This window comes from Seriola aureovittata, chromosome 5, assembly GCF_021018895.1.
Source record: "Seriola aureovittata isolate HTS-2021-v1 ecotype China chromosome 5, ASM2101889v1, whole genome shotgun sequence".
Classification (NCBI taxonomy): domain Eukaryota; kingdom Metazoa; phylum Chordata; class Actinopteri; order Carangiformes; family Carangidae; genus Seriola; species Seriola aureovittata.
Genome location: NC_079368.1, coordinates 24540693 through 24684871, shown reverse-complemented (window position 1 = coordinate 24684871; position 144179 = coordinate 24540693). Strand labels below are relative to the sequence as shown.

General features: G+C 38.6%; 2 protein-coding genes and 1 long non-coding RNA gene across 3 annotated transcripts; 2 read left to right on the top strand and 1 right to left on the bottom strand.

The window, feature by feature from the left end:
* The first annotated feature begins 2965 nt into the window (after nt 1–2965).
* tmem8b (transmembrane protein 8B) lies at nt 2966–44327 on the top strand. The gene is made up of 13 exons (XM_056377183.1): nt 2966–4078; nt 8933–9122; nt 9695–9902; nt 13156–13289; nt 14616–14884; nt 17559–17941; nt 24844–24940; nt 25452–25575; nt 30445–30587; nt 31938–32116; nt 33389–33535; nt 38931–39047; nt 43201–44327. The coding sequence occupies exons 1-13, from the start codon at nt 3994–3996 to the stop codon at nt 43534–43536; spliced, it is 2412 nt and encodes an 803-aa protein (XP_056233158.1). The 5' UTR covers nt 2966–3993; the 3' UTR covers nt 43537–44327.
* Nucleotides 44328–84343: 40016 nt separating this feature from the next.
* Nucleotides 84344–100844, top strand: tars1 (threonyl-tRNA synthetase 1). Its single transcript, XM_056377065.1, has 19 exons — nt 84344–84509; nt 85413–85490; nt 86238–86428; nt 87564–87687; nt 88800–88924; nt 89685–89802; nt 89900–89964; nt 90492–90570; nt 91086–91232; nt 92089–92187; nt 93439–93605; nt 94400–94562; nt 95956–96093; nt 97761–97838; nt 97923–98023; nt 98315–98419; nt 98994–99066; nt 100044–100158; nt 100281–100844. Exons 1-19 carry the CDS (start codon nt 84450–84452, stop codon nt 100427–100429), a joined length of 2175 nt encoding a protein of 724 aa, XP_056233040.1. The 5' UTR covers nt 84344–84449; the 3' UTR covers nt 100430–100844.
* A 69-nt stretch (nt 100845–100913) lies between these two features.
* Nucleotides 100914–126663, bottom strand: LOC130169992 (uncharacterized). The gene is made up of 3 exons (XR_008827929.1): nt 126511–126663; nt 126308–126432; nt 100914–100995 (listed from the first exon to the last, which is right to left on the bottom strand). It is a non-coding gene; the product is annotated as an uncharacterized LOC130169992 (long non-coding RNA).
* Between the last annotated feature and the right edge of the window lie 17516 nt (nt 126664–144179).

Sequence of the window (144179 nt, the reverse complement as noted above, 5' to 3'; positions counted from 1 at the left end):
GAGCTACAGAGGGAGAGTGCTTAACTTTTAATAGCTGGCCACCCTTTGTGTCCCCCCACCCTCGTTTCTCTTTTGTCACTTTATCTTGTCAACTGAACATGTTGCACACAGCTGGTATGCTCACATGTTGGTATAGGACATCTGAGTTCACTCTGGCAACAAGTTACATTTTTGTCCTCCACTTTTCTGAGGCCAAGCGTTCGGTGCAGCGGTGGATTTGAATGTTTGAATGTCTTTCCTGTGAAGCCAGCTGGTTAAAATGCTTAACTGGAAGCCCTACATGCTTCTCTGTGTATGACTGTGTGGTTGGTACACTGAGGCTGTGGAGAGCTTCACCTTAGGGAGAGCAGAAATAACTCGGGCCATGGTGTGTGTGTGTGTGTGTGTGTGTGTGTGTGTGTGTGTGTGTGTGTGTGTGTGTGTGTGTGTGTGTGTGTGTGAGAGAGAGAGAGAGAGAGTGCCACCCACACACACTTACACACACACACCCTCCACCACCTCCTACCACCAATTTTTTTTTTAAACTGGTTTGCTAGTTATGCCTTCATCTTCTTCCACCAAATCTCACTGTGGGAGACATTACCAAACAGCATGAACCAGTTTTAAAAGTTTTGAGTTAATTGAAATAAGCAAAACTTGCCAGTGACACTTAGACCTAATGATTCATAAAAGTCTTTTAAGTTTTCAAGGTGTATAAAGAAAAGAAACAGACCAAGGAAAGGTAGTGTGTTGATCAGTCGGGGAGGGGGGGTGGACTACTAAAGATGATTTATGATCATACTCTCTTTCTGCTGTCAAAATTGATCTAACTTTTCTCGCTGACCACGTCTGCTCTTAATTACAGTCATAATGACTCACTGGGTGGCTTCCAGGTCTGCTTTTACACAGGGGTGAGGTTGTCTTTTTGTCTGAACAGAATATCTGGCAAGCTTTCCATCTCCTTTTGACTATTTTGGCTTTGGGTTTGTCGAACACTTCACAGCCTTGAGGATGTATGCATTAAAAGGCTGTCAGGACAATGTGCCAGACACACACACAGGTACATTAACAGCTATGTCGAGGCAGTGCGTCCAAACTTGTAGAGGCTCATTAGACTCTTTCCTGTTAGAAATGCATTCAGGGCTGGGCATCTTTCAAGTATCTCTGCATTATGGGGGTAAACATGTCTACAGCAGGATACTACAGCCAGTTTCAGTCAGTCACAGTGAAACTGCACTCTAGCTGAGCTGAGTATTGCAGTCTTCAACAGCGAGTCCAGCCAGACGCGATGGGTTGCTATGCGTGGGTCTTTGTATCCAGGGGATTGAGCTTTACAACTTTGAAGAAGACTGGAGAGTAAACTTTGACTGCTGTCAACAGAATGCATGTTATCACTGTGTTGCATAAAATATAGAAGCATTTTCTCACTGCATTGTCTCATGTCCTCTTCCGAGTGACAGGAACGTTGTACTCCGCACGTCTTACTCAGGTTCTTGTCTCACGATCCATCTGCTTTTTACTTTACTGTTGAGTTTTAGAAAGACTCCTCCTCTGCGCTCCTCCAGTTAAGGCACCCAGCAAAGTAAAAACTCTTGGTGTTGAATAGGATTCTTTAGTTTTGTAGTTGATAGTCACCCTGTGCTCTTTATCTGACTCTGAGCGGTAGAGGAGGGTAAATGCTATGCAAAGAAGAACTCAGTTATGTGACTTTTGTGAGGCTCATTGTGACTGTTTACTGCGTTTAAATTCATTGAAATACAGAGATTAGGGTAAGGATTAGGCAACTCAATTGTGAATTAATTTACCTGAAAAATAAATGTGTTGTGTGCTGGGTTTATTGAAGGTCAGCAACAAATTATCAGGATATGAAATTCAGCATCATTTTAACCTCCTGGTTAGTCTATTTGTTATTAATTCAGTGCCAACAGTTCAGTTTAATGATTCATTTCTGTCAGATAAATTATACCTTACCTGATCCAAGAGCTCATTCCCTCTCTGACAGATCTGCTTGGACAGTTGTGACTCATGTTGGAGTCACCCCACAGCCTAAAAATAATCATGACTAACAATTTGAGTCAGTCTTAATGTCCAGTTCCTGGAGGGAAATGGATTATTGTCTGAGGCAGACATTGGTGAAAAATTCAATTTTTCCCCCCCAGTAAGTCTGTCGTCCCCTGCTGTACATGAGAGAGATGCTTCACATTTCAAAGTCCGCTGGACTGTTTATGTATCGGTGATGGCAATGATCAGGGCCGGAGGCATTATGTTTTTGGGTTGTCCGTCCGTACCTACATCCCATTCTCATGAATGCGATATCTCAGGAACACCTTGAGAGAATTTCTTCAAATTTGGTGCAAACGTTCATGTTCAAGGATGAACTGATTAGAATTTATGTGGTCAAAGGTCAAGGTCGCTGTGACCTCCTATCTCTCCCATTCACGTCAATGTGATATATCAGGAACACCTTGAGGGAATGTCTTCAAATTCAGCACAAATGTCCACTTGGACTCCAGGATGAACTGATTAGAATTTGGTGGCCAAAGGTCAAAGGTCACTGTGACCTCACAAAACACATTTTTGGCCATAACTCAAGAATTCATTCGCTAATTATGACACAATTTAACATATATATCTAATGGATTGAAATGATTAAGTAGTGAAATTTTATATCCAAAAGGTCAAAGGTCAACTTCACTGTGACATCATAATGTCCTGCAAAAACACTTCTGGCCATTATTCAACGCTGTAACTGAGATTGTGACCTTATTTCCTGCAACTTGACTGGTTGGTGGAGGCATAGCCTACAACCACAAAGCCATAATTCTAGTTGTGCATTAATGTAGGAGGGAAAGATTTAGATTTAGTGTAATTTAGATCCCCATTTGCCACTGTCTTGTAGTTGGCTGCTTGTCCTAGAGTCCTTGTATGCCTTGTTTTTCAGTTTTAATAAAATTGAAGAACAAAAATGCAACAATTTTGACACCCTTTTATGTTTATTTCAGTGCAGTCCTTATTGTTTTCGTCTGACCTCAGTGAAACCTAATCCAATCCATCTCTTTGACTCAAACTGGACTTGAACATTTGAGGAAATGACCAGAAAGCAAATGAGGAAATGTATCATCTTCTATGTCTTACATGGGCTATTCATGTAAATATATGAATATATATTCCTCTTGTTTTGCCAAAACGTCACAAACATAGAAATGTACAGTATGTTATCCTACAATACCTAGAGTAACTTTACTGTTTGGGATCAGTTATGCCTCCAATTGTTGTGGAACAAAGATAAAAACCAAATTACATCTATAGTTTGTGATTCTTGAAGATCATTGACATCAGTTCAAAAATAATTTTAAAAATCAATACAATTAAAGTAAGGTTTTGGGCTGTTAAAAGAGGATCCATGGTCATGGTTAACATAATGAAAAAACAAAGAAAAATCTTAATAATTTCCAACTTATTAATAGACAGAAATGTTTTGTCCGTTTTGTTGCAACTGAAATACACTGCAGTGCAGAAGAAGTTGCATATTCAACATGATCAACGCTCGCGCTGTTTCTCAGGAAATAGATGTAGCCTATCTGAGTGCACAGAATCAGATCAGGTCAGATGTTCTGTTTCCCCTCAACTTTCTGTCCCGGGTCCTAAGGGAGACGAGGCTGCATCCTCCGGGGGCAGCAGCAGCAGCAGCAGCCTCTGTGCTCCTCGCTTGGCCCCTGTGTATGTGTGTGTGTGTGGTGTGTGGTGGTCCGGACGCCGAAGTGACGAGCTTTGTGGTGCATTCGACGTCTGCACCGTCTCCGGACTGACAGGGCCGAAGGTCCAATGAAATAACTCGACATATTGAGGTTGTCAAATCAAAGCCAAAGAGGAGGCGCTGTCCCGTCGTCGTCTGCATTACGTCATGCACAAACAGCTGGTCGTTGGCAAAAATCTGAAAAAATGTAGACCAGCACAGCGACTGAGAACTGCACCCGGGCTGTAGCCCCTCCACTAAATATTTTGCTTTTAACGATGTGGCAACTGGAGCGCCTGGGCTCAGGATGTAGCCCTCCGAGGCTCCTCTTGCTTGTTTACACCTATCTCTGCGCTCTTGGAGGTGAGTGGTTTCCGTTCAGTGTGTGTTGCTTTGATTCACGGGGAGCTGTTCCTTTTGTCGGGGGTGCTGAAATCTCTCAGAAACCACCAGCAGCAGCAGCAGCAGCAGCAACAGAGGCAGCGGCAGCAGCGGCGATCGCATCCCGCTTCTGGTTTGAATTTAGTCCCATCCTAAACTAAACCTCCACAGCTGCTGCTTTTAGTCTCGGCCACCGACAAAACCGTTTTCTTGAGCAAAGACTGTCTTCAGTTACGTGACGCATGGGCAAGGTTGCTGCTAATTATGGCACGCAACACACTGACTTGACAGATGCTTCTATAGGTTGTAGGCTGCGATCCTGAGGGCTGAATATATGGCCACAAGAAAACACACCGGGGCTGGACGCTTTCATTGTTGTTGCCTTTGGTTGCTTCTATGTTTGTTTGTCGTTGTTTTGCTTTGTTAAAGAAGGCAAAGACAAGTTAAGACACGTTGGCATAGTGCAGAAATATGTCCAGATTCATCGCACAATGAGGCGATTTTTAAGTCAAACCATGTTACTTCCTGTTTTTTTTTTTTTAATGTAGAAATTGAAAACTGAATTCAAAACGAGCTGATTTAAATGGATAATTTGTATTTAAACCTCAAAAATCCCTTAAATTCTGTCTCCTTTTATCATAAAATGTGAGCAAAAAGTACAACAGTCTACTATCCTGTCTGTATATTTATTTTCTTTAAAAAAAAAAACATCCTATGTAGACTGACATGCAGAGTGTTTTCCCCCTGTTTTTCACCAAGACATCTTTGCTGCTTCAAGACAAAGCCGTGAAGCAAAAAAATCCTCAGTGCTCAACTGTCTGACAGCGATGAATCCATACCTACAGCACACACTGTACTGACTGTGGTCACAGAAGATCTTAAAGGTCTGTCTGAGGATGTTGCAGTCCCCTGACAGACTTGTTGCTGTTTTGCTCCATCAGTTTTTTGGTAAATCTTTGGACTTGGTTTGAAGATGAAAGCTCAGTTCATCACTTTACCCTGCTTTCTTGGGACATATATATTATGAGGAGGATATATTATAGTTGGGTTTATTCATGAGAAAATTTTGAGCTGGATGATTTTTTTTCTCATGAAATAATAGATGTTTATTTGACTGGTCATTGCCATGATGTTCAGCAGGAACAGTCAGTTTATCAACTCTTGACTGAATGTTGAATTGTGAATGTTTTATGTGTGACAGCTCTGGTGTCGACATCTGTGAGGTTGGTGGAAGGCTGTGTTTGATTTTTGAGGCGTTTGTTCTTGTTGGTGGGTGTGAGCAGGCTGAAGCAGAGGACAGAGTGTGTTGGACCAGGAATGGGAATTGATTGCTAATGGTAAAATTCTGTTGTTACAAATGGCTCCTCTTTTACAACAATTTTTTTTTTTTTTTCTCTCTCAAGATTTTAAAATCCTACAAGATGATGAGTAATTTCAAAGGAGGCTTTACCTTTGCTGTTCCAAAAAATAAAGTTTAAAGATGATCCAGCTCAGCGTTCAAGGATAAATCTGTAGTTGAGATGACAAAAAGCAGGATTATGTCTATATTAAGCCTCTAACAGAGTAAAACAGTGGTTGGGAGGCGCTCATTGAAGAGATTACGGAATTCTGAACCGTGCTGTAAGAAATCCTATAAGCACTCCGCTGCCTTTATCTCCAAATGAAATGTCTTTATTTAGCTGGCAAACGAACAAGCATATTAAGATATTTTTGCATGTTTACACCTTCACATTATGTGCAGTTATGAGTGGGGTTGCTGGACTTGTGCTGTTTTTTGGATACACATTACATTTGCAAAATCGTATTTTCACATAGAGGGGATTTTCAAATAATGTCCTGGTATGTGGATGTCAGTCATGAGTTTAATTTGTCTCAACAACCTCAGGTGCTGAGATGTTTAAAATAAAGCCTGTCTTTTCAATTGAGTCTAACTGTATCCACCTATATGCATCTTATACATTACATTAAGTGAAATCTGGCAACATAAGGTTGTGACAGTTACCAGTGTAATGTACCCAATTTCAGAATAGTGACCACTTGACATTAATAGCAGTTAAAAGTATTTTTTGCACACCTGTATACAGACAGGAGACTGATGACAAAAAATAACAAAATGAATGCACTACACACTGTCAAATTTATTAACTTGCTACATTTTGCTACGTGATCTCTGTCATTTCGACATACCAACTGTAGCTGCTTAGTCCATTGGTCCCAAACTTTTTCTGTTTGTGACCTCTTACAAAACAACATCCTCATGCAAATCCTACATGGTGCAGGTCTTTGAGTTGTGAGCAGATGAATAATTTGAATACTATTTGAATTATTTTTGTATGCTAAAGAGGCAAAACTACAAAAAGTGCAAATATTTTAGAAAAGTCTGACAAATAAACATAATTTTATGTAGCAGGAATTTGATTTTCTCCGTTTTTCTACGTCTAGTAATTATCTCATAACCATCCTGACCCCCGGCTAGTTAACAGTGACTTTCTTGAACAATTTAAAGACTTGTTGAATAATGTAATCACCATTCATATCCAGTGTTAACTCCAGATGTGCAAAATCAGCTTCTGACTTTTCTTTTCAAACATCTGTCTGACCAAGAGGTAACTATTTTTTTTACAGTGAGTCATTAACTTTTAGTGGTCCCAGCCATAGCTAGTTTCATAGTAATCATAAAAGCAGTACATTTGGTGAGCTTACTGCAGGCCAGCAAGTTTATAGCACCTCAATCTGTGACAAATGACCAGTGACATATGACGAGTTCTCCAGCCTCACTCACAGGTATCCATGTGATGAAAGGGCAAAGGAGAACTTTAAAGTAAAGAAGGCTCACTTAAAATGCAGATAGCAGGCCAGAAGAAGGCTGGGAGCTTTGTATGGGTTTAGGCTTTAGCTCTTGACAGTAAGACTGCTTCATTCTTCTGAGTTTCTGCCTCCTTATTCTGCGCTTTTAGTATTCAAGATTGCCTCCATAGGTGAGAGCCAGCGTGAGCTTTGAGGACGGGTAATAGAGTGGGGGAGAGGAGCCGAGTGGAGCCATTTTTCTCTTTTTACTAACACACATTAGAACACACTGCACATTCAAGAAAACCTTTTCCTTCACGCATCCACGCCTCTGCGCCTTGTCACTGTAGAGGGTCACTTGGTTTTCTTCACTCCCTATCATCATCAAGGCGAAAAGCAGAAGCACTAGAAAAACATGCAGCTGCAAATGACAGCATTAGTACAGTGAGCTTGCTTAGTGTCTCTCGCTACAACTTTTAAATGAATTGGGCTCGTGCTGTTGTAGAGGCGCAGGCTTTTCATTGAATACTCAAAACAGTATTGTGAAATTTTGTACTACTTTTGCACAAATTGCAGGGGAGATAAATTATACCCTGAAAGAAAGAAAACAGGGAAAGACATCACCATAGGTATTCCAAGTACAGATGGAAGAAATGGTTACCATGCACAAACACAAAGGGAGTGTGCTACAAATGGAAAACATTCTCCTCCAGTGAACTATAAAGGTGCCTGCACATGCATTCCCATGTAAAACAGCTGCATTCTTTGTATCTATGATAACACTTATTGAAGAGATGCAATTTGTTCTGTCAATGAACTGACTCGCACACACTTTCCCCCAGATTTTGCCCACCTGCTGGGTGTGCTCATTCGCCCAGCCCAGCTCATGTAGGTAATATGGCAGATTACACCTGTCACTTGTTCTGCAGCTTTTATATGCAGAGCCTCAGGTGGATGTAATCCAAGGATTTGACATTATGCAAGGCGTGAGTGAGTCTGCATACATGCATCTGCCTCAGCTGCTTTAAAAGGAGTTAAAGTCTAAGATTACATATTTAGATGATGTAGCTCTCTACAAGCAGTTTTCTGGGTTCGAGGAGAAGCTTGTCATTATGGACTTAAGACAGAGTGACTGCTTATGCCTCGGTTCCATTTACAAGAATCATAGTGCTGCCAACGAACTATTTCTACTTGGGATTCTGTCTATAGAAGCAAAAGTCTTCATCATAACTCACGTTAGTCACGCTAGCGGCATGGCTCTGGATGACAATGTGTCTACCGGTCGATCGGTCCAGCACTTTCAGACACTTTTGGTTCAGCGTGTTCAGACTGAAATCTTTTGACATGTATTGGGTGTTTTGCCATGAAATTTCATACAGATACCATGATCCCCAGAGGATGATTTCTTAAGACTTTATAGCTCACATGACTTTTTATCTAGCGCCACCAGTAGGTCAAATTTTTCACTTACCTTGTGAAATATCTCAACATCTACTAGATGGATTGGCACAAAATCTGGTACTTGCAATCATGGTCCCCAGACGATGAACGCTAATTACTTGATGATCCCCTCACTTTTCACTCATTGCCGTCTTCAGGGCAAAATTTCAATTTATCCATTACTTTGGTTTATGACTAAATATCCTCATCCTCACACCTTAGCAAATGTTAGCATACTAACACACTAAGCAAAGATGATAATCAAGGTAAACATTAAACCAGCTAATAGATTGCATGTTAGCATTGCCATTGTGAATATTTCAGCATGCTAACATGCTAAACCAAGATGGTAAACATGGTTAACATTATACCATTAACATCAGCATATCGCTGTGAGCATTTCAGCATGTTGACGTTAGCATATTTAGCTGGAAGCAAAAATGTTGTTCCAAGATGCTTCCTCACAGCTGCTAGCATGGGTTTCTTTTTTGTTTTCCTGATCAAATGTAGGTTACCCTGTAACTTTCTAAATGAGGATATCTCATGTGTTTCTCATGTTCATCCTCACAAATGTTCAGGGACACTGTCCTCTGGTTCTGCTCCCTACAGATTGCCTTTTTGTGACTGAATACTTCACCCGCACGCCTCGTAAACTGAATGCTTTCAACTCCTTCGCCAGTGTGGAACTGTTCCACTTCAATGTGCCTGATGACACCATGATGGCCGTATGGAACCTCATCACATTCAAGGAGCAAGGGGGCACATTTGGAGACAGCTGCCCAAACCGCAATGTGACTGTGTAAGACGATGAGTTTGTCACAACAACTTTCTCTTTTTCTGAAGTTTCTTGGGTTTAGCTTAAAGTGTCTCTTTTGGTTTTCTTTTGCTCAAGCTACAGTGCTCCTTCAGTGGGGTAAGAATAGACAATAATATGCATCTTATATTCCTTACCTTTGGGAAAAAAGGTTATAGCAGCTGGTTAACCCTGAGCAGTGTCAGCTATTACTGGCAGCTTCAAAATATGAAGGGACTACTGTAAAAGTAGTTAGATGCATTTAGATTTTAATTTTTTGTCTGACTGTTTCTATCAGATTTGTGATCAGTGTTTGTCATGAAACCTGTTGTCTCAGGTGACTGTTCTGTGTTCCTGTGATGTTGTGAATGATGTGGTTATCACATTCAAATGTGTAGGACTGGATATGATTATTAATGTTGTGGATTTGGATCCTTCAAATTTTAAATAGAAGATGCCATCTGTGCTCATGTTGTCAGCTGTTCCTATGGATGAATTTCATACTTGACAGATGCATCTGTTGTTTATGAAAATATTAGGCCATAACAGGGATTGGATTTTGGCTTTGTGATTAATAGGTACTTCAGGTCTGGGGCTCCACCAGTAATCAACCCCCTGTACACCCGCTTCCCTCGGGACACAGTTGTCCCAGGGTCCTTTGCTGTGACCCTGACCTGGACTCTTCCAAACCGTACAACAGGAGCATTCAATGTGACCAGCCCACTCCCTGGAGACTGGTTCCTAGCAGCACATTTACCCAAGGATGAAGGCAAGATCTCAGTCAAGGTGAGTGTGGCCGTTTAGCACAAATGGACATTGTGGTTTCATATTAAGAATTGGATTGGTGGGTTGTTTTGGCGATGTAGTTGGTGCTAACATGGGGCACTGTGTTGTTTTGACACTGCACTAGACAGCAGACATTTTGACCTGTCATAGCAGGAAAAGCACAGGTGAAACAAATTTTAATAGGGTGTCCCAGTGATCCAGCAGGTACAACACCAGGACAAAGGAACACCTCATCTAAATGGAATGTGGTCATTTTGAATTTTGAATTGGCACTAAATGAAAAGTTATTTACATAAATGTCTAATCCAAATTTCATGGCAATCAATTTTCTTCTAGCATTTAGCTCTATATACATTATTATCTGTTGCACTACTTATCTGTATGTTACAGTGTTGTATGGTCCCTCAGATAAATAGATAGATAAAATCCAGTAGTTGTCACTCAAAACCACACGTCAATCAACCTCACAGTGGCACTAGTGTAAAAGTCGGTGGATCACATCGTTGGGTTTCATCCCCCTGAGGATCATGGATGTATGTGCAAAATGTTTTGACAGTCTATCCAATAGTTGTTGAGATATTTTGGTCAGGACCAAAGTGGTGGACATCTCTCATGAATGGAGACTGGTAAAAGAGAAGCTTATTTATGCTAATGCGTTATGTAATGCAAATTCAGTGAGATCTGCATCTAAAATAGTCTCCTCATGGTTACTTAACTTCCCATCATGATAAAAAAAAAATGATGTAAGAATTCGCTGGGATTAATATTCCAGTTTGTGCGGCAGAGTTTAAAGAAGCAGAACAGCGTCAGAGAGTTTTTCTTCATCTCATCATGTTCTCCTATTTGGCTGCATAAACACCTGCTGATTTCCATTTCAGGCAATTTATTTGTCGCTGGCATGGTGTTCAGTTGTGCTTCCTTTGTGGTTTCCACTGGCTGGCAAAAGTGCACCTGGAATACACAACAATCAGAAATATCATCAAAAGTTGCTATCAACATTGCATGTACAAAAGAATTGGTTTGCTCTGGGGGCACTGGGAATAGAGGCTGCTGTGGCTAAAATGTGATCTGCTTCCAATGACACTGTATAGATGGAAATAACATACTTTTTCCAAATTCTGCTTTCTGAAGCAATTTTCTAGCATCCAAGATGTTTTCTGTTCAGAAAGGAAACATGGAAAGAAGCGTTGCAAGCTGAAGGGAGCAACGCACACTGCATTTATAACAATCCCAGTTGAATTTAGAACACAGTATGTGACGATTTAGTGACAAAAAACAAAGAAGCAGTGATAAACTGTGTTATCTGTCAAACCCATAATCTCCTCATGTACACTGACTTGCTGAAATTGCAATAAGGGTACGCCATGTTTTGTCCTTCCACAACAAAGAGTCTCTGTTCTCTGTATATAAGCACATGTATTTCAGGGTTATAATATATAATATATTAACTTCCTTGGAATTATTTGACCTTTATATCTCTATAAATGACCTTATTGTGTCTAAAAAGCAATATGCATACTGTCATACAAAGCTCAGTGTAAATGAGGAAACTGAAGGGAAATTATAGGAGTATAAGATATTAAATGTTGACCTGTTCATCCAACCATTTTACAGCGTTTGTTGGTACGACTTCATCAAAGTGTATGGCAACCAATTTATCTTGTATCTAAGTAACAGTGATGCTCGTTAGTTTTAGGCTGTAATGACATGGTAATAAAAGTAAGGATTGTGGGGATTCACAGAAAAAAACTGAATCTTAATATACTCGGTCACAATTCTGGAAGAGTGACTAATTTAATTAACAGCTTTCATTTCATTTACAATGGAAGAAATGTTCTTCATTCACTTTTATCTCACTTATCCATTATTTAAAAAGATGTTACTGGTTTATGATGATCATTAAAATCAGGGTTTGACATAATGGTTTGCCAGTATATATTAGCCTTTTATTAAATGCTGGATATTGGCCAGGCAGCGTTGTCTACTGTCAGTTCAATGGATCTCAGTTTAAAACTGCAAATATATAGCAACAATCTGTAAATTCAATTGTTCATACGTTTGTTTATTTCGTAAATCGGCATAATTCTTCATCCAAAGACCAAACACATTAAATTATCTTAGCTCATTATGTATACTTTTACAATCTAATGTCATCTAACATATTGTTCATGCAATACATCCTTCCTGTTTGAGCCTTAAAGGTGTTTCTGTCTCGTGAATTTGTTTAAATGTGAGTATTAAAAATATAAGAGGTGCAGTATACGACGGCACGAACTGCACACTCGAAAATTACCATAGAGTTCAATGGTGAACATAAGCTCTCAGAGGTTGCATTTATTGCAGGACTATTGCAATGGATTGCACTAAATTGTTCAGGTGTACCTAATAAACTAGAAACTAGAAAATTGCATAGTCTCGGGTCATAGGTCATCCTGACTGAAGGAGGTAAAATAATGCAATTAGTCAAGGTTTCAGTGGTGGTGGTGGGGGCTTTAGGAGGTTTAGAGGCTTTAGAGGAGTTGTAGAGGCTTTAGCACCCTGCCAAGACTGAAATTCTGGGGAAAATGAATGAATGCTTATATCTTTTTTGGCATGAAAATGGCAATATTTAAAAGTATTGAACACCATCAAAAGCTATCTGCACTTACAGTGTAAAAACATTGGCTGTCAAAAACCCATATTGGTTGAGCCTTAATTAAAACACAACTTGCCCTACAAGACACATGTGCAGGTCCAACTGACAGGCCATAATAAATCAAAGGGTCACCTCAGCAGCTCCCGGACTAATGACATGCCACAGTAATTGTGGCTCAAGCAGGAGGGGTTAGTGATCAGTTGACAGGAATGAAGAACCTCGTTTGGCATTCACACCTGTCCTTTTGAATCAGGCACAGAATGCTCATGTTCTTTTTTAAAACAAATTTTACAGCAGATCATGTGTAGAAACAATACACGGCCTGCTGGCTCTAAGTCATTCTGTCTGCTTGGCTCATCTCACAGAGTAATGCACATCAAGAATTAATGGTTCAGAACAACACAAGTGAAATAGCGGGTGCATGTTACACTGTGTGGCAGGCAGAGGGAGGACAGAGTGATATTAATCCAGGAAGCTGACAGGCTTTATGCACACAGTCCATTAGGAATTTTCAGCCACTCTGAATGATATCTAATCTCCTCCTTACCAGCCTTTAAGAAATATTGGTGAGCTAACCACTGAAATACCATCTAAGCCACTGCTGTGATATCTTTCTAGGGTCTGTCTGAAGAATGCCAGTATTTGTTCCAACCTCAGCTCATTGTCCAGAGGCTAATTGGGATTTCAGTGCTCTATCCTGGATACTTCATTGACCAGATGATCCCCATCCACAACAGATCTGCACTTTATAAGTAAGTCTTCTAATTTAGCTTCCGAAACCTGAAAGTCAGAATGGATTGCCTTTGAAATTATGTACTCAATCTAATCTAATAGGAAATTTTTTTTTTTTTTTTTTTTTTTTTTGCACAATCTATCTCTTCAGTTCACCTCCTCATCTGCCTCTTAAGTAATGATTTTCCTGGAGTGTTCTGCATAACCTTATATTGCTTTTTCATTTTAAAAAGATGCAATTTCCCAATGTGTGCTTGTAGTCTGAACAACTTTATTATCTTCCTCTCCTTGAAAAGTCACATTAGTCTTGTGAGCAGAGCAATATGATTTATTTTCAGATGCTATTTGCACCCAGGTTTATAACAATGCCAACAATACTATATGCACTGTTGCTATATGCTATATGCTAATGCTATATCACAGCCAGTGTGGCTATTTTCACCCGGATGTATATAGCATGGCAGAGATAAGCACTCAGGTGTCTATAGCCAACAGTGCTATTTGCACCCAGGATAGATAGCCACAGTGGGTATTTACACCAGGGTTTTAGTGTCTCCTGGACCAATTCATTGAGTCACACGGGTGAAGATCTGGCAGAAAGACTTTCTAACGTGGTTAATGTTGTGAAAGAGTCTATTTGAACTCAAACCATGACTTTTCCCTTAACCTAACCAAGAAGTTTCATTGCCTTAATCTAAGCAAACTGCATCTGAAAACTGAATATGATAATAACAATAAAAACAAGATAATAAATCAACAAAGTCTAAAAACAAATATGTTCTCAATGGCAGCAGACATGTACAATGGTACCTGGTGTATGGCGCTTATAAAGCAGTGCATTGCAACATTTTCCGCTGTCCTGGAAGCCATTTTTTAACGGCACAATAAACAAGCTGCTAAGGGAACCACTACTTGTTCCACACAGGTATAAATAGCTGAATAGCTGCCATGTAATTATTTTCACCCAGGTGCAAGTAGACGTTTCATTTTCCAGGTTTATATTCATTTTTTCTTGATCTTTTTTTTTTTTTTTTTTTTTTTTGCAAAAAAAATTAAATAAGGATAATCAAAATGTCAGTTGCTCAGTCAAATACTACATATTTACTTATGTAAGTTGTTGGAGGTATTTTCAATTTTTGTAGCACTATTTATTCAGATGAAACAGATACAGAAAGATATGGGTTTACCTGCTAACATAAATGTCTTTTATATAATAAATACTGTACAATACTGTTCTAAAGCATACTGGATAGTTTATAGCCTACAGCACATTGGTATTATTCCTGCCTAAAACATGTGTGTGCGTGCCTATCTGTGTGTGTGTGTGTGTGTGTGTGCTTTTGCAGAGTGTTCATCCCCAATTATATATCAAAGGTGAAGGTTCAGCTGGTAAACTGCAGCACCAAGAACAAGAGTAGCGACAGTTGTCCCGTGGTGCTGAAGATAAGAGCGCGGGCGCCACCGGTGCATAACTCAAGTGCCCTCGACTGCAGGGAGTGGAACCCCTGTGAATTAGACACCCTCGTTCCTGCCTGGGAACAATGGTACTACATCCTGGTGGAGAGATATCTAAGTAACTCTGACGTCTACTTCCGCATCGGGGTGCAGGTCACAGGTGAGTGTCTTAATTTACTTTTTACCATCCTAAAATAAAGCAGCAATATTCATTTTGTAGTTTTATTAGAATAACAAAGACTAAACACATTGAAAACAGCAATAAGCTAGTATTGATTAGACACTATCAGTCTGACCATGGAGGCAGAGGGCCTCATTTATTCATTTCAATCAGCTTGAAGAAGTAAAAGTTAGAAAAATATATAATTTAAAGTAAGCCAATGTAATGTTGGTTTAACAGCAGCCTTTCTAACCAAAAATAGCTACACTATGTAACATTGTAATGCGTAACAGAAATACAAGCAAAGAAACATCAACCTTCAGCAAACTGACTCAGTAATGTCAGTGACACAATATCTAACTAAAGTTTGCAAGCGTTAACTAACATTAACCACCCTTAGCTACTGTTCATACTCCAGGTTTTACTAGGATCAGGGTACTGCCACTCCAATATATGTTTCATATTATTCATGATGTAGGTACTAACAGTAAAGGCTATCTGTACACAGTGGTTTGCATGCATGAATACTAATATGCTGCATACAGTAACATTGTTTACATAATACGAAGAAAGTATCAGAAATTGAAACTCTGATGTCTTCTTGGTGTTTCATAGTGTGTGATTCTGTTGATTGCTTAAGTGTATTACTAATGCTTCTGTTCATTTACTGTTATTCTGATTATTTAAAGCCAAGCACAATATTTTAACACCCTGGTGGTTTCGCTTCTTGTCTTGAAAAAAACATCAGGGCTTTTCACACAGTGAGGAATAGGTTGTTGTGTAAATGAGCATTTTACCAATTTTGTCAATTAAACAAAGTTATTTAATTGTTTATTAAAGGTAATGTGTTGGATTTCCCTCATTATTTTCAAATAAATTATGATAATGTTTATTGCCACAATCTTTTAGCTACTTTAGTTGATTCCAGTGTTGTTCATTATTCTTCTTCCTGCTGCTTTTGAAGTGTAATTTAGACGATGCTGGGGTGGTTTCTGTGAACCTGAAAACTCATAAATTAGACTAAACAAAAGCTCGGAGTGGAATTTGGCAGCATATCATATCCAATATCCAAAATTATGCAGTCAAAGTATGAAGAATTTTGGCTTTCAGTTTGCAAAGGCACTGATGGAAAAAAATAAGAGATTGTTATAGGTGTAATGTTGTCTTTGTATCAAAGCAAAAAATGAATAAAAAAATGCCTCCAAGATGCTCACGCTTCTTACGGATACACGAGGCAGAAATTTTGGACCTGTGTTTTGAATGGAAAAGGGAGGCCAGACACAGCTGGACCGTCAAGAGGCTTGTTCAAGAAAAGACCGGAGCTCAAACTGAGGCGATTCATGAGGGATTGCTATGAGGCCAGTGATACCACGCTTAAGTGCTACATGCTGTTTTTGGGTTGTGGAGTGCCGAGATATTCTTTATGCTCACTCCGCAGGGATGGCTCACAAATCTGTGGGAAGTCCACTCCCATGTAGCAATCCCCTCCCTCTGTTTGACACTGTACAGTGCACTTTGTCACCATGGCAACACAGACACTAATTATTCACACTCTGTCTCTCCCCCTGCCTGCCAGGCAGATCTTACTTGACCTTTTGTGGATTTAAATTGAAGAACACCTCAGGTTCAGGGAAAAGATCATCTAGAGTGCTCACCTCCTCGTGCTTTCTCGCTATCATTCGTTATTGTTGTTATGAACAGTCGCAGAAATATGAGCCCTTATTCGAATTCAGTCCAATTTACAGGTATCGGGGTTGCTGGCTAAACAGAGAGTGGTGAAACTAGGAAGCACTTGATTATTTATTACTGTTGTTTATACAATATTTCCACTGCAGGTGTCTTTTCCCTGAATAGCTGATTGATCGCTGAAGAATGCTTAGGAGTTTTGCTCTATATGAAACCATAAAGAATCCATTTCTATGGATTATGAATTGGTTAGTTATGAAACAGTATGTTTAAACAGCACCCTGCTCTGCCAGCCACCCACACATATACAGACAATAACTGGTGCTATATATTTGGGTCTTTTATTTAACACAGATTTTACTTCTAGTTTCTACCAAAGTTACATTTGCCTGGAAGCTGCAGTATTTGGTATTTAGGTATTTTTAGGAATGCTTCAGCTGCCTGAAGGTACATGAAAATACTTCAAACCCTTTTCAGAGACAACACTATGCAAACGAGGCTGAGGCAGAAAAGCCTTTGAAATCCTTTACCCTTGGGGATTGGTGGTATTTGATGGTATTTTGCCAGTTGCCATCAATGACCATTTTGGAGAGAGTTGCTTTGTGTTGAGTGAATGCATACAGTTTGCAATTACTGTGAATCTTTGTCTCGTTAAAAAGCAGTGTACAGTGCTGAACCTTGCTGTTTACATTATGGAAACCAGCCAAAAGGGGATCATTTCAAACATTTACAGAAGACTCGGTTGCTTAGCATGTGTGATAAGGCAAGAAAAGTAACTGACTTGATTATTGCCTGTTTGTTTGAGATTTGCTGGGGATCGGTTGTTTGATTACATGATATGGATTATTACATTAAACAAGATGTCACAAGGTGCTTTTTTTTTTTTTTTTTTTTTTTAAACCTTCTGCAACAATCCAATGTTCAGCACATACAGGCATCAGTTTGACTGGTATCCTTTGGGAATTTGACATCTGTCTTTTCTGAACAGATTGCTCCAAGCCCAATTTGTCAAAGGACCAAGCGCAGCCCAGCTCCTCCATGAACATGCCTCAGTCTTTTGGAACGGCGATGGGTTTCTCCCTGTCTGAGACGCTCTCGGTGGCGACCCTGCCCAGCCTGACGCAGAACGCCAGTCACCTGCACACCTCGGAGGACAGCATCATTTACCTCGCCCCCACCGCCGGCACTAACAAGTGCTGGCCCATCCGCCCGACTCTGCGCAATGAGCTGGACACCTTCTCCGTGCACTTCTATGTCTTCTTTGGGCCGAACATATCGATTCCACCTGACAGGGCCGCCGTGTTCGCCATCAACCTGATGCCAGTTTTAGACAGTGGAGGAGTCCTCAACATGGAGCTCAAGCTCAACATGGTGAGTCCCTCAGATAAGGCAATGCCTGAAAATATAAGGTGTTTCTGATGCTGTTAATAGTTAGTTTACTTTTTACACAGGGAAACAGGGCTTTATTTTTAATTGTGAGCAATTGACACAAATGCGCAATGTGCTAATTGCTTCAGTTTGTGTTTCAAAAAATTAAGGACTGGTCAATAAAGTATTGAGTGAATGCTTGAAAAATTTAGAGGCATTGTTATAAGGTTAAGTAATTCATTCAAGAAAACGACAGCTGAAGGAGACATTTGGTTCAATATGTTGGGAAGGGCTCTGTTCCCACCTTCACCCTTCAGATGCTGTGCGCGCTCTACTACTGCAAAGGATCAGACTGTAATCAAGAATGCAAATATGCACCAGTCAGTAAAGGGAAAATCCCCAGCTAGCAAGGGTGAATAATTGGGCTCACAGACTGCGTGGCTGTGCTGGCCTGCTAAATATGGATGCTCGTGTGGTTGCAGACTTTGCTGTGGGAGCTGAAAAAGTTTGCAGTCAAACAGACGCCAATGTTTGGGAATGTGACATATGTCTCTAATTGAGAGTGAACAAAATGCAAAAAATCAGCCAAGCAGGATTTGGTATGTCTTTGTTAAGCTGTCCTTTAGATAGTAATATTATTAGGAATGCACCTGCAGTGGCTCTAGAGGTCTGCAGGGAGCCAGAAACTGGAGAGCTACAAGCTGGCAGATGGACTTTTAAACATTTTACTCCTAATAGAAAGCAAGCCAGCTAGTGTTGAAATAACTAGAGGATGAAGCATAAAAGCCTGGCAGATATCTTTGATTACTCAGTTCAAAGGAATATCCTGACATTTTGGGAAATATGCTTTTTTTTCTTTTTTTTTTGTCTTCCGGGGAGTTAGATTGATATCAGTTTCATCTCTGTCTGCGTTTAGAAAAGATATTTGGTCAAGGGCATATTTTGCCTAAGGTACCTGTAGCTTAGCACAAAGGATGGAAACTGGAGGAAACAAGGAAAAATACGCCATTCCAACAACTGAAGTTAACAAAACAATCTTGCCACAAAGTGGTAGAGTTTTCGATCAGCAGAGTTGCCCAGTGGTTATAGAATCACAGATATTACAATTCCCATTATTCAGAGCACTCCAAGTACATCTCATTGATTCTTCCTTAAAAGGTGCGTTTGAAAGTTCATTCATGACCCTAGAAAAAGTAATGTGATATGAATGAAATCTCCAGAACAGCCAGTTGAGGTGAGATTGTTTTTTAACTACTGTGTCTGAATTTGTGTCTTGTTTGCCACCAAACTAGCCACCGATAAATCCACGAATCACCTGGGATTTGTTCAGACTTTGGAAGATGTGCGCAGCCAGTGTGAACAAGCATCTTCACATGGCTGCATGCGGTGAACCATGTGAAGAGCCTCGGTTATTGGTCACTGCAAAAAGCTTCAGTTCATAATCGAATTGCTGTAAACCCTTATCAGTTCAACTGTACTGCAAATAAAGCTCAATTAGATGATCAATTGATAGACAGAAAATTAATCAGCAGCTTTTTTTGTTTATCTTCTATGTCATTTTTAAACCAAAATATATAAAATGTACTTGTTTCATCTCACCTCACCTCTCACCTTCTTCTTTTTAAATGATATTATACTTTTTGGTCTACAAAACAAGACATTTGAATATAATGTCAGTTTAGGCTCGTTTCTTACCCATTTTCTGAGATTTTACACACAAAACAATTAATCAATTAATCTAGAACATAACGTCAGATTAATTGCTGATGAAAATAATACTTTGTTGTAGTCCTACATGTCAATATGACAGGTTTGAATTTGGGCAAATGCAGCTTCCCTCTGCTTCTGAATTGTGTGATAAGCTAAGGCTAAACACATCTTTTATCTCGACTGAACACACAGAGATGAAATTGATGATCGATCTTCTCATCTAATCCCCGGTGAGAAAGCAAACAGGCGCATTTCCCAAAATGTCAGAGAAAAAACACAAATAGTTGACTTTTAAGGAAATTACAATTATTGACTGAGGAATTAATTTGATGGTTTTTTGACTGATTGCTGGGTTGATGTGGCGACATGGCGGGTTCACCTCATAAAAAGATCGTCCTGGGTTTGGAAATGGCAACCGTGGCAATGGCAACCTTTTTCTGCTGAGTTCTCATGTGTTCCTCATTTTGTACATTTGCCCTCTGTTTGTACGTCTCCGTGTTAGCTCTGCTAAAGCAACTTGTCCTGGATGTTTCTCTGCCCCCGTGCATTGCTGGGATACGCCCCGACCCCTCCCACCCTCCTTTCCACGCCCCAGTACAGTGACAAGTGGGCTTAGTTGATTGATTTTAAATTGATGGATTCTGTAGATGTCAGAGACAGTATGCTGTGGTGAAAACCTGGTTGCTGTGATGTTGCCACAAGAATGTATTCTTCAGAGAGACTGTCATTCTATATTATTCTATGGACAGATTTCTCCCCCCTCGGCGATGATCTGTCACTTGCTTGTCACAGGCGCAGAATCCAGTCAGCCACTGCCAGTGGGGGACTCTGGCAGATTTGCAGAGCTTAAGGAGACAATAGCTGGAGCTGCTTGTCTGCCTTGCATCACTCTCTGTGTAAGAGTGTGAATGGAATGCATTTGTCTTTTATTTCCACTGATAGCTCAAACTGGCAATGTATCCGTTTTCTTTAGGTAGGGCTCATGCAGAGAAAGAAATTGTGAGCAGTGTAATGAGCATTAGTCCTTGACATAATGTGGGTGTTGTTAACTTTAATATATTGCACTTGTTTTTGCCAAAGTAATCCACCACTATCTTCTGGGTATCAGGGCCCAAAAGTGACATGGGAAATAAATGACTAAATAAGTAAAAAAAAAAAAAATGAGCATGATACATTTAAATAAATGAATGAATAGAAATTAAATAAATATATAAATAAATAGGCAATGGCAATAAAAAAATATAATATATAATATTTTTTATAATATTTATATTATGGATAAATACATGAATAAATAAATACAGAAAAAATGTTCTTTATTTATTTATTTCCCATTATTCTGTTTATCTATTATTTGTTTGGAAAAGTTTGTTCTTTTTCATTTATCATGCTCATTTATTAATTCATTTATTTGTTCCCAGTGTCACTTTTGTTCTCACATATCTTAGATGTTAAATTTGACTAGAAAATACTGAACTGAAGCCAAAAGAAAAAAACTAAGAAATGTTCATGTTAAATTCATGTTTCCTGTTGCTAAGCAGCATTGGTATGTTTAGTGATGTTCCGAGGATGAGATGCTTGTAAAACCTTTTTTATCTTAATCATAATGTCCAATTTCAGTCAAAATATGAGACGGTTTGATGTTTCATTGAGCAAAAAGAAAACTCATCATGGAGTCTATTTTAATTAGTTTGGGCACTGGCCACATATAGTACATAGTGCCAACTTCATCCATGTTTTTGCATCAGTTGGCATTGTGTCCTGCTTGGCAAATGTCATCAGCATAACTCCTGGGAAATTCAGCAAATCAAAAGCCACACGAGGACACACCAGAGATGAACTGACATTCATCAAAAGTTCTTTCTATCTAAAGCAGAGGTGAAGTATCTGTGCTGTTGCAGAAATGTTTACTTATTTATTTATTTATTTTACAGTACTTCGCTTCAGTCACCTTGAGTACTGCATTGTTGGAAGACAGTGCTCCTGATTGAATTATGCCTCTGCCACTCACATACCACAATCATAACTAACAGCTGCATAATGGATGAGGCATATAAATCACAATATTAAACGTGATTAATGTAGCGATGTTCACAACGATGTTACAAAGTGCTTTACAAGTAACAGCAATAAATAAAAGCCCAAACAAAATTAACATTAACGTTCCAGACATGAATTTTAAATGGAGCACACACACACAAAACCAAAAACAGGCAAGCACAACAAGAACTGAACATACATTAAGAACAGTGCCCTGACAACAGAAATGTATTTTTAGAAGTGATTGAAATCCATTCCTCAGCACTGATCACTGGACAGCGAAGATGCAGGGTGCGGAGGAATGGTCAGCCTCCAGCTAGAGGGGAAATGATACGAGATGGAGCTGGACGGCAGATTGAGCCTCGAACGCTATCAGCAAAATCTTAACATCTGATCTGACAGGCAGAGGGGAGTCGAAAACAAAGACATTTCCTGATTTTGACACCACGATGAATGGTTCAGATGACAGATCTGAGAAAGTTTAAACATCACAAAATAATCATCTGCATCTTGAGAGCATCTTGTTTCCTTTATTTAATGTTTTTCCTGGTGAACCAGGTTGCTTATGGGCACATAACGTGCGGGGATCATTTGTCAAAGTGTTGACCATGGGATTGACTCTGGAAAATACATTGATTCCATTTGCTGCTTTCACTTTAACAATTAATGACTTTGAAAATGTACACACGGCGAGGTGCAGACCAGTGTGAGCTTCAATACAGGTGCATTAGAATTGTTAGTGACCATGCTTCATTGGTTTTTTTTACACATTTTCGGCTACATTGCCTTCATCACGGAGGTCACCACCTGTAAAGTACAAGAGGTGAGATGGGCAATTGCAAATATCTTACCTTTCAGAGGAGAGTGCGATTATGGCTGTAATCAAAAGAGCTAAAGACATAAGAATTACATTTTCAGGGTCGTGTTTGTTAATGTCATTTTGGGGAATATCACTGTGGATTGAAATATAAATGTTTCTGGGATGTATTGATCCTAATGATGTCATGAGAGGAATTATATACCATCATATTTTCAACATTGAAACAAAATCCGGTGGAATCTTATTTTCATTTATTCAGTTTAATTGCTAAATGCAAAGGAAAACAAAGACCTATGTTGGTATTTCTATCAGTATTTTTCTTGTGTGCCAGGAAGAACATGTAATGAGAATTTCAGCCACAACACAAGAAATATTTGTCTTTGTTTCTCTTGTGTTTTCTTTTTCTGTTCAGTTTTCAAATAGTTGGTGTTTTCAAATAGATGTCGGTAGGCTAATTACACTGAGCACAAAACCACAGTGAAGCCCCGAAAGGATTGCTGAATCATATAAGAGCTCTGTGGAGCTTTATCTGGACCAGGGTGGTGGGTTGATTTCCTCAAAATTACATACTGTATCTTCTGAGTCATACAAACTTAATAATAAACAGCAATACTGTTGCTGTCACTTTCTGTGCTTGATTGTTTGTGCGGACAGATTATGGATTAACGAGCCCCTCGGCACAGACGTTTTCAAAACCCTCCTTATATGTAGCAGAAGTGTCTGTGTCTCTTGAACACTGTGAAAGTGAACCATAACTCTGCTGTAACCATACAGTGAGTGCTCTTATTGGTTAATAACTGCACCTGAACTTCAGCTTACTGTGTTTTGGTTATGCACTGTCTAGCTACATTCAGTAGAAGGAAATAAAAAAATAAAAGAAAGAAAGAAAGAAATTCCAGATGCATTATGGGCAGATATCAAGTAAGGGACTCTTATTTGTATCAACAGCAAAACAAGAATATGAATGTACAGCCATGCTGGTGGCTCTGTGAGGCAGTTGAGCAGGTATAATGTTTAGCATGCTCTTCATGTTTGTTAGCATGTTACTGTACAAACTGGACAAAGTGAGCTTGAATGTGTGCGCCAGGTTCCAACCTCGTGGTGCAACGAAGAATCTCAGGATTACCAAAGTCATTAGGATTCATCATCTGAGGACATTGAAAATCTGTTGTAAATAGTAATCCATCCAAATTGGTGGACCAGCAGACCGACAATGCATCATGGCTAAAAATCTCTCTATTTTTGACTGAGCTCTTTGACTTACCAACCAGAAATGTTGATAACAGTCACATTGTATAGAGAGTGTGCTTTGGGCGCTTCCTGACCGATTTGCGTCCCCTTTGCCTGTATCCGGGGGGTCCGTTCGGTATTTTGTCCATGAGTGTTTCCTGCTTGATTCTTCATCTTCAAACTGTGGGGGAGAGCTGGGACAAAAGGGGGAAGGGACTGTCTTGAAATGCCAGTGGGCATGATTGAGTCTTACCACCAAGAGAGTGCAGGCCAGATGGTGAGTTTAGGAAGCTTGAAATCTCAGCACCTGGCAAAGTGTTTGTTGAGTTATTGCATTAATCAACAACTTTGCCAACTCCCTGCGAATACATTATGCTCATTTTGTGCAATTTATTTTACTATTTATTCAAGAAATATTAAGTTATCCAAAACTACAAGGTTTGTTTCCCCCTGGACACAAAGCCAATGCATGAAATGTGCTGAATCTCGGTCTGAGATAGAAGCTGCAGATTCAGGTTCAGTAACTTAGTTCGACACTTTCCGCTATGGTTGTAAAACATGTCAATGCTCTGCTGCAGCTACTCTTCCTTCCCAGAGACACTGCGAATAAATTAGGAGGAATTTTGAAACTTGTGAAGTGTCAAATTATGTGCTTAAGTGCACCCTGATGCTTTATGAACACATCCAGTATTTCTTCGTGCTATTTGTTCTCCTGTTGTTCTTTTACTGGTGGCAAATTGGACCGAAGTGGATATTGTTCACCTCCCTGCAGAATGAGCCTGCTTGTATAGGCATATATAATTCCCAACGCTTGAATAATTCTCCTCCAGGATTTTTTTTTTTTTTTTTTTTTTATTGCATGAGCGTGTTAATGTATAATTGATGCTCGAAGGAGATAAACTGCCAACATCTTCATTTAGGTGCCTGGAGCAGACAGAGGGAGAGCAGTTTCACTTGATTTGTTAGTTCTAAAGTTTACTATCTAACAGCTGAGGGGAAATGAGACCCGAGGTAATCATGAACAGTGTTAGCTCACAAGCATGATGGCAGCAGATGGTTGATGGGTGGATGCATGAATGACGTTTGCTTGTGTTTCCTCCTGCAGTCTACGCTGAAAGGAGCTAATGTCACTGTGTTTGGCTGCCTGAATCATGGGATGCCTCTTTTCTTGCGGGAAAACTCATCACTGAAATGTGAATCAGGTATGTCAGATTTAACTGATGAAAGAGCTGCATGTTTTCTAACTCCCATATTAATAAATTGCTTATTGCCCCTAAGAATATTCCAAGTAATTAATGCTTTTTCCGTATGTATAAAACACTTTTCCACCTCCTCTAACTCCCAAAACGCTGACTCTTCATACACAGTTTATTTTTTGCTTAAACTTCATCTTTCATCATCTTTCAAGTTCAATCACTTCCACTTCAGCTCACTCTCCAACCTCAATTTATCACCTCCACACGGCCAACATTTAAATTACTTCAACTGAGTCTTCAACTGCTTTCACCGCGTTCACTTCAACTGATACTTTATCTCCACCCTAGTGTTTACACTGACACTTCAACTCCTTTTACTATTTGTATTTTGACCACAACTCTGTTTCAGTATTTCAGCAGTTTTAAATGTTTTAAGTGCAACATTTTTCCGTTCAAGCTCTTCCAGTTGTACACTCTTTGGTTCACTGCTCATTCCTTGTTTTTTCTTCTGTTGCAGAATCGGCGGCCGGGTTTTTCCTTTCTGTGAATGCCTCTGCTAATATCACCAAACTGAGGATCCCCTATCCACAAACAGGCACCTGGTACCTCAGTCTGCGCTCACTATGTGCCACTGAACATGGGTAAGACGGGCACTACTCCACCTGTGTGTTGACATTTATTTATCCTATATGCTTACACTCTCCTTCACTGGAGAACTTCACTCAGCTACATTTAGAATTAGTCATGTTTTTGTCTGTAAAGTGAAATTTTCACAATTTGGGAAATATGCTCATTGGCTCTTTTCGATTAGATTTTATATTTCATTAGTTTAATCTGTAGGAAGACGAAAGATTTCTGTGCCTTACTATTTGGGAGCAGTTCCCTCCTGAGCTCTGTACTTTAGAGCAGGATTTGGGGTTAGCAAAGTTTAACCCTGGGTTTTCAGGGTTACAACGGTGGTTCACTTCTTACTAGGCTACATCGTCATGGTAACTTATGCTGCACACCTAAATTACCTCCAGATAAGAGATCAACGCATATAAAACCACAGCCTACTGACCAATCAATTCTCTTGGAAATGTGATCAACAATCAATTGTCAATTATAGTTCTTAGAAAGAAGAAGAAGAAAATCGGGCAAAATCTGAATCGGCAGGTCAGACTTTAAAAAAAATTGGAAATCGGAATTGTCCAAAAAATTGCAATTAGTGCATCTCTAGGTAAGAGTGGTCAGAGACGAGTGAACACCTTTGGCTCTGCCTGATGATCTTTTATATGAGAGATGTAGCTTGTCTTTGGATGGAAGGACTTATCTATCTCAGCTTCTTGAGCTGCATGTTGCCAGTGCGACAAGTCGGACAAAGTAAATACATGTTACTTACTCCCACAATAATTAGTATATTACATAATTGAGTTTTTTTTTTAGCAACCCAGTAGTTTAGTTTTAACTCTTTGACACATACCCTGTACAAATGTGGCCTGTTGGGGGCTGCCACATCCACCAGGGTCTGATGAGACGCCCCCTTCCACCCCATCCGTTCAGGGACAGCCCACATTATTGCAGAGGGGCAGCTCCTCAGCAGGAGTGTACTCCTATGTAGGAGGGCTCCCTCTTGTTTTCTTCATTTCATTTTTTTCCTCTGTTGGCTGCAAGCAATGACAAAGCCATTTCATTGTGCTTCTCTATACTAATATCATCCTATAATAGAGATGGAAGCACTAAAGCCTAGTACTTGTTTTACTTACAAGATATGAAAGTAAGCCTACTTACTGCTTTGAATTATTTTTTTACATTTATTTTTTATTTCCTCCCAAGTCCGTTTGACACTGCATGGGGCTGCAGCTGAAAGAATAAGGCTAAAATTATAATACATGCAATGAGAAGACATCTAAGCAACACATTCATTTAATGGATTACACAAATGTAATTATAGTGAATTCAACTGGTGTACTAATGATGGGGCAGTAGCTTACACATTTACACAGCATTTTTGTTGCCAGCTGTCCTTCCTGCATTTGACAGCTGCAATTATGTTGTTTTTAGCCTGAATTATGCATTTAACTTCTTCATATTTGCCTAATATTATAGTTTTCTCTTCATTTGTACTTGTCCATGTTTGCAATTGACCATATGCCACAAACTCTTCTATGTGAATGCGCTCATGCCTAGACTGGGTAAACCTGGATTGAATTACCAAGTTGATAAACACAGTCGTCTGACCGCCTAGCGTGATTGCGGTTGCCAGATAAGCCAGATAAGGAAAAGATATCCTGTTTACATTTCACAGCTTGCTTCGTAGTGGAGCCTCTGCTGCTTGACTAACAATTAACTCTTATTCGGTTAATCTTAAATAGTAGTAAATAAAGTTTGTGTGAAGAATATTGATTAAAATTCATTATGGCGGAAAATCGGCTTGATCCAAGGATTCCAATAGTACTCTTCCATGCATGAACGCAACTCCAACTTTGACCTGCAGCAAGTTGACACAACTTCAAGGCTTTGCATATAACGTTGTTATCTAGCGAGATTTCGAGGTGTCAGTTGGTGGATTTTTCTACCTTTGGACGGAGCCAGGGCAGTTGTTTCCTCGTGTTTCCAGTCTTTATGCTAAGCTAAGTTAGGAGGCTGCCAGCAGTAGTTTCATATGTAGCGTACGTGCATAAGAGAGGTATCCATCTTCTCATCTAACTGTGGGCAAGAAAAGCAAATAGATGTTTGCCAAGATGTCGGACTATTGTGTAAATGTGCTCTGGAATAGTCAACCCAAAAAGTCTCCAAAACATAATTTACAAGCAGAAATTCACTGTAAGCAGTTGAATGACTGTTACTCATAAATTTTTGACATTCTCATTATCAGTTCTTTGGCTTAGTCCCAGTGCCCAGTAGCAACCTCTGTGAGACAATATTTGCTGTTGATTACAGGAAGACAACTGAAAATAGGGACATTCAAAATTTCTTAAAAACTCATCTTCATATAACAATTACTAGTTTGTTTACAAAAATTAATAATTCAGTGCTGTAATGAAGACACCGTACTCACTGTTTAAATGGTGCAGCCTCCCTCAATCAGCCACATCCAGTCCCATCTGTCACCCAACAAATTAATTTGGGATTGGCTTCATGAATGTGTCTCTGCTGCACACCTAGCATACGACAGGGAAGAGGGTGCGATTTTGATGTTTAAAAGCAGATTTCTCACATTATACTACATTTGCATATTAGGAAATGTAAACAAATTGATTTAAACATGTTCTCTGAAAAGGCACACAGACCTGAAAATTGAAGGTTCACCTTTAAAGAAAGTTATGTTTTTTAATCAGGGCGTCTTGAATTCCTGCATGTATTTTATTTGGTGAATTAATCTGAATGCAGAAAATGTTTGCGTCCTTCTAAAAACATGAATAGTGAAAGTCTGATTTTAGTGTTGGTCTTTCAAAATGAAGGAGCAACTGCTTTCTTCATATTTTTGTTTATGATCTTCATTATCATGTTCACCATCTGTACATGTAGATTTATTGTAAAAGAGGCAGAGACACTAGTTTTTCCATCTTTAGTACATGAAACACACCATGATGCATTGTACCAACAAAACATGTTTTTTCTTTGTTTTTTTTGTAAAGGGCACAGCTCTTATCTTTTCTTCACTAGAAAATATCTTGTAATCTCTATTGTTCTCTCCACCCTCACATACAGTTTAATCCACACATAGAGGCAGAAAGTGCACATTGGTTCTCTGAGGGATGTGTAAAGGCGGTGTGAAAAATGTTGAAAGGAGAAAGTGGGGAAAATGCTTCCATTAACTTGTCTAATACAATGTTTTTCATGAGTTCATAAGTATTAGTTATTCAGCAGATTGAGCTGTTTTGCACAACCCTTAATGGCACGAAAATGTGAACAGAATGAAATTAAGCAGATTTTTTCAGGCCACTTGGGAGTTCCAATTGAATTTGAATAACAGATAATAACAGATGGTGTGGGATATGGACTCGCTCATCCTCACATGAGAGCGTTGCTACTGTATGTGTTAGATTTCTACGTGTTTACACGTGCTGAAGTCAGGTCTTGTTAGAGAGAAAAAGAGGTGAGAAGGGTGTGAATGACAGGTGCTTTTTAACGCTACAATTAAATAGATTGATATAACTTTAAAGTAAAGAGGTGAGTAGCTGTATCAATTAAAAAATGGCTTCTGGGAAAGGGGAATGAAACACATTTGTTACCTCCTGGAGTTTCATTCTCTGTGATTGATCGTAGAGGCTTGCAATTAGAAAAGCTACAGTGTAAGCACAAGCGTACAAGGTTTTTCTTTCATACCATGTAATGTCAGAGATGCACAAATGGGCTAAGTTTGTAGGCTACAATTAGCTGCATAAGAGCTCCTATTCAAGTTGTGAATTACAGAAAAAATGATATCTTTTGGTTGAACTAGTTCTCTAGAAATATGAAAAAAAGGGATGTTGACACGAGAATGGAGTAGTGGGAAAAACAAAGGGTATTGTGAAAAATTTCAGGCAGGAGATCTAATTGAAATACCTAATGAAGGTTACACAATCACAGCAGAACTCCAAATTCCTTGTCTTGGTCTCTAAAGCACAGACATCATTTGTGGAAAATTACTTTTGGTAATTGCTTTATGAATTTAGATTGTGCAAACCCAGTAGAGTAAAGTTGTCTGACATCTGATAACCCCTATCACAACCATTTGATTTCCAAAGTGCTGAGGTGCAGTCTACAGCCATGCTAGCAGCTCCGTGGGGCTCAGGGTGCCTGGAGCTAAATAATAGCGTTTGGTACCATATTCTCAACGACAATGCTAACATGCTGATGTTTGATAGGGCTAATGTTTACCATGTTCACCATCTTAGTTCAGTGTGGTAGTAGAAGTTGGAAACATGTGCTAATTAGTGCTTAACTCAAAGAACAGCTGAGGCTGATGGGAATCTTGTTAGATTTTGCAGTTATTTGGTAAGGAAGCAAAACATTGGACGAATTGATATTTTGACCTGATGCTAGATGAAAAGTTAAGGGATTATCAGAGTTATTAAAAAATAACCTAAGGGGCACATGAATGTCGATGGAAAATTTCACAACAATCCATCCATTAGCTGTTGAGACATTTTACCAAGAAGCACGACTGTCAACCTCCTAATGTCACAAAGGAAATGTCGGGGGATCAAAGTCTATGGGATTTGTCGTCTGAGAATATGAAGGTCTGTGCAAAATTTCATGGCAATCCGTTTGATAGTTGTTGAGATATTTCAGTTAGGACCAAAGTGGTGAACCAAACAACAGACCCACATTATCATCTCGAGGGTAATGCCTCTAGCGTGGCTAAAAACAGCTACCCACAAATACAAAGGTCTAGCTTGAGTGCAGAATATGTCAGTTGAGATCCATTTAAAAGTGAAACAAATTTCTGCCTTCACACTGCTACAAAAGCGCCTAACTGCACCGCTTTTACTGCCGTTATGTTCCTCATCTAATGTTCTGCCTCTGTCTGTGGCTTTTTCCAGATTTGAGGCGTGCACCAACGTCACAGCCGAGGTGTATATGCGCTCGTACCTGACTCCGTGCATCAACGACTGTGGGACGTATGGACAGTGCAAGCTTCTGCGCACCAACAACTACCTTTACGCTGCATGTGAATGCAAAGCAGGTAATAATTTACTTTAAAAAATCTATTGCGAAGCATTGCATCATCACTTAGTTTATTAATGTAAATCTGTGCACAATGTGAAGGTGAACTACATTTAGATAAGGTGATCTATTATTGTCTTCTTTTGATTCTATTTTAATGTCCACTTTATTTTCAAATTGCATTCTCATTGACTAAGCTTTGGAAGCCATTTACCAACAAAACAAAGCAAGTTGTTTAATAGAAGTGGTGGAATAATTGTATAAATATGATGTATACTCAACAGTGGCTTTAATTATTAATCAGTAATTAATAATTAGCAAAAAGACTGGCCATGAATTAATAATTGGAAGTGATTTTCAGCAGTCAAGAGCTTTTTTTTTTGCATACAAGATAAGATAGGATAAAAGTTTTTGGGAGGAAAATGGGTTATCACCGCTGCGAAGAATGTCTCATTTTTTGGAAAATACATCATGCAGAGTGACAAGGAAATGGGACAGAGCACGATGGGGTGGCACAGGTCATTTTCCAGAGCTGAACTGACAATACCGCAATTAAATTGTAGGTGCTGCTGTCCAATGAGTCATACAGCAGCCTGGTATTAATCTTCTAATATAAGCCATTTTGATAAGACAATAAAACACGCTCTTAATTACGAACAGCTTTTTAATAAAAGATGAGCTTATGAAACTAAACAAAGCATGTCCTCTGAGGCTTTTTTAAATCCCGCCTTTGATCTTCTTTTATCAGAGCTGGCTTCTCTGCAGTTAAATTCATTGTCATACTTCATATGTGTGACTGCTTCCTGGCAGGCACTTTGCATTCAGCACTTGCCCTTGGCCCGTCTCACACTGCAAAGCCTCTGTTCAACAGTGCTCACGAATATTTAATTCACACTGTCTTATCCAATCCACCACTTGATAAGGATCCAATTCAAGTGGTAAAGCGGGGGGGGGGTTAACATAGGAGGGGAGTTCACACCAGGATGCTGTATTGTGCAGGATAAACCACTTCACACATGTCTGTTTTTGATTATTTTCTACAGAGAGATGTCTGTTTATAACAAAGAGCTGATGAAGCCCTCATCTTGTTGAGAGAGAGACATTTTATCCATTTGAGGAGATACTGTAAATTCTAAAGGGATGAGCTTTGAAACAAACTGATTCATCTCCAGTAGAGTTTATTCTCACCCCTTCAGCCAAAAGATTTGAGTAGACTTTCCTAAAGTTTATATAAAGTTTAAGGAAGACTGAAACTGCTTTAATGCCAGCAACCTATGAAGCCTGCAAATACAAAAGCTATCTACCCTCTTGGATCTTTACTTTCTTACATCAACATACAGTACTGACTATGTGTGTGTGTGTGTGTTAGGCTGGGACGGCTGGGGATGCACAGACAACTCGGAGGCGTACTCCTACAGTTTCCAGCTCCTCTCCACCCTGCTGCTCTGCCTCAGTAACCTGATGTTCGTCCCACCTGTGGCCATCGCCATCCGAAGCCACTATCTGCTGGAGGCTTCAGTCTACATCTTCACCATGTTCTTCTCCACTGTGAGTGACTGCCACACTGTCAGAGTGGTGCATGCGCTACCCTGGAGTTGACCTATAAAATATTTTTGGGTTTGAAAACAGCACAAACAACTGAAAAGCCGCGTGACTGCTTCATCTGCAGCTGCTGGTTTTTTTGGGGGGTTTTTTCACGACGCACGAGAGAAACAAAGTCGATCTCTGTGATAGAAAGAAATATGCCACTCATGCTCATCTCAGCAAGTTACCGAGTTGAAGGCTCAGTGGCAACCGTTTCTGGGGGGTTCGGTATGAAAGGATTGTTACGGAAGAAGTTGAATCCGACTCAACTTCTGCTGCAACACAACATCAGGCTGCAAGGCGCTGCATTGGCCAATCAAATACATGCAAGTGCATATTCGTAGTAGATACCTTTGAGTATTTCTACTGTTTAACCTCACAATCTTCATGATGAAAGATAAAATACTTTCCGCTGTGATAACTTTCCAGAGTTGTTAAATCTCATATATTACTATTATAAACCTTTAATCTGTTACTCCAACTGGACTTCCTTGATTGTAATTGATGCCTCATCTTTACCTTAAACAACATTCAAACACCCCCTGCACTGTTTTAAAGCAGGTCTGGTCTTGGTCTGAATCCACGCTTAGACCTTTAGGATACACACAGTGCATTTTGCTATGAAACATTATAGCTTTTTTGTTTGTTTACAGGGACACTCCACAGATTACCTTTGATTTGTTAAAGAGGAAATGAAGCTCAAATGATATCTAAATTGTTTTGATTGAATAGGAATTCACCGATATTTAGGAGCATGTTCAGCAAAATGTGTTTGAAAACACACACTGAAGAAATGACTCACAAACCAGACATCTGATATTTGTCTATTTTTGGTTGAAAATAATTGCTTTGTTAAACTATTAAAGTAACTTGAGGTATTTTTTTAAGCATGAACACACAATCAAAATGTTTTTAGAAAACAAACAGGAAATTTGGACTGGGCTGGCAAGACCAAAATAGATTGTCCATTTTGGACTAAATTTAGACCAAACCAGAAAGACTTCATTTAGTTTGAAAATATCTGGGCTACGCCAACAACCAGAGCACAACAGACAAACCACATTCAGCTAGTCAGACAATAGTGTGGATAGTAGCTGTTGTCGGGTAAAAAAGAAAAAAAACTCAACATGCACTCATCTAATAGCGAAGAGTACATTTATTGTAAATGACAGTTATACAGTACGTTTTTTTCTGTGCCATGTTTGTTGGCTAAAACATTGCTCTTTCTCCTGACAGTTCTACCATGCATGCGACCAGCCGGGTATTGTGGTGTTTTGCATCATGGAGTACGACGTCCTGCAGTTCTGTGACTTCCTCGGGTCGCTTATGTCAGTGTGGGTCACTGTCATTGCTATGGCCAGGCTAAAGTCCATCATCAAACAGGTGAGTTCCTACTGTAATTCCACCTTTCTTATCCTTTCTTTTCCTTCCTGTCTTGTTTATCCTTAAACATTTTAGTGGAACCGTAGTTTATCACAAAGCAGTGAGTGTGGGCCATTTTGTTTCCACTTCAATAAAACTTTAAAGGCGCAATTTGAACTTTTGTTATTGCTACATAGCTAACGTTAGCATGTTAGCTGTTGACTTACCAGTCTAGAAGAAACATTGTACGTTCAACATCAAACTTCATTCCTTTACTCTACAAGAGCTGTCTACCGAGGTGGAAAGCAATGCCAGTCTTAACTAATCTCTATCACGCCTTTTCTTCTACTGAAGTTAGCATGCTAACCAGCTAGCCCCAGCTGTCTCATCACTTTCTGATAGCGACTCAGTGTAGCCTCCAATCTGCCCTGAAGAAGTAGAGCTGCCCAGAGGGCGGATTTTCACCTCTTGACTTGTAAACGCAACAATGGCCAGAATTCTTGTCACTGACAATCACGACCACCTGCTCCTGGCAAGAAACCGTGGTCAGCGGCAGAGAAAAAATTAGCCCCTTTAATTCAAGTGGTTTAGGTAAGTGTAGGTGTTGTGAGCTATGAGATCCTTTCTGCTTTACAAAGTTGTGACTTTTAATTACTATGTGTGTGGATTGTTAAAATCAACACTTATTAGTACATTAATTGACTGTACATGACCCAGCATGAATGTACCATCTGAGACAGGCTTAATAACTAACTATCAAATAATTAATACTCAAAATAGTACTGTCAGTGTGCCAGTTTGTGATCCACATTAATTGTCTACACAGAACAGCACGTCACTTGTGCTGACCTGAATTGATAGCAGTGTGTGACATGTAAAGAAAACACATCTAGCAACAGCATCATTAATAGTACAGACTAATAAACACACATTTTACATGTCTCGTTTTGGAAAGAAAATGAAAAGGTCCTGTACTGCCAACACTCAAAAGCTGTGAAAGATATAAAGTTTCCCAAAGCATGTTCAGTAACTTTGGATGTTTTATTAATAGCTGACAGTGATTCAGCCTCAACCCTGCTGCCACCTCATATGTCACCTTCCCTCCCGCCCTTGCAGCTATACGTAACAAGCCACTGTCACCACCTTTAGCACCACACACAAGGCTCTGAGTGGCTGCTGGGGCTGTGTCTGTGTCTGTCTCTAAATGGAGAAGCAACCATTCACAAGAGCAACTCTAGACCTGTTTGATTTTCTTGACATAATGTTAGATGTAGGCAGTGATTGGAACCAGACATCTTCGGACCATAAGGCATGTCCACTGTCATGTGTTGCAGTCTGGCAGCACTTAAGCTGAGAGCTCCGTGTTAGCGGTCGACAACTTGACATAAGCCCTGAGGCAAAGAGGGATTAGCGGACTGAGAAGGAGAGCTGTAGGGCTGTAAGAGAGCTATAAATGAGAACCGCATATGCCTCAATTTTTAGTAATGAATTAAGAGATCAGTGTGTTAGATCAGCGATGCGTGGTGGTAAAATCTCTGGTTGTTGACATATTGCGGTGGATAGCGGAAAACACTAACAGGTGCACCTTCTCCCTGGGTCATTCCCTGGCTGCACACCAAGATGGAGCGGTCTCAACAGTATGTGTGTGTGTGTGTGTGTGTGTGTGTGTGTGTGTGTGTGTGTGTCCAGAAATGAGACAGAGACGGGGGGGTGGGGGGTGGGGAGAGGAAGAGGGGGTGGAGTAGTGGGTGGGAGGGAGAGTATACGAACATCTGCTGTCCTCTAGAGTTTTCATTTTTGCTGAGCGCTGCAGTACGCAGTCACTAATCAAATCGCACATGTCAGGACTGGCAAGTGGGACTTTGTGTGTGTGTGTGTACTTAACAGAGACAGTGTGTGTTTGTTTGTTTATGTCCATGACCACAGCAGCAGCAGCAGCAGCAGCAGCAGAGGGTGAAGGACCCAGGAGCACCTGATACTGTGTTGCGTCTGTCTGTGACTTTTGCACCTTCATAGGTCTAAAAGTCCTTGCAGTTATGTCAGCAGAATATCTTGCAAGGACATAGAGTACTGCATCAGAGTCATATGAATCAATTTAAAGGTTTATTATGTTTTATTACAACTTGGGTCTCATCTTCATAGTTTATTCCCTCTTTTACTGAATGGTGTTGATAACATTACATTACTAACTGTTGAGATCTGGGGACAACAGGATTTGAAACGTGAGCATTCAGGCAATCGGAAAATGTAGCCAGTTGATCTCAACCACTTTATTTGGAGTAAAAACCGAAAGTGAACTTACCTGAATTGTTTGTTGTCAAAGTTAAAACAGGAAGCCGGTCTGTAAACTGCGATTGATGTATAAAACAGACATTTTGAGTAAAAATTTAATTTAGTTTTTTCTTTGAAATAAGTTTGACTCTCTTCTGGGATTTTAAAATCTTTCTGATCTTATGACTGCTTGTGTTTCTTGCCCTGTCAAACTTCTCTTTAGTGATGTTTTCACAGATTTTAGCAAATGAAATATTACAATTACTGAAAGGATTGATGACAAAACCTCAGTTGCAAGAAAAAGCCAGAATTATGCATGAACTATTTGCCTCTCTTGTATAAAGAGATTACATTAGTTACTAATTTCAAATTTTACCATAGCATAAATTAATATTTTCAACATGTGGAACTGAGAGTTTGAAAAAAAAAAAAGTACAACATTATGATACAACATTGTTGTTCAAATTAGACATAATGAAACACAGTTATGTGGGTTAAAAAGGTCTTTAAAAAATCTGCACAGGATCAACAGTGCAGGTAGAAAATTAGAGCAGCCACCTTGATGTTGCATGAAACTAAGTAAACAATCATAGTTTGGAGCATCCTCAGAGGCAGCCAGATCAGCAGAGTGTGCAGACCTACATAACCAGAGCAAAGAGCTGTGAAAGCACAAGATTTTGCAGAAACACACAGGGTCTCAACAATAATGCGCCGAGGTTTTCTATTTAGAGAATGACCATGAGATTTGTTTGAAAGCTTTTGAAAGTAAGCAACTCCTTGTGCTCAGATACTCTTCACCCCGAACTGTTCTCAAAGAGTGAACGTCCACGCTCCAGTAATTTAAAATATTTTCTGTGACTTTTAACATGTTCGTCCAGCATGGCCCTTAGCCAGCTTATTGTGCCACTAGCATTGGGCATGTTGCAATCCACACATGCACAAATACAGTATCACTCTGTGTTTCTGTATATTTTTAAGCATGAAAATGTATGTAGCAGATAAAAATAGACTTCCCACCTTAATTTCTACAAGCTCGTCCGTCACGCTGACAGATAATGATTCATTACAGCGAAACTCCCGCCCGTAAGCGTTCATGCATTCATGCCTGCATACAGTACATGTACACATGCATGCTCGGGTGCCACTGTATGATTCAGCCGCGCAGTATGACTGATGACTGTTGCTGCACAGAGTCCTCCGGCTGCACCATGCTGCTCCTCTCCTCCTTGGTGTGTGCCAATTAGTCCCGTTCTTCTGCAGGCGGGTCATCCCCTCCCCTGCTCGAAAATCCCCCAATTTCTCCTCATGTTTGCTACCAGACAGAACAATGCAGACCGCAGGCATCCTGGCCAGGCTTAACTTCTCCCAAAGCATGTGTAGCACAGCTTATTGATTTTTTTCCCCTCTCACTTTATCTCTTTTATATCCCATGGCTTTGTGTCAAATTATGAGCTTGGGGGGAAAAAATTGTTAAACTGCTTGTATTTATAGTATGGGTCTCTATTGTTAGCATTTTGTTATCATTGTTATATTGTGGCTCTCACTCATGTAAGGAAGCTCAGATGGTGTATTACTCTGAAAACACTTTGAAATACCAATTTTGATGTCAACTAAACTCGGTACACAGTTATTTTCTCTGTACTGACCATTTCCCCAATCATCTATTAAACTGATGGCGTATTTACATAATGACAGGTTTTAACCTTTTTTTAAACACAGATTTTCAAGCTATTTGTGAAAGCCGACTCTCATAGTGGCTGTTAAAATCACAGGAGAAGGCTGCATTATTTTATATCTTTTTTTATTGCCAGCAAATCCCATGAAGAGACCAAACAACAATGTGTTAAACAGTCTCTCAATACTCTCTTACGTTACTGCCCTGTCCCCAAGACCATTCATTACTAAAGTGGATGAAAATCTCTATTCAAACTCCTAAAATAACTGGGAACAGAAGTTTCATATTTCTAACACAGCAGTAAACAGTGCTTTTGCTGGGGACTATTTTCAGCAGTGGATTAATTACAGCAGTTACAGCAGCAGGATGCTGTATGTGGGACTGAGTCAAAATAAAATAAACCTGTGTGTGTGTGTGTGTGTGTGTGTGTGTGTGTGTGTGTGTGTGTGTGTTTGTGTGTCATGATAATGTCATGCGGAGCAACAGTGTGGCTCACTGATGTATTTTTAATAGGAGCTCTATGGCAAAGAGGAATCAGCTATATCAGGCTTAGGATACACAGACAATACTTGTTAGAAGGATCGATGCATTGTTGGTGTCATGAATGGGTTATGAGACAATGGGCCCCTGAGTACAAACACGTTAAAGGCCCCCCAGCACCCTCCCATAGAAGCAAGAACCACAGTCTGAAAGATACAAAAAACATTGTTTCTAGTCAGTTTGTTTTGTGTTTCTTTGTGATTGTTTTGAATCTCTGTTTGAATAGAAACAGTTTGCATCTCTCTGTAGTTGTTTTATGCCTCTTTTCAGGTCATTATGTGTCTCTTTGTAGTTGTCTGCGTGGTTGTTTCGGGTCTCTCTGACCCCTCAGGCCCCTGGGCCTGTTTAGGAATCCACCCACAGTTGGTCTTAAAAACAGTTTGAACTGTTTTAAACCATTAATTCTTTTCAAACTAGATTTTATAGTGAATTACCTCAGTGACTAGTGCCCAAGAAAGATATTTTAATTCTGCTATTCATTTTTCTTAACCATACTGAACTGACTTGCACCCACAGCTTTCAGTAAAGCATATATTATGGTTTATGGTACATTCATCCCTTTTTTCTGCTGCAACACACTTCTCCTCCAGACCTCTGATGGGATGATGGAACCAGCTGTGTTAGGAAAAGTAGAGCTCTCAAAGCCGAAAAAACAGGACACAGGTGCAAAACAGGAAAAAAAAAAAAAAAAAAGGGAAAAAGTATAGAACACATACAGGAACTGCAAATCATCTCCCAGTGGTTTAGTAACCACCACTCACCACTAAAGATTTGTGATGTGACTGCAAAACTTTTGTCACCATTGTTCCAACATGTGTGGGGAGCAGATTACAGTTTACCGCACACTCATCCTCTTATTTACTGGGAAACTAGCAATGTTGCCAGTGTTTGCTCTTATTGATCTGTGTGCTTTTTTGTTTTTTTTTCAAGGTGCTGTATCTACTTGGGGCGATGTCCCTGTCCATGGCTCTGCAGCTGGACCGTCACGGTCTGTGGAACCTGCTGGGACCCAGCCTGTTTGCTCTGGGCATCATGGCCGTGGCGTGGGTAAGTGCAGTTCATATGTTTGCTGCACAGTCGAGCAGCAGTCTACAGCGGAAAACTGGTTTATTTCACATGTTGCAGCAGCACAAGAGAATCGCTAAGAGGTCAGGAAGACAGAACAATCTGAATGACATAAACACAAATAAAATGATCAATTACAGTTAAGGTAGAGGGTATATTAGAAGCTATATACATATACAGTACACTAAAATACAACAGAAATTGTTTAAGGTAATACAGGGAAAATTAGGGAATTTAATAATATTATTATCCTATAGAACTTTAGCTTCTGAATCCAAGTTTTTTTTCTCTCAAAAATGTTTCTACACATAGGCCTGCACAGTTTATATTTGATTTAAAAAATTTTTTTAATAGATTAAATATAATTGTTTTTAATACATAATGTGTGTTTGACATTCATGGACAAGCTTGTTCAAACATGCAGATGAAACATGTCACTGCACTGACCCTCTATTGTTCCTCATGCCAGCAAGTGTAAAGGGACTTAATCCGTCATTTAAGCTAACACAGGGCTGGAACATGTGCATGTGTTAAAAACTGTGTGTTTTTGACCAATGAAGCTATTTTACATTAGCATCGAAGGGGGGCTTTAAAAGTTTTGCAGCCTGTGGGTATTAGTCATGGGTTGTAGTTCCATTATAAGTCAGCTTGTACTTTCACTGACTCTTCTTCGAGTCATAATGTGCTCCCTGAACTGAGAAGATAAAAAATAATAGTCTTTCAGGCAAGGTTCTTGGAGAAAAAAAAAGCCTTTAACACCAAACCTCTGACATCAGTTTGAAAACAAGGTTTGTGTCTTCCTCTGAGAAAGCTTTGCATTGGGTATAGTGTGGGAGTTGTAACTCTGAGAGTTATCTTTCTGTGAGCTGCAGGATCCTACAGAAACTATGGAAGATGAACTACGCTTTAATTCCAGCATGTAAACCCTCCAGCTTCAACAGCAGAGGTTGGAGACAGTATATTTTTTACCATAGATGAGATACTTTTTTTTTTTTCGGAATTAGCAACAGCACTTCAAAATTCATGCACAGCAGTACTGTCGCATTCAAATGTGAAGTATTTACATAAAGCCATTGGCCTCCACTATTTGGCTGGTTTTTTCTTCAGGCTTTGGAGCATTCGTAATTCAATAATGGATGGTTTGTTTGAAATATTTTATTTGACAAATAAATGAAATGCATGGTCTGGTATAATTTTGTGCAAAATTGTCAAAATGACTCAGATAGACAATCTCTGATCTTCACATGGCGATAAAGCACACACTGCACCACAGGTTGCAATAGTAAACTCTACACAGCAGCTTTTCCATAAAAGTCGCTTGGATCTCATGCTTTAGTTGCAGTTTTTCAACATAAACCTGGGCTCATACTTTGATTACTTGACACTTCATAATTTATCAGCTGTTCAATAGCGTATGCCGGCGTTTCAGTATTCTTTCCTCGGTGCCGCACCTCTGAGTTAGAGTGCCGCACATTTTCTACAAGAGCCCTTTCATTTCAACTTGTCATGTTTCTGCAAAGCCTGGCATTCTGAATGTTCCCTGACACAACCGAATTAGATCAGTCAAGCGGAGGGCACAGAGCGTCTGCTGCTTTGCAGGGGTGTCATGAGCAGTAAGAAGAAGGGGAGAAACTCAAATTTGTCAGTGCCAAATATCCTTAATTCTCCAGACTAAATGAGGTCCCTGACTTATGCATGAAAAAATCATCCTGGTCTGAAACTGTTTGTCTTAACTAGAAAAATAAGCAGTTCCAAAGGGACTGGAATAGTATACACACATTTTATGTTTTTCTTCACTTCGCTTCACATAGATTATTAGTCTTTAACTTAAAATGCACAGAGCATAATAAATCAGTCAGAGCCATTTTCCTGCTAGAATACTAATTATTAGATTACTATTTTAATTATTTTTGTCATTCATTACCGGCTTAAATTTCCCCTGACAAAGGAGTCTTTATTGTAATGTTTTGAGGAAAAAATGAATGCAAGCAATCAGTGTTTATGAAGCGATGACAATAGAGACTGAATACAATTATGAAGCACTCTCCAAACAGTGTTTATGAAGAAACGACACGTCCATGTCTCTCTGTGCCACACTTTCAGCAGTTGTGGCCACTTACAGAAAGAATGAGCTCGTTCAGCGGATTAAACGGATAAAGACATCACGTCCAGTTAGTGCCGAACGGAACATGAGCATAAATAACAGAATGGCTGAAGGGGTGACTGGCCAGTCTCTGATGACCAATTTAAAACATCTACCAGCTGATTATGATCATTGGGATGGGGTTTGTGCTGCAGCAGTAGCCACAAATACAAATTTCAGTCTTCAAAGCCAATTGAGATTTATGAAGAGCTCCATCCCATTGTGCCTCCAGTCAAAGTGAACTGCCTGCTGCTCCCTCAATGAAATCCCATTGGTCTCCATTTTTGAATGACTGCTCCCTCTGTGATCTCCTGCTCTAATATCTTGTTTCTACTTGAAAGAACATAAGTTGTAAAAATGCTTTGTTTTTATAATTTTATGGGTCCCTTAGTTTCCCTAATCATTTTCTACAAAGAAAATTGATATGTAACTATTATTTCTTAGTACGTGTCTTGGAAATGACGGTTTAAATTTCAAATGATATGAAAATAGTACAACTGCCACGTTTTATACTCAATTTCCAGCATATAGTCAAGACAGTGTTTTGAGATGGAATTATGCTTCTGCATTGATGCATGCAGAGTCTCATAGAGGAGCCAATGTGCACACCTCCAGATCTTAACAATGCATAGTGCTGACCTGTACTTCAAGAAACTTCAACATCCTGTCAAGAGATTCTCTCCTTTTTCTTCCACTCATTACCCCCATTTTACCATTTTTAAATGAAATTTCAGCAGTTCCTGTCCAGTGATTAACATTAAACGGCACGAAGGTCAGCAGTAAACTTCCCCCCAAAATATTGTTAAGGTCACCAAAAACTAGAAAATCATGTAAATGTCATAGATAACAGCCTTTTTTTCCAGTGATGAGGAAATTGCAGCTTTCCTACAGCAATGGAAGTAAATGAAGCCTTGAAAGTTCATGCAAACAATTCCTACAGGTGTTCCAACTTTTGTTTGTTACGTACAAACCCTCCGTCAGAACAAATGCAATGTTGGAACCAACTGTTACTGCACCCTCTGATTCATTATTAGGACAATACTGTGCTGCAAGAAGTAGCAATGTATATTGTTGAGTGGTGAGAAAAGGACAATTAACAAAGGAAGACAGACTGATTGGTCGGGACTTCGTTCTACATAATTACCAAAAACATTAGAAGAATAGAATTAGACAGTGGCCTCACATGATGGAAGCCCAGAGTCTCCAGACTTATAAACCATATGGAGCTGCTATGGGATGAACTGGACAGAAAGTGAAAGTAAAGCAAACTACAGAGGTAGAAGTCAAAGGTTTAGATTAAAGCTGTTGACCGGTAGTGTAGCTGTACATTTCAGCACAGTGATCTTCATGCAGAGCTCAGGAAACTGAATTCCACTTCAAGGCGTTTTATACCGTTGCCCTTCTTTTTTTCTGTTTCGACCATTTACGTTGATAAATCCCAATAGTTCCATGTGTGTCTCACAGATATAATTGTTTGCACATTGGACATGTACATAAGTGTACATATTGTACAAGTATAAAAGAAACACACACACAAACCTGTCGGAAACCCCTTTGTATGTTTGTTTACGTGCAGTCTGCAGAAGCATAATTCCACCTTTCACTGAGAGGTGAACAGGTGAAAAGAACATAAATAAATGTTATTCTGGTTCTGTTTGGGTGTAAATGACAAATAACAAATATGTGAATAAATTAAATAAGTATTTACCTGGTTTTCAACTTAATGGCAATGTGCAGCTCCTTCTTGGACATTAATCTGGAAATTAACTGCTTTCCATTAACTCGGTGTTCCCAATCAAGAGCTTATCTTACCCATAACCCTATAATTACACAGGCTTTTCCAGGAAACCTGTTTAAAGAAGAACAGTTTGGTATCCATTCCATTTAAGGAGCACAAACTATGAAATTTTCTTTTTAACAACAGTTTTCTATTTCAAACTTGGCGCTGCTGAGGCTGAAAAACATTGTGTTATGTGTCTCTTGGCCTGTCAGACGGTGCGCACCATCCGTCGGCGGCGTTGCTACCCGCCCACCTGGAAGCGCTGGGTGTTTTTCCTCTTCCCCGGCACCATGATTGCCACGTCTGCCGTGGCGCTCTACGCCTTCGTGGAGACGGAGGAGAACTACTTCTACATCCACAGCATCTGGCACATGCTGATCGCAGGGAGCGTGGGCTTCCTCCTGCCTCCTCGCGCCAAGCCCGATGCCAAGGTGACCCCGCTGAAGCGCAGGCGGGGCTGTGGCTATCAGCTGTGCGTGAACGAGCACGAGGAGCTGGGCCTGGTGGACCCCGCCATCATCTCCATCAACAGCATCTGCACCAGCTGATAAACTCCCAGCCTTTTACCTTAGAGACACTTCATTGCCTTCTTTTACTTGGGAAATTCACACACGGGAAATTAAGCCACAGAACTTGAAAAAGCAATGTAAATACTTAAATGCAGATGTGACACATTGGAGTTCTTTTTTTTCTGTTGTTATTGTCATGGTAATTACTATCAATACAACTGTAATTATTATTATCTATAGTTAAAGTTGTTCTGATGAATTGTGGGTGTACAGTGAAACACTGTTGTTTGTGAATATGTATTTAAAGTCAAAGCTGAAACACTGCTGCTATCTGACGGTGACTGTAAAACTGCTTCTGTTGGTTATTTATTGGTGGTCTTGTATACAGGCCAGTTATTTTACTGTTGGGGGCACAGGTCAAGGGGAGACATGAAGGACGGGGGCGGGGCGGGAGGGGGACATTTATCAAGGGCACGGCTTTTCTGAAATTCTTTTGGAATATATCTTTTGCACTGAGACACAAAAATGTTATTCTGTAAATTTTTATAACAATACGAACTACAGTGGGCGTCATCACAAATGTAAAAACCCTAGATGTCATGTGGAATGTTAGACTGTCTTTTGCAATTGCAATGTATCGCTTTTACACGAATGTGCTGATTGTTCTTGATGGGAACTATTCCAAAGTCCAGCTGCCTGTTGAACAAGAAGAGGGGGAGGCAGGATAACTTCAGAGACCTCAAACCAAGACCTCACCTCCCTGTTCTTTTCTGACAGGACCTGTGTGACACCACATTCATAAACAATAAATGTTTTCTTTCTTTGCCTCAGTATTACCTCTGCTTTGGAAGCTTTTAAATATAGTGAAACTGGTGAACCACCCCACAAAGACATCATATTGCAATTCCTGGCCCTAATGGAAGCCAGTGGTACTCAGACAGTGAGATGAGACACTGTCAACAGCAGCCTCCCAGGAATAGAGCAAGAGATAAATAATTCTCCTACAGAGCAGCAGCATGAAGGCAGCGTCAGAGCACACTGTCGATATCTAGTGTCTCTCTCTCTCTCTCTCCTCTTATGTAAGGAGAGGCAGAGCTGTGAGAGTTTTATGACTCTGTGCTTTATTCTTTATTAGGTGTGATCCATCAGAAGCTCCTCTGTGTTCATCAGTCTGCGTGCACACCAGGTCTTTTTTTTTTTTATCAGATTATATCAAAGAAGATGAAAGAATTCATTCTTTTTTGCAAATGTACATACTGTACCACACTGGAGCCCTTGACATCACACAAATTAAAAAAAAAAGAAAAGAATCAACGCATCCCTAAAAGGAACAGTTTGACCTTTTGGGGAAATATGTTTATTCACTTTCTTGGGGAAACAGCTAGACCCTCGTAAAGCCACAACTTGTAGTTTTTCCACTTTGGTTTATGTACTGATTACAGATTAGTGATCTTTAGAGGTGCTCATTGTTACCATGTGGACAGAGCCAGACGAGCAGTTTCCATGTGTTTTACTGCAGATGAGAGAATAGCTTCATGTTTACTGAAGAGAGTGGTATCAATCCTCTCATCTAACTCTCAGTATGAAACTGAACAAGCGTGTTTACGAAAATATCGAAGAGGCCATAATCCATGTTTATAATAACGTATAAAATGACAATGTGAAAACAGAGTGACAGGGGTCGCTTGTAGTGAGGAACCTTCAGGAAGTTTCAGCTGTCCGGCCCGACACTGTAATGTTTTGTTTCATTCTCATCGCAATCATAGCGTCATTTTTGGTCACAGCAGGCTGTTTTAGTGTAAAAGCTATGAAAAACCACCTGCTATACACCAAACAGCAGACAGCAACAGGTGGAGACTATATGAACATATGAACACAGCGGCGCATTTGACTGCTAATGAGTCAAATGTTTCCCTCAGGAGTTGGTAAAGACCAAAAACAGAGCTAAAAGAGAGGGAATATCACACTTGGAGGCCAATTGTCTCCAAATGAATGATAATGACCTCTGTAACTGCTGGATGTGTTCACCGTATCAATTTAAAAGATGATAAAACCGTTTATTGGTCGATTCAAGTCGCCAAAAAATCAGTTACTGTAGCTTAAAGGATATTGATGTTCATATAAATTTACTGAATGATTAAGCTCAGAATCTTACAATAAAACCAGAGACCAGATCATTTCCAGTGATAGAAAATAAACACCAACACGTCCTAACTTTTTTTTTCAAGCTTTGCAAGCAAAGCATTTATTTACGGAGCGAGATAGAGGAGAGAAAAAAAACTAATTCCTCATTTTTATCAGAACTGCCACTGCTGCAGTTAATTATGCATCAATTCTTTTCTTGGAGTGTTTCTGTTGAGTTGTGAAAATGTGATGGAATGAGGCCACTGGAGGTATTTAAAGTCCTTACACTAACCTTTTCTACTCCACGCTCTCTGTCCAAAAGAGGGAAAAAGGACAAGAAAAAAAATGTGTATAATGTGTAGTCAAGTCTGACCAAATAAGAAACAGAAGCAATATGACTAATAGTGGAACTGCTTCGGTCTTTTGTCAAAATTTTGTTGAATCATACTCATCTTTATATCCTTAAGGATTATACAACGAACAACAAACAGCCCACACAACTTATATATTAAACACAGTCTTTGTTCCTGTCTTCATCTCCTCAAAAAGAAATAGAAATTGCTTCTCTTCCCCTTTTTAGTCCAAGCAGATAATTTCAGAAACACTGATCTAAAAGGATCCTGTTAATATTTGAAAAGAAAAATAAAGAGCCATTGAAGCACTGGTTAAATCAACACAAAACTTTGTGAAGCTGTATGTATTTCAGGGCATTTCTCGGTCACTCCCCTGCCACTTCAATGAAAAGCAAAGAAATGGAAATTCATGTAATAGGAGACTCAATATTCCAAGTGCAGAGTGCACCCCTTGGTGGGAATAAAAGGCCTGTGACTGTACTTAATGAGACAAATTACACCAAAATGACAAGGTCTTAGATATTGAAATTTCAAACAGTGGATATTCCTGTACTTCCACCACACATGAAATCAAAGCAAGTACCTTCTTTGTATTCATGGATTCTTGGCTAACATATCTAACAGGATTATTACTCTGACACACCATAACCCTACAGCACTAGAGCAATTTCAGCTCAGCTTATTTGCATGGCTGTTTTTCCTTGGGTAAATCCTGCAGTCTGAGTACAGAGCTACTGTACTGGGCTGAAAAATGATGAGCTGCACTGTGCTTTTGCTACTTGTTATTTCATTTGGCTCCTGTCGCCCACTTGTTGCTGTTCCTCTTTGTTCTTGTTTAGACGAGACTACGAGTTTACAGCCATCGGCCCTGTGAGATGCTAATGTCACCATGGTATCCCGCTCACATTAATCCTAACATGCTGAGTCTAAGCGGATGTTAGCATGTGCGCATGCTAACACTGGCTAATCAGCAGTAAATGTAAAGCACAGTACAGCTGAGCAACAAGTCCCTCAAACAGCAGGTATTTTATCCCGAACTGAAACATATAAAATTTTGATGTGATTGTGGCGCTAGAGGGAGAGTCAGAGGATCACCAACGAGATTGCCTCACACTATCATCCTAAGAGAGATGTTAATGTGTGTGCCAAATTTAATGTCAATCTGTCCGATCAGTCTTTGAGATATTTCAGTCAAAAAATAAAACGACCTTTGGTTGTTGCTATAGAGGAAAAGTCAGGGGATTCCCCAATTAAGTGAACTTTATTCATGGTAATCCATTTAATATTTGTTGAGAATTTAAAGTCAACAAAAATCATTAAAAAAAAAAAAAAATCCATATCACAATTCTTTGAAAAAAACCCAAAAAGGTGTGTCGGGTTTTCTCCATGAAGGTACTACATCTTCCTCCCACAGCCCAAAGACATGCAGCTTAATTGACGAGTCTAAATTGCCCTGAGTGTGAATGTGAGCGTGAATGGTTGTTTGTCTCTATATGTCATACGTCTGTAATAGACTGGCGACCTGCTCAGGGTGTACCCCGCCTTAACCCGCTGACAGCAGTGCGACCCTAAGAGGTTAAGCATTATGGCTAATGAATGAATGAATGTGTTGAAATTTGTGGTGTACAGACCTGGAGCCATGTCAACAGCACAGTTAAACACTATGATTTCAACCATTCTAACCTAAATAGAGAGATGGCGATTATTAATTGTCGACTAACCAAGGATTTGTTTTTTGTAAAAGAAGTTGTTTCTATGAATTTTATTCAGCACAGATGACAATGGTGGTGTCTGCAGCGATCCACGTCAGACACACTTGCTACGAACTGTGAACCTTGAAAGATTCACTAGATGTCACACACCTGTATATCAGATACAAAATGCTGCATATTCATGAACATAAATTCTCCCCTTACGGGTATGTGGGCTTTAGTGTTCATACAAGCTATCTTTGAAAAGTAACCGTGATTTATCTGCTATAAAAAAGAAACATACTGTATGATGTTATACTTTGATTATAAAAAAAAAAACAAGTTTCCCAGCGATTTAAAAACATCAGAAACAGACACACAAGCATCCTTACAATAAACACCTGTAATGCTCTAAACTACAGCAGGTAGACAAAATGCTGCAAATACCATGTGAGAAAGGAGTCTGAATATAAATGAACCGAAGCAGAATTACAAAGCAGCCACACAGACAAGTCATATTCATTTGAATGCTAATTAGCAGGATGTGTTGCATCGCAAGAGTTCAGAGAATGGGAGCTGAGAAATCAGCACGAGACAGCGAGCGAGACTCACAAAGGGGAACAATAGATGCACCTCAAGTTGCAGGAACATCTGTCAGAAAAACTGAGAAATACTGAATGCTGCAGAGGGAACACTCTTGAATATATGACAACTTATTCCAGGCACAGAGATGAACTGCCTCGCTGAGAGAGCCTTCAAATGTACTCACTTTGGAATTGAACTTCCACCTCGCCAACAACAAAATCATAAGCTTCCCAAAGCGGGGAATTATGGGAGAAATGCAATTTGAGCATCATTTGTGCCCAAGGTCAGCACACAGAGATGCATGTTGTGATCTAAAGGGCTAGAAATGGTGAAGGGCTGTTTGATGTTGAATGAGTCATTCTTTCAGCCTCTTTTCATCCAGAAGTGTTTAAATGTGAAGAAATACAGAGAATGCATTTAACCTACAATGTCTGTTGCCCGCCATTAAACGGTGTTGGTCGATCTGTAATGGTTTGGGCATCCATCTGGTAAGAGTCTAATGTTTGTTCTGCACAATTGCATAACAACCAGGAAATATGAAGCCATTTTATAGGACCAGATACACTCTAGGGTGCAAGCGCTGTCCCATAATGATGCGAGGTTAGTTTAGATTAAGTTAATAAAGAATCTGTTATATCTTGGATGAACCAGTTATTGCAGGAAATAAACAAAGACTAATTTTCTCTCTAATTTGTCATTGAATTTTGCAGGGAGAAGTCAAAGTGTGTCCAACTGTGTTCCAACAGGGGGCAAAAACATGAGCTTTTCCTGCTTCTTCATCGTGTTATCTCTCACTTAAATTGAGCTTGAAACAGTAACAAGCCTCATTTGCCTCATTAGACAGACATTCTGCATAAAGTTGTGATTTAAATATAAATGAGAGATTAGTGAGTGTCCATGAGGGAGATTAAAAGTTAGGGAAGAGAGCAAAAGCAGTGATGAAGTTGTTACAGCTGCGGTGGCTCTGTCAGTTTGGAGGAGGCAAAGAAGCTCTTTAACTGCAGCAGCAAATAGCACAGAGACTGAGGAGAGAGCAGAGACTCCTGAGTTTTATCACAGCTACTGAACTCAGGGCTGCAGGTTAAATACTGTTCTGGGGAACAAGCCCAGCAGTGAACATAACAGCTAACGGCAGAAGGAAGAAGTCTACTGAGTTTCAAAGCCCAAATATAATGTTTTCTGTGGGCTGATGCACATTAGTACAGATTGTGATTCGGGGAGTGTTAGAGGATGAAGGTGCAATGTCAATGCACACACTATATCTCAACAGAACACTGTGTAAATTAAAATTGTCCTGTCGAGTTATCCCTAATAGCAGTCAGCTCACAATGTACAGCCACCACTTGCAGGTCCGATCAAACACTTGCTCTCAGTGTGCTGCCAATCGATATCACGTATAGAGACCCCCAGGCCTGTTGTTCCTGTTGTCTCTCAGGACTCCTTGTTGCTACTGTATTAAATTCTATTTACTCGTGACAGTGACCATTTTTAACTTGTATGTTACTTGCTCTTTGCCTTTTACTATTTAGGCTATCATTTTTAGCTATGCTGGCAGCATGGCCCTTTAAGGATGTCAGCCTGCCGGTCGGCCAGTCCACAACTTTGGTTCAGACTGAAATATCTCATCAACTACGGGATGGATTGTCGTGATATTTTATACATACATGCTGAACATTGCGCCATGAATCCTACTGATTTTGGTGATCATTAACTTTTCCTCCAGCGCCTCTGTGAGATTGGCATTTGTCTTTTTATGTGAAATGTTTCAATGATGAAATTTGGTGCAGACATTCAGTTCCACCTCAGGACGAACGGCATTCAATTTGATGATCTTCTGACTTTTCATCTATAGTGCCATCATCAAGTCAAAATTCAAATACATAAACCAATACCAAGACTTTCTTGGTCAGACTAGTGCGGACTAGAGAGACCAATACATAAGAACTGATGAAGCCGCTTGGATAAGAGGCGAAACGTCTTCCACAGACAAATACAAGTCCAGTTGCCTTCGATTTAATTTGAGAAAGAGATAACAATGACCTGGACGAATAAGAACTTTCACAGACATACCAAGACTTAGTATCGGCGTCACATTCCTGCTAATTACAATCCCATCAGCCTCAGCTATATCCATGGCCCCTAGTGGCTAGAGCATATTTTTTTCACAGTGTTGACATGACCACTTCTACTCTTCCTCAGAATTACTTCTTCCCTTGACTCTTAGCCATTCTCACTCCTCATGATTAAACTGAACCAATCCAACCAGCGAAGGCAACGATCATTAGCCAATCAGAGGCAGTGTAAGGCGGGTCATGTCAACTCAGTGGTAGGAAGTTTACATCCGGCTGCTGTAGCATTGATAGCTGATTGTAATTTTTCCTCGGAGACGGAGATTGCCGCCGCACCGCCACAACTTCAGAGCCTGCTGCCTACAGGTGTCAGGCTAGGACTGACTTGGCGGCATTTGAGGAGCTTTTCCAGTCACCCAACTTTCGTTTTGGGAAGGAGACTTTCAGCCATACAGTTACACCAACTAGGTTTGCCAAACGGAAGTTGCTTCATTACGTGGCGGAGTGTGGTCAGGCTGTGTGGTTTTGGTGCCCCTTCACCTTCCCGAGGAGAGGAGCTGGACCCGGGACGTCCTGATCTCCAGCTCGAGACGCGGGGCGATGTCACCACAGAGTCTCGTGTCAGAGTTCAAGATGAAGCAACATGTCTACCTAAGCTCCATCCACGGACAAGAGCTCTGTTTACAGAAGCTGTTATGTTATATCTGTGCCTTTTTCCATCTCTGCGGCCTCATCCCAGCGGACCTTGTCCACCACAGAAGAGACAAACTCACTTCTCCCCGTTCCCCCAGCACCTTAGCCACATTTGGATTATTACTGAAGCACCTGGCCTACAGCTCAAGGTAAGTTATTTGCTTTAAGCTGCCGCCGAGCTATTATTGTGCAATAGCTTTTTACTGAGTCTGTTTTTATAAACTGTTGATGTTGCTGCTGCTGCTTTCTTGGTCTCTGCTGTAGTAGTATTGTTGTAGGTGTATGTTGTATTTGTATGGGTTGGGTCAAAATGCTCCTCCCACCAGCAGCACCCCCTATTTTAAACATTTTCTCGCAGCCCTGGCTATATCTCCTATTTAGTACTAAGTAGTAAATGCTAACATGCTAAATTAAGATGGTGAACATGGTAAACATAACAGCTTGTTTAAATCAGCATGTTAGCATGTTAACATTAGCACTTCGCTCAAAGCGCCACTGAGCATAAGTAGGCTACAGCTTCACAGAGCTGCTAGCATGGCTGTAGGCTCTTAGTCTTAGATTGTATGTTCATAAAAACATTTATAAAAAAACATATCTCGTATTGAAATAAACAAAACATATTTGAATCTTGATCATCAGAAAAAAAAGAAAAGATCAAGGGCCACCCAAACATATAAAACAGCTAGTTTTGATGAAACAGACGGAACAATATTTTCCTATATTTCCATTTTTATTCAGCTGATATTAATAACTCATGAAAGTTTTGCAGCAAACAGAAATGATTTTTAAGACCTTCATTTCCAATATTTGTATCTACATAATCCATGATTAAGTTGGTACATGGGATTTGGAAATAGGTTGCAAAATATCAGCCTCAAATACTAAAAAGTGAAATTAGATAAATCGAACATCCATCAGAGTCTGTGTGTTCATCCACTACTTCATCACACATAAAATGGAAACAGTTGTCTAATTACATAGTGTGCATTCTGAATGCTGATTATCCAACTTCTTTGTCCCATAAGCACTTGGGTCCTGTTACCCTATGATAAAAATGAAAGTATCAATTCAAGATTATTGCTGGCAGCTCATAGATCAGCATATTTGAATAGGAATCATGAGTTCTTTATAGAACACTATGGTTCTGACTCGTCTGAATATTTTACATACTGATCATTCAATGTCACATGAAATTTAAGCTGAGGGGGATTTTAAAGTGAATCCTAAATACAGAGGTATAGAAGTGGGGAGAGAACTGTCAAAGCAAGGCAGATCTAAATAAGTAGGTTCACATCTCTGATTTGCCTGCTTTCTGTTCCTCCTCCGGATTCCTGTCAGCACATAGTGGACCTAAACACATCAAGCAGACAGCCTGGCTGTCTGATGGGACGAGAAAGGTCATGCTACATTTCAGATGTTGTGTAAAGCGGGATCGGCTGGGAGATTTAATAAAGTCTGTTGTGGATATATACAGTGTGTAGCCTTACATAGACATCTGTCATACAGGACCGAATGATGGCTGGCTTTGGAAACAGTGAAAAGCCCTGGGGTTTGTAGAGTGCTAATGATGTTCGCAGTTTAAGATGCAATAATGTTGCAACTTCAAAATCAAGGACCCACGTCCTTGTAGTTTAGTCTCAGATTTGACTGCTGCTGGACAGAAGGACGGGGGCTTTAATTATCGGGTCTCAATGTCAACACTCTATTGTGAGTGTTAAGATGCCAAATTGCTCAGTGGGTTTTTAAAGTTTGCCACAGTTTCATGCAAGTTATCAACTAAAAATGCAGTAAGGGCCTTTATAAAATCAGTGCTTTACTGGATTTGGTTTAACAGCAATTATGTTTGCATTGCTTCTCATGTCTTGTCAAACTAATGCAAACTTGGCCAATTTGCAGCGGTGGAAAAATAACTGTAATTACACCATTACCAGTTTCAAGTCCTGCGTGCATCATTTTACATAAGCTGACACAGAGAAGTATTAACAGCAAAATGTATTTCAAAACTACTGAAGGTAGCTGAATGACCCGTCAGGGTGTTATATGATACTGTATATACTGATGTCATGGATTACAACAAACAACAAGTCAAAGTGGTTCTAATTGTAATTGCTTTATGTACTGTTAGTGAGTAAAACTTATATCATTATGTTGTAATTTAAACACCGAGGAATTTTAATCTGAAGTGCAGCTTGTAACTATAGCTGTCAGATAAAATACTGTAGTAAGTAAAAGACTGGCCTGTATTGTATAAAGTAGTATGTATGATAAAAGCTCAGGTAAAGTGCTGTATCTCAAAAGTCACATTAAAGTTAATACCCATAGCAAACACAGGCAACATGCCAGTTAATGTGTCCCAAGTCTCTTTATTTGGACTTTTTCTTGGCCCCTTGATGTGGTGGCTAAAAGTTTTTTCAAATCTCCCTTTCTTTCCAAATTCTTTCTGTATGACTTCATCAAATATTCCATTATGCGAAGGATTGCAGGTTCACCTCTGGGCCTACGGGCAGGAACTCATGAAAATCATCATGAAAATGGCCAAAAATATTGGCAGATTTGCTTGAAATTTCCTGATAACCATAATTTTCTTCTCAGTTTGTGAAAAAAACTAAAAATCTAAAATATCGCTAATTGATATAGTCACTGAAAGTTTATTTTTTCTTGATTTGTTGACATGTACAAACACCATGATATGTGGTTGAAACCTGCAAAATTACTTAATGGACCTTGGATTACAAGAAAGAGCTTCCCTGTCCGAATGTACAAACCCACTCTCTCTGTTTCCCAAAATGCATGTTTTCAATATGATACAATTTCCCTGCTGCTTTCATTTCACTGATCTAAAAGCATGTTGTTGGACAAAAGTGGTGCAGAAATATGCAAGTCCAAGACTTTAGCCTGCCCAAAAGTTTTCCCACTTTATAATTGCAGAAGAGCCGAAAGCATTTCCTCTTAGTTTGTGGTAGTTATTTCATATCATGAGACACATCTGGCCTCCCTGTTGCCTCCAGGGGGTTTGATGCATTATGCTAAATACACAAACCTATCAGCACACCACATGTAGGCCTTTGCCAGCTGCTGAGTGTTATGAAATTATGTAAATCACTTTAAATTCTATGATTAAATAAACTGCATTACTTTTAACAAACTTTGTACCTGCTGACGTTGTCATTCATTAGTGATCACTACCTATCTCATATAGTTTGTAAAGTTTGCAGATATAATTAACCCTTTTGTGCTATCTATGTTGAACATCTGTGATCATACCATATATTATCTTTATTTTATTCATTTTTTGAGGCATTTATTTTTCCTGTCTCCTCTAAACACACTATATTCAGATCCTGTGAAATTATTGTGTAGCCACCATTATTTTTATCATTTTTCCAGGATGCGGATGCAGAGCTTGTAACAGGCGTCATAAAAACAAGCACCCCCTGGAGATGAAAACTCATACGACGGGCAGGTTTTTTCTGGCGCTCATCATTCACCGCCTTCTTTTGGACACAGAGATTTGATGTGACCTGTGCTGTGATCTTTTCACAGAGTGTCTGTCATTCATGTCAGGCTCATATCTCATGCTTGCTGCCACTGAGGCTGCTGTCATGCCACAGGCATTCAAACTGCTGCACATCATCATCCACACATAAGTTTTTTCTTTGGATGGATTTAGGGTGAGGATTTTTTTTCTTAAATGATTTTGGATTAAATTTTTAGTCACGCTAGGTCTGTTGGTTGTTCCACCATTTTCATCCAGCCTGAAATATCTCAACAACTATTGGACGGATTGCCATGAAATTTAGGGTGCACAGTCATGTTTCCCAGAGGATGAATTGTACTTACTTTGATTATCTGACCTTTTCTCCTGAGCCAACAGCAGGTCAAATGGCATTCCCATGACCACAGGCTCAGGGTTGTTTGTTATGTAGTAGGCCTATAGGCTGTACTGTAAGCCGTATCTATTACCAACATAAACTGATAGTTGTGGTGAACAGTATCTGATTGCACGGTTTGTTTACTTATGCCATTATATGTCAGCTATTTCACTTTCTTTTCTTTGTGTCTCATTGTCCTTCAGTTAGCCTGATACGTCGGTTTGACTTGGCCAGATGTCGTTATTTTGACAAGTTAGGAAGGCAATGTGATTAACCACAAAATGTTTGACTATGATGTTATGTACTTTCTCAAATGTACCACATAAAATATATATTTGGTGCTCTCCAGACACTGTGCTTTGAGTAACAGTTCTGTGTGCCTTGTGTGTGTGTGTGTGTGTGTGTGTGTGTGTGTGTGTGTGTGCGTGCGTGTGTGTGCGTGTATGTGTGTGTGTTTGTGTGCTGCTGCTCCCATGATGCTACAAGTAACCATGCCTTAACAAGCTCCACAGCCAGCATGCAGTTCCACTCCTGTGGAGAGGAAGACATCCTGATTGGCTCATTCTTTGCTATAAGGCCACAGTCTTTCCAATTAGGGGCTCAGAATATTGCTTTGGGAGGTGAGGGATGAGGGAGCTGGAAAGTTGGGTCAATCACTGGCTCGAGTCTGGTCAGCTCTGAACAGCTTGTTGCTGTTTCTCCCGGTTCTTCGATGGAGAAGATGGTGTGTTGTTGGTACACTGGAAATGTGCAGTGTTTTGTGTAGCATATTCCTTTTTTTTTTTTTTTGTTGACAGTTCAGACTATGCTGCTATCCTGGAAATCAGGGAGCTCATACTCGCACGGTTGCCAGTTGAGAAAATCAGTTTTTTAGAAGTGGAAATATGCCAATGCTGAGCCAGTAGCAACATTTGCTTAAGCTGCAATATGGAGCTTTTTGGCATTAAAACAGCAATATTTAAAAAATGTGTTCCACATTATCAGCCAATGCAGGCCTTGATCTCCTTGTTCACCTGGAATTGGCTCTCAGTGATATTCAGGATGTTTTGTGTCAAAGACATTTGCTGAGGGTGTGACATCTGGTTTGGACGAGCAGGTGGAAATGAAGTCGGAAAGCTGCCAGAAACAAACAACAACAACAAAAAAAGGAAGTTAAGTGGGTGGCAAAGACAACACATGTTCATAAACAGCTCATCGAGAAGATGACGCATCCACTCAAATGACTCTGTAGAAAAGCTGAAAGAAGCTGTGTGGAATTTTTTTTATGGGTTTGGTTGGCCAGCCTGCAAACTTCACTTCTTTATTGTTGTTTCATTTTACCCAAGTGAGCAGTGTCCTCCTCTCTTTTGGAGGACACTTGCTGTAAGCCAGTGGTTCTAAACCTTTTTGGCTTGTGACCCTTTAAAAAAGAAAAAGAAGAAGAAAAAAAAAGGAAATGTGTAAAAGAGACACAGTGATATGCACCTACGTGTGATTTATAGTTCAGGGGTAATCTTCCCTTGTGACTTCTGAGTGACTCATTTGAATACATTATAGACCTCTGAAGATGTAAAACTATCCAGTTCTCCAAATTAAACGACAAAATTTGTATTTTTCTGATTCTGATCGGACGTCGCTGTCAACAGGACAACATTGATCTATGTCTTCAAAACTGTTGAAAAAACATCATTAAAAAATAAAGTTTTGTGATGTGACAACACTTTGCTTAAATGTGGCTAAGGTCAGGGAAAGGTCGTGATTTGGGTTAAAATTACAACTCCATTGCAGTTCGGTGGCCTTTGTGTTTAAAGTTAGGATTGATTGTGGTCATGGTTAAAAGAATCCAATGTTGACTGTCAGTATAGGAAACTTAAATGAACAGCAGTCTCCCATGGCAAAGTTGCAAGAGCTCACAAAAAATAACAACAATTTGAGAAAAAATCTGACAAAAATAAACAATTTTGTGCAGCAGGAAAAGTTTTCCTTCACTCTTATGCCTTTTAATAGACTTTAACCGTTCAGATTGATCTTGAGACCCTCGGTGGAGGGCGGGTGTCCCGACTCCCACGTTGGGAACCATGGACTTAAGGCTTACATGCTGTTATCCTGTTCAGAAATATACAAGCATTGGTGTTGCCCTTCACAAAGACAGCTAGTCTCAAAATGCTCCATGACGTTTACACCAGTCTGCTCTGAAATCTTCAGATTATTGAAGATGATTTATTGCCAACAAGTGAATATTTTTAGGAATATTTCCAGTTCTAGGGAGATCACAGTGTGGATGTTCCCTACAGCGGGTGAGGACAAAGAGTCAGTTTGAATTAATATGTAGAATAGGGGGACATTAAAAATGTATTTTTTGATGACGAGGCAGCTGCAGTACTCTGCACTGTGCCAGCCGTGTAAGACAGAAAGATGGTGCATCGGAGACATAGGGTGGGGATGATTTTAAAGTAATTCTATCAGTGTTATTAAACATGTAGACTAATCTTATCTATGCTGTCAAGCTGATGAAAGTCACGTCTGATCCAGTTTTTTTTTTTTTTTTTTTTTTTATGCAGCTCTGCAGTATGCTCAGCCATCGCCACAGCAATGAAAGAGATGCTATGCTGATAAATATATTTTACTCAGGGGTTGAAAAACAAGATCTGTTAAAATGTGGATGTGTTAGAAAAATGTGTTTTCCAGTGTGGAGTGCTTAGACCAAAAATACATACTGTCGAGATGAATAGAGATAGACAGACAGGTAAAGAATAGTTCACTGTTTGATTTACTTTATGCAGATGCACACAGCAGAGAATCATCCTCCCAATGACAAAGTGAATCTATATAAAAGGGCGTACACAACACAACACAACATATTCTCCTAATTAACCACCATCACCAACCACTGTGTACTTAAAAACCAACCAGTTCCATCACAGCATGCAGACATTTATTTAACCTGGATTTCAGCCTTTTGTTACTGGGGGAGAGCTGGCAGGGAGTGTAGATAATTTCACTTCATCTGCAGTGGTAATGAACACAGGTGCACCCCAGAGGTGCATCCTTAGTTCACTTCTATATTCACATTTCACTCATGACTGCATAGCAAAATATGATAGGGACCGCATCATTAAATTTGCGAGCAGCAAAACTGATAGAGGGATTTCAGAATAATGATGAGTCCTTTTCACATAGAGGAGTTTGTGTGATTCACAGAGTGGTGGAGTGAAAATAAAGTTGATTTAAATGCCACCGAGATGAAGGAAATCATTCCTGACTTAAAGGCAAACAGCAGAAAGCACTCTCCTATTATTGTCAATGGTGCTGGTGTGAAGAAAGCATTTTTTTCTCCACATTATTAGGAGTTCAAATATCCAGTGTCTTCACTACAGCCACTGGCAAACAGGCTCAGCAACAGCTGCAGCTGGTGTAACAGTCAAGGTTTCCATATTATAGTCTCGTAAGAAAACTGTACTGATGAGTACTGGAGGCTTATAGACAAGGTCATAAAAACAGCACATTAAACAGCTCTGGAACACAGTTGCCATCTGTGGGCGTCATTTAGGTGCAGTGGTAGGGAGATAGTCACAGATGCAAAACCAACAGGGTGACAGACTGATCACCCTACTCTCATCAAGCAGAAGCTATCACTGGAAGTGCTACTCTGACAGAAATGCACAGTATTTTGTAGTGACACTTTTAAAAACAGCTTCTGCTCTCACACACTGTCTAGGTTTTGAATTTGTTGCACCACTTCACTTAAAACGAGCTATTGAACTTCATTGACAGTTCAAGCAGTTTTTGTATTTGCTTTATCAAACACTTTTAATCCTGTTATGCGTTTGCGTCCTGTTTCATGTATCTTCTCCTCTTATGTGGTCTGTCTCTTGACGTATTTTCTTGTTGTTATGTCTTTTATGGTGATAAAAATGAAGCTAACAAACACAACAAGACATTTAAAGACATCATGGACTCTCAGAGCTTGCGTTGGGCATTTTTCAGGTTTTATAAACCTGACCAAAATTTTAATCAATCGAAAAAAACAGACAGATTAATCGATAATGAAAATGAGTTATGGCCTTGTTTATCTTGCTTTTATACAAATGGAAAATAACCTAATTTATATGATGTATTAATATATCAAGTAAACAGATATATTGTATCTATATTTCAAGTAACACTATGTTACTACAATAGATATATATCAACTAATGCATCGTCCATAGTGTACAGTGGGACACATTCTTTCATTATTCATTCAATTCAGTGCCTTTATTGTCATTACACAGTGTATGACGGAATTAAGTGTCTCCAGTGGTTTACTGTGGTCCACAGTAAACATAACTACATAAAGTAAACATAACAACAGACAAGTAGACACATTACAGTCAATATAAATAAATATGAAACAAACAACAAATGGTATAAAAATAGGATGTATAACAGCAAAATAAGGACATGCAAACAGGTAAATTGCACAGATAATGTTGCACATGTTTAGGGTATTATTTGCACGTGTACAGGATACCATTTGGGTTATATACTTATTATAGCCTGATTATTCAGCAGTTTAGTTCCCTAATGGCACTTCGATATATTTTTTTTCAGTATATATGTGATATAGATAAGACATAAATAAGTTGTCAATGATGTGATATGTCACTGCATATAACACATATATCATATATAGTGTAAATTCCTTCAAAATTAACTTGATGACCAGATTAACTTTGTAAAATGACAATATAATCGAAAAAAAACATTAAACTCCATTTACATAAAAAGGGGGTGGAAGTCATCATTCAGCTCATTAGGGATCACTTTTGCTGAGTGAATGGATCCACTTCGCTGTTTGAGCAGATTTTTAATGTGTTTCTCGCCTAAGGTACCGAGTTGATTGTAAAACCTCAGCCATGGTCAGCCTCTTTCATGTATTGCTCGGTGTTGTCAGCTCTTATATGGAGCTCAGATAGACTCCACTGCCCCTGCAACCCAGCACAGAGCAAGCAGAGACAGATAATGGACAAATCCCAAAATGAGAACCAGTTCTCAGCACTAGATATCTACAATTAGATAAGATGATCAATAATGTCAAAGCCTGCGAGTGTGCCAGGCATTACACTAATCATTAATGCTACCACTCACAGAATAGCAGTTTCAGTGTGTAATTTCTGCAGCTGTTTTTTTTTTTTATCTCTTTGTTAGATAACCACATCAAACCCAAATTTCTTTCTGAGTCACTGAGGATTTTCACTTTAAAGGCAAGCATATACTGTACTGCTGTTATGAAAAGAGAAACAATACCAGCTGCGCTAGAGACTGCATTACATAAGGGTGACTGAGTCAAATCAGGCTATTGTGGCTCCACAGCCTGTCATAAACAAATTTGGCAAAAGCTAATCATCTTCTTCACAGGAACCAGCCTTTTAAATTGAAAACTTCAAAACTCATCGCATTTTTCACATGCATAAGAAGAGCCCGTTTTTTTCATATTGGCAGATCAGTATGACAGAGTTTTCAACCCTAAAGAGTCCACTGACCATTTGGAAGCATAAAAATAACTCTGCTTTTTGTGTGACATTTGGCAGGTCAAGTAGTGTCTGAAGTGAAATATTAGATGCAAATGTTTATATTTATGTCAGACCCTGACATAATAGGGGACTTATAATTTATCAAGACTGGCACCATGTCCAGACAGAAGGCGTGGCCTGAGCAACATGTTAGCAGAGGCGGCCACTCTGGTGCTCTGTGTGTGTCCACACAGGATGCGTTCAGGCACAGTATTTCTAGGTCACCCTTAGCTTTTGTAGTTGCTCAGAGCTCAACGCACAATCAAGGTAGTTACAGGTGTAAAGTGCTGGGAAATAAAGACTTCAGGTGTAAAAATAAGCCGTTATGTGGTCTGTGTAGACTTTCTTTGCAGACATGCCGTAAGAGTCTACAGCCATGCTAGCAGCTCTGTATGCTGTACTTCTGCACAGCAGCGCTTTGAGCAAAATGCTAAGACATCTTAGTTTAGCGTGTTAGCATGCTAACACTTGCTAGTTACCACTGAGAACAAACTACAACATGGGTTATTGCTACAGTTATGTAGGTATTTGGTCACAAACGAAAGGACTGGAGAAGTTTTTCGACATGCTGTCTGTGCTGAATGAAAGTGACAGGTAGAGAGAGGTCTTCATGGGTCCAAAACTTTGGACTCACCTGACCCCGAAATAGATCATATTTTTGATGAACTGTGAAGTTCACAGATCTCATTCTTCCTCTGTCCTCAGAAACACACAATCTTCTCCAGTGGTGATTGTGACGCATCTTTTGATAAGAACTGATACCGTTCATTCGGGTTCACTCTGGTATTAGACATATTCGTGCAGAGTCGCCAGATTCACCATGGCAGTAGAATGAGACACAACCCTGTGAAGACTTCTAATGAGAGGATCATCAAAGTTATTACAGTTTATCCTGAGTGAGGCATGAATGTGTGCTCATATTCTCTTCTTTTAAACTGCAAATTCAGTCTAAAACACGCTAATCACCTCACAGACTGAATGAGCTGTCCCAGTGATATACAACATTTGTGAAAGTCTTGTACTGTGAGGGCATAAAATATAGTTAAATGAAACTGTAAAATGTCAGGTTACTTGTGGACGGTATAGGACCTGCTGCCTCAGAGCGTAACTGACTTTAAACCATCTCGAGGGGAAATAAGTGTGTGGATGAGTGGGAGTGACGGGACTTTCTAGGTCAAGGAAAGTGAATCCAGGGAAAGCTTTTACTTAGAGCAACGCGATTTTCTTATCTTGACTTGCCAAAGCCATAATCACATTGTCACTCTGCAAGGCTGCACTATTTATAGGCTTTTCTGTTCCTATAAACAGCAAATTACCACGAAAAGTAATCATCCAGAGTCATAAAGCAAGCCAGGCCATTAGCCTTGTTGCTGTCCTTCTTTGGAGACAGCTTACAGTTTTGGGGATTTTAACATAATTTTGACAGCTGGATGTGTTGTTAAAGAAAAGTCACAGTTTCATCTCAAAATTTTGAGAGGCTGCGTATGGAAATAGGTGACATGGTGGCTCAGTTGTTAGTGTATTTGCATATTTTGACCACATTTGTGTGGATATCTTTTGGATGTTGTCCAAACACATGCAGGTCATTTGGATTGGAAACATTATTTTGTCCATAACTGAGAGTGTTAGTGACTGTCAATCTGTTTCAGCCCCGTTATTAACCGGACTCTAACCTAGTGCATGTTGGAATATACTTCAGGCCCCTACAAACCAAAACAATGAATAATTTACCGTATGGAAAGGTTTACCACAGTCATGGTATTAGCTAAATACCATCACAGCCATTCTTCATTTTCACTGTCTGATTCACTTGTCATTTTGTATTGTTATGAAATGCCAAAATGTCTGCAGGATTTTTGCATTTATTTATTCACTCACTCTCTCAGTCTTAAAATTCTAATGAATCCCATAATGCCTCCTACACTCTCTTTTATGGGTAGACAGCATGCACATATTCCACTTGAGTGTGTTTTCTTTTGAGACCAGCCAACGCCTGGTAAATTAGCCAAGGACAAAATATTGCAGTTACATCACAATATCTATTTGCTGTCAAAGTATATTTGATTGTTCATCTCAGCACCATACAATAGATATCATGATATGAGTCACATGTATGGTGGGCCTGAAGGTCAAAACACAACATTTCACAAAACACAAAAACATATCGCAAAACACACTTACAATTCCCCAAACATAACATTTCCCAAAACACAACATTTCATTAAGCACATTTCACAAAGCACAAATATATTTGATAAAACACAACATTTCTGAAAACACATATTCCAGAAAGGGTGGAGGCAACACTTGTCTTCTTTTTTCTTCTGGTTGTGAAAGAACCAAAGTCAATTCTGTCAAAGAAAAGACAGAGGCTGCTAGACCAAATGGTCAGTGCTCAATATATAACCCTGTATAGTTAGCTAAAATAGAAATAAGTTGATGTTGGGTGTCACTTTCTGTAAAATACTGTAATCTTCCTTTAAGCTAGCCTGATATGGGACACAGTTTCTCAAAAACATACTGTACATTTAGCATAATGTTTTGGTTAGTGACATGTTCATTACTGCATTTTCTTAGCACTTAGATTAGCTTACCAACCTGATTACTTAAAAAAAAAACTGTATAAGAAATGGGCTGTTTTGGGCTGTCAGATCAGGTTGAGTTTTCTGGAGTCCCAACAAGGTAACACACAGCACTTAGCAAGTGCTCTTCAAGTGCTCTGTTTTAGACTTAAATGGACAGCCTGTAACCTTCTGCTTTATTGGATGCTGGGAGTGTCGGTGCCAGACATTAGGCTAAATGACTTCTATTTCCCACCCAAACCCTGTAATAATGCTAAAGGACCTCTGTCCTCCAAAGGTCAGTGTCTGTCAAAGTGTCTGGCAGTTAAATTAGAAATACGCCATTCCCTCTCTCTCGCTTGACCGCTTGTGGTAGTGGTCCCATCAGGTATATTAGCCAAAGTGCAGGGACAGAACTTGTTCCTCAAAAGCAGCTGAGTTTGTTATGCATTTTCTCTTCATTCATCAGGGGCCTATTCATGGACAAAGATTCTGACCTTGCCTCAAGTCCATGGAAACTTGACATTTAAAGAGAATTTATAGCTAGAAAGTTTAAGTGTTGTCTCCATCAGGAAGAACTGACACAAAATGCAATTTTTCATACTTTGTGTCTGATATTGAAGGGTCCAGAGAGCAGGGCACTCCACAAGTCCTGCAAAGAAAAAAATAACTCAAAATGAGAAATGGAGGCCAAAATTCTCTATCTAGGAAAGTAATGATGATGTGTTACTGGCTCCAGGAGAAGCCTGAAGTAGAGGGCAGAAGAGAAGGTGAGACTCAAGGGTGGACTGAAGGCAGGGAGCTTTAGTGTTCAGTGGCTAAATGCAATTTTTTTAACAGATGATTTTAACACTGAGTGAATAAAAGGGATTTCTAGTACTGTTACTGAAACACAAATAGCAGTGAGTGCTTGCAAAGTGGATGAAAAGCATCAGACATTGAGCACCCTAGACATTTCGTCACAAAATTATGTTACAAGAAGTGTCCGGTCCCTGTACTTTTAGATCATATGAAATGTGTTGTACAAATTAAGAAACGGGATATGTATTCATTTTTGTTTCTCCATGACATTCCCCACTGTAGCTCAGGTGTAAGAGTAGATTGTCCTTTGAATGTAGGATTGGTGTTTATTAATTACTAACTTGTTTTCCCAAAAGTGTTATTGGGGGAAACATAATGACTGTCTGGATTATATCTGATACAAAGTTTTGTCTGTTTCTGCTGTACCCACTTTAAAGACATGGGAAGCTGTTTAGGTTGGACCCAGGACTTTGACACAGTCTGAGTCCTGACCTGAGTGTGCCTATACATTAAGGTACCAAAAGTTTAGAAATGTAACCATGAATGAGTTGCCAGCTTGCATTGTAAAGACTCACTCTCTAATTAATAAATCAACCATTCTTAACTGCTTTAATAATTGTTTTGTTTTTTCAAGTTCCTTATTTGAGTCTACACCACGCCCAATGGTTCAACCATTCAATTTTACTCCACTGGATGTGATAGAGATCCTGAAAGCAACTGGATCCTAACAAATCCGCAGGTAGTGACAAGTGTGGTCCTTACTTTCCCAGGTTAGCTGTAGACTTTACTTTAACTTCTGACCTTTCCAACAATGAGATTACTAAAATGTGGAAATCTGCTGCTCTCCCCAACTTCAGGGTGATCCTTAAATGATGTGCTAAAGTCCTTATGTGCTTAAGTTTGTTAGTTACAACTTAAAGAATTATTAGACACAAATGGTATTTTATCGCAATACCAGTCCGGCTTTAGAAAAACCAACTTAGAACAATAACCTCTTCTAATAAAGTAGTGAATGACATTGATTACTATCTGTGTTAATTTAGTTTGATTTATTGTGCACTGTATGTTATTCATCAGATAATGGCCAACGCATCAGCTGTAAGTATTCAATTTTAATTTCATTTATTAAAGCAAGAAGCCCAAATAACAGTGATTTTAGAACAGCTAAGGGGCATTCAGAAACCTTCTTAGCTGTGATCATTGTAAGCCACAGCCTCTTGTTGCCTAAAGCTATCATAAAACAGTTACTACATATAACTGCCAAGGTTTCATAAAATAAACACAGCAAAAAGAAAAATAATCAATTGATAACAATCCTTTTTACGCCAAGCAGTGCAGTTCTTTGAAGATATTTAGTGAAATGGTTGCGTGTTCTACAAATGTTGGTTCCCAAAGTTATAACAGTATTAGAGGAAAAAACTTTTAAATATGCGGCCCACTCCTCCTGGAATAATCTACAGGAAGACCTGAATTTGTCTGAGGTGATTGCTCTAGGGGAATTTAAGTCAGGTTTAAAGGATCAAGAAATTAGTACTCTTGATCAATGTGATTGCTCCTAAATTCTGAGTTTTAGTATTGAATATTAACTGGATTCGTGTGTAGTGTCTTAAACTTGTATTTGTCTGTTTGTATTGTCGTAACAATGCTTAACCAGTTTTATGGTCGACTCCTTAACCCAGAGGCCAGCAGGTGGCCCCTAAATGTAAGGGCTGGCATGTGGGGGAAAAATGTAAATCAGTTTGGACTAAATAAATGCCATGTACATCACCTTTAATTTCACAGCACATATTCTACCTGAAAAAATTGCAGTCAAGAATCACTGAGCTAAACACCTCATAATACGACCCAGCCGTAAACTGCAAGAGTTTCAAACTGAAACTGAACTTGCGAAGCTATGTTGTATAAAGGTGTTCTTTGATCTGGAGCGGCTGTCTAACTTCTTATCAGACAATGGTGTGACAAGAGCGGAAAGCTCTGAGGTAATCTTTGTTATTCTGCTAGAAGTAGTGTTGCCCACAGGGAGAGGATTCCCAGACTGTTTAATCAGCCATATTAATCATACATTATTTATTACAATTACAAGAGCTACTCTGTGTGCAGCAGTAGCCTCAGCCCTCGAAGGCAACAGCATGAGAAAGAGTGTGTGAATAGATTAAACTGAGCCTTTGGCACTTCTCAAAGAACAAAATGTATCGTTCAGGACCGAGTGAAAAGACATCTTTCTATCAGCCCTACATGATGTCAGTCCAGAGGCAAAAAGGAATGACACGTTACTGCTCTGTGGTATATCACACAAAATGTCAGAAATGGCCTTAGAGCCTGCACTTTTCAGCTGTGTCCGTACTTCAAGGCACCAGGTTAAGGCATTAAAGTTGATTATCTCCTCCAGATACGAATGCTTTAATTAACAGGGAGACAATGGTGAAAAATGTGTAAAAGTACATGCCTCAGTTGTGTTTATCAGTTGCTCGGTTCACTACCATACTTTTTGAGAGCAAGCATCTGCTTGCCAAACACAAAGCGTAGCAGAGAGCTTGCCATTACAGGTATTTCTCCAGGCCATCCATCATCGTGGCACGGCAGCGCTGAGGTATGCTTAGGTGAGCCTGATTAAAGTCAAGGATGCCTCCCGACCCGCTCCCAAGGAAATGAGAGGGGGGGTGGGGGGGACTTGCGCCCCTGCTCCATCCATCTCCCTACTGCTTTATTCATGTGCTATCTGGTTCACTGGCTTTTGCTTCGTGTTCCCTCTCCATTACTTGAATTCTACAGCAGGTGCTGGTGAATTGTGCATGTCTCATTATATGTTTCACAATACTTTCCTCTCACTGCTCTTTTGTGTGTGGATGATTGTGCCTGGAAAGATTATCACCAACCATCTATTCACAAAATCTACCTTTTCAGATAAGGAGAATAAAATTAACCGTTGAGTCTATTGTGTGTATGACAGTTCACAAAATCCTTTTAATAACAATAGAACACTACTACAAGTGTTTCTACTTCTACACCTACTGCTAATGCTATTAATAAAAACATAAAATTAAGAGGGCATCATTAAATCATAAAAGGTAAAAAATATTAAACATACAGCAATATTAAATGTTAAACCTACCTGTGTATCTGAGGCTTGCAGAATCTTTAGTCTTTATTAATATCACCCTTAATCTTCCTTTTTAATATTACATGTTTTCAAACTTTCTTTAGTTCATTTTATTGGTCTAAGAAGTACTTACATCTTTTTCTTAAGTAAAAATGGCAATTCAACAGAGTAAATTCTACAAGTAGAAAGATCAGCATTAAATTTTACCAAGTAAAAGTACAAAAGTATTAGAATCAAAATATATTACCAATTGTCATATTACTAATTGTGCAGAACGATGCATGTATATTATTCTATTCGATCACAAATATTGATACATAAACAACTTCATTATTGCAGCTGGTAAACGTTGGACTAATTTTAATTACTTTACTGATGAACATCCCCCGGGGATCAATAAAGTCTCATCTCTTAACTTAAATAATAATTTGTTTGTTGATAGTTTTTTTTAAAAATTATAATTAAATCTGCAAAGTAAGTTGTAAATAAAGTTACAATAAAAATGTAGTGGAGTAAAGAGTACAAGGTTGCCTCTGAATTGTTGAAGAGTAGAAGTTAAAAGTAGCAGAAAACAGAAACATTAAAGGAAAGTAAATATTAAATACACTCAAAATTGTACTTTAGAACAATACTTGAATAAATTTACTTAGTTAATTTCTACGACTGACAACTTGCCTGATTTTAAATACCTCTGAGTTTGAAATGTTTTAATAATTAATTGATTATTACTATTAAAGTCATCATCATAAAAGACGAACACAAAAGTCTTTAAGAAAAACTTTTTCCCACTTCACCAGCATGTGACGCAGGAGCTGAAGATAAATGGAGGTTTCAAATAGCGGCTCTCAGAATTAAAATGTTTACAGTGTGCCCCTGGACCGTGCTTTAAAAGTAATGAGTAAAATTTTAAATAATTTCCAAACGGTTAATCCGTGCGGAGATGCCTGAATTGGAATGATGTGATTTTGTCTGCTTTTACCAATTACAATCCTGGGGTGTTGCATTCAAAGCAAAGTGTAAATGTGAGGGATATGTGACTTGATACCAAAACAGAGAGTTATAGTAATATAACCTAGATTTTAGGAAATTAGGAATGTAGCAATTACATTTTCCAAATGGTGCATTATAATAACTTTAAAAATTGGTCTGAAAGGGAAGGATGCAGCACTTCCCTCTCTGTATTCGGAACAGTGGTCCTTGTTTACTGTTACACAGTTAGAAATTTTTTTTTTTTTCAGGTAAAACCATTTTGGACTTGTTTTTACTTTACTACAGACATCTTATTATATCCAGTGCTTTGTAACTGAAGAATTCCTTGAGAATGACTGAAAATTCTTACATAAAAATGTATCAAATTATGTATTTTCTTTTCTGTATACATTTAGTATGTCATAATTAAATTAAAGAAAACATTTGTTAAAAGGACAATGATTAGCTTTTTGTTTTTTCAGATGGAGACACTTTATCTGTGCCAAAAAATAAATAAAAAATCAGCTGTCCAATGAAAACCTGGGCGCAGGCCAGGCCTGCAGAGCTTATCATTGCTGACTAGATCTGTTTGCATCCAGGACAGACAGTCTTTAAGTTTCTAAGATATTAAAACATATTCTAAGGCAAATTGGTGTCCAACGCTTGCTTTAAGAAATTGAAACCATGATTTTAACAGTTACGCTGGGAGCACACTGGATGTGTTGCGTGAGCGTGGCGGCTGCTGTCACTGAGCTGCTGTGGAGAAGCATGCATGTGTATGCTGCGTCTCTGCTGTGTTGCTGCTTTTGCCAGCTCTGTCTGGCTACATAGAGTTTGCAGATTACTGGAATGGTGGATTTCTTTTCATTATAAATTTATTTCTGATTTATTTTTGACAGAAAATGTCAGTGAAGAGCCACTGTCTCCACATGCAGCTGCTAAAATCGTTAAAAAATATATTTATATTTTTTCATGTCAGTGTCATATTCATATTCAGCCTAGACAGACATCTATAGTGGAAGGTGTCAGTTTTATGCAATATTGCTTTTCTCTGTCTATTTTTGCTGGGAGATGCGTGCGTCACACATGAAAAGGTAAGACCAAATCTCTAGATCATGCAATGCAGCCATTTTTAACCGTTAACATTGGCGCCGAAATGAAAACCAAGACGTTCCGCAGCTGCCACGCACACGCCATACAACCAGTGTGTTCCTGCAGCCTTGTACAACAATTACTTTGTGGCCACAGAAAACACTATAGCTCACATGAAATCTTCAAGTACAGTAGCACGGGTACTTGCATGATTGGATACTTTGTTTTTATCCATAAATCTCATAGAGTTATGGAGGAATATTGTTTGTTAAATGCTGCTAAAAACATAGATTTTGAATTAACTATGATATAAGCTCATTTTTCAAAAATACTGCTGTCCTTATTTAGACACATGAAGTGAGCCACACAACAAAAACTGCTAAGAAAGGCTCTGTTTCAAAACTGGACTGATAGTTATTGATGCAGATATAAATGTCAATGTGGTCTTGAATGAGGTTTGCTTATTCCTGGGACAGAAGCTGGAACCTCTAGTTTCACTTAAGCTCTCGAGAGACTGTACATTTAGTCACATTTGTGATTGACTGCCTGCAGATGGACTGTGATAGACTGTGCTGCAAGAGGCTGTTCAAACAGACACTTAGAGGGAGCTTCTTGGCACAGTCCAGTAGTGCCAAAATAGTCTCAAAATTTACCTTCAAGTTGATTTCATATCTCTGTGACACAGACTCAACAAGCAAACTCAAATCATAAGCTTCACAAAAGGAGAATTTATTCCAGTTCTTTCATGCTGTAAGGCCAAGTGGGAACAAGTACTGTAAACGAAAAACAGGACAGTGCCTAAGATTACACCTTGAGGAACTCAACAAAGTGATGTCTGCTGAAAAATTATTTTCTTGTAGTGAGTGGGAATATTGTAGTGGTATGAGCTCAAGCAGTTTAGTGTTTTGTCTTTGATGTCGACCCACAAATTTAAGGCAGCCCATTCAAATCCTGTGTTGTCAAATGGTGCATCGAGATCTAATAGGATTAAAACCGAACTTTTAACCTCAATCTGCTGCCAAAATAAACTCACTGGGTGTGACTGTACAGATGCAATCTCTGTTTCATTGATCTCATACCCTACATAAAACTGAGGCTATCTGAAGTTACTGTCTATACCTAGATTCATTTAAATTTTTCAAGGTAGTATTGCACTGTCAAATGTAGAAAATGTAGATTCTATTAGACACAAGAGAGAAACCAAAATATTCCCGATTCCTTGATACAAGCCAGTCAGGTGGAGAGATTAACCTCTTTTGTGCATGATTGAATAAATCCACTTGTTGGATGTGAGAATTAGGAGCCTGCTGATTTAAAAAGCCTGGCTAAAATCATCATCATCATCTGAACAGTGCATTGATCAGCAGTAATCACACAAGATTATTTTGATGACTGTACTGAAAGATTTATCAAAACTAATACATATATCAGCGTTAACTGATTTCTTTGTGCAATAGGGGGCATGAAAACGGGTTGTTATTAGCAAACAGTTGCCAATTTGCACATCCAGCAGTTACAGAGCAATAAATGAACATTATCGTTGATTTTGAGTTGTGTTTCTGGCTACCTGGTAAATGTAAATTCTCCAACTTACACGACCGCTTAGGTCACTTGAATCTTCTCCCAGATACGACCCATTGGAGTGTACCAGCAGCAGGTGTACCTGATCTTCGTCATCATGGTCACAATAATAAACACATAGTTTAGGTTGTGGAACAATCATGGATAAAACAAACAACACTGACTATCACTCTTTTCTCAAGGAAATATAGCTAAATGCTCCACTGCGCTCACCAGCTATTTGCTATCTTTAGCTGTCTTCCATTTGGTGCAGGGCAGGAAGTAAACAATAAGCTTTTAGAGCTTTTTCACTGACAACAGCTGCCTTCTGTGGCCAACAATGACGCTATGAGAGTGGTGAGAGTGAACCAGATGTACACTCTCAGTACAGTTGTGGGCCAGAAAACTAAACAATGAGCTGAAACTCGCAACAAAGCTCTGCAAAGCTGAGGAGAGCTGCAGATTCGAGTGGAAACTCTCTGTGGGTTCACTACAAGCAAACCCTTGTCATTTGATTGAATGAAATTGTAAAAAAAAATATTGATTATAGCAACTTACAGTATATAAATAAACTAGGTCTTCACAGGAAGGTCATGAAATCTGGATCGTTTCACAGTATATCTACACAAGCAGAGCTATTCAAAGTAAAACTTTCTATCCACAAAGGGAAGGGTAGCAACATTTTTGCTTTGTTTTGCTGCTCTTGTAAGGTAGAAAATATATAGAAAAATATTCAGTTTCACGCTCCCTATAAGAATGTATGAGCTTTCTGAATCTTGTTGGACGCTTTTCAGTTTGCAAAATAAAACAAGAACTTGTGAGATTAATGCAGCTTACCTATGTGGATCATTGAGGCTTTTCTATATACTCGCCAAAGATGTGGGAATGACCTGAAGCCTCGGTCAATTACGTTTTTTTCTTGTTTTTATGCTTCTAATGGGCTATTTTACCTCAAGAAGCTTATCTTGCCATTGGAGTGAATAAACCTGGTGTAATGTATGTTTGCAGTTCAAAATACGATTAACTTCCTTTCACCATTGTTTAATGTAGTACCTTTTGTGAGGTGATCTATTTTTGGTTTAAATTATACAGCCACTCTTAGTCAGTGGAGTAAGAGTGAAGTAAGTGCCCCTCATTCTGACAGCTCTCACATTAACAGGCACCACATACAAATGAGGCAAATCAGGCAACACATGTGATGGTTGATTAACTAACAGAGTCAAACCAGTGTATATCAGAAACAGTAGTAGCCAGGGAGAAATTCCCTGGGTACTGACTGAGCTTTCAGCTTCCAAAATACTGCACTGTAATAAATTATTAGTACAGTTAAAAACAAAGCCATTGTACTTGTAGAAGCCCCAGAAATAATATCACAGTCGAGATTCTTGGCTTCCAGTTTCAGGGGAGACATCCTGGTATTAACAAATGTTTAATGTGATTTTTGTTTCAGGGATAGTTGTTCCTTTAAGTACCTCAGGATTCTTTTGGCAGTTGCAGAGGACATATAGTGCAATCCTCTAATGACAGTCAGGCCCGGCTTGGCTCACATATTACTGTGAAGAGGTAGTAGCTACAGCAGATCCTGTTAGTTTCAATTTGCTTACTGCTGCTGAGCCAGCAGACTGAACTGAATGATAAGGGACCAGAATCAAGCCTAATCCTTCTATCTCCCTCCCTCTCTGTCTCTCTCCCTCAAACTAACCACAACCAGTTGATCTGCCATCACCTCCGGCTGTGAGAAGAAGCCAATAAAATGTTCCCCTGGATGTGATGTGATGTACGTTTTATTGTCTTCCACATCGACTAATTTTCATTTCTTACTAAGATGCAAGCAGGGAAAAATAAAAAAGCTCAGCGCCTTGATTTTTTTTTTCCCTTTCTACTTCTTTTTTACCTTCTCCCCTGGCAGTACACGAGGGTTTGAAAAAGGCTGCTTTACTAAAGCCTTCCCTTAGTGTATTTGACATTATGTGGCAATGCAGGGATGGCAGTCAAAGCAGCATAATCTGGGCCCCCTACCATCTGCCTGGAATGTGACCCATGCTCATGTTTTGAAGAAACACAGCACACAGAAATGTGACTACAATTTTAATGATGTAGCGTATGATTTACCTATAAGTTTTTGATAATATGCAGACTGGTACACACCATTTCTCAGATTCTGCACTTATATGGATGCAACAGAATGGGTAAGCATTAATTTAATACAGCAGCATACTTCATAACTTCATGCTACTTTACTGATAAGTAGGGGAACATTTCATGTGAGTGATTCACCTTGAGTAAAAACAAGTCAAGCTCAGTGCTAAAACACTTTTGAGAACATATTTTTTTGATTCTCCTTTTGAAAGGTTTTTCTTTTTTTGCTGTTTATTGTGCTTCATTTGACTGCTGTCAGAGCTGTTTCATGTGCATGAGTATTTGAATTTCGACTCAAAGGGAGCACCTCTGTCTGAACCAGAAACTCTGCAGGAAGCTCAGCAGAGGAAGGCAAACAACCCAGAAAACAGACCTATGTGTGTGTGCGTGTCTGCATGTGTGCGTGCATATGTGCTGTGGAAAGGAGAGGAGCGGTTAACAATGGGCTGATGTAGATCAGAAGAGCCACCTCCAAGTATGTTATTTGTATTCATTCGGTATGAAAAGCTTTGAATAAAGGATTATTTATAAGGAAAGAAGGATAGTCACAGACTTTGCAATTTGAATTTTTGTAATTTCCTGAGAATCATACACCATTGTTTAGTTATTGATACATGAATAATAGTTCAATAGCGATCTATTAAAAACAAATATAAATAATGCATTGAAATATTGCAGATTAACAGCAGTATGTTAACAGTTAGCTACTTACCACCATCACTTTTGATACATGGAGTATTCAAATTCACATTATGCTTTTCACGATTGAAAAGCATAATGTTTGTGTATTTTAGGACAATGGAGCTTGTGATTGCAATTTTGCAGCCAAATTTTGTCTCATGTCTCAAGTTTCTGAGCTGAGAACGACAACACAAGAACAGATTTTCTACTGTATTACCACAAAATGATGAGGTATTTTTTTATTGAGAGCATTTGGTAATGGATTACCATAACAATAGGCAAGTTCTAAGTCTATAGTCTACTCACATAAACGTAAATCATGGTAGAATTGGTACCTGAAAAAGCAGGCTTACTGATATATTGTACAACAACAATGTTGTTTGCCTTGTAAAATGTTTAGCTGTATTATAAAGAATATATGTGTTTGCATGGCTAATAATGCAGAAACTTCTCTCTTTCTTTCCTTATTGGCTTCTGAATACAAATAACACCGAATGTGTTTGTATTAAACTTATTTCACTCATCATTTCTGCCTTGTTGAATACCATATTTATATTTTTGTCGACTTTCAAGAAATAATAGAGTAACTTCAATCACACTAGTCAATAGTCTGCCTAGGAATGGACCTTTTAAGGCATCTGCAGTCACTTGTTTCTGCCCCATTGTTTAACCCCATTACCATTCAGTTCAAAGGAATGCATTTTATTAAGCGTTGCTGTATATTGGGTAAACTTTAAATAAAGCTCTGATTTGTTTTATCATTTGTAAGTCTCCTTGATTTTTAATTTGAATTCATATATATGTATTAGGTGAACCTGGATTAAACTAATGCAGTATAATGGAACAGGCCTTTCAGTAAATCCTCGTTCATGAGAATTATAATGTTCGGTATTTGCTGAATCTGTTTGAGAAGTGTTGGTTTATTTTAATGGTCAGTGTGGAGGCTGTAATTGTGGTGATGTTTAAGTGTATTGAGAAGTGTTCCTAATAGTTTGTCAAGTCTAATTCCTATAAATGGGATGGACAAAAAATGAGGAACACCTCTCAGTATAGGGTTAGTTTATATACAGTGGTGGCCAAAAGTCTGAGACCACTTTCCCATGTAGCCTCACATATTGCTTTCAAAATAAGTCTCAAAAAGGTAACAGGTAAGGTATATCATAAAAGTTCTTACAAGCTATTGTCTATATGGGGATATATCTGGGTTTGAAACAATCTGTGAGGTTATTTTGGCCAGTCGTGACAGCTCCAAAAGGCTTTTTGAGGGACACCTGCAGTGACTGAGGCCAGTGTCAGGATGAGTCTCTATGACGTGAATGAAACTGAAAGTAGCGTCCTTTGTAAAGGTTGAAACGTGAAGAGTGAAGTACACGCAGCAAGCAGCAGGCGCATTCAAAATTTCTCCAGGAATTTTCGAATACTTTTAATGTTATACTCTACCGGGGCAATCGTCCGTAACTGTGTCATCAGTTCAGCTCTTTCTTGTTCAACTTTCTGCATGACATAAAAATATGTTCAAATGAGCGCAGCGCAGTCACCTGCTTCTTACAGTGTGTTTTGTCTGTATGCTAATCAGGCTGCGCGGACTCCGTGACGGGATTGGTCGAAGCAGAGAGGAAGAGCCTCCAACTCCACGGCCGGCTTCTCGTATTTGGTGCGGCAATGATCCTGAGTCCTCACCACAGCTGTAGCCGTTCAAGCATTCAGAGGAAAAGAGCTTAAGAACCCAGCCAGCACATCATTAGTGGCGGCCGACATGATCGGCAGTGCGCCTCTTTACCGCCTTTGTCAACATGTGTGTGTAATTTGTGATTTGGTTTGAGATGCTGGTAGTGATTGTTTGGGACTGGGTTAGTTTTAAAATTCTGATTGTGCATCACACCCTTAGAAAAAGACTGTTGGACACATTAGGAACAAGGGTGCTGCTTGTGTTTTGGGGTTGGTTAGAATCGCACAGTTGGGCTCTTTGTTGGCTCCTTTTCCCCTACTTTAGTTATCCTCTCACCTTGTTTGTATTTTTGTTTTCTTATTTAGCATCCGGGTTATGCAATAAATTTGATTTACGAATAACACCTGGTTTTATGTTGTTTCCCTTTTCCCCTAGCTGTGTCGTAACATAAAGACTGCCAACATATGGTGACTGGGAGGACAATACACCATGATTTCTTTGTATATAGAAACCAACATGGCTGCAACTGAAACCTGGCTCTGTGAGCAATCCACGATCAGTAAGTGAAATACTTGGTGAGTAAAATTTCCCGGGCTGTTATGTCTTCTTTGCTTGCAGAAATCAACTGCCTGGTGCTGGATGTGAGTCCCAGCATCTGAGGTTTTTCTTTCCCAGGAAAATGGTTCCACAAAGGGTTTATATCTTGATGCTTCATGTGATCAGTGCAACGTCTACTGGCCTGAATGCAAAATGGGCAAATACAAACGTTCGTACGTTACAGATTGAATGTAGGTATAAGGTAAAGCATGATTGTATTTTTATATTCCAAGCATAGATTTATATACTGTCAAAGCAAATCAAAATGTTTTGTATGCATCGAATGTGTCAATATCAGTTAAGCAATTACAATGTGAAAGACAGTGTTTGAGTAAAATTTTGCACTCAAGTTCCCACACAGTGTAACACTGAAGTTACAAGTAGAATTTTGAGCCTATTTTAACAGTTTATATTTTGTGTAATTGCATTTCCACACACAGTTAAACATTTAAGATGAGTTAAAATGATATTGTGTTTATTACATTTAATTCGTCGTCATATCGAATGCATCAGAAAACAACGTGGATGTTATTACTGATATTTGGTTTGAATATTACAATTAAAATACTTGTTTGGAAACTTGCTGTCTCTGATTTGTTTGTAAGGAACTTATTTAGATGTAGTGAGGAGTTACTCGGTAACAACTGTTTTTAAACAAAACTGTTGTTGGCTGTAACTATGTACCTGGGCTCAAATTAGGGTCAAAATGATTTTGAGCTTGTAAAGTGATGTTCACAAATAAATTCCAGTGTTTGTAGTTGTAAATCAACCTTTGTAAACCTGTAAAATAAATCTGCAGGAGAAATTAAAGTTTGCGTATGTGAAACAATTGCACTTGTGTTGAAGAGATTTGTATTTGTTGACAGTCTGAATCAAAACTCACAAAAAATGATCAATGTTAAAGAAAGACAGTGTAAAAGAAGAAATGGATTTGTCAACATCTGTGTTGCGATACAGAGCAGAAAACAGTAAAACTCTGGTCAAAAGTTCCTACAGTGTGACACTGAAGTGACAAGGATCAAAATTTGTACTTGTCAGTGTCACGTACTGGGAATGTTCACTGAGTTTTCCAGTTTTCTGCTCTTTATCTCTGTACACAGACGTCCACAAAGCATTTCTTTTTTCCTTGTGTCTTTGTTTAACCTCAACACTGATCATTTGTTCAGTTTTGATCCACACAGTCTCAACAAATACAAATCTCTTTGCCACAAGCACAATTTGTTTTCACGTACAACTTGAATTTCTCTTGCAGATTTATTTTCCAGGTTTACAAAGTTTGATTTCCAACTACAAATATTGGAATTATTTTTAAACATCACTTTATAAGCTCAAAATCATTTTGAGCATAATTTGAACCGGGGCTAAGTCGGGAGCTAAGTCGTTCAGACTAGCGGCTAGCTCTGCTTTTGCTGGGCGCAAGGCCGTGGCCGGGGGGCGCGAGCTAGCCGCCGGGTGGCTCGCTCTGCTTTTGCTGGGCGCAAGGCCGTGGGGCGTGAGCTAGCCGCATTTTTTATTTATTTTTTTTTTTTTTTTAATTTAAATTCTTTATTGGGGGAAAAAACATGGACAAGCAGGGGGGTGGGTGCTAGCTTACTAGCATTAGCAGATAGCATTAGCAGCTAGCATTAGCTTTTTTTAAAATTCTTTATTAGGGAAAAAAACATGGACAAATAGAACACGGGGGTGGGGCGCTAGCTTGCTAGCATTAGCAGATAGCATTAGCATTAGGTTTTTTTTCCCTGTCTTTTAGCTCTGTGTTTGGTCTCCACCAGCTCCTGAGTTAAATCTGTCTGTTTAGCTTCTTAATGCTCCACTATGTTCACCAGCTGCTCTCGGACCGTGTCTGTCTGTTTGCTGCTGAGAGGTCGTGGACAGTGCTACAGCCAAAAAAGTATATATATGTATTCAAAGATGACAAAGATGGTAACTGAATCGTTATTTTGGTGCACAGCTCTTTTTTTCTTTTCAATTATATTCTTAAATTGCATTCACCACACTCTTAAAAAGGTCTTAAAAACTCTACACCACCAAGATAGGAAGTTAAAATGAGCGCAGTGCAAAGACTGGACATTGACTGTTTCCCTGGTAAAAATGTTGTAAATAGTTTCCATTGGACACAATGCTTTTACTATATGTAAAAATTCATTTGTGCTTTCCTTTATTCTTGCAACTTACATCATGTGCTGTGGTACAGTGGATGGATGGGCATTGGTTGAGAACACTAAGGTCGTCAGATGTCTCACTATCACAGGGTGGAGCCCTGGAGAGCGATCGTCAGTTTCACCTGTACCTCAAGTTCTATTAGTAAGTTATATGATACGTTTATGGCGCAACAGTCACTCACTATCACCTCTTGAGGAACAAAGTGGTGTTACAAGATGAGACGGACTGTTCAGGACATCCAGCACCAGCCCTAGGTGGTGCTTCTGTTGTGACATATAGCAGACTCTTAAGTCCTTAAGTCCACTGATTGAATGACATGTAGTATACATGTCATTCAATCAGTGCAAAGGTGAATGAGATAAAGTAAAACCAATAAATAAATAAAAATCTTTGACATAATGTAATAATAATTGGAAAGGTTTAAATGTACATTATGATAATTTGTGTATCATGAGAAAATGCTTCAGGCTATAATAAACAGAGAGACAATAAATAGAAATAGTAGCAGGTTTCACACTCAAACATAGTAAGTTGTGAGGAGCCCAGAGATTGTGTGTGTGCCTGTGTGTTTGCGTGTGTGTATGTGTGCGTGTAGTGGGGATGTGTGTTAGGGCTGCTGGTGGTGGGAGTAGTGTGACAGCTCTCAGGAAGAGCCTGGGGAGGATTGGACCATCTCATAAAGGATTTTGCAGCAGATGGTTGTCTGCCTGGTCGGGGTGAATGGTGATCCTCCCTGCCCTTGTCTCTGACCTGGTGTCATCCTTTTCCAGTATGGGGGGCGGCTGAATGCTGGTGATTTTTCTTACTGGAGCTTGCCCTTGGAGCAGGAACACAGTAGGCGTATTTTGACCACGGCTGTATGAATGCTTTCACTTACAGGCCTGCATTATTAAATGGGGATTGCTTATGAGGTGTTGATAACCCTCATGAGATGCTCTTAAGACGTATTATCAGCTCTGAACTCTGAAAAACATCTTCCCGCTCCCATGGCCAGTCTTATCACCTATCTCCAGTCATCCTTTACAACTCCAGGTTTTACTTCTGTGTTGCATCACAGATTCAAGGCTTTGCTTTCTGAAAGTTGAGTGAGAATTAGTGAGGTTGTTTTAATTGGGCTTCCCTAAGCCATTATGTTTATGAATTCTTTAATCAAGAGGTATTCCCCAGGACATTGGGAAATATTTCATGTATGACAGCAAATGATGATCTCATAGACTCTGTTTTGAAAAAAAATAGAAAATTTACCATGGAAGAATAAAATATTTATGATGCATTTGGAACAAATCCCATCCTGTATTCGCCTCTGCAATTTCCTTTGAATGTGGAGCAGAGTGAAAGAGGCAGGAGCTCTGTGCTGCTCTCTCCAGAGATGCCTGTAGACAAATGCTGGCTATATCAAAACTTCAGTGCGGGAGGTGACAGTGTCAGCTGCTGAACTGTGGGGGAGTGCAAACTGCTGGCAGAAAACAGTGTTTGAGCTGGTATTGGATTCAGGCTTATAGGGTTGTCTTTTGGAGGGTTTCTCTACTGACACCTAATGGCTAAGTGATATAAAATATTCAAAATATCTTCAAATAATTACAGAATGACTGTAGACATGGCACATAAATCTTATCCTTAAAACAGCTGGGGCTCCCAGAATAAATCCACTTTTACAGCATCTTTGCCGCTGCTACTTTTTTTTTTTTCACTTTCTCACTATAAATAATAAGCATCCCTTTTCACTTTTTATCTCACACCTTTTTCTGCTTTTATGTGCTGCTTTATTTATGGAAAAAGAGAGTAGTGGTATTTTACCAATTACTTGTTCCCATAGTGCATTATTAAATCAGTAACCTATCAAAATCTACTTGTTGTCCAATTCTAAATTCAAGCGTACTATCTTATTACTTTTATAATGAAATTAAATCAAAAATTACATTTGAAAATGTGATTATTATTGATTCTTATGAAAGAAATATATGCTTATGAGCAAACCTTTTAAATGCATTTTTAAACATTTTGCCGTAGTTCTGATCTATTGAGTGTGAACAGGAACCATGTTCACCTGGTGTTGTTTAAGGCCCAACACAGAGCAGGAAATAGAACATAATGCCTCACTTTTCAATTGCTTGAAGGTTAATTATTCAAGACTTCCCTCTCTCCACAGCAGGCTGAGAACAGCAGGATAGCATGGTGAGCTGCAGTTTCTTCTTTATTCCCTTGGAGAGTGTCAGAAGTTTAAAACCACTGTTCAAGTATAATTGAAATGCACACGTTGTCTGAAGACTGGCGCCTTCAACCAACGCACAAGGAAAATAACAAACATAACCTCAGACATACCACAAACATAACCTCAGATACCCTCTATCTAAGCAGAGCAATCAGCAATGTGATCCTAATCAGCAGCAAGACTAAACTGTTCTCTGTTATTTTGATTATGCATTCATTGTGAGTGTAAATTATGTGTGTAGATTAGTTGCTTCATCTGATTATAAATAAAAGAACATACCAGTACTTTATAATGAATATGTTGTTCATAATGAGGTTTTTAGTTTTAAAAATCAATTAAAAACAATTCAACTACACACAAGGAGCTGAAACTCTTGTGAGACTTGAGTAACAAAAGAAACCTTAATTAAAAAAGGCAACAGAAGGAATGTCTTCACCAGATTCACATTCTGTAATCTCCACAAAATTTCTCTTTCATTTTTGTATAAAAGCCTCTTTTATTTTCCAAACCCATCTTTTTTCATCGTTAGTAATCAAAACTACATACAGAAAAATTTCACTAAATAAATATTACACAACAATGAACAAACAATGTACATGCTGCATTCAATTTTAGCAGAATGGGAAGAACAGGTAAAACACAATTTATTCTGAATTGAGAGTTATTCCAAGGTGGTTAGCCGAGGGCTAAGTTACCTGCTTGTTGTGTTGCGTATTTAAAGCAGTTAATTAGCTTAACTGGTTGTACTATTGTTAATATTGGATGTTGTTTTGGTGTAACTGCCAGTTTCACCATGAGGGACATATCGTCTGTGTCGCATATTCCCAACATCTCTGACTCGAAAATGATAAACAATGAGATGTCAGAAATAATCATAACAAAATTCAGATGGCTCAGATGAACAGTTTTTCCCACTCGACTGCTCGTAATTACGGTTGAAGTGATATGACATGAATACAAAAAAAAAACAAAAACACATTAACCTTAAACAGCTAGTTTACTGGCTAGCTTTGTTAGCAGTAAACTAATGACAGCAAATAACAATCCACTAATCACGAAACATCCCTAATATATGTGTTCCCACAGATAATGTTCCAACAAGGGCATTTCGGGAGTAAATAAGAGGCATGTCAATATTTGCTGGGCACAGATCCCGGACAAAATAGTGGATGTAACAATGTCAGTTGAAGAGATATGTCAGTTACCAAGAACACTGTATGTGAGAAAAATGGTAAGAATGGAGCTTGTTCAGTGGTGCACCATTGGCACCTGTGTATCACTTTGGTTCTTGTATTTCAGAAGGGATGTAAAGATGGCGGACAATACTCATCGTCAGCTTAAGTAGAAGAATGGACAAGCTAGCGCTAGCGATACCCCAGGCTTGTCAGATCAGACGTAACAAGGGTTATGGGATAGGGTTACAGCCCAACGCTCGTTTCAATTATATCATTGGTATTGATCGCTTTTTGTAAGAGAATAAAGTGAAGTAATCAAGTGACAACTAATTATCAATTATCAAAATTAACTATATAGTGTTTAAAAAAAAAAAAAATCATGACATTGTTAGTAGTGAACTATGTATCTACTTTGATATACTGTAATCTACCGTGTGTACAATGAATCAGATTGCGATCCTTTGTATGGGCTACTAATTAGGTAGAGTTAACATGTCCTCTTCTTGGAACACGACAACAGCCATTGGGTCCAGTTCATCTGTTACTGGCATGTACCTTTGCCAGTAGTGGTTGCTACTAGCAACAGAATGTTCAACTGAAACCAACTGCAGGTGGCAGAACAGTGGGCATCAAGGCCGCCATTTGCTCCTGGATTTTAGACTACAGAGAGCCACCTCTTTCACAAATCACAAATGACCCTGTATTCAAAAGTAGCTCTGCCAGAACTTAACTGTAAAACTTGCTGACAACATTGTAGCAGTGAGCTTCAAGGGCAGATGGGTGGTGCATGGAAAATCACCTGATGCTTAACAAGAGGACTAAATAAATGAGAAGAGCAACTCCATCAGTAATAACTTCATTTAGAATACTCTGGTGATTTGACTCAACTTTAGATGACTTTCTTCGTTTTTTGTTATTGTTGATGCTTTTTTGAACACCTTAAGAAGGACAAAGCAAAAAAGAAATTACTTTCCATTATATTCCTCTCAGAAATTCTTTTAACCAAACAGCTGTAGTCTCCTAAAATGTGCCACTGAGCACTGAGTGTATTGTTCACAGCAGCAGGTGATTTCACTGATTTAAAACACCTCTCTGGTTGAAAGTGTCTTAAACAGTGAAATAAAATGCTCAGCTTGAACATACATGGCTCCACCAAATTAAAGTATAACCCTGCTGTCAGTAATCATGTTGTGTTAAAAAAAAAAAAAAAAAAAACCCAAAAAACAAACAAACAACTGAACCAGCATCCAGATATGACCAAAAATCACCCACTGGCTCCCCTTCCCTCCCCGCAGCAGAAACACTGTCACCATTGCAGATACAGCTATGGAAAGCTGCATTTTCTGATGAAAGTGTGTGTGCTTGCAGAAGTCTCCTGGAGCTTTTTCCTGGGGTGTTGATGATGATGATAATGACAAGCAGCAGTAGCCACAATTTTAATGGCGTATATTATATCAATTAATTAGACTGTATGAAGATATACGATTTAAATTATATAGTATTAGACCAACAAAATAAATAAACAAGTAAATGAATATAAAGTATTTGATACTGAACTTTAATCCTGGCAGTGTGGAGAAGGCAGAACAGTTAACTGGGTAGATAAAATATTACAAATCCCCATGCCTGTTTTAAGGACTATTATTTATTATTTTTTATTTTATAATTGGAAGATGTTGGTGGTGCACTGGGGGGATGTGAATTCAATATTTATAATATCTGGGTTCCATTTTTCTTGACTTCTATTTGACTTTTTCTTAATTTTTTTTAATTTCCTTTAATAGTGGTGAAATATACACTGCCTACAATTACTGCCGAGTCAACCTCCCAGTCAGCCCTTAGGCAAAAATTCTTTGCTAGCCCCAAATTGAACCCTGGTATACATCACACTTTCATGATTTCCTCAGGCACCCAGAACCCAGCCAGTATACACCAAAGCTGAAATAATTAAATGATAATTTTTCATCATTTTCTAAGATAGTAGGCTCAACATTTTTGGGTTTTTAACTGTTGACTTCAGGAAATAATGATGTGCCTTTTTCTCTACTTTCTGTCATTTTATTTTTATGGTCCTGGTTGTTTTTCTCTCCATTATTTGTTTGTGCTTGGTTGTGTGTTGATGGGTGTGGCGATGCTCTCTGCTCTTCACCTGCCCCGTTCTCCTCGCCCTCCTGCTGATTGCATCAGCCTGGGCATCTGCTCCTCATCATCTCTGCAGTGCTTAAACCCCTGCTATCCAATCACTCACTGCCTGGTTGTGCAGTCTACCTGTGTGGTATTATGTTGAGGCCTCATAGTGATTTTGTTTCCTCATGTTTTTAAATTCTGACTAACCTTATATCTCCTGTGCTCCTGGATCATACCCTTCCTGTTTACCTACCTGCTGCTCATCTCCACTGCAGCTTTCCCCCCATCAATGGATTCACCGCTCTGCCACTCATCACCTACCCGTCTTCTATCTTCTCGCCTTTACCTGTTCTGCCTCAATTCCCTTTACAATAAATCCAGCTCAACCTTCTCGCTTGAGTGTGTGCTCTGCGTCTGGGTCCACTAAACATTTGGTTATAACATTCATACAATGCAGTTATTAAAGAATCATTTTCTGACATATTTTCTGACATATTGATAATGCATTGATAATAAATTGATTGATTGATTGCAATTGCCTTACAGTACTTCTGTGTTGGAATAACTCTATCTTGTCTGAGGCTTCCATATGATTAAAACAGATCAAAACAACTTAGGTCTCAAAACCTTTGATGCAGTTGCTCGATCTGGATGATGAAGGACCAGACATAGTTGATATTCTACTACAGTGGTACAAATTTCTTTCAAATTCAGCCTGGGTCATTACTTGAAATTGAAGAAAAGGTTATTAATTTCAACCCTACGAATCAGAAAAGGCATGCCAAAAAGTTCCACCCACCACTGTAATCGAATAAGATCGACACTTGAGCATCATTTGGAAACAAATCATAGACGCCTTACTACTTTTATTTTGCATATTTTGGGATGGTTCTGGGTATGTGCATTAAAGACTACCGGTGTTAATGTAATGCAACGTGTTGTTATAATTTTTCACTTTTTAAAACAAAGATCAGTAGCATAATTTAGAGCATAAAGTGTCTGGTACACAGCTGATATTACTCTGTCATACTAAGCCCCGCCTACAACGCATGGCAATGTTGCATCAGAATCGCAATATCCGGGATACGTCACCAGCCTTCACCCGGTAACCTTACTGCTAGCAGTACACATTTCTCAGACTTTGCTGAAGTTATCTCTAAAAGTGAGGTAGCTTTTTCACAGGTAATGGCTGACAAGACTGTCGTGGAGAAAATGAGCGAACTGAAAGTGGACGAGGGGAAAAAGGTGATACTTCACTTTCTCGTCAGGCTATATTTAACACAGCTGGCTAGCAGTTAGCCTAGCTACCAGTCAGATTCATGCTGTCAGCCATCAGCAATGTGGTGCTAACGTTCCGGCTGGCTAGCTTTTATAAGTCAGGGTAAGTTAGCTTTACCGAAAATGTTTTCCTCAAGATAACAGAAGCATTAGTGTATTTTTTTTGTTTGAATCTGTTAAGGTGGTAAATTGTGCCGCATTGCAATGAAGTTATTCTTGCCGGCTAGTTTGGTTTAGCAAACGTAGCTTTCAGGAGAGAGCCTCTCGCCAAACTGGGTACAAAAATCTGACAATTAAATGTTTCACTGATTATCGGTAGGCTTGCACACATGTAAAAGCAATACTTATGACCCTGCACGAATTACTTATGTTCTCCATTCAATCGGCTTGCGCCTAAGGGACCAAACTGATTTTCTTAGTTATATAGGTCATTCTGAAAAACTGGTTTGTACTCCCACAAATTTCTAATAATAACTTTGGTGGTTGAAACGTGGAAGACGCTGTCAGGTGACGTGAACCATTTATACATTCTTGTTGGATCACTCACTGGATTTACCTCAGCACTCCTTATGATTGGTCTTAAATCATATTCTAATTGCTATGTACTAGGCTCTATAGCCAGGCTTCTTCAAACAGATATTTCTATAGTGTTAGTGTGTTCCTGTGCATGATAATAGATGTTTATGTCACCATTGTTATATCAAGCATAGTGTAGGTGTGTACCTTTGCCAACTGTGTAGAAATAATGTTTAGTTTGTATCCACGTAGATATGCCTTAGAACCAGCTTCATACTAAACTTGTCTTTCTTCAACTGTATTGTTGAGAAAACTAAACTTACTCGCTAACCTCATGATGTGATTTTTGGAAAGGGGAGAGCTGAAAGCGGTAAAGAAGGAGGAAAGAAGAAGGCTAAAGGTGCAGCTGGAGACTCTGGGGCCAGGGCCGAGGTGAGTTGCTAAATTAAGTGTCAAAAAAGTATTTACATGGTATTGTTAGACATTGGTTTAATTTCCTGTTTTACAAGAACACAAATAAAAATGTATGTCAAGTATTTATGTAGATCTGTTGTTGCATTATCACACATTCTGCACATCTCGTCTGTGTGAGTGATGTGATGTTCAACCACAAATTAATCTGGGAGACACTGCATAGGCTTCCAGGTGTAAACGCTAACGATTCAATGCACAGACTTCTCGAGCAGACTGTTAGCAAAGAGTCTTCTCCAAAATATATAGTGCCTAGTGCTTTTCCCTTTTTGTACTCCCTGTGAATAAATGTACAAACAGAAACAATTGTTACATTAAGATTCCAGCACTGTTTCAATCATTTTCAAATAAAACAATATTTCAGCAGACTAAAACATTTTCTGTAAAGATCAGGTTTTGGTTTCAGTCTCCCATTGTCAGCGTAATGTCGGCGTCTTTGTGCTGTAACTGTTTTGTACTGATTTGCATTATACAATTAAACAAAGCAGAAGATGTTTGGCACTCACAGCAAATAATGTATAACCTTTTATCTGTGTAACTTGCCTTGGCCATCATATTATGCTGTCACTTCAGGCTATCAGCAATACATTTTTTCATTAATAGGGATACAATCAATTAGCGCAGATTAACATCAGATGAAATTTATACACAGTGACAGCATTACCAACTACACCCCATTTACTCAATATTTTTTTTGTTTTTGTCCAGCTGTCACCACCACCTCAGTACATCGATGAGCGTCTTACTTTGTACGCAAAGCTGAAAGCTGAGCATGAAGCTCTGTTGGCAGAGAGGGCAGCAAAGAATAGCCGAGCCATCAAGGTGACCCTGCCTGATGGAAAGGTTGTGGAGGCCGAGTCTTGGAAGACAACACCATACCAGGTGGCCTGTGGAATCAGGTCAGTGAGATGATGGGACTGAAATCTGACTAGATGTAATTGTTTCACATTAAATGTGGCACCACACTTTCATGAAACACAAAAAAGGAAAGCCTCAAGGGTACTTCAGGAATTTAATTTCAAAGATTAGCTGTCAAGTTTATTTGTACAGCTTGTAATTGGTGTTACAGTTTCAGAAGACTTCACAACACCCACATTATGAAAACAATAATTGAAAATGACACCCGCCAACCTTTTGCTGTCCACCGAAGACAGGAAAAACCTCATTAGTGTTAAAAGTAGAGGAAACTTTGCCTTGGCAAAGACTGAAACTGAGCTCCCTACCAGCATGGTCTAGTATACAATAAATGCCAAGAGTGTGTAACAGAGATTAAATGTTGATAACCTCAGGGCACATGACAGACTGCACAGTAAGCACAGTAGAAAGCTTGAGGAAATGTCAGGACCTCCATTACCATCTTTGTAAGAGTGGAAGCCAGCTTTGCTCCATATGACTTAAAAGCACCAGCCCAGCCCCTCTGTACTTTTGTTATGATGCAGTGAGCCCATTGGTATATATGGCTGGTGTGACCCATTAGTCTGGTTTTAGGTCCTACAATTCTCATGATGTAATCACTTGGACAGTTGTACGTTGTAATCTCAAAAGAATGAATGGAAATTAAGATGCAGCTGCAGCTCTTCATCCCAAACAAACACACACCTTGTTAGACCAGCCAAACTACAACTACTGTACAGCTAGTGTTTACATTTGTCCCGCATGGTCAGTTCCTGGTGGCAATCCTTCAGAAAACCTAGATACTATGTGAAGCTGGGAAGTATATCAGTATATCACTTATTACCATTGTAATGATATTGTGGAATTCTATTTATGTTGTAGTTTTAGATACAGAGCAAACACAGATTTCTCTTAATGATTCCTGAAAAAATGATAGTACAACAACAAATAACATTGAGATCATGAGTGTTGAAAGGAATAATGGAATGTCCAATAAGTTAGGTATATGGGACATTTTAAAAACATAACAATGACATATTTGACTGTTTAAAGTGGACTTGCCAATACAGTTTCAAAATATAATTGATGTTTTTGTACATTTACGGTTTGATGTGGAATATTTCTATTTTTTCTGTCCAGTCAAGGCCTTGCTGACAACACAGTGATTGCCAAAGTGAACAACAGTGTGTGGGACCTGGACAGACCTCTGGAGGATGACTGCAGCCTGCAGTTGCTCAAGTTTGATGATGAGGAAGCTCAAGCTGTAAGTATGGCTCAGCCCTCGTCCAACATAGCACGTCTAAGTAAATGTCAATTTTATAATTTCTTTGCCCCTACATATGGATTAGTAAGGGGGGATGTAGTATAGTAAATTCATCTGAAACACTTTCTTCTGGATGCATAGTTTCCCCCCTTTGAGCACCAAAAACTTTCCTCAATACTCTGTTTAGAGCTTAATTTGAGAAAGCCTAAGAAAATATTTCTGATATGTTTTATTTGAATTGCTTTCTGTTGGTACTAACTTGGAGAATACACTCATACATAGAGAAAAAATTACAACAATTCTTCAGATTTTGCATCCATAAATCTCAGTTAAGAATTCAGAATGATGAATATTTTTTCTTTACAAATTCTACACATTATAGAATGTAAGAATATGAATTATATTTCGTCACAAGTGAAAATGTTAATTAGCTTTTTGGGGATTTTCTCTGCGTTCCAGGTGTACTTAACAATACACATCATCCTAAAGAGTTTGTTTAGGCTTATTGATATGCAGTTAGGGCCGGGTACCTAAGCATACAAGGTTAAAGTGATGAATGAGAGGTTTACAATCAATAATAAACATCAAAGCTCTGTGGTCTGAGCCACTAATACATTAGGTGGAGATGTGAGAATATACAAAATTGCTGCAATCATGTACTGTCATAAAAGTGACAACAGTTGGTCTCTCTAAAAGAATAATGAGACTTGTCCCTAAAAAAAAAAAAACCCAAAAAACAAGGCACTTTACAAAGTACTGAGGCATTTTTCAGCTGATATAGTTCAGTACTTACATTAAGAAATTCCAGAGTCTCAGTCAATTTGCTTTCCATGGTATCTTTTGTCATGAGGTTTTGTTGCACGTTTTGCATATTTTTAACAAGCCTTTTGTATTATCAGCATTCTGAAATGATATACTGAACATTGTTTGCAATTTCCCAAAGGCTTTAACAAATCTGCTGCTCAGTGAATTATTATAATATTGGCACAGACACAAAGGACAACAATCTTGATTTTTCCAGCACAGTCATACTTCCCATTCTTGATAAACACAAAGGAATAGACTGGACTTGTATTTTGTTAATTGGGCAGTATTGTTTGCACTTTGTGTAGGTTTACTGGCATTCCAGTGCCCATATCTTGGGTGAAGCCATGGAGAAGGTGTATGGAGGCTGCCTCTGCTATGGTCCCCCCATCGAGAACGGCTTCTACTACGACATGTTCCTGGAGAACAATGAGTGAGTTGCACAAGCTCTGGGTTGATATTTGTCTGTATAATTAGCTCTGTTAGGCGGCTCCCTGTGTTATTTTGTTGTGTACTTCAAGGCTTAGCAGCTGTCAGTTGGTCTCAGTGTCTGGAACAGGTAGCAAACACAAAACAGGTGGATCGTGATGACACTAATGCTGTCAAGCTGGATTTTTCCTTGGTGCGGATTTGAAATGACATCTTTCAATATCTATCTATGAGATTGGAAGCCTAAAAGCATATCTTTCAAAAACACAGAATTGAAGATTACTTCAGTGACGCTTTGACCGTGTGTTGAGACACCCTCAGAAATTTGAACACTTCTTCTCGTAAACAACTTTTTCACTTGACCTTTCCCTGAAACAGATGCATTTTTCCCTGCTTCAGGCTGCAGGAGGGTGTGAGGAGCGCTATCTAATTAATTCTACAACCTCTTTAATGAAGTCATTTTATGCTAATGGCATTCTTAGAGACTGTTTTTTGCGAGGATATTTTGACATTGCTCAAGCCCTAAAGCCAAGGACTTTAAAGTATTTGCCCAAGCTTTGTCAGAGGTTATCAGTTTCTTGAAGTCAAAGAATTACATTGGTGGGAAAAAAGGTCTGGTCACATCCTTGATGCCCTCTGGAAACCCTGGCAGGCTAAATTTAGCAAGTGGAGACAGTTTGCATATTAATGCAGGCTTCTAAGTGAGAACGTCATTGTTGAATGTACTGTTCCTGTTTTTGTTTATCTCTTGATGTTTTGGACAGGGGCGTATCGAGCAATGACTTCCCCTGTCTGGAAAACTTGTGCAAGAAAATCATCAAGGAGAAGCAGCCGTTTGAGAGGCTGGAGATAAAGAAGGAGACTTTGCTGGAAATGTTCAAGGTACCTTAAAGTACAAATACACAAATGCCTATACAAAAAGCTGTCAGGAGCACTGCATAAGTACCATGACTTTAAAATCACCTTTTGTCCTTAACAGTACAACAAGTTTAAGTGCCGCATTCTGAACGAGAAGGTCACCACTCCCACTACCACAGTTTACAGGTGAGTCCAGGGACTGTGCTGGTTCTGGTTATTTTCTGTTTTACTTATTGTCAGCAAATCCCATTTATAATATTAAAAAAAAAAAAAAAAAAAAAAAAAAAAAAAATATGAATGAGCCAAAGCATTGCACTGGGTGTCATGTGCCTTCATTACAATGAACTTGGGTGCTGCAGTTTATTTTGAGTCAATGCCACATATGCCATCCTGCTGCCAGAAGTCCTCATCATCACACCAAATGCACAGCTGAAAATAGTCCCCGATAAATAAACTATTTTCTCTTTTGTGAGTAACATTTGTTGAAAACTAAGGAGCCCAGCTTTTTATGGAAATAGTTTTTCTTTTATTGAGAATGGAAGGAATTATGTATAACCTGTTTTTGTCAGTAGGAACTATTGGGCTCGGGGCTGAGTGTCAGACAGGGTAGGGAAGTTTTGTTGACAAGAACTAAAATCTAGAGTATTGCAAGCTTTATCCAAAACACAAGTGGTTATTATATAGCTTTTTTTTTTTTAAATATTACATTTCAGGTGTGGTCCCTTAATTGACTTGTGTCGGGGGCCCCATGTGAGACACACTGGGAAAATCAAGGCACTGAAGATCCACAAGGTGAGCCTTCTCATTTTCAGTTGTGCATGGTAAATGGTAAATGGACTTGCGCTTATATAGCACTTTTCTAGTCCTACTGACCACTCAAAGAGCTTTACAATACTTGCCACATTCACCCATTCACTCACATTCATACATCACATTCATACACTGATGGAACAGCCATCAGGGGCAATGTGGGGTTCAGTATCTTGCCCAAGGATACTTCAACATGCGACCTGGAGGAGCCGCGGATCGAACCACCGACCTTCTAATTAGTGGACAACCCCCTCTACCTCCTGAGCCACAGCCACAGCCACAGCTGATACCCTAGCTATACCCTAAAGTATATGTGGATTTATTATTGTTTAAACCAGTAGGGATTTCAAACACTCTTGTCTGTGCCCCAAATGTCTCACAGTAAGCATGTTTGTCCCCATTTCTAGAGCAGAGTTACCTTTATATTTTATTCTCAAGGGATTTGATGCACCCAAAAGAATGATGAAAGCTAACATACTCCTTGTGTGGTTTGCTAGAATTCGTCAACATACTGGGAGGGTAAGGCGGACATGGAAACCCTCCAGAGGATCTACGGGATCTCCTTCCCTGACACCAAAATGCTCAAAGAGTGGGAGAAGTTTCAGGAGGAGGCCAAGAACAGAGATCATCGCAAACTGGGCCGGGTATGTACTGAAATGTGAAGAGGCTGTCGATTAGCAAAAGAGTTGATGTCTATAATCCATAATTTTAAAACGGTCTCCAAAAGATTTTATTTTTACAAATGTTATTTACGGTTCGTTGGAGTTTCATTTTGTGACGCTGTGACTTGACTGCAGAGTTGCAGTGATGAACCCACTATAAAATACAGGAAGAAAACTTGTAAAATGATAAGAGTCAGGATTGGATTCGATGTGCGATTGATGTAACCATATCAGACCTCTTCAACAGACAAGATATCCAAAGCCATTTAAGCCAGTGTGAAAATGGTACTTGTGGCATATTTGCAGCAGTATATATGCACTTCCTGCTGAAGAAACATCATCCTACAGCAAGAAAAGCTTTTTTATGATAAAGACAAACTCTTCAGAATGTGTCACCTACTTGTTAAAATGCTGCTCATTTACATGTATTGTTAATTTACATGTCAATCAAGAAAGACATACTGAGGATGACATGATAGAAAATTTACTCATGACCTATTTTCAGCTGTGAGTGATGGCAAAATTATCCCATGGCACAAAGCAGCAGTCAGTTAGAATGCTTCTTCTATATGGAACAGCTTGTTAAATTGTAAGGGTATCTTTATTGTCATATAATCTTTAACTTTGACAGGTGACAGACGGTTAAGGGTGTGTTATTTGTGTGTTAGGTGTGTAAAAACAAGCTGGGCAGGAGACCACTTACATTGTCAAACAAATCTAGTGGCATTGTAGCTGCATTACTTAAAATTAAAACCAGTTAGGCCTGAGTGGTGGCTTCTTTCCATAGCACTAACATCCTTTTTCTTTCTTTGTTTTCTTTTTTTTTTTTTTTATTCAGGAGCAGGACCTGTTCTTCTTCCATGATTTGAGTCCAGGGAGCTGTTTCTTCCTGCCAAAGGGTGCCTTCATCTACAACACCCTGATTGAGTTCATCAGAGTAAGTCAGCTGTCATAATTGCTGTGATCTCACTCTAAACTTTAAGACACATGAAAAGACAGAGATTATTAGGAAGGAAGTTAATGGAGAAGGGAAGACCAGATTTGTACCTTAACATGGCCTGAGGGATAATAATGGCTTTATGTATTCACAGGATATATGGCTGCAATTTAAAATCACTTCAAGTGTAATATTCTTTTATAGGAGTAGGAAAGGTTTGGCTGTATGCTGATGATACAGCTTTATGTCCTGGTCTTGATAATGATGAACTAAGGGCTAATGAATCAAGTCTCAGACACCAGGGGCTTGGCATATAAACTGTTTCCACAACTGAAACAAATTAACTATAAAGCATTAACTTGTGCATGCACAAACAGTAAAATGCAAATTCATATCCATACCGTCTCCTCCCAAATCAATAAGGCTGTAAATAGATATACACATCTAATATGTGCAAACTCAATAGGACATTTCTCATTTTTGGCCAGGTAATAGAAAAACTTTACTCAGTGTGAAGCTAACCTTTGAACACAAACTTATTATTCATAGCCATTTATGTGGAATAAATTGAAACATGTAAAACAGACGTGATTGACAGCGTTGCTCTCTCTCTGTTACAACGAGCCACACACATCGACATGATTTAAAGCATTCACTTTCTTGTTGTTCAGTCAGTGCAGTCACAATTCAGTGCACATTGGAAGTAATTTCACTTTAATGTGGTAAAATAGATTTCTGACTGAGGAGATTTATAGTAATGAGATCTGTTTAAAAACAGCTCTGCCTGTACAAGCAACAAAACACCTCGAACATCCAAATATTTGTAGCGTCTACGATTGTCTGCTTTTTATATAAATTACCTTAGTTTATATAATTGTCGCTATCAGCTGTCTGTTGTGAATTCTAAAACTGATAGCAAACAAAACAGGCCAACCCAAAGTGCAATAAAGCACCTATTAGTTTTCCCCAGATTCCCTTTATAGTGTGTAAACAAATAGGAGTGTGAATATGCAGCAGTATAAACATTCTTCGAGGTAGTCTGCTTTTCAAAATCTCAGCCTTTGTGTGCAGAGTTATGTACTGTATGTTTTAGAGGATATACGCTGTTTATCAGCAAGTCCTCTGATGTTTACAGAAACAGTTTTAACCAGTTATTTGTACAAATATGAAGCCGAATGTCTTGATGTAACTCAAAACAGTCTTTAAAAGTGAAATGTTCTTTGTGAAAAAATATTGCTCTGTCTTTGGCAGAGTGAGTACAGGAAGAGGGGTTTCCAGGAGGTGGTGACACCCAACATGTACAACAGCAAACTGTGGCAGACCTCTGGCCACTGGCAACACTACAGCGAGAACATGTTTTCCTTCGAGGTCGAGAAGGAGACCTTCGCTCTCAAGCCCATGAACTGCCCCGGGCACTGGTGAGGGCTCCTTTTGCTCACATTCAGAGTTGTTTGAAAGTAAGGTGTTAATCTCAGCAAGGAACTTGAAAAGGAAGTATAAATAAATAAAAACACCCACTTCTGTCACACATTGTGTATCAAGTTTTGCTTTAGTGTGAAACAGATATTTAGAGTTGGTTTCTGTCTGTAATCCGAGAAGGAACTGTACTGTTGTCACAATACAAAATTTTGTAACCTTGGTAGAATGTTTAGTTTATCATCTTAAAAAAAAAAAAAAGTCTAATACAGTAGTATGGCAAGCAGGGACAACCATTAAATAATGTTTTGCCACACCTGAATAGCTTTATAAGAGTTTGCTGAAGGCTTTTGTTATCAGCAGTAGACTCAGTCTTTGTGAAATAGCTTCATATTTCACTGCTACAGTAGTTTGTCATCCAGTTCAGCTCAGCTTGTAATGGACTGATGCTCTTGCCATGTTTTCAGTTGTTGAATGACCCAGTTCAATTTACTGCTGAATGCTGCATTGCAGTGTAAAGAGCCAGACTGCAGCTCTTTATATTCAAATCTTTTATCTTCTTTTTACTGTTCCAATCTTTGTGCTATCCACATGGACAGCCCCTCTGGTGATCATACTGAAATTGAGCTTGCAAACACATTTTGTTAAAAGTGATGAATGTCAGTTAAATCAGATATTATATTCAGTCTTTCACACTGGTAAAGAGGTAGTCGAGCAATTTTCAGGTATTGTGATAAGTCTAGGGTGAAGTTTGCGGTTGCATATTTTTACACTCTGCTCGTTTGTTTGGCACCAGTCTGATGTTTGATCATCGGCCGCGCTCCTGGAGAGAGTTGCCCATTCGCATGGCCGACTTTGGCGTCCTGCACAGGAACGAGCTGTCGGGAGCCCTGACCGGCCTCACTCGTGTCCGCCGTTTCCAACAGGACGATGCTCACATCTTCTGCTCCATGGACCAGGTGAGGCCTGCGCTGACGCTTTGACATGACTCTGCCAAGTTCACCAAACACCCCTTTTTCAGTCATACAAGTCTGATGAAAAGAGTGATGGGGACAGTAAATTGAGCTTACCAGAACTCTTTAGCCTTCTCCTGATTTCTGCTTGAGGCTTGTGACTGGAGGCTACATTAGCCTCTCACCAAACCGTTGGCGGTTGCATTGAGTTGTTGGTAATGTGGGTGCCAGGTTTTGACAGGGAACAAGAATGAGTGGAATAAAAAGACAACATCTGATTCTGCTGAATCAATTTTCATCCAATAGTTGACAGGATTTTATTCATACCACTGTATTTTTCTGGCAGCATGCCTGATAAATGTTTCCACTTGCTATTTAGATCAATAAAAATGCAGTAGATACAAAACGCTTGAAAGCAAGTTAAACAGCGTTAAGACAAAAAAAAAAAAAAAAACAAGAAAAAAAACCCCAAGCAAACAGTTTACAGAGAGGTGGCTTTCTGTGGAGAATCATTTATACCTGTTTGAAAGGAGCCCAGTCTTGAAAGGTCTGTGTACATTAGTGTCTGGCTGGTACGGTTTATTGAATAAATTCAGGTAATGTTGTCAGTGGATGGTCTGTCACATTCTCAGATGAAGTGAGAGAACTCCATGAGCTACTGCAGCTCGATGTAGCAACTTGCATGTCAAGTCCTTTCACCAGAGAGGAGCATTGCCAAAATCGATGCATGTAAACAGGACTTTTCAAGACAGAAGAGTTTCTTAATTAGTGTGTTCAAATGTAGTGACACAGCAACTTGCAGCAAAGATTTTGTTTTCTCTTTACCAGTAATAACTGTGGGTTGGATGGTTAATTATTTGATTGCATGTTGTATACAAAGTATTTCAGTTTTAATTTTTCCCAGTCATTGCAGCAGCAGGACAGCACTCCTTGTAGTTTTCGTCTTTTATTATTCACAAAATCCAAGCAAACTTAAAGCAGGCTGCAGAGGGTATGTTTTGTTCTTATCTTATAGCTGCCATTAAATTTATAATCAGTGACTCCAGAAGGTGGCCCACAAGTATTAAACACTGCTTCTTAGGAGAGACTTACCTCATCAAATGCAAGCCTCTTTTCAGTTCTTCTTGTCTTTTCCTCTTTGTGTTGTATATCCTCTTTCACATCCAAATTGCTTTCCCAAAACTTAGGATCACATGTGATGCAAGTGCATGATTGCCCCCACAGGGATTCAGTAGCAACATATGACAAATACATTATGATTAAATGTTTCCAGTAGCTGTGTTGTTTTTGTTCTTAAGTAATACGGGATCAAACAAAGATAAAATTCCAGAAATTAAACTTGCAGCCATGTCCAGATGGATGATACAAATTTTGTAAAATTTTTCTTTTTTGATCCCAGATCGAGGAGGAGATCAAGGGCTGCCTAGACTTCCTGCGGACTGTGTATGGCGTGTTTGGCTTCACGTTCAAACTCAACCTCTCCACAAGACCAGAGAAGTTCCTAGGGGACCCGGAGGTGTGGGACCAAGCAGAGAAGGTAATCAGAATGCCTCTTGTTTTTCTCATATAGTTGAAAATGTGAACACCTCTCACACAAAGTGTCACTGGAGAGTTCAGATGCTGAAATGTGATATTATCAAGATGGAAATAACCGAGCCACTCCACAGACAGCAAATGGAAGAGTGAGATTTATAGACCCAGAGAACATTTATATTTTAATGGGTTTTATTCTGCAGAACTGCAATCAATTCTCGAGCAGAAAAACGTCTTCCCTAGAGAATCCAAATCAGTGCAATCACTGTCAAATCAGGTTCACTGTGTGGACCAGCAACGTTTTGCATCTTTGGTTCTGATCTAATTTGCTCTGGGAAAGAGCAGGGAATGTATTAAAATTATCGTTAACAAAGTAATAATGAGTGAGTTAAAGTGAATGACAGTGACTTTTTTATTGCCTGGTGTTTTCAATAATTAATGCAACACTGTTTATACACCTTTTTAAGTCTTAACAGATGAATCGGTATGAAATGAGAGTTGTTACATAGAGAGGGTGCCACAAGTATACTGCATTGCTTTATCAGTAGCACAGGCGTATGAAGCACATACAGTTTGTCTGGCAAGCTCGGAATGGATGAAAAGGTGCGTTGACAGAGATGCATCATGTGTTGAATTTTACACTTGGATTTTTTGTCGCTTGATCTGATCGTTAGAGGCGTGTTTTATTTCATCAATGAAATATTATATCTGTAGTACACTTTGCCACACTTTGATTTTCTGTACTGCCTGAAACTTTATGTCTTGCTGTCCCCAACCATGTGTCATCGGCTTAGCGTTTGCCATCTTAATATGCTGCAGGCTGCTTAGTGTCAAAATGTTGTAGTTTCAAAATGCATCCGCTGTTTTATCAACCCCAAATGCTTCATTTTCCTCACCCATGACCCACTAGAAAGATTTTATTTAGTGTCAGGCTCTGACAAATCACCAGGAACTGCAGTCACATTCATACTTGAATAAATGACAGTTCAGTAAGAACTAGTCCTTAATACTGGCTCTATTTTTTTCTTCTGTTTTTGAATTTATGGTCATTTTTAAGTCTATCTTTTGCCCACTGGAAGAACAACTGATTACTGATGATAGTGGGAGTTATTTTTAACCTGTTATTTTATTAACATTCAGTCAAGTGGCTACAGTACTAATTAAGTAGTTTGTCGCTGACGAGCATACAAGACGAGAGTTTTAAAACTACAGTATAGTGATTGTGTTGCTTCTTACTGACTGTATTTCTGTAATTAACACTCAGTGGCAGTTAGCAGAATAGGGGAAAAACACATAGAAGAAAAATTAGAATAGCTTGTAAGTTGTACAGCAGTTTTGCTTGACCTATTAGGACAATTTTCTCTGGGGAAAACATTCTCTAAATTCAAGACTGACTTTTTATGATTAATGTTTTGCATGTAAAAACACAAAAAAGTAACTCGTAATCTTGGCATAGTCACTGGAACAGAACTTGCTGCATGTTTCCCTCACCTCATTAACTCCCACAAGCAACCATAAAATATTATTGAGATGTTAACATTTTTCAGTTCAGTGATTAGTTCCAGATGAAGAAAATGTCAGGTTTAAATATACAGCTTTGCTCACCACCACTGTTTACTTGTTGGTCAGCCACAGATATTGCAACAAAGCAGTAATTGTTTGTTTTTACAGCAACTGGAGAACAGCTTGAATGACTTTGGTGAGAAATGGGTTCTCAACCAAGGTGACGGCGCTTTCTACGGACCAAAGGTGAGCTGTGCGCTGCACTAATGATGTAGTTAGACTGTGAAACAGCAGGAGGGCTGCCGCTAATCACGTCTACTTTGTTTGCAGATCGACATTCAGATCAAAGACGCCATCGGTCGGTACCATCAATGTGCCACAATTCAGCTTGATTTCCAGCTCCCAATCCGCTTTAATCTCACCTTTGTCAGGTAACTCTTGTATTTCTTTTTTTTATTCATGTTAGAGGAAAATAACAGGAGATATAATTTTATATCTGACAAAGCTTGTATTATACAGTTAAATATTTTGTAGTACAGTTAGCATAATCAAAGATAGAAGATTCATGCGAAAAAAAAAAAAAAATGGAGAAATCTGATTTGTTTTTCATTTTACTGTAAAACCAGTCTCTGTCCTGTGAAGGAAAAAGGGATCATTAACAGTGGTTTTTTTTTTTCATGTGAGTTCCTAATGTTTTTTTACCCCTTTAAATGATTTTGCAGCCACGATGGTGACGACAAGAAGAGACCAGTGATCATCCACAGAGCCATCCTGGGATCAGTAGAGAGGATGATTGCTATTCTGACTGAAAACTACGGCGGCAAATGGTTTGTAAACATGTTTTTAAAAGAACCAGACATGAATATTTTTTTTTTATTGCAATTTAGGGATGTCACAATACCAAATTCAGTACCACAGCAAGATACAGAAAACACATGCATACCTCCATATAATAAGTGTGCAAGCAGACTAACAAGGTGACTGACCCATGGTGTGAAAATATTCATTTAAAAAGTCAACGTTCTGGTGCACCCGGTGCCGCCATCCCACCAGTTGTTATAGTTTACTGTGCCTTCCGCCGCCCTTTCTTTGAGTTTGATGTCCGACTAGGACAGTTGTAGGGTTATTATACTGCCCTCGGCGGTCCCAGAAGAATCACATCTCCAGTACTGTAGAGAAATGAGTACCATCACATCTCCAGAATTTTGGCATTGACTTGGTACTGAAGTATCTCTCATGGCATCTCTGTTGCAGCTGTTTCACAGCACTGATGATTTTCAAATTTATGGGATATAAACAGAAGTGCCTCAGCTCTGTTGGGCTGTAAATATTTGCACAGATTGTGTCCAGCCTGCTTTTCTACTAACCAACTAAATGCAAATATGTCCCGTTTTGTTTCAGGCCTCTGTGGCTCTCTCCTCGTCAAGTGATGGTTGTACCTGTGGGACCAACCTGTGAGGAGTATGCTCAGAAGGTAAGCACTGACCTCAGCCACTTAAGTACATATTCACACTTCAGAGACAGCGACAGTACGAACAGTGCCCTGAAGGTATCGGGCACTTTAATTTAACACCTAACTGATACTATAGTTGTTTCAATCCTACTACATCAGTATTTAACCACTGAGGCACATTTTTCACAGGCTAGAATCATGTGCTGTTGCATTGTGCCGTTGTATGCATGTTGAGATATCCTTAAAGTATGGAACTTGATTCAGATGGCTCAACAAAACTGTTAAAAACACTTCCACTGCCTCTGAAGTTCATATTTCTGCATCTTTTAGTAGGAAAACTACAGTTCATTACAACTTGGCTCTATTAGTTATAATAACATTGTACCAAAGTAATTGTTAAGTTCTTGGAATGTGGCAACTTGCAAAAGACATGGGTGCTGAGACATTCATTATTAATCTATTGTACTGGAATAGTGTGCAAGACGAGTCAAACTCAAGTTGTAATAAACTGCAGTTTAAAATGTGGAAAAGAAAGATTTGATCATTGATCATATTATGCTTAAAGCTGCAGTGATTAGATATTTTTGCTTTAAAAAAGTGACTGAAACAGTTCCTAGATTCTCAAATCGAGGATTTGGTGTTTTTCTTTGTCACACTTAATAGTAAACTGAAAATCTTTGGTTTTGGATTGTGGGTAAGACAAAATAAAACATTTTAAGATAGACCTTAGTCTGTTTAAAATTAGAACTGACATTTTTGCACTATTTGCTGTAACTCAATAGACAAAATAATAATTAGTTGCAGCTGTAGTTGAGTTGAAAACATTGTTATTTACAAAGAAACAATTTGCAAATAAAGAGCTGCAGAGTCCTGATATCCATGTAACTGGAAAAAACTGAATTCTAATCTTCTCTGTAGAAAAGAATTAGCAGAAATGTGTTAAAATGATTACAGGAAATATTTTCAACTGTTGGTCGTTTCTCTGTCTAATGTTTCAGGTCAAGCAAGAATTCCACAACAGCGGCTTCATGACTGACGTGGATCTTGATCCCGGCTGCACTTTGAACAAAAAGATCAGAAATGCACAGTTGGCACAGTACAACTTCATCCTGGGTCAGTGGCAACACACTTCCTTTCACTCGTCTGTCTGGCATTTCCTCTATTTATCTGTTCCTCGCTGTCCATCCAGATATTGATTTTCTTTTGTCTTTTGCATGTCTGCCTCCCTGGAAAAGTGGTGGGAGAGAAGGAGAAGACAAGTAACACTGTGAATGTACGCACTCGGGATAACAAAGTTCACGGCGAGCACAGTGTGGAGGCGTGCATCGACCGTCTGAAACAGCTCAAGACCTCCAGGAGTCGGAACGCTGAAGAGGAATTCTGAGCTTTCCCAGACTCTCTGCTATCAGCTAGTCCTTTTCTCAGCAGGAAGCTTGAATCTGGTAACTTTAAAGGGCCATGTGGTTGGAAACAGTTTTTGAAACTCTTTTTACATCATTGCCTAGTCTTTCGTCCTGAAGAAATCACATTTTTCTCGTGTCTTTTGTTGCCTCTTTACTGTATCATTGTTTACAATCATCAAATCTCATGGTTGCTGTACTCTGATTGTGAATATCCCTTCTGCTCTACTCTCATGGGATTAGACTTTACAGAACAGTCTGTACCATCAAATTTCTCTTAAAAAATATTTACCATATGTACTGAACTGAGGGTGAAATAGTCTTGCTTCTATCACTCATAATTGCTTCAGGGAATTGTATGTGAATTACAATTTTGATAATTAAACAATCTTTTCTGGATGTGCATGTGTTGCTTTTGTTTTTTTTTTGTTTTTAGATACAAGTTAAAACTCACCTTTTTAATACTATTGGGGAAATTTCAGGCCTGAAATCTTTTTACCTCAGTTGTGTCTTAATTATTTGGTTGCACACAAGGCTGCCCTATGGTCATCTGAAGAGAAAAGGATTATTAATAAATATACACATTAAAACACAGCAATAAAGTAGAAAATTAGAAGTCAACATGTTCTTAAATATATGGCTTTTAGTGCTGACAGTCTACATTACTTATCAAATGTAATTATTTTTAAGTCACAACTGACTTCACAAGTTCAGGATTCTCCATCTTTAGGCCAAAGTTTAAATTATTTGATAGTTCGAGACATCCTAAAAACATCCAATTTTCCAAAAGGGAGAGATGGAATTGGATGGTGTTGGTGTGGTAAATGTGTACTTTTATCAACTAACTCCACTAGTGCGTCATCACTTGGGACGGAAATTGGTGATGTGCTGGAGCAGAGCCGGCCCTAAGCAGGATTTGATTTGGCCAAGGGTGTAGGGTTGGTCTCAACATTGGTAGGGATGCAACGACCCTGCCACCCCTCCAAAACAAAGAGATTGATTTTTTAATGCCGTCAAACAAACAGTTTGCTAAAATTTATAACAATTATAATGAAATGCCAATATGTAAATGACTTTCTGTTTGAACCCAGAACTTTCTCAGTATGAGGCAACAGTTCTACCACTGTACTACTGTGGCGCCCCATCACAAAATCAGAGTATGCTAAGGCATAAAAACCTCATAATAAAGTATGCCAAGGCATTAGACGAAATAATATAATTGGGCATAAAAATTCCAAAAAACGTCATAGTATGGTCAGGCATCAAACGAGATAGTATAGTAAGGCATAAAAATGCCAAAAAAGATCTTAGTATAGTATGGCAAAAAATCCCAAAAAACGTCAAAAATCATCATACTATATTAAGGCATAAAAGGTCATATAAATGTCATAATATGGCAAAGCATGGAACTAAATACTATAATTAGGCATAAAAATGCCAAAAAACATCATAGTATAGTATGGCATGAAATGTCATAAAACCGACATAGTATAGTAAGGCATAAAGAAAAAACATAGTATATTGAGGCATAAAAAGTCATAAAAACGACATAGTATATAGTAAGGCAAAAAATATAAAAATATAACGGTATAGAAAGGCATAAAAAATTTAAAAAATTACATAATATAGTAGGGCATAAAAAGTCATGAACTTCATAGCAACGTAAGGCATGAAAACAAAATAGTATATTAAGGCATAAAAAGTCATAAAAATGTCATATTATGGTGAGGCATCAAACAAGATAGTATAGTATGGCAGAAAAATGCCAAAAAACGTCAAATAAACGTCAACTATTTACAACCACTGATGAAGACCACTCCATGGGCATGTGTAGGGGGCAGCCGGAGGAAACAGGTAGATATGTGGTCATTTATGTGTATACATTAACTGTCTTCCTTTCAGCGTGCTGAGCTTTAGGTTACACTCAAGGTTGGAGTTAGATGAGAAGGAGGAAGCCAGCGGAGCCAATCAGAAGACACAAAACGCCCGTGCACATTTCTTTGTTTGTACTTATATAAATACACTGGATCAGGGAAAGTTAGTTTGTCAGACTGTGGACTGACCAACACTTGTTATTGGTTAGGAAAAGGCACATCTGATCCAGAATTCTGTAACTGCTCATTGCTTGCTAAAAAGATTTACTAAACAATTTGAACTAAATTCTTTGGTGTGGACATTCACTGGTCTTTTGAGTATTCTGAACACTGCACTCACCCCGTGGGGGTGAGTTTTTTTCTGCTAACAGCAAAAGCTCCTTCAATATAAAGGCATAAAAGGTCATAAAAACATCATAGTATGGCAAGGCATGAGACGAAATAATATAATTAGGCATTAAAATGCCAAAAAACGTCAAAGTATAGTATGGCAGATAAATGCCAAAAAACATCATAGTATAGTATGGCATAAAATGTCATATAAATGTCATAGTATGGCCAGGCATCAAACGAGATAGTATAGTAAGGCATAAAAATGCCAAAAAAGATCTTAGTATAGTATGGCAGAAAACGTCAAAAAAACATCATAGTATAGTATGGCATAAAATGTCAAAAATACATCATAATATATTAAGGCATAAAAGGTCATATAAATGTCATAGTATGGCAAGGCATGAGACGAAATAATATAACTAGGCATAAAAATGCCAAAAAACTTTAAAGTATAGTATGGCAGAAAAATGCCAAAAAACGTCATAGTGTAGTATGGCATAAAATGTCAAAAATACATCATAGAATATAAAGGCATAATATGTCATAAAAACATCATAGTATGGCAAGGCATGAGACGAAATAATATAATTAGGCATAAAAATGCCAAAAAAGATCTTAGTATAGTATGGCATAAAATGTCATATAAATGTCATAAAAACATCATAGTATATTAAGGCATAAAAGGTCATTAAAACGTCATAGTATGGCCAGGCATCAAACAAGATAGTATAGTAAGGCATAAAAATGCCAAAAAAGATCTTAGTATAGTATGGCAGAAAAATGCCAAAAAACGTCATAGTATAGTATGGCAAAAAACGTCAAAAAAACATCATAGTATATTAAGGCATAAAAGGTCATAAAAACATCATAGTATGGCAAGGCATTAGACAAAATAATATAATTAGGTATAAAAATGCCAAAAAAGATCTTAGTATAGAATGGCAGAAAAATGCCAAAAAACGTCATAGTATAGTATGGCATAAAATGTCAAAAATACATCATAATATATAAAGGCATAAAATGTCATAAAAACTTCATAGCCTGGCAAGGCATGAGATGAAATAATATAATTAGGCATAAAAATGCCAAAAAACTTCAAAGTATAGAATGGCAGAAAAATGCCAAAAAACGTCATAGTATAGTATGGCATAAAATGTCATATAAATGTCATAAAAACGTCATAGTATAGTATGGCATAAAATGTCAAAAATACATCATAATATATAAAGGCATAAAATGTCATAAAAACTTCATAGTATGGCAAGGCATGAGACGAAATAATATAATTAGGCATAAAAATGCCAAAAAGCTTCAAAGTATAGGATGGCAGAAAAATGCCAAAAAACGTCATAGTATAGTATGGCATAAAATGTCAAAAATACATCAATTTATATTAAGGCATAAAAGGTCATTAAAACGTCATAGTATGGCCAGGCATCAAACAAGATAGTATAGTAAGGCATAAAAATGCCAAAAAAGATCTTAGTATAGTATGGCAGAAAAATGCCAAAAATACATCAAAGTATATTAAGGCATAAAAATGCCAAAAAACGTCAAAAAAACATCATAGTATAGTATGGCAGAAAAATGCCAAAAAACATCATAGTATATTAAGGCATAAAAGGTCATAAAAACATCATAGTATGGCAAGGCATTAGACAAAATAATATAATTAGGTATAAAAATGCCAAAAAAGATCTTAGTATAGAATGGCAGAAAAATGCCAAAAAACGTCATAGTATAGTATGGCATAAAATGTCAAAAATACATCATAATATATAAAGGCATAAAATGTCATAAAAACTTCATAGCCTGGCAAGGCATGAGACGAAATAATATAACTAGGCATAAAAATGCCAAAAAACTTTAAAGTATAGTATGGCAGAAAAATGCCAAAAAACGTCATAGTATAGTATGGCATAAAATGTCAAAAATACATCACAAAATATAAAGGCATAAAATGTCATTAAAACGTCATAGTATGGCAAGGCATGAGACGAAATAATATAATTAGGCATAAAAATGCCAAAAAAGATCTTAGTATAGTATGGCATAAAATGTCAAAAATACATCAATTTATATTAAGGCATAAAAGGTCATTAAAACGTCATAGTATGGCCAGGCATCAAACAAGATAGTATAGTAAGGCATAAAAATGCCAAAAAAGATCTTAGTATAGTATGGCAGAAAAATGCCAAAAAACGTCAAAAAAACGTCATAGTATAGTATGGCAAAAAACGTCAAAAAAACATCATAGTATATTAAGGCATAAAAGGTCATAAAAACATCATAGTATGGCAAGGCATTAGACAAAATAATATAATTAGGTATAAAAATGCCAAAAAAGATCTTAGTATAGAATGGCAGAAAAATGCCAAAAAACGTCATAGTATAGTATGGCATAAAATGTCAAAAATACATCATAATATATAAAGGCATAAAATGTCATAAAAACTTCATAGCCTGGCAAGGCATGAGACGAAATAATATAATTAGGCATAAAAATGCCAAAAAACTTCAAAGTATAGAATGGCAGAAAAATGCCAAAAAACGTCATAGTATAGTATGGCATAAAATGTCAAAAATACATCACAAAATATAAAGGCATAAAATGTCATAAAAACGTCATAGTATGGCAAGGCATGAGACGAAATAATATAATTAGGCATAAAAATGCCAAAAAAGATCTTAGTATAGTATGGCATAAAATGTCAAAAATACATCAATTTATATTAAGGCATAAAAGGTCATTAAAACGTCATAGTATGGCAAGGCATGAGACAAAATAATATAATTAGGCATAAAAATGCCAAAAAACTTTAAAGTATAGTATGGCAGAAAAATGCCAAAAAACGTCATAGTGTAGTATGGCATAAAATGTCAAAAATACATCATAGAATATAAAGGCATAATATGTCATAAAAACATCATAGTATGGCAAGGCATGAGACGAAATAATATAATTAGGCATAAAAATGCCAAAAAAGATCTTAGTATAGTATGGCATAAAATGTCAAAAATACATCAATTTATATTAAGGCATAAAAGGTCATTAAAACGTCATAGTATGGCCAGGCATCAAACAAGATAGTATAGTAAGGCATAAAAATGCCAAAAAACGTCAAAAAAACATCATAGTATAGTATGGCAGAAAAATGCCAAAAAACGTCATAGTATAGTATGGCATAAAATGTCATAAAAACGTCATAGTATGGCAAAAAACGTCATAGTATATTAAGGCATAAAAGGTCATAAAAACATCATAGTATGGCAAGGCATTAAACAAAATAATATAATTAGGTATAAAAATGCCAAAAAAGATCTTAGTATAGAATGGCAGAAAAATGCCAAAAAACGTCATAGTATAGTATGGCATAAAATGTCAAAAATACATCATAATATATAAAGGCATAAAATGTCATAAAAACGTCATAGTATGGCAAGGCATGAGACGAAATAATATAATTAGGCATAAAAATGCCAAAAAAGATCTTAGTATAGTATGGCATAAAATGTCAAAAATACATCAATTTATATTAAGGCATAAAAGGTCATTAAAACGTCATAGTATGGCCAGGCATCAAACAAGATAGTATAGTAAGGCATAAAAATGCCAAAAAAGATCTTAGTATAGTATGGCAGAAAAATGCCAAAAAACGTCATAGTATAGTATGGCAAAAAACGTCAAAAAAACATCATAGTATATTAAGGCATAAAAGGTCATAAAAACATCATAGTATGGCAAGGCATTAGACAAAATAATATAATTAGGTATAAAAATGCCAAAAAAGATCTTAGTATAGTATGGCATAAAATGTCAAAAATACATCAATTTATATTAAGGCATAAAAGGTCATTAAAACGTCATAGTATGGCCAGGCATCAAACAAGATAGTATAGTAAGGCATAAAAATGCAAAAAAGATCTTAGTATAGTATGGCAAAAAACGTCAAAAAAACATCATAGTATAGTATGGCAAAAAACGTCAAAAAAACATCATAGTATATTAAGGCATAAAAGGTCATAAAAACGTCATAGTATGGCAAAAAACGTCATAGTATGGCAAGGCATTAGACAAAATAATATAATTAGGTATAAAAATGCCAAAAAAGATCTTAGTATAGAATGGCAGAAAAATGCCAAAAAACGTCATAGTATAGTATGGCAAAAAACGTCAAAAAAACATCATAGTATATTAAGGCATAAAATGTCATAAAAACTTCATAGCCTGGCAAGGCATGAGACGAAATAATATAATTAGGCATAAAAATGCCAAAAAACTTCAAAGTATAGAATGGCAGAAAAATGCCAAAAAACGTCATAGTATAGTATGGCATAAAATGTCAAAAATACATCACAAAATATAAAGGCATAAAATGTCATAAAAACGTCATAGTATGGCAAGGCATGAGACGAAATAATATAATTAGGCATAAAAATGCCAAAAAAGATCTTAGTATAGTATGGCATAAAATGTCAAAAATACATCAATTTATATTAAGGCATAAAAGGTCATTAAAACGTCATAGTATGGCAAGGCATGAGACAAAATAATATAATTAGGCATAAAAATGCCAAAAAACTTCAAAGTATAGTATGGCATAAAAATGCCAAAAAACGTCATAGTATAGTATGGCATAAAATGTCAAAAATAAATCATAATATATAAATACATGAAATGTCATAAAAACATCATAGACTGGCAAGGCATTAAAAGAAATAATATAATTAGGCATAAAAATACCAAAAAAAATCTTAGTATAGTATGGCATAAAATGTCAAAAATACATCAATTTATATTAAGGCATAAAAGGTCATAAAAACGTCATAGTACGGTCAACATCAAAGTATAGTAAGGAATAAAAAGTTATTCTATTACAAGGTATAAAAACATCACAGAGTAGTAAGGCATAAATGTCATAAAAACGTCATAGCATTGTAAGGCATAAAAAAGTCATTGTGGGGATGGGCATGGCTGGCACGCAGCTGCAGAAAAGAGAGGCGTGTGGAGAGGGCTGATGAGAGCAGTGCCAGGTGAGGTGATTGACCTGCTGCTGCCTGTTAATGTGTCTCTTCTCCTCTAAATGCAGTAGCTTGCTGGACCAAAGAGGATTGATGGACAAAGTGCGAGAAGTGGACGGCGGCCACAGCAAGCCATGAAAAAATGCTGAGAGGATAACAGAGACGGAGTATATGCGCCAAAAGAATAGCGCAAACAAAGACAAGTTTAACAGATGTTTAAGTTAAAATGTGTGTGTGTGTGTGTGTGTGTGTGTGTGTGTGTGTGTTCCCACAATAAAAGAATTGTTCATGTTAATTGTCTGGTCAGTGTGTGTTGCTGGGGAACTCACAGTGGCAGTGAGTCCTGCTACTGTCATAGTTTAGTTAGTCATAAAAAAAAATGCCATAGCCATAATCAGCCATAGTATAGTGAGGCATAAAAATGCCATAGTATATTGAGGTATAAAAACATCATAGTATAGTAAGGTATAGAAAAGTCATAATATAGTGAGCCACAAAATAAATCATGCAATACAAAAAAAAAAAAAGTCGTAAAAGTGTCATAATATAGTAAGGCAAAAAAAAGTAAAAAAATAACACAGTATGGTAAGGCATAAAAAGTCATAAAAATGACAGTATAGTAAGGCATAAAAATGACACAGTAAAGTAAGGCATAAAAAGTCATAAAAACGTCATAGTATATTAAGGCATAAAAACAATATAGTGTAGTAAGACAAAAAAAACAACAAAAAAAACAAGATAGTATAGTATGGCAAAAAAAGTCATAAAATGACATAGTATAATAAGGCTAAAACATCTAAAAAATGACATAGTATTGTAAGGCATAAAATATAATAAAAATATCAAGTAAGGCATAAAAAATCAAAACAATGACATAGTATAGTAGGGCATAAAAGGTCATGAACTTCATAGCATTGTAAGGCATCAAACGACATAGTATAGTAAGGCATAAAAATGCGAAAAAAGATCTTAGTCTAGTATTGCAAAAGAAATGCCAAAAAACATCATAGGCATAAAACGTTCAAAAATAATCATACTATATTAAGGCATAAAAGGTCATTTAAACGTCATAGTATGGCAACGAATGAGACGAAATGATATAACTAGGCATAAAAATGCCAACAAACGTCAAAGTATAGTATGGCAGAAAAATGCCCAAAAATTTCATAATATAGTAAGGCATAAAAGTCATAAAACCGACATACTATCGTAAGGCATAAAAACAACATAGTATATTGAGGCATAAAAAGTCATCAAAACAACATAGTATAGTAAGGCAAAAAATATAAAAATATCACGGTATAGTAAGGTATAAAAAATCAAAACAATTACATAGTATAGTAGGGCATAAAAAGTCATAAAAATGTCATATTATGGTGAGGCATCAAACAAGATAGTATAGTATGGCATAAAAATGCCAAAAAACATCATAGTATGGCATAAAACGTCAAAAAATCATCATACTATATTAAGGCATAAAAGGTCATTTAAACTTCATAGTATGACAAAGCAGGAGACGAAATGATATAATTAGGCATAAAAAGTCATAAAAACGTCATGGTATAGTAAGGTATAAAAACATCATACTATATTAAGGCATAAAAGGTCATTTAAACGTCATAGTATGGCAAAGCATGAGACGAAATGATATAACTAGGCATAAAAATGCCAACAAACGTCAAAGTATAGTATGGCATAAAACTACAAAAAACATCATAGCATATTAAGGCATAAAAGTTCATAAAAATTCATAGTATGGTCAGGCATCAAATGAGATAGTATAGTAAGGCATAAAAATGTGAAAAAAGATCTTAGTCTAGTATGGCAAAAAAATGCCAAAAAACGTCATATGCATAAAACGTTCAAAAATCATCATACTATATTAAGGCATAAAAGGTCATTTAAACGTCATAGCATGGCAAAGCATGAGACGAAATGATATAATTAGGCATAAAAATGCCAAAAAACGTCATAGTATATTACGGCATAAAAGTTCATTAAAATGTCATAGCATGGTAAGGCAAAAAAAATGACATAGTATATTAATGCTTAAAAAGTTGTACAAATGTCATAGTATTGTAAGGGATAAAAGGTTTAAAAATGACATAATATAGTAAAGCATGAAAAGTCATAAAAACGTCATAGTATAGCAAGGCATACAAATTACATAGTATATTAATGATTAAAAAGTTGTAAAAATGTCATAGTATGGTAAGGCATAAAAACAACATAGAAGAGTACGGCTAAAAAAAAACAAAACAAAAACCTGCATAGTATAGTCAAAAAAATGACATAGTAGAGTAAGGCAAAAAAGGCAAAAAATGAATTAGTATGTTAATTCTTAAAAAGTTGTAAAAACATCATAGCATGGTAAGGTATAAAACAACATAGTATAGTAAGGCTAAAAAATGACTTAGAGGTATTTAACGCCATAAAAACAACATAGTATAGTAAGGTTAAAAAGAATTTAAAAACAACATATTATAGTAAGGTTAAAAAAACCCCAAAAAACAAAAAAGTATAGTAACGCATAATGAGTCAAAAAAACGACAAAGTATAGTAAAGCAAAAAAAGTGAAAAAAACGACATGATATATTAATGCTTAAAAAGTATCAAAAACATCATAGTATAGTAAGGCATAAAAAACATAGTATAGTAAGGCTAAAAACCCCCCCCAAAAAAACACATAGAATAGTAAGGCATTATGAGTCAAAAAAATGACACAGTATAACAAGGCCTAAAAGGCAAAAAAATTTGACATAGTATACTAAGGCATGAAATGCAATAAAACATCACAGTATAGTAAGGTGTAAAATGTCATAAAAACGTCATAGTATATTAAGGCATAAAATATATAAAATTGACATAGGAAAGTGAGGCATAAAAAGTCATAAAAACAACATAGGTTAGTAAGGCAAAAAAAAATCCAAAAAACGCATAGTATAGTGAGGCATAATGAGTCAAAAAAACGACATAGTATAGTTAGGCATAGAACGTCATAAAAACGACAGTATAGTAAGGTAAAAAAAGGCAAAAAATAACAGTATATTAATGCTTAAAAAGTCGTAAAAACGTCATAGTATAGTAAGGCATAAAAATAACAGTAAAGTGAGGCATCAAAAGTCATGAAAACGACATAGTATAGTAAGGCATAAAAACTAATAAAATGTCACAATATGGTAAGGCATTAAATGTCATAAGAACATCATATTATAGTAAGGCGTAAAACGTCATAAAAACGTCATAGCATAGTAAGGTATAAAATGACATAAAAACATCACAATATAGTAAGGCATAAAATGTCATAAAAACGTCATAGTATAGTAAGGTGTAAAATGCAATAAAACTTCATAGTACAGTAAGGCATAAAAAAGTTATTGTATAGCAAGGTATAAAAATGTGTCTTAAAAATGTTACAATATAGTAAGGCATAAAATGTCAAAAACGTCGTAGTAATGTAAGGCATAAACAGTTATTGTATAGTAAGGTGTAAAAACGTCATAGTATAGTAAGACTTGATTGTATAGTAAGGCATAAATGTCATAAAAACGTCACAGTATAATGAGGTATAAAATGTCATAAAAATGTCATAGCATTGTCAGGCATAAAAAAGTCATTGTGGGGATGGGCATGGCCGGAACGCAGCTGCAGAATAGAGGGGTGTGGAGAGGGCTGATGAGAGCAGTGCCAGGTGAGGTGATTGACCTGCTGCTGCCTGTAAATGAGTCACTTCTCTTCTTAATGCAGTAGCGTGCTGGACCAAAGATGATTGACGGACGAGGTCCATGAAGTGAACGGTGGCAACAGCAAGCCATGAAAAAATGCTGAGAGAATAACAGAGACGGAGTACATTTGCCAAAAGAGTTGCGCAAACAAAGTTTAAGAGATGTTTGAGTTAAAGTGTGTATGTGTGTTCAGTCCCCACAATAAAAGAATTGTTCCTGTCAATTGTCTGGTCAGTGTGTGTTGCTGGGGAACTCACAGTGGCAGCGAGTCCTGCTACTGTCATAGTTTAGTTAGTCATAAAAAAAAGTAATAATAATAAAAAAGAAAAATTAAATGAAGGTATGAAAACATCATAGCATAATATAGTTTAGTAAGACATAAAAATAACATAGTATAGTAAGGCATAGAAAAGTTATAATATAGTGAGGCACAAAATAAATCATGCTATACAAAGGATTTAAATGTAATAGCATAATAAGGCATACAAAGTCATAGTATAGTTATTCACAAAAAAACGCCATAGTATAGTAAGGCATAAAAATGTAATGGTATGGTAAAGCATAAAAATATAATAGTATAGTAAGGCATAAAATCGTATAAAAACGTCAAAGTATATCGAGGCATAATAAGTTATTAAAATGTCATAGTATAGTAAGGCATAAAAATGTAACAGTATAGGTAGTCATAAAAAAACACCATAGTATAGTAAGGCATAAAAACGTCATTTTATAATAAAGTATAAAATGTCATTGCATAGTAAGCCATAAAATGTAATAAAATGTCATAGAATGGTGAGGCATAAAATCGTCAGTATAGGAAGGCATCAAATGTCATAAAAACGTTATATTATATAAGTTATAAAAAAGTCACAGTATACTAAGTCATAAAGGCATGATATAGGAAGGAATAAAATGTCAAAGTTTCATAGTATAGCTAGTCCATAAATTTCATAGACACATCATAATGTATTATGGCATGATATGTCATAAACATGTCATACTACAGTAAGGTATAAAGTGTCACAGTATAGTAAGGCACAAAAACATCATAGTATATAGTAAGGCATAAAATGTCATAAAACATCATACTACAATAAGGTATAAAATGTCATAAAACATCCTACTACAGTAAGGTATAAAATGACAGAAAGGCATAAAATGGTCATAGAATAATAAGTCACAAAAAATTCATAGTATATTAAGGTATAAAATGTCACAAAAACGTAATGGTATATGAGTCATAAAAAAATCATAGTATAGTAAGGTGTAAAATGTCAATGTATATTATGGCATAAAATGTAATAAAAATGTCATAGTATAGTAAGGCATAAAATGACAAATTCATCAGTACAGCAAGGCAAAAAATTCCATAAAACATCATACTACAGTAAGGTATAAAATGACATAGTATAGTAAAGCATAAAAAGGTCACATTATAACAAGTCATAAAGTCATAGTATAGTAAGGCGTAAAATGTCATAAAAACGTCATAGTATATAGTCATAGTATAGTAGGGCACGGGCACCTTAAGCAGACCCTTAGTTCGCTTATGCCTTGGGCCGGCCTTGTGCTGGAAGGTAAACACCTGATGCTTCTCATTATTACATGCTTACTGAGCTCAGAGGAGTTAAGTTGTGCTATCTGCTCCATTACACTAAAGTAGTAGTGAATTTTTTGATTCCAATTCTGCTTCAAAGTTTTTTAAGACAGTGATTCTTTATAACTTTTCTCATAAGAGGAAATGTTTCCAATTACAATTAACTACCTGGATGAAACATGCAGGAGAGATCAAACAGATAAGTGCAAGTTAATACCATCTAAGCACCAAGTATTCCCTTCCAATGCATTCATTTGATTGCTCTTCATTTGCTCTCATTATATATACTCAAATCATGGAAAACTATACTTCAATTTGTGATACAATTAAAGTTTTTGATTATGTATACATAAAATCTGCACATCATGCATCCAACTCTCACTTTGAGCTATAATCACTATTCCAACCACAAGTGGGTGCTATACCTGTATGCTCTGCTTACACAGCCGGGCCAGACAAATAGTGAGAGCTATGTGTTACAGTAGTTAAACAGCTGGGAGAAGTGGCCCTACACTGATTAATGCCACTGGACTTTTTGAAGAGAAAAACACACCACAAACCTGGTAAAAGAAACTAAAATGCTTATGCTGTGGGTTTAACTGTTGCATTTATTCAGTCACTCTTTGCTCACCCAGGTTTAGTATTCATAAGGCACTTAACAGATTTAATGTTTGGAAACTCCTGTGATGCTTCTGGCTACAGGACATGGCAGTAACTGTTCTCTGTTTTATTTGGAAATGACTTATTTTAATCACGCAAACTTCTCCCAGTAAATTAAGCAGGAACATCGGCACTAAGGTTAAAGTTGGAGCGAAAGCTGGTCTCACAGTTGCAGAAGAGGGAGCGAGTGCCCAACTCTGAACGCAGGCCAATGAAAACATCGATTTTGGCTGCTCTGCAAGTTGCAAGTAATTAAAATAAGTGAGAAGCCATCAGTTTTTTTGGCCAATTTGAACTTTTCAGCACCAAATAAAATATGTTCACAGGTTTGATTTCTTGTGTAGGTCCATATTTTACAGATACTGAGACACAAGTCTGTGACTTAGTTAAAGGGATGTATTTAAAAGCCTCTCTCATAGTGTTTTGGTTTTGTAAAAAGGTAAGGTTTGAGGTAAGGCTTCTGATTGCAAATGCATGTAAAGAATTACTAACATAAAAATCACTGACCTGGCCCTAATTCCTTAATTACTCATGATCACAACCATAAATATTTAGTATTTACGTTTACTTCTATAAGGAAGGAGGAAAGCAAAAATGTAACCACAAAAACAAAGAATCCAATGTCAAAAACTAAAAATGTGCCTGTGTTGATGTAAGGACACCTTCATATCAAATCTGACCACAAGATGGAACAGCTAAACCAGGATCTTGTGGGGGGAAAAGGAGTGGGGCTAATGTCAGTGGAGTGTGGGAGAGAAAAACATTTTGATAAGGGGTTAATGAAAAAGTCAATGGAGTAGGAGAGTGTCAACAGACAGAGCGAGACAGCCAGAATCTCTGGGGATTCGGCTGGGCTGTTGGCTCTTAGCCTCCCTGTGAATCCTCACTCCCTCTTCCCCCATTGGATCCTTCCTGTATGCTTCACTGGCAACCTGGCCATGAAGGGTCACAACGCTTCACTGAGCTGAGCAAACTTTTCTTTCTCTTGCCACACATGCATTTTAAGGTATCAATTCACGTGTTAAAAAGGTCCCACTGCTGCAGCTCTTTACTTAGATCATGTGGGATAATGGTATGAAAAGTGGGCTGTGTTTTTATGACGGAAAAACCAGGTTAGTCCATAGTCTTTCAAAGTCTCTCTTGTTTTCATACCAGCCTTTTTATAATTTGTACTTTGATAATCAGTAATGTTTTTAAAAACATAACCAAAATTTCCCATCAATCTGTGTCCAAAAACATCAAAAGTGATCTTCCTGACAGTCTCCATGGCGATTATTTTTTTAACTTCAAAGAACAGTTTGACATTTAGGGAAATAAGCATATTTGCTTTTTTACTGAGAATTAATGAGAAGAACGATACCACACTGTGCAGTATAGGAAGCTGGAGCCAGCAGCTGGTTAGCTTAGCTTAGCATAAAGACTGGAAAGAGGGACAAACAGCTAGCCTAGCTCATCTGAAGGTGACAAAATCTGTCTTCCAGTACATCTGAAACTCACTTATTAATGCGTTATATCTTGTTTGTTTAATCTGTATAAAACTTAAACACTTTAGATTTTATGTGAATTTTATTTTATAATTTTATATGAGATATAACAAGTTAAATAGTAAATTGTGAGCTGATAGACAGATTTTTCTAACCTTTGAACAAAGCCCAGCTAGCTATTTCCCCCTGTTTCCAGTGTTTACATTAAGCTAACTAGCTTCTGGCTCCAATTTCATATTTAACAGACACATATGAGAGTGGAATGAATCTAAGTGAATTTCACAAGAATGTCAGACTATTCCTTTAAAGCACATCACAAATGTTTCTCAGCAGTAACACGTTGTTGTCCTAGTTTTTGTGTTTATTTTCCTTTGTCACCATGACAACTGACAGCAGTCACTAGTGTTGTGTACTTGGTTTGTATGATGTATGTAAAAAAGGTTTTTTTCTTCTCAACTTTTTTTTTTTTTTTTCCAACTGTGACAGCCAAAAGCCTCCCCTGTGACACACTCATGTTCCTACCTACTCTCCGCCCTTTCATCCTCGAGTCATGTTGCTTCTGGACCGAAGAAATGCATATTTGAATCCTTACCAACCATTTTCTTCTCCAGAATACTTCTGTCTCTGTAGCAACTGCTACCACCCTTACCACACACACACACACACACACACACACACACACACACACACGTGTACAAACTCCTCCAGCACCATTACCCCTCTGCATAACTGCAACAGAACCCAAAATTATGGTCAGCCGCTCGTGAAGTTAGTTTTGCTTGGGAAAACCAAGCTGCCATCTTTAATATCATAATGCTACCAAATTATATGGTTCTAATTGGGAACTGTTTGATCACACTCTCTGTCATCTGGAAAGCTAGCGTGTGACCTTAACAGGCATTTTTTTCTCATCTCAAAAATAATGGCCTCTGCTTGTGACCCAGCATAAATTAAGTAAACCACTTTACACCAAAGGAGAAGCTTTTGCCACCAGTCACACCCTGCATGTAGCCAATGCCAACAATTCACTGTGAATATCTGTGATGTAAGTCTGGAGGATCTGCAAACACAGGACAGCTGCATGTCAAGCCAAACTGAGCAGCAGTACAATTGTAGAGTTAAGCATGAGGCTCAAAAACCAAACTACAGAGAATATAGTACAAGATTGTGGCAGCAGTTCAATTGACAGATTTCTTTTTTGTTAGAAATCTGGTCTGAAGTCAACTTGGTACATGGGATCAGATGAGGGCATGGCACCACGCACCATGTTCCAAATAAATGTGCTCATTTTAACTGATTTTGAAGTCTCTGTTGTATAATATGTTTTTCATACATTGTTAATGTTTACATCAGTTTTGTCACATTCTTGCTTCTACATTGAGTGACATAACATGGTGCATTCAACAATTTATCCTTTTAGCTATATAGCTGCATATCCTTTACTTTTAAGTAAAATATCTCAAATGTAATCCTTTACTTTTAGCTAACTATATTTGTCTATCATTTACTTTTATCCTTTACTTTTAGCTAACTACAGCTGTTTATTCCTTACCTTTAGCTAACTATTTCAACTGTTTAAATTTAGCTATTTCGACTATTTATTCTTTACTTTTAGCTATATAGCTGTTTTTTCATTACTTTTGACTAACTACTATACATTAAACTAATTATTTGATCTGTTTAGTAATTTATTTTAGGTAATTGTTTCAACTGTTTCACTACTTTTGACAACTTATTCAAATCAATGATTTAAATCAGTTATCAATTGCCTTTAGCTAATGATTTCAATCACTTATTGCTTTTAGCTAGAATTTATCAACCGTTTATCTATTACCTTTACTATTTGTGTGGGTTATCCATTAATGTTAGGTAATTCCACCTGTAAATCCATTTTAGCTAATTATTTCAAGTTATTCTTTATTACTTTTAGCTAACTGTTGAAACAATATTTCAGTTACTTTTAACTAACAATTTTGACTTCTCTGCTCACATCATAGTTTCCTTCAGCGACTTCACAATCTTTCCACATATTCCCCAACTGCAGAAGTACCCCTTTGGGTACAAGTTTGGAAATCACTGATTTAGACCACTACATCTTCACTCCATCAACTACATCATTTTCCTTTCAGATCCATCCAACAGGACATTTCCCACAAACTCACTGTGACAAGTATTATTTTAACAGGTGTTTAATAAAGTTTAACATTCTTGGGTTGCAACGGCAGTAAAAGTAATTAGCCCCTGACACTTTAAAACCCTGATGTCTTTTCCACAAATCAGCATTTTAATCTTAAATGCAGCGCCCTGAGCATCACAGTAGCAGTCAAAGTGCTTTTTTTGTTGCTAATATGGTCCTTATCGTAAAGAATGACATACTGTAAATCACTCATATGCACAGTCCACCTTCCTTTCATGCCTTGGTTTGTTGAAATTGGCCCGCAGCACTCGTCCAGCATGACTCTAGCAGCCTCATTACAACCAAGCAAAAGCCCATTACTCTGCTCTCCCCATGGGGAATAACACCTTTTTCTTCATTAACCAGCGAATAAGAGCTGTTACCCACAGTTTCCATTACTTTGCACTGTATGACCTTGATGCAAAATAACTCACCGCTCACTCAATTGACTAATTTTCAACAGATTTTTCCCTTCAACACATTCTGTTCTCAAGCACAGTATCCTGTTAAGCAACATACTAATGTATTTTTTTAGAAAATTTATTGCCATGAATGCAGTTATTTTTTCTTTCCTCTATAGGCCTACAGCATTTTTCCTGGTAACACTTGCCCTTAATAATTCTGTGCAGCCTCTGACTAATCCCCTAGCAGTTAAACTGTTAGTTGGCTGTTTCAACCATGAATTCCTCCTTTCTCACCTTGCTTTAACTCAAACACAGTATCTTCCTTATATGCAGTCAGCCAGATGTTTAGGCTGGAAGTTCTCCACAGAGGAGGCCTCAGTGGTATGTATGGTTGTTATTTATCTAAATTGTATTTTTCTCTTTAACAGTTTTTTTCCTCCTTTCTGCTCTCAGGGATGGTTTACTTTAGCCCTAAAGTAGGAGGTGCAGAGAGGGAAGGCATTGCCAGCATCCCCACAATTCACCAGTGGTTGACGGAGCTGATGAAGTTGAGGTTGACAGCTGCATAAATCACTGGCCCATGGTGCTAATAGGTGGCAGTATAAAATCAAGCGCAGACCACCCATGCTGCAGGGCAGGAATAGGAGCATCAAGTCATATCTACCGTGCAGCACTGTACAGCCATCCGAAACACTTAACCCCCCTCCGGCTGCCCAGCCTGTTCCAGTCCAAGAGGCTCTCTTAGCAACACAGGAAAGGCTCGTCTGGCATCTGCAGTGCAGTGATTCATATTTGGCACTTTCATAAAGGTTCCAAGCTGCTGGAGTTTTTTCGGGCCTATTGTCGAACATTTCACTCCTCTATTGCCCTTTTGGCAAAACCTATAAACATTTCAAGGCCAATAACCGAACAGGAGCCTGTACTTTTTTCCTCTTTCATATGAAGATCTCAGTGCGTCGTCGAATACATTTTCTTTTTCCTCTTCACAGTGAAGGAGAAAGGGCTGCACACTCACCACTATATTTTCACGTACCAATGGAGAAGTGCTTGAGCGCATTCAGCAGAGCTGCTAAGAGAGGTGTGAAGGTGGCTGTTTGCAGGGCCTCTTTCTTTGTAAAAGGGGGAGATAAAACACAAGCAGAGCATGAGGGGGCGGACCCTCATCACACAAAGCAGAGCATATTGCTCAATAACAAAGCCTGAATCCCTGGGTCTAGCACAACAAAACGCTACCCCCTGGGCCACCAGGTTTGACCATGCATGTGGAGACTGAATGTAGACACCCCCCGCCCCAATCCCCAGGCCCCCCTGTTTTCTCCATGTTTTCTAGCATGAGCTTCTGTTATGTCCCATGACTTGCACATATGACAAGTGTGCCTCAAGTTACCAAGAACTGCAATGGGAAAAAAAATTATTAGACTAATCCATGCAAATCTGTACAAATAGAATATGCGCTCCTTCTTCTAAAATCTGAACACATTGCTACCACCGATTTTATAGATCCTACCTGATTTATTCCTATTCTGATGGTGAGACTAGACCAAAAACACCCACAGTGGTAGTTGTAATAAGCTTTGAAAGCATTTATGTTTGGTTTATGACAAATATTTCATATGCTAAAACCTGCATTAGCTGATTTGTTTTTGGCCACTTTGGGGCAGTGGAGACAAGCTGTGAACACAATGGCATATTAGCTTCCTTTGAGTTAATAAGGTGATTGTTATTATCACTGCAACATAAGGAGTAACATTAGCAAAACAAAAGAAAAAGAACACTGATATGCTCTGCAGAGTTGAGAAGAACGGCGGAGTTGATAATGCAGCCGGTTCATCACCATGAGTGACACATACATATACAGGCTATTAGATCCATGGCCAGAACAGAAATAGCAGCTTAAAGCAATTTAACATGTCTTCTACAGATATGTAACCAGAAACGATTAATCAATTAATCAATTAGTCAAATATGAATTGACATCTATTTTGATTACTTATTTGTGATTTTTCATCGTAAACTGAATTGTGTTTGGTTTTGGGTTGTTGATCAGACAAAACAAGACAACTGAAGACATCATATTAGACACAGGGAGACTGTGACAGGCATTTTGATAAAAATAACTAATCAATGGAGAAACTAATTGGCAGATTAATCAATACTGAGAACAATTGTTAAGTTGCAGAGCCATACATACATACATGGCTCAGCTTCATGCGAGTATCGCAGTTTACGGGGTAACAGTTTTTTTATTACCATTAACAAATCCCCTGCAGAGACCATAATCCACAATGGATCGAGGAGAAAAGAAAATGATGCTCGATGCTCCACCTTTGGCCCACATTTTCACAACTCATCAAGGGTTTTCCCTCGGTTCACTTAGGTGTGAGAAAAGTTTAAAGCCTGACCAAACTACACAGCAGAATAAAAATGTGAGCATCTGAATGCAGGGAAGGACAAACTAATGACACCTGAAATTAACTTCACCACAGCAACATTTTCAGAGAAAATCTGAAAATCCTCCCCTCCTGCCTGGTGACCTGTCTTCTCATCTTTACTGACCGTACACTTTGGCCTCTGAAACCTCCTGGCTCTGATGCACTTAAGCTGCTACAGGGTGTCCTTTACAGCCTATAAATGGCTCGAGGTCATCTCTCATTAAACTAGAGTGTGCAACAAAATGACTCCTGGCAGTGTTCGCCCCAGACGATAAAGCTTGAGTGTTTATGGCAACTACCTGCTCTCCACTCTCACTCTCTGCCCAGGTGGGCTGATGTGTGGAAGAGTAAATAAATGTTGTTGATATTTGTAACGTTGCAACCTGGTCCGTGGTTTTAAACATGCCTGAATAATTAGTGTGGGGTTGTTTTTTGGGGGGGAATTTATAAGTTTGGTGAATTTTATGAATAATTATCTGTGGTGTTTTTGTTTGTGAATATGCATCAGTTTTGTTTTGATCATATCAATACATCACCTTGAAACATTTCAATGTCAATCTTAAAATTAAAATTTTGGTCTTAAATTTCAACTAATGCAGCAACTCACTATGCAGATATTCAATAATAACATGTTTTTAATGGTAATGGGAGCAAAATATGGAATAAAAATCAGTATTTATGTGGGAGTCTTACAGTCGTACTTTTCTTTGACGTTTCCTTATTTCACTCATCATAGACCAAGCATGATTGATGTTGTATATATATGAATTACCTGATGTTTTACTGCGGACAAGCAGTAGTTTGTGGTGTTTGTGGTGTGCGATCTGTTAGGAGGGAAAAGAGAGTTACAGTCAGTGGTCAGGCAGGAGAGGCCGAGCCGGGGCTGTCGGGCTGACCAATGACCACAGCTTAGAGTAAATGGTAGAAAGTGGTTTAATGTCGACCTACTGGTGTATATCTGTGTAAGTATGTATTACAGTATTTAGTATGCACAGTAGTATGAACGTACTGATACAATGTTGAGTTATCTAAAACCTAAATTCTAGACTTAAATGTATAATTTTTTAATCTCATGTTTTCAAAAGGATCCAGCTAACAGACAGAGAAGAGCAACCCAGTAAATCTGCAGGAAAGTGTATCATCATTTTTTCAATGTGAACTAAACTGCCACATTCAGCACTTATTGTTTTAGTAGGTGAATTTAACATTCCCCTCACTTTCTGGCTCATGGTGCTTATGCAATTTGCACTTGCTGAGTTTCTTATATTATCTCTAAGGAAAACCTAAAGCTGCCTGTTAAATCATAGCAGAGCTGAAATGATTAGTCGATCAATCGATTAGAAAATGAATTGGATACTACTTGATAACTAACTAACATTCTCTGATTTCAGCCTCTTAAGTATGAGAAGCTGCTGTTTTTCTACGTTACATATTGTAAGTCGACGGAAAATCTTTGGCTTTTTAATTGCAGCTTTAAAACATAATGTGGTTAAAAAAAAAAAAAAAAATTAAGATTATGGGTTGAAAGTTTTCCTGTGATTTTAACATTATAATTCAGGAAGTGTGGATAATGTATCGACAAGCTAATTTTTTTTTACCAAATAAAGTTTGCTTTTAAATACAGAAGTGGGGTTAATGAATCATAACATGGTGCACTGTGATTTGGGGTTGCCTCCCAGCACGTCTGATTAAACTGCCTGTAAAGTATTTTGTACTCATACGTAATAATAAGCTGAAGCAGGAGCTGCCATCTGAGCGTGAACTGATTTGGAAGAAACCTCTGCAGCTGAAAAGTGGACCGAGTTATATAACTGTGAAAATGGTATTCTAAGATTGGGCTTGTAGTGTGAATGAGGTTTGGAGAAGGTGTCTTTCTTTCATTATGGTGGTGTTCAGTATGCAAACACAAAAGACCAGACGCCCACATATTTGTTAAAAATCCCAGGTGTCCAGTGATATTTGTTCTGGGAAATGGAAGATTTTGGCAAGAATTTCAGGGAAATACTGAGATCTCAATTCACAGTGTCCAGATATTAAGTAATGTAACTTACAAAAATACTAAAGTACAAAAAGTCACCTGTTCTTACAGTGAAATAGATTCAGTAGTTCAGTGCCCTGTCTGCGCTCAGGTAACATTGCTGTTGACAGAATCGCACCTGTGACTCTTTTCGTACAGGCCCGTCTCTGTAACCACAGGGAACACCTGCTTGTATTTATATTTCCACTGTTGGCAAAATATTGAATTGCCGCGTTTAAATAGTTCAGTTTAGTTTGAGCGATCTTTGGTTATTAAATGAATGAAACGCTGCTAATTGCTCCGCAGTCAACAAGACGTCTCACTGTAATGCTGCATGACGTGACGTCCCGCCAAAGAGGTGACATCATACAGCGAAGACATGTGACTTCACCCAGCATGCTAAGCAGCAAACCGATCAGGGCTGCCAATGACTTTCAGGCTGTTTTTTAAATGCTGTCATGGGAGAGGTGACTGTATTTGCAAGAGCCAAACAAAAGGCCCTTTTGTCCCTCCGTCCACATCTGTCCAGAATCACCTCCCCTAATTACCAAGGTTAGTCTTTGGACTTGACAGCATAAATATTAAACTGTCAAACTCTGTCTGTTGGCAACACGTTCCAACGTGAGTCACTAACTGCAGAGGTCGAGGGAAAACAACACCCTCTTTCTCTCTGCTGAGCACGGCTGGTCACCGCAGAGGAGAAGCGAACACCTTAACCTTAATTCTTCCTCGTGCCTGTTAAAGTATTCATCTGTTACTCTGCATTTTTCTTTGTCATTATTAAAACCAGCACAGCTATAACCACACATTAGAAGCGTTAGTGGTTTTTACAGCACCTACGCAAGAATAAATAACACTTTTTTTTTTTCCTACTGTTTGTTCCTGTTCTGTTTTAATTCTATTAACACATCAGTATATGAACTGTTCAAAATCATGGGAAATACACTTAGCTTTCTTGTAGAGGGTTAGATCTCTCTCACATCTAAAGGCTGGAAACAGAGGGAATAGCTAGCACTTCCAAAGCTCATTAGTTAACAATTAATGTCTAGTTTTTTTAATTTTTTTTTATCTGTACAAAGACTGAAGTGTAAAAATTACAATTAGCAACTTCAGTCTGGCACATAAGTGCAAAAAACTGGATTTTGCATTTTGGTTTTTGTGAGGATTAAACAAACATTATAACAAACTATTTAATGAACTTTAAAAGGTGCCGGTAGGTAGATTTTGTGACGTGTGATAATGGATTTTTGAGCCATACACTAATATCAATATTTGAAAGTTTTAAAAATCCCAAAATTATATTTTTTGTCACAAAAGCAAAACTTTTGTTACAGATCTTTGTCATCTTTTTTTTTTTTTTTTTTTTTTTTTTTTAAAATTGTGACTAACCTAGCACAGTCAAAACATGAAATGATCAGCACTCTCTGGTGGAAAAATGATGAGCCAATATATCGACCAATACTGATGTATCTGCAATAAGCTCGTATCAGCCTTCTCCATTTATCAGTCTAGCTCTACTGAGAGCCAGGTTAGCTATTTCCCCCCTGTTTACAGTCTTTATGTTAAGCTCCATATTCACCATACAGATGTGAGAGTAGTATTCAGCTTCCTTTCAGTTCTTCTCATCTAACTTTTAGCAAGAAAGTCAAAAAGCATATTTCTCCAAATATACTGTTGTTTTCAGGAAGACTAACATATTGCATCATGTGAAATCTCTCTTTGTGGCAGTCACCTCTTAGGTGATCTCGAACACCTCTTGGATCAACATGTGTTAAAAAAGAAAGTGAATTTGCAGACTCTCAGTAGCACACTGATGTTTTCTTTGCTGCTGTTTAGGGTGAAACACTCTGTTAGCCTTAATCATTTTCCAGACAAAGCCTTGGATTGCGGCTGAGCAAATGTTCTGCCTGCAAATCTATCACCGATGATCTTTTCAGATGTGGGCTGAGACGGAGGAATACAGCTGCATTGATGGGCATAAAACCTAAACAAACTACACTGACAAGACTGAGAGCTGTGCAAACAGGAGATTAGAGGGGAGATGAAAGAAGGAGGAAGCCGGTTCAGTCAGTCGATGCCAGGAGTCTCTGGCTTTTTGCTACTGTATCCACTGGTGTGTTTTGAAACCTGAGCTTACTGGATACAAAAGTCTGAATTAAAAAAAAAATAATAAAGTTTTGTTCTTGTTGAAGTTCAGACAAACTGATTCTAAACATTTTGTTTTTTGTGTTTTGTTTTGATGTATATTGACAGTAGTCGAGGTACAGAAGCTTCTGTATGTATTTTCAGTCAGTTATCAATCTACCTTTATGGGTGGGAGTTGGGAGTGGTGGGGTCTTTGTCATGATTAAAACAACAAGGGAAACAGAAGCAGAGCTGGAATAATTAGGTATTTCATCGATTAGTCCAACAAGTCCTCCAAATTAAAACGTCAAAGAAGATTTCTATGGTGTTCCTGAGAGCTCAACGCACTGCAACTTAAGAAAACACGTACAAACAGACAAAACACAAACAAATTCAGAAAACCGCTTAAATCACAACATCACCTGACTTCCTGCTTTGCTCCTGTCAACAACCACTAGAGGGCTTTGTCAGTCGAACGTGTACATTTGTTGTTTTTGGGCACTGGCTGTTGCAGTTGCTCTTCTTCGGAGAACAGTTTATAATTAGGCCTATCAGTAAATCTACAGTATCTGCAGCTATTCTGATAATCAATCAATTGTTTTAGGCAAAAGGAGAAATGTAAATCTTTGCTCATTACATTTACCCAGATCCTGAGTGCACCTGATACTGGGCCTCAGGACATTTCTGACTAGGAAACAATATGATCTGGTAGAAAAAGCTGAATATTTATAGGATATTATTGGCAATTATGTGTTAACGACTGCACAGTTTGTGCAGCGTTTTTCCTTATCACTCTCTGGCACGTCCACAACAACAATACACTGACAGCAACAAACACTGTGAAGATGCCATCTTGGGAATCTTGGAAAACAAATTGCAATACGCAAAAACTGTAAAACATGTGACTAATGAGAAAATAGTAGCGTATTGTGACACTTGTAGTGAACTTTACATTGTACATTGTGCTTGTGTGTGTGTGCGCTTGCTCTTCCCATGACTTAGAGGCATGAAAGGACACATAGTGGGATCTCCTGATAGCTCCTCCTCTTTAGTGAGGCAACAAAAGCAGCCATCATGTTGTTTGGTTAGTTTCGCTGTAACCCCCCGATTCCACCGCTCCATCACACAGCAGCCAAACACAATCGAACAAATGCTGTCAGCCAGAGTCGGTTGCTAAACAACCAAGGTAGGCATCCTTGGAGATGAGCGGCAGTGCCCTGGGTCTTAAGGACCCCTATCTGTGCTGTGGGCTGGCCATGTCCTGCCTGCAGAGAAGTGTGACAGAGAGACCTGACAGCTCTGCTGCCTTGCCCAAGGACACGCTGTCACCGAGGGATAATAAGAGCAGACTGAGTGGCCCCCGGCCGTCAACAACACCACGGCCCCCACTGGATGATTAGAAAGGGCTGCCCAACAAAGAGGTGGCCAACAAAAGGCCCATGTTAAATTAGGCATTTAATTCAACACTCGGTCACAAGGGCAAAGTAATCAGAGGAAAATCGTAGAAACATATTAAAAGGACAAGAGGAGACAGTGGAAGATAAGCCCACAGAGATGACTTCTAGTTATGTGAAGAAATACTGAACTCAAGGCACTGAGAATCCAAGTTAAAAAATAGTGAATGACGAATTACTATATTAGGAGCTTGATTAAAAAAAGACAACTTTGTGCATAAGAAAACATGATTTAAAAGTAAATTCTATCGAGCAGAAAATGAATAACACCTGCTCGCCAACTCTTTTATAGATTTCTGCTCTCACTCACTGCTCTTGCCCAATGGGCCAGACATGAAAACCTAAATGAAGTGTATTTTCAGTGTTGTGTGGAAGCTGTCTGTGCAAATAAAACCACAGCGTAAAACAACAGAGCAGGCCACAATGCCCAGCAACAGACTGAACTGTGCCCGACTAGGACAACACTGTAAACTGACTGACTGAAAAAAGGCAAATTAAAGTCTGAGTCAGCAGGTCAGAAGCTGCCATTTGTGGTAACATAAGGAGAATCAGTCTGGTACCTGGTAACCTGTTGAAACTTGTAATCTCCTCAAGTGTGTCACATTACACAGCGACATCCTCAGGAAGCCAGTGCTGCTTCATGTCTCAGTGTCGGGCCTCAGTCAGAGCTGAAGGTCCAACGCCTCTGCAATAGAAACACAAAATATGACACAAGTTTAAAAAAAAAAAAAAAATGACATCAATGAAGTCGTCCGGCACGCACCCATTTCCTCAAATCACAGTCTTACAGTGCTCGTTTTTAAAACTCTGACTTTGCAGTTGCTGTTGTTTTATGATTTAATTACAAGTGTAAAGCTCTGAGGTATTGCAGGGTGTTAAAGGAGAGCTGCTCTCTCAGCGCTTGTTGTGCAGGGGATAATTACAGGGAGGGAAAACCTCGTCAGAGTCAGAGGAATTCACTCTGATTTGTTCAAGAGTGAAAGGATTCCTTGTAAGCCTTAAATAAATTTTAATTGCAGTAAGCTGTCTTACACACAAGAGACCACCCCCCCCCCACCCCCCCACCCCTCCCTCTCTCCCTCCTGAGGCCCGGTGAGTTGGGAACTTTGATTTGATTACCAAAAAAAAAAAAAAAAAAAAGTATTGAAGGGGGTATTAAGGAGCCACAGGGGTCCCCCATACTCACACAAAATACTTAATTTATATCTAAGTGCAGATCATGCACCACTTGAATGAAGTCACAGCCCTACACTGCGGCACAGCAGCTCACTCACATTACTGGACCGATTTCATTGACAAACCAGAAAATAACGAGCGTAAACCGAGCCTTAAACACAGAGGTACATTAATACGAGGACGAAAACCTAATTGACACACGCTGGAATGCGCGTTTCCGATGTCCTTTGGCAAAACCGCCTCCTGCCCTCATGTCTCACTTGTCAAGTCATGTTGTGGTATTTATAGGTTTGATTTTCCAGCTTTGTTCCTGTATTTTATTTCCAGTTTAAGCCTGTCTCTGTGGTGGTGTTTTATTGTCATGATCACCACTGAAATCATTTGTATGTTTTTATCATTTTATATGCACAGTGGATATGAATAATAAAAGTGACAAATTTCCCATTAGGGCAATATCATATCCTCCCACCTGTTCAATCTGATGCAATCTAATACAACCCTTCTGACATAAGGTATACATGTGGTTTTTTATGTTTTGGCATTAAGGTCACAGTTAGTGGAAGTGTTGCAAAAAGGGCACATTATAAACTTTGTAAAGGTGGAATACATGGTCGAGTTGTTGTAATGGATAGAATTTGATTTTATAAACTGGCCACTGAGTGTATGTTGCCTTGTTTTTAGCTGTAATTGCAGTTTTTCTTGGGCTAATCAGTGCTATGATGAACATTGCGTTAATGCATCATTAAGCCAAGATAGATCCCTGAGGCATGTGAGGAGGAACATGAATAATAATGCCTCATGTCCATTTGGATTAATCAGAGTAATTTAGAAAACAATGTGAAAATGCATCATTACCCAAATTTCTGGCAAAATGCAACAACTAAAAGCTGAAGCCTCCTTTTGACAAATCCCTGTAATTTATAATAAGGTATGAAACCCATGATGTCTTCAGTGCAATTCAGTGACATGACTGATACTCAGAGTTTCCTCAAAATCTAATCAGTGGCAGTCATTTAAATTGTGGTTGGAGGAGGGAGAGACTGAAGCCAGTTTCCTCCATTTTAATCAGAAGTTAAGCAGAAAGCAAACTCTGGACGCCCTTGCCTCTCTACATGTGTGTGCCCTGGAGAGATGGGCCAGTAAAAGTTTTTAAATGAGCACTAGACAGGTGTCAGGGGTCTTTCAGGAAAGACAAATCTGTCCACGGCATTCGATACTTTCCCTGCAAAGTACAGAAGGCGACTGTCTGGGCGGACAGGGAGAAAGATGGAGATGGATGGATGGAGAGCGGGAGGGAGGGAAATGAATACTTATATTATAGTACATACTGCATATACTTTCTCTCCCCCCCCTCACTCTTTCTTAACATGTTGTAATGCCTGTTTATAGGGACCTACGGGATCTGACTTTTCACTGTTATTAAATATTACTGTGAAAGGGGTGGTGCTTTATTGCTACTACATCGCTCGTTTGGCTTGCAATAAGTTTGCAAAACAAACTCAGACACCCCCAACAGTAGGGTATAGTGTATGAATACAGAGTATACAATATAGTAGAGTAAGAGTATAAGAACTTAAATACACTGAATGAATGACACAAAACGTGGAGAGTTTGAAACTTTATCTCTGAAAGAGACGCCAATTTTTCTCTGTTAGACCTGATTTTCAAGACCCCTGCACAAGTTGAAGCCTGCTGCTGCTGCTGGGTGATCAGGCCCTGAGGAGTGAAAGGGCCGATAATTGAGCTGGCAGGAATGGAGGGAGGGAGGGAGGGAGGGAGGGAGGGAGGGAGAGAGGGAGTCACGTTCCCGCAATGAATCCAAAACAAAACTCCTGCTAATTCTCTTCCCTTTTCAGCGGCCTCCTGCCTCGGACATTTAAGCATTGAATCCAAGAGAGATTAAGCAAACCTCACCCAAATTTAAAGTACAGTCAACATATATATATGTGTGTGTGTGTATGTGTGTGTGTGTGTGTGTGTGTGTGTGTGTGTGTGTGTGTGATTGTATTACTCTGGATGGATGTTCAGCTCTTTGTGACATTCTGCCCTACAGAAGCTGTGAAATTGAGAAAAATAATGATGCCTTAAATCATATGTTTTTAAGTTCAAGAGCCGACCAAATAAATAAATAAACACAAAGCTAAAAATATAAGTTGGGAAACCCAGTATCGAAATATGTCCTATAGACACTTTTGCTAAAATGCTCAGTAAATTTAAAATTGTAATTGAGCACTAGTGATTTTTCGTCTAGAACAGCTTTATGAACCACAGTCATTATACCAAAATGAATGAAAGGTCATTAGTCAAACAGCCATGTTGGGAGTTGACTTTTCCAACCAAGACTTGTCTGTATGACAGACGAGTCATTGAGTCTAGTGAGGAAAAATCAAATTGAGACTGTGACCTTTGCTGCCCAAGGTGGGATGATCTCAGTGGAGATGGGCCTCGAGGCTGTGGTGGTGATGGCTGATTGATCTGAGCCTGTCAAAGGTCTTGAGGGAGCTTCTTCTGGTCTTCAGCAGCTCTGATGGCTCAGCAGTTCCTCTGAACAGACAGATCATTCTGCAGCAGCTGCTCCGCTCTGCTCTGCAGGGTCACAACCTGCACCGGACAGGAAACACCCTGCAGGCTCAGTCCTTCAGTTGAAGACTCTGCATCTGATAGAAGGACATCTCTCTCAGGATCTCTTCCTCCATTTCCCCTTCTTCTCTTTCATGTGTGGATTTTTTCTAAAGATGAAACAGACTTGATTTTTAACTTTTATGAATCATATGCCAGTTTACTGTGTAAACTGGACGCTGACCTCAATACTGTAATTTCTATCTAAAATATGACGCAACTGTCAGAGTCATGTACATGGGGCTGAAACTATTGTTTTAATTATTTAATAATGTGTCGATAATTGATTATTTGTTTTGTCTATAAAATGTCAGAACATATTGATAAACGTCCATTGCGATTTTCCACCGCCAAAGGTGACATTTTCAAAGTACATTTTACTCACATTAACAGTCCAAAACCCAAAGATCCAAAGTTTTAGGCAAAAAAGAAAAAAACTTCACTTGTTCATTCATTATTAAGTTGCTATATTTTAATTCATATTATGTTTCAGTTGTATTTTTCATTTATTTATACAAAATACATATGCAAATCCAATCAAATCCCATGTGTTGGTGAACTTCATTAGTAAGGAGCATGAGTAAAACAAATTAGAGAAATTTACTTTCAATGTATTTTTCAAAATATTGGATGCACTTGACACGTTTGGGTTTGAGTCAATTGTACACAAAGGTCCAAATGTCTTTTCAGAAGCTTTGACAAGGTGTTGGTCCTAAAAAATAACCACATTTAAGTACTGGAGTGAAATTGCATCCAACAGCTTCCTGTTTGGAAATATCAGTCTATATGGGGTGAAATCTACTTGGCTGAGTATCTCTGGGCTTGTGTTTAGAAAAGGTTAAGTTCAACAGTTTGAGCTCAGATCGTTGCGGCCCTCCTGACGAGATGCTCAAGAACGCAGCAGCAGAGGAACAGAGGAAACCGAGAGGAAGAACAAACCACAGGTGTCACTGTGGAAAGCCTTAACCTGCCTCTGGCTTGATCCCCTCCACAAAGGAGAGCTTTGATGGGCTGATGCGCTGGCTTGTAATGAATATCACCGACAACATCTTCACACCTCCTCCTACGCATCGCTGAAATGACACAATGACTGTGTCAACAGACGTTCTGCAGTAAAAGGGCTATTCTCATAGAAGTGTGTAGTCCCTCATATGTACATGGTACATGCACGAGCTCTCTTAGAGATAAACAAACAAACAAACTTCCAGAAAAGAAGATAAAAAGAAATAAATCTAGGACTTCTACAGGAGCTTTTCACTGCCATTAGTGTCTACATGTGCTGCTCTGAACCCCAAAAGCATTTTAAACATGTACTTTTTCAGTTTTAATAAATGTTGTTGACTCTGCCTGCTTCTTCTTTATAGCCATGATTGCAGATGTTGGATTAATTTCACCACATTTTGCACTTAGATGAGAGAAGCAATCATCCTCCCCTCCCTTTCCTCCTCTGCTCATGTGAGGCTTCTTAATGGTCGTGGTATTTTTCACCCAGTCAGGAGTGCTGTTACTCATTATCCCAGGCAGCTGTTACTGCAGGGATAACCTCTGATCTCTCCGAGCTGTCAGAGAGCGCAGCTTCTTAACTTGAGATCTTCATTGACGCTGAGTATACGCGCAGGTAACCGCCGGGTCACCCTCCTCCGCTGACACTTGTTATAGCTCTTATGGGGCCTTTACAATGCTGATAAGGTCACTGTGAATGACACTGTGGTTACCTTTTCTTTTTTATGTTATGTTTTTATGTTTCTTTTTTTGTTTGTTTTAAGCACTTTTAGATATGACACCTTTTGATGTTCTGTGTTAAAATGACAATTCCCACAAAATATCTGCACGTCAACAATAAACAACGCAATATTTGCAAAAATATCTTTGTTTGAGTTGTTAAGAATGTATCAGAAGTAACACTGATACTTCCTGGTGGCTAAGTTAGCTTAACATTAGCACGCTCCAGAAAAGGTGCTTGTCGGATCGTCAAACGGCTTCTAAAACCCTCTCCCCACATGATGTCTGAATTGCGAGGGCTGCATTCGATCATTTCTGTAACTTTCCGAAAGCGCTACTCCATGAAGCCTGCCCACCTCACACAGCCATCGGCCAGGTGTGTAGAGGTAAGAGAGCACAGCTATTTTGGTCACTTCTACAAGTACAACATCTGGGGAGAGACAGAAAATGTGCACTGGTATCTGTATGATTAATCACGCCTTGCCCTTTACTGTGAGCAAACCTAGCCTTTTGGTGCACACCATGCAACTGAATTGCATTCAATTCTGGATGCGAATCTCGCATCGGACCTTTGTTGCATGACATCAGGTTATGTCTTTCAATCTTTCCTCGTCTCTATCCACTGTAGAATATCAAATGAAGCAAAGATATATTTTTTTAAAAATCCTTGAAATGCTGCACAACGATACATTTCTGAGTGCACGTCTCATCCTCGTGTCTTGTCTTTTTTTTCCTGGCCGGATCAGAAGAACCTTAGGCTATCTGTTCTTTTAACAAAAGCAACTTGTTCCGTGAGAGGCACAATTAAAGAGTGGGAGGCAGGAAGATTACACACAGGCTTTATAGGCACCTCCAAATGACTCAAGAGCAGACTATTCACCAGCTGGTAAAATTATCCACCATTGTCACGAAACATTCAGAGTCAGTCTCTCTCCTGTAACGCACCCACCTCTCCCTCTTCCCGCACGGCTCGGCTACCTCTGCGGGGGTCATATAAAGTCGAAGGGAGATTTAAAATAGTTCTGACATTTGGGCAAAGTGAAAAAAGCGGTCAGTCTGGCTGCTGTCAGAATAGATAAAGCCACAACAGTCTTCAAAAGTCAGCAACATCAAGCACAGTAGATTAGTGCTAAGGAATTGGGTAATAACTTTAACACATGACATCTTACCACTTTCCATCACGTATGCAACTTCAAAGGGGGAAATATGGTATTTATTGATGGGCCCATAATTCAGTTCTCCTCTAAAGCAGGTCAGATTTCATTGGACAGGGCAGAGAGAATAGAAACCAGATGATCTGAGGCCTGGGCCCCAACTCTGGCTGAGCTTTCACTTTAGGCCTGCAGGTTGCCGGGTCGAATCCTGATGGGGGAGGACCCCATCCTCCCTGGATCATGGGGTAAAGACAAAAAAACAACCTCTGGAGCAGTGGTTCCCAGCTTTTTCTGGCTGACATACTCCCCACATCCCTATCAGAGAACCTCTTCATCAACACCACCCCTCATTTAACCCTCAAAATCCATAGTTCAGTGCCTAATAAATGTCTTTTTTTTCAGAATTTTATTCTTCATCTTGATATGCTACACCTGTCAGCTGGATGGATGATCTTGGCACAGGAGAAGTGCTCACTAACACGGATTTAAACACATTTATGAACCAGATTTGAGAGAAAGACGCCTTTTGTGTGATTAGACAAAGTCTTCAATCTCAAAGATCTTTTATTTCAACTCAGGAAAAATGGGAGCAAAAACAAAAGTGTTGCATTTATATTCTGGTTCAGTATATATAACTATTTATTATTAAATAGACTTGTTTCCTTGCTTTCTAACTACTTTTCATGTACTCTTCATTGCAAGACAGTGGCTCGAAGGTGTTAACAATTGGTAGCTTAGTGATGACAATAAATTTACCAAAGATCAGCGTGACATCAAACTGTAATTCCATTATTTTTTCCTGAGCATAAATATGTAGCCCCCTGGAGTTCAAGTAGCCGACCCCTGGCTGGGAATCACTGCTCTAGACAATGTTTTTAAAAATAATCAAAGCCCTTCCAAGAAACATAACAAGGCCTCTATTGTACTGTAATCATTTTTTTTGCATTGCTCCCATAATCAAATTTTCTCAGTTGTTAGTTTATTTATTTATTTGATAGGGACAATGCAGTTTAACATAGTTTCACAACAGGGTATGAAACTAATGTGTTGCACAAAGAGTTTATATCTATTGCTAATTCTCGACTCCTGTCCCTAGTTGGGCTTTTACATGTGTAATGGAATTAAAAAAGTCAATAGTAAAAACAACACAAAACAGACAACACGACTACCCTACAATTAGCTAAAAACATAAACAAGAGCAGACTAAAAAGAGACGACAACAGCACAAGAAGCTACAAGAAGTCAAACAAAGACAATTAACAAAAAGATACAATTGCCTAGAAATGAGCACAGCTCTGGTTTGCTTTTAGCCAGCACTTAACCTTTGTTGTGAAGTGTAATTGTATGTAACATATATTTTTTTCTCCGTCAGCACAGTTACTACATATTCTCCTGAAAACACACAGCCTCTAACACATGACATGCAACACGTGACTGCAGAGAGGAGGGCGACTGGCTTGTGTGAGCCATCCGTCCCATCTCACTCTGCAAACGCCAAAGGGATTTCCACAAAGCAAACACTGGTTAGCCTCGCTATTTAGTGTGGAGAGCCGCCGCAGCCAACAAGTTCACTTCCAGAAAATCTCTCAGTCTGCCCCTGATAGCGCACCAGTGTGTAATCCATATGACTCTGCACTGGCCCAGATACCTTTAGCAATGAATAATTCACTGGCAGAGATCCAAGCTGGATGTGGTTTTGACTCTTTGCTGTAGATTTTCTCCCAAAGGGGGGGATGGTGGTTTTACTATCAATTACAGTGGCTAGAGCCCTGCAATCTGAGATCCTCCGTGATTTATCCATGCTACGCCTGCATGCTTGAATGGTATTCATGTTCTCTTGCAATAATTACCGTGCAGATGGGAAAAAAGAAACCCTTCACATGTCTGTTGTTGTCGTTTCGCTGCCTGCTGTCAGTTGTTTCATATTGTTGATGGCGCCCGTGATTAGCTGTAAAATTTTAGGAATTGAAGATATCAAGAGCAGAGCATTTTAATACAAGCAAGGCCAGTTTCCTACATACTGTAAAAGTTACTTTTGCTCTGCAACTGTTTAAATGCAGCTGTTTGTAATGTACTTTGCATTATCTGAGGACACTCAGTGTTGTACTTTTCCCATGGATGAGTTCGATGACGTGATGCCATGCAAACATATTTCCAATGCAGTTTTGATGGGGTTTAACTGTAGAGCATTTTTCCACAATCTAAAACATCTGCATGTGTCAGGTTTATCCTTTAAAATCAGGCAGTAGGGGTTTTTGTCATTGCATGTATTTTTGCAGTGACACTCAACAAACGTACAGTAACATGCCAATTTTCCTCCAACATTAAGCCCCAGTTGGCCAGAATGCAAGGCAGCCACAATACATGCTGCAATTTGAGTGATGGACGGGGCCCAAGCTCTCACAAACCCAATCTAGTTGGATCTTTGCTATAGTTAGAAGAAACTCCTCTACCCCTGTAGGAAACAAGAGTCCTGATATACTCCAAAACAGATTCGGACAATATCTGGTGGTGTTTTCCACACATGCACAAAACGCCAATGTAAAACACTGTGTAGGAAGGTACAATCAGATGCAGACTATCTGGGACGTGAGCAGTTAACACCAACCCTAACAGCTTCATGGAAAGTGCAAATTCTGAGTAATGCAGGAAATGACTGAATGACACAAAAAGTGAACTGAGGGAAGGTGGATACATCAAAGAGAATATTACAGCCCTTTATCACAACGGGATCATCATTACACCACATTGCTGACATGCATCTATACTCAGTAAAATGTAATGAAACAGAACCCGTAAACAAACCCACATGAAATTTGGCTCAAATTACAGGCTTTAAAAGGCTTTATTGTAGAAAGTGAGATTTCGTTTTTTGATTCTATGCAAGTAGAGTAAAGTAAATATAAAGTCTGCGTTCTATATCAATACTCTGAAAGTATCAAAGCGCTCAGTCCACAGAGAAATGCATAGCCTGTATTCAGAAATTGTGCTTTAAAACAACCTGTCGGGGCTTCTGTAACTTTGTGATGTCACAACAAAGCTGTCACCGCCATCAACCATGCCCCAAGCCCTGCCCACCTGGACCCACCATCCAGCCTTTCAGAATTTGGTTTCTCTGAGTGTTTACCTGAAATCTACTATATTTTTATTACATTACTCAGAAAACAGTCAGCCAATCAGAGGAGGAGAGGCTTAGAGCCTCCTCTCTTCTGATTGGCTCACCAACCTGTTGTTTGCGAGAGCTCCAGGAAGAAGCCTGAGAGACAAAGTAAAACTACACTCAGATGGTTTGGGTTCTTAAAACCACAAATACATCTTCTTGTGAATAAAAAGATTTCAAATAAAACAGTGGAAACGTGTCAAATATGGGACCTTTACTTTAAACAGTGTTTCCAAAAACTACTGTATAACCATTAACAAAAAGATAGATAGGAAGATAGGAACAACATATGACTAGAGTCTACAGTCAAAATGGCCCTAGTATCTATCAAATTATAGTTATAATTTTGTCTTATTTAAGTTCTACTGTTTCAATTCGTTAGTTTTTAGTTTTTGAGATCATGTGAAACCCTGCAGCCGTGTAACAGTTTTTTCTTTTGTTGTTTTTTTTTCTGTGCGAGCCGCCACATTTACGTTGCTCATTAGAGAGCACAGAGTGAGTAACCCCCAAAAAGAAATGTCAGTAGCTGCTTTGTGAAACAGTCATTCACGAGGCATTCTTTGATTGCTCATTGGACAAATTGATATACAGCGGATAAAAGAGGGTCTTACATGGGCACATTAACACACACACACACACACACACACACACACACAACCACTCACAGCTTCCCGTTAGTGTACGGGCCTCTCATTGTGCGGCTCAGCCATCTGTCTCTCAGCAGTAGGTCCTTGTTACCTGTTGTACTCTTTCTTACCCTGCTCATTCACCAATCCAGTCTCAGTGCCAGCAGTCCCCCTTTACCACCTCGTTCAGTAAAGAGTCCTCAACAAAAATTCCTCACAGAAAGACGGATCCAAGTGTCTTCGAGTCTGACAAAAAAAAAAAACTAGAAAAAGAGAAGCCTCTGTGCTGCTTGTTTGAACTCTTAAGTATTAGTTATTAAAACTTCCGACCTCTCTGATTCTTTAGGATGATTTGATCTGTGTAAACTTAAATAAATGAACAAACTGAATTCCTAAAGCCATCTAAGATTTCAAATGTAAGCCACGTCACTGTCAGAGCCTTTGGCGATGGGCGAGGTGGATATTGAGAGCGACGGGGGACAGATGCTTCTCCTTAGAGCATGGGGGGGGGGTTTGCCCGTCAGCCCCCGCTCAGATGAGATGCTAAGTTTACATTGCACCAGTCTGAAACAGTCTTAGAAGTCAGTTGGATGTCCAGACCCGGACCATATGGAGTTGGTTATGAGCTGAGCAGCGAGCCTCGGGCCCTTTTCTGTCTCCGTACGGGACCAGCGGTGAGCCGTCGCCTCAGTGAGACATTTTCCAATCGCTGCAGGCAGCATAAAGCTTCAAAGATTACAGTCAAAGTTTATGTTTTCTGGACGTGAGAACAAAAAGCTGGCATCTAATAATGATGAAAGGATTCCTGAGAGGGTGCCTTACCTACAAAAGCATGAAAGTACGATGAAACGTGGATGGAGGCTAATATTCAGGTTTCATTTGGTGGCTGTCTGCCACTTATAAGCATATTGTTTGATGTATTACGTGTTAAGTGTGCACATTCATACTGACAGAGCTGCAAACACACTCATACCCTGTGTTTTAGGTAGCTTGTCCAAACTATTTTTGTAGGCAGCAAATCAGCATGCACTAAATTGACCTTAGACATGCAAATTCCCATAGAGGTTTGGCTGAACTTCTTAAATGCTTAATCAACATTTTTCTTTACTTGGAGCAGTTTTCCATTTCAGTAAATTCAATAAGTGAAAAAAAAAAAAGAGCAGCTGCTGTGTGTGTGTGACATTCTTTCTAATGACCCTTAGTTAACTTTGCACCTAATGTGGGCATTATCATTGAATAACAGGAAGTTAATTTTCCTGTTCCTAAACTACCCAACCTTTTCTGACCAATGACCTCTCAGAATAAGGGGTCAGGGCCAATTATAAGCAAGCTGCTAATAGGGCTTTAGTGAGTCCAGATGTTGTTGGCCTCCATTACTTAAAGTCACTTCACAGAGTAAATGACCACAACAAACTGGATCAGAGTTAAACAAAACATGAACCCAAAGAAAAACATCGTCTGGCCACAACATCTAAATGTGTTACATATACTACTTTTAAATTAGTTTCTTTTACTCTCAAATGCGACTTTGCTTATGCTGCTTTTTTAAACAGATTTTTATTAAATCAGTGTTTTTGACAGTTGGCTTTGGTGGGCATTTTCTCTTTTCAGCATTTCAACCCTCTTCCAACTTCAATGTAACCCTTTGGATAAAAGATACTTTAGGTTTGGATTGTTTCTAGTCCGTCTTAATACAATACTCACATGCAATATGTAAATTTTAAAAAAGCAGCTGGTCTCTAGTCATTCCGCCTGTGCATACTGACTTATCAGCCACCCTGTTCTGTGAAAGAACTTCTACATCTGCTTCTGCTGAAGCTAATATAAGGCTTCACTAGTCTGTGTCAGTAAAATTAGATTACAGAATTACAGTCTTTCAGGGCAATTTATTTATTTATTTATTTTATTGGGGGGGGGGGGTTGGTTATGAATTTAGTGAAAAGTTTGTATTTCCCTGGAAAGTTATTTCCCTTGCTGAGCTGCAGGTCCTGGTAGTTGTAGGTATGTTTTGTAGCTGGGACAAAATGTCAGCGACAAACCTACGCAAACACTAAAGTAAAACAAAAATCCCACTTGATTATCTCGAACTGCTGAAGCCTCAAATTAGCATCGGTTAGCATTAGCATCGTTTTTGGTCTTCACCAGCTCCTCCACCATGGAGATTTTTGGACGTTTAGCAGCTAAACGCTCCCGTATGTTCACCAGCTCATCGCTAACTTTATCTGTCTGCAGCTTGGCGCTGGGAAGTAAACCTAAAATGTTTTGAGCTGTGAAACTAAAACACTGATCTGAAAGACACAAAAATGCCGCACAGAGGGGAACTGCAGAGTTGGTATTTGATGTTTGTGGGATCGTTGTTAGTACAGCTGTAATATACATATGCCATGTGAGTATAGTGTTAAAAACAGCTACGCCACCCCTGTTTAAACATGAGTTCTTCCACACATGAGCTAATTTTACTTTCTCATTTTGGAGCTGAGGATCCATACAGAAAAAGACAGACGGTAACAAGGACCTAACATGTCTTTATTTAACTTCCCACTGTATGTGACCTTTTCTGAATATGACAACTATATTTCCATGCACAGCGTGGCTTGTTGTTGTGCCGGTGTTGGTAAAAGCCTCCTTTCCAGCCGAACAGGAAGAGAAATGAGAAAATGGCACAGTTTTTCTTGTTCCTGTCTAAACAAACATCACATTTTCGAGTTTGTATATTTTAACATTAAAAAAGGCAACACTGCCGCAGACGCATTCATTCTGGGCCGTACAGTTGACATCTTAGTCATCGTGTGGAATGGCACATAGAGACACGTCTCACGGAGAAGCAGTAAGTTGTGTAATGACTCCTGCAGGGCGTCTGGATACAGTCAAAGGCACAAGCAAGAGATGTACATGGGCTTATGTATTATTTGTCTGAATTGTGTGTGTGACTTTAAAGCCCCTTAATCAACTCACAGCTACAGTTAAAGCTAAACATCATATGCCAGCACAGTTTATAAATTCTCTAATTGCAATAAAATACAAATCCACAGTGGTTTAACAAAGAAGATTCAACTAAAAAACACCCAGTCCGCTGCTCGTCATGCAAGAGACTCATTTCTTACTAAAGAACTGCTCTTTGGGTTTGGGTTTTCGAGGGTAGTCCATGAACAATTTATGTGCTTTTTTGTTTGTTTACTGTGGTTTGCTGGTCATAAAAATAAAGTCAGCTGAAGGAATCTCTCTTGCTCGTGTTCCCTCTCCCTTTCTTTCTCTGTGCCTTTCTTCCTCTCTCTCTCTCTCTCTCTCTCTCTCTCACACTCTCTTGGCTGGCTGTCAAACTCTCCCCGAGCCATTTGGACCGTCACACCCACCCTTGGCCAGAGCTGAAATTAATTGCTGACTAAAAAAGCGCCTAGCAACTCCCTCGCTGTGCAGAAAAAACACATCAACAGGTTGTCACTTGTGATATCAGGCGGGTTGCCTCCTCTGAATTATAAGAGCTGACACTAGTAAATGATACACCGCCAGAGGAATTTACATGACATCACTGAGTATGTAGCTTTCAGTACAATGACTCTTATATGCTTCTTTAGAGAATGGAAAGTTTGTCTTGGTGAAGAATCGACAACTTTAAGAAGAGGAAATATTATATATGTAATAACATTCTACAAATATGTGGTACTGCGTTCACAGTGATAATCCACATGATTATCATGTCTGGTGCAAATACTACATTCACGCTGGTTATCATAATCGCCCCTCTGCAGCAAAACAGCCCTACAAATCCACTGTACACCACCTGTTCAGCACCAAGCTGCAGACAGACAGAGTTAGAGACTATAGCTGGTGAACACTGAGGAGTATTTACCAGCCGAAGAGCTTCAGTCAGGAGGTGGTAGAGACCAAAATCAGAGTCAAAAGAGTGAATATTGGCCCTGTGTTGCCAGATGACCAGATACATGACTTCAAATGAATGATAATGTAACTGCCAGATGTGTAAATAAGCAGCTGTTTGTTAACTTAAAAAGAGATGATATGAAACGGTTATCTTTCTGCTGCTTCTTCACAAAATACTATGTTGGCGTACTGCACAAAAATAAAAAGGTAAAATGTGACTGTAGACAGGGTTCACACCTGCGGCCTGTGTGCGGTTAGGTTTAGGCCTCACAATAACATTGGTTAAGGTTTTGGGGAAGATGATTTTTTTTTTGGCTAAATATTGTAAAAGTACATACATCCTATCTCGTGTTACAACTGACCGTCAATTTACTTTGAGTTGCCTGAACATAACTGTGCTTTAGTTGCCACAAGAAGTTACTGCGGGGAAAACAAATAAAATGCATTGTCATTGAAAATTGTGCCGATAGATTAATTATGAGAATTTGCAACTTTGTGGATACAATCATTAAAAACGATATGAAAATAATCTGTGAATCATTACATTTCTTTCAAAACAAATTTGCTGTTGTAAAGTAGTTAGGAGTCAGCACATTGGCCAAAAGATCATATGACAATCTTTTCGTGTAGAATTGAAAACCACAATCTGAATCACAGTCTGTTTCCACTCTGATTTTATTCTCAAAGTCCGAACTGGAGGTTGTGATTCACATATTTCCGCCGCTATGACACTTCTTTCAGATGTTTCTCCACCCTGCGCTATTCTTCAACCACAAAGATGTCTTCTGTTTACAAGTTCATATGGAGTATTCGTTTGAACAGCGCTCAACAACGCTAGAGGAGAACAAGCACGGCCGTCGCCAGCTGCAGTTAGCGGGCTAGCTGTTAAACAGTCAACATGGTCTGGTTAGCAGGGATTTAACTTTTGAAATCAAATATCCATTCATCGGAAAAGTAGATCATGTGCACAGGTAAGATCATCTACGATATAAGATCATCAGGTCGCCCACCCCTAGCAATATATATGAATACAAGTTTTAGGAGACAAACTTGGTCCGATCACATGAATGATTGCAATTCTTAAAATACAGCAGAGTTTCGTGAGTTACCGTCAGTCTCAGACATGAATAAGTTCTTTGCATTGCACCTTCCAGAAAATGATTCTGCTGCTTCTGTTTGGTTTGAGTGCTCTTTTCTTTCTCTCTGCGTAGTTACATATCACTACTCCAGCTAATTGATATCTTCATTTTATCTTTTAAATAGATAAATGGAACTTTAATTCAAGACTCACGTATTGTGTATGTAAGTATTTAGTGAATGAAAGTCAGTCAGCACTGACAGCCTCATCAACATGCCATGTCCCCTGCAGTCTGATGAGAGCACAGGAATGTTCACAGTAGGAAATTGAAAACTTACTCATACAAGTTGGGGCAGCGGAAATTAAAATAATGAAGTCAAGCGTTTGGAGGCCCAGATTCAAAACCTGAAGGAGTTTGGTCTGAGACTTTTTTTATTAACCTGCGTCTTTGGTCGGAGAACCGCTTATGAAGTGCAGCTGGCAAACAGTCCCCGAGGCAAAACATGTTTGAAATGGACCACGACAACCCTCTCCATCTCAGTTACTGTTTTGTTTTTTGACCACATTTTGGTTTCTCAACATGCTCTGTTTTCATCATGTTACAGTGTATGGAGTATGTGGCAGATAGTTCTTCTGCCATGTTGGTTTTAGTGGTGTTGGACGGTGTGTAGCACATTTCTAGATGCATTTTTAAAAAAAAAAAAACTGCCTCCTTCTCTGATTCAAACACCAGTGGAGAGTTTATTTAGTCTTTGTACTGAACTTAAATGCTGAGTGCAGAAATTCCTTCAGTGATCTTTTGCCTCTAATTTTCACTCAAAAGACAACATGCATGTCATGACAGTCTTTCCTTATCTTTCCATCGCTTGCTGGTGCTATCTTCCACTTCTGGCAAAGAATGTCTGCTGCTGTGTCAGGGTGTGCAGGAGGAGGCTGCATGAGTGAGCAAACACTCAGAAAAATGAGCTGACATAAAACAGAGACGACTTCAAGCCGCCTGAGGTCTTACAGTTCACAAGTTCACAACTGAAAAGTCAACTAATTTCAGATAAGGTTTTGTTATTGGAGATATGGCTGGGAGCCTGCTGTCTCTGTTGATCAAAACACTTTTATAGATTAACAATTTTAACTCTAAAATCAGACAATGACATGAGTCTCAACAATCTTAAAGTCATCCTATACTTTTTATTTGATTGACTTATGTAACCTTAAGTTAAACTTAACCATGAGTTTCATTATGTCTTTTACAAAGTGTCACATATAGTGGTTAAGATAAAGCACATAAGAAGATAAGAACGCACATCATTCGTTTACAAGAATCACATATAACACAACAAACACAACAGAACAAGACGCAAGAGACATTAGAGAGATACAACTTCACTCATTAAAACTATTACATTCCTCATGTAACACTTAACTTGTTTTAGATCACCAACTGCAATCTCCAGTAAATTCACCAGCTCTTTGACAAATTATAAAACAAACTGCAAAATGAGCTTGACCTCAGAAGGACTAGCGATCCCTTTGCAGAAGCCGCTGTGGATCCACATAAAGAATAAAGAACAAACATATTGATATGTTCACAGGTGGACTAAGAACACCTCAGCCCATGTCTGTCCAGTGTCTTAATTCAGCTAACTGCAGGATATGAATGAGCGAAGAAGTCGTCCTAGTGTTCGAGCTTTGATTTAACTTAACGTAACTGTTTGTATTTGTTTCCAAAGAAGTGACTTTTAACGGTCTAAGGTTGGAGGGAGTCATATGCTGTAAAGCCCTTTCAGGCAAATTTGTGTTTTGAGCTACACAAATAATTTTAACTAAACTTGACCTTTCTGCATCAAATTAAAAATATTTTTTTCCCCAGCTCAGAGGGGTGCGAGAAAAATTCCTTCTCGTAATAAATTTATGAGCAGATCTGTGACTGAAATGTCGAAGTTCGGGGAGATATCCAAGCAGGACAGTGATGTCTATGTATGCAGTCAGGACTAGTTGTGAAATTACTTGACTGACTCACACTCTCCTCCCCTGTTATGTATTCAGACATTATTCCCTTCACAGCTAATTGTGGCTAAAGAGCAAAGACTGAATTGTATGTCTTACATGGATGGCATCTGGACCCTTAGGCCTTAGCTGACCCAGGGCCGCTCTAATTGTGTATTCATTAAGATAGTTTAGCAGCTAGAAGGGCTGAATGTAGCTCCGATAGTTCAGGGTAGCACCCAGAGAGACGGACTGTGCTCTAGGGTATCATGGAGAAAGATTTTATCTATAGCTCCATTCATGGGGAAATATTTCTGTCCATTTGGTGGAGGACTGCTCTCTCAGTGGGCTGAGCCAGAAGATAAGAGAGATGACTAAAGGCAGGAGACAAGCTAATGGGAGGGAGATTTCCCATGGCTGGCCAAACCACTAGCAGCTGGCCATCTGCAAAAACACTACAAAGCACGAAAACATGATATTCCCAACAAGCTTAGGCCATCATGAGGACCAGATTCACAATTTTAACCTTTTTCATGGTTTTGAAATTACGCCTTTAGGCTGCACAGATCAGCATGTTGCATTATTTGTCACATAATTTCTGTTGTGGTTTGACTTTAAATTACAGGTTTAGTCAAGACACAACCCTCCTTTGTCTTTATTTGGAAAAAAAAATGGAGATTATTTCCTTTCCCATAAATACCCCACTGCTCACCGTTTTTCAAAAGGTCACATATTTTAATAGAAGCAGATCAGTTTAAAGTTTGTTTTTTTTGCCTTATTTTCATGTCCTCCATCCATTCAAATGTGTTCCCTTCAAGTCAAGGCAATGTAAATAAACTGCTGATTTAACAGTAACAGAAACCATGAAACTTTCTGACCAAATTCATTTACATTCAAAATGAATTTTAAACACACAAAATAAGCAATGCTCAATTCCAACAGTGTACACTTCAATGTTTTGCTGCCTGTTTGCTTTTAGATCCTTGATTATAAACCGGGTAGATAATGGTGGAATTTATGTGATGTACATTAAAA

Coding starts and splice junctions, on each gene's coding strand:
- tmem8b (XM_056377183.1), top strand. CDS start 3,994: ATGTGGCAACTGGAGCGCCTGGGCTCAGGATGTAGCCCTCCGAGGCTC. Junction 9,123..9,694: donor CCAAACCGCAATGTGACTGT/GTAAGACGATGA, acceptor TGTGATTAATAG/GTACTTCAGGTCTGGGGCTC. Junction 32,117..33,388: donor TCACCATGTTCTTCTCCACT/GTGAGTGACTGC, acceptor TTCTCCTGACAG/TTCTACCATGCATGCGACCA.
- tars1 (XM_056377065.1), top strand. CDS start 84,450: ATGGCTGACAAGACTGTCGTGGAGAAAATGAGCGAACTGAAAGTGGAC. Junction 86,429..87,563: donor CAGGTGGCCTGTGGAATCAG/GTCAGTGAGATG, acceptor TTTTCTGTCCAG/TCAAGGCCTTGCTGACAACA. Junction 96,094..97,760: donor TGTGGGACCAAGCAGAGAAG/GTAATCAGAATG, acceptor TTGTTTTTACAG/CAACTGGAGAACAGCTTGAA.